The sequence below is a fragment of the Oryctolagus cuniculus genome, chromosome 15 (genome assembly GCF_964237555.1).
Source record: "Oryctolagus cuniculus chromosome 15, mOryCun1.1, whole genome shotgun sequence".
Taxonomy (NCBI): domain Eukaryota; kingdom Metazoa; phylum Chordata; class Mammalia; order Lagomorpha; family Leporidae; genus Oryctolagus; species Oryctolagus cuniculus.
In genome coordinates this window covers 8,173,846-8,311,203 of record NC_091446.1, presented here as the reverse complement: position 1 = coordinate 8,311,203, position 137,358 = coordinate 8,173,846, and the positions used below count along the sequence as shown (strand labels likewise).

At 53.3% G+C, this 137,358-nt stretch overlaps 6 protein-coding genes and 2 long non-coding RNA genes across 10 annotated transcripts in view; 4 read left to right on the top strand and 4 right to left on the bottom strand.

The window, feature by feature from the left end:
* The window catches only part of LOC100352879 (scavenger receptor cysteine-rich domain-containing protein DMBT1), a 65,103-nt gene extending 14,400 nt beyond the window's left edge, over positions 1–50,703 (top strand). The window contains exons 12-35 of the mRNA XM_070058320.1: positions 49–81; positions 1,340–1,372; positions 3,124–3,277; positions 5,597–5,814; positions 7,408–7,725; positions 8,184–8,225; positions 11,451–11,604; positions 16,643–16,860; positions 17,467–17,778; positions 18,431–18,463; positions 19,706–19,859; positions 20,854–21,071; positions 21,583–21,894; positions 23,087–23,137; positions 23,755–24,018; positions 24,789–25,100; positions 25,589–25,612; positions 26,275–26,319; positions 26,937–27,887; positions 41,670–42,071; positions 43,825–43,860; positions 44,266–44,441; positions 46,081–46,463; positions 50,254–50,703. Coding sequence (XP_069914421.1) covers positions 49–81; positions 1,340–1,372; positions 3,124–3,277; positions 5,597–5,814; positions 7,408–7,725; positions 8,184–8,225; positions 11,451–11,604; positions 16,643–16,860; positions 17,467–17,778; positions 18,431–18,463; positions 19,706–19,859; positions 20,854–21,071; positions 21,583–21,894; positions 23,087–23,137; positions 23,755–24,018; positions 24,789–25,100; positions 25,589–25,612; positions 26,275–26,319; positions 26,937–27,887; positions 41,670–42,071; positions 43,825–43,860; positions 44,266–44,441; positions 46,081–46,463; positions 50,254–50,545 — 5,135 coding nt within the window. The 3' untranslated portion in view covers positions 50,546–50,703. The remainder of the gene's footprint in view (positions 1–48; positions 82–1,339; positions 1,373–3,123; positions 3,278–5,596; positions 5,815–7,407; positions 7,726–8,183; positions 8,226–11,450; positions 11,605–16,642; positions 16,861–17,466; positions 17,779–18,430; positions 18,464–19,705; positions 19,860–20,853; positions 21,072–21,582; positions 21,895–23,086; positions 23,138–23,754; positions 24,019–24,788; positions 25,101–25,588; positions 25,613–26,274; positions 26,320–26,936; positions 27,888–41,669; positions 42,072–43,824; positions 43,861–44,265; positions 44,442–46,080; positions 46,464–50,253) is intronic.
* On the top strand, positions 36,984–39,888 carry LOC138843216 (uncharacterized). The gene is made up of 3 exons (XR_011382751.1): positions 36,984–37,472; positions 38,556–38,594; positions 39,879–39,888. It is a non-coding gene; the product is annotated as an uncharacterized lncRNA (long non-coding RNA).
* A 4,883-nt stretch (positions 50,704–55,586) lies between the features above and the next one.
* On the bottom strand, positions 55,587–70,967 carry CUZD1 (CUB and zona pellucida like domains 1). The gene is made up of 9 exons (XM_017338544.3): positions 70,717–70,967; positions 68,200–68,350; positions 65,250–65,464; positions 63,743–63,893; positions 63,037–63,254; positions 62,010–62,182; positions 60,616–61,007; positions 58,355–58,623; positions 55,587–56,114 (listed from the first exon to the last, which is right to left on the bottom strand). The coding sequence occupies exons 1-9, from the start codon at positions 70,796–70,798 to the stop codon at positions 55,939–55,941; spliced, it is 1,827 nt and encodes a 608-aa protein (XP_017194033.2). The 5' UTR covers positions 70,799–70,967; the 3' UTR covers positions 55,587–55,938.
* An 896-nt stretch (positions 70,968–71,863) lies between these two features.
* Positions 71,864–75,090, bottom strand: LOC103345568 (protein FAM24A). Its single transcript, XM_008250245.4, has 3 exons — positions 74,864–75,090; positions 73,417–73,543; positions 71,864–72,202 (listed from the first exon to the last, which is right to left on the bottom strand). The coding sequence occupies exons 1-3, from the start codon at positions 74,940–74,942 to the stop codon at positions 72,019–72,021; spliced, it is 390 nt and encodes a 129-aa protein (XP_008248467.2). The 5' UTR covers positions 74,943–75,090; the 3' UTR covers positions 71,864–72,018.
* Positions 75,091–89,101: 14,011 nt separating this feature from the next.
* Positions 89,102–89,938, bottom strand: LOC138845467 (uncharacterized). The gene is made up of 2 exons (XR_011382750.1): positions 89,812–89,938; positions 89,102–89,330 (listed from the first exon to the last, which is right to left on the bottom strand). It is a non-coding gene; the product is annotated as an uncharacterized lncRNA (long non-coding RNA).
* A 430-nt stretch (positions 89,939–90,368) lies between these two features.
* Positions 90,369–106,674, top strand: LOC100353634 (ATPase PAAT). The gene is made up of 6 exons (XM_051837329.2): positions 90,369–90,812; positions 91,858–92,061; positions 93,194–93,263; positions 94,374–94,580; positions 98,203–98,585; positions 105,600–106,674. Exons 1-6 carry the CDS (start codon positions 90,649–90,651, stop codon positions 105,832–105,834), a joined length of 1,263 nt encoding a protein of 420 aa, XP_051693289.2. The 5' UTR covers positions 90,369–90,648; the 3' UTR covers positions 105,835–106,674.
* Positions 106,675–107,045: 371 nt separating this feature from the next.
* LOC100353880 (protein FAM24A) lies at positions 107,046–111,141 on the top strand. 2 transcript variants are annotated; one of them, XM_008250246.4, is made up of 3 exons: positions 107,046–108,073; positions 109,781–109,907; positions 110,815–111,141. In XM_008250246.4, exons 2-3 carry the CDS (start codon positions 109,792–109,794, stop codon positions 110,984–110,986), a joined length of 288 nt encoding a protein of 95 aa, XP_008248468.2. In that variant the 5' UTR covers positions 107,046–108,073; positions 109,781–109,791; the 3' UTR covers positions 110,987–111,141. The 2 variants fall into 2 exon arrangements, with proteins under 2 accessions (XP_008248468.2, XP_069914403.1); XM_070058302.1 differs by lacking the exon at positions 107,046–108,073 and adding an exon at positions 108,269–108,283.
* Positions 111,142–119,029: 7,888 nt separating this feature from the next.
* On the bottom strand, positions 119,030–132,166 carry LOC138845466 (ATPase PAAT-like). Of its 2 annotated transcripts, none has more exons than XM_070058301.1 (4): positions 131,838–132,166; positions 130,572–130,775; positions 127,542–127,748; positions 119,030–119,549 (listed from the first exon to the last, which is right to left on the bottom strand). In XM_070058301.1, the coding sequence occupies exons 1-3, from the start codon at positions 131,999–132,001 to the stop codon at positions 127,691–127,693; spliced, it is 426 nt and encodes a 141-aa protein (XP_069914402.1). In that variant the 5' UTR covers positions 132,002–132,166; the 3' UTR covers positions 119,030–119,549; positions 127,542–127,690. The 2 variants fall into 2 exon arrangements, with proteins under 2 accessions (XP_069914402.1, XP_069914401.1); XM_070058300.1 differs by lacking the exon at positions 119,030–119,549 and adding an exon at positions 124,871–125,412.
* Positions 132,167–137,358: the final 5,192 nt, after the last annotated feature.

Below are 137,358 nucleotides of genomic sequence, written 5' to 3'. Positions count from 1 at the left end.
CTCCAGACCCACTGAAGAATGATCTGTTGCCTTTGTTTATGCATCCAGATGCAGAAGCCCTACCGCCGACCACAGCTCCAGGTATGTCCATGTGTTTTTCTAGCCCAGGCAACTTTCCTATACTACTAGTAATACCAGCAGCAAATGCTTACAAACGCTAAGATCCAGGCACTGTTCTGAGCCCCTTCACATATAAACAGATGTTCCTCAACTTATGACAGAGTTACAGCCTGATGAACCCATTGTCAGTTGAAAATATTCTAAGTTGAAACTGCATGGAGTACGCCTAAGCTATTGAGCACCATGGCTTTGCCCAGCCTACCTTAAACATGCTCAGAACTTTTGCATGATTCTACAGTTGGGCAAAAGCATCTAACACAAACCCTGTTTTATTCAAACTTATTGACTTCTCATGTAGTTGACTATTTGTATCTAAAAAACACTGGCATAGTGGATCTTCTTTGGTTGCTTGTCTTGAGACGACCTTGATGTATTCTGAGTGTTCCTGGGGGAAGACAAACTTTCTGTGTTGGTCATGAGTGAGACAGGAGGGGTTGTCTAAAGTTGGAAGGCCATGCTTAGGATTAAGAGTCATGGATATTCAAATGAAAGTCTATCCATGGTTTTCTCATTTTCATAAATTACATGGGTGACAGAGAAACGAGGAAAGCAATATTGAGTGAAGGCAGCCATTGTGGTTATCTGTTGCCATCCAAATGCTAGTGTTTTAAAGCAACCATTTAAATATGTCATGGCTTTAGGAACTGAGCCAGGGATCAGCTGGGCGATTCTTCTGTTCCATAAAGCATTGAGCAGGGCCACTCAACCGTGTTCATCTGGAAGGTGGAGAAGAGTTCATGACAGCTTCCTTCGTGTACTTGGTGCCTTGGTGGGGACAGCTGAAAGGGCGGGCTCAGCCAAGGCCCTTTTCCTTGTAGGTGGTCTCAGGGCCTCTTCCCATGGTCTCTCCTGCAAGATTGTCACAGGTGGCTTAGGGTTGCATGAACAAATCAGTGTTCCCAAGATAGGAAGTGAAGACACCAATCCCTAAGGCAGGTGCCACTTCTACCATGTTCTGTTGGCCAAAGCAGTCACAGAGCCCACCCAGGTGCAAAGGAGGAAACCTAGATCGCACCTCGTGACAGGAGGCATGTCTGAGAATGCACAGCCTTCTTTGATCTTCAAGGGACCCCAGAGAATGACTCAGCACCGGCAGCCTCGTCCCACTGCAGTGTTAGCACTGATGTTTCTGAAAAGCCCTTCACACTTCAGTAACGTGTAGAGAGACTGAACATTTCCCTCCTGAATGTTACCATCGCCTCCCTGTCTCCCCCTACAGGTCCTTCCGTAGCCTCCCAGGATCCTGTTACAGGTAGCCATTCGTTCTTTATTTTTAACTAATATCCAAAAAGTGTACATGTGTGATGGATATTGTGTGATGTTTCAATGCATGCATGCGCTGTGTGGTGTTCAGATCTAATCACTTGTTTCACACGAACCCCCTTGCCAAGAAAGCCATTACTGTAGACTCTGGGCAGTGTGTCCAGGAAGCACAGTGTGGGTGAGAGATCTGCCTCCGTGCTATAGATAATGAAGTTTTTTAAAAAATATTTTATTTATTTGAGAGGCAGAGTTACAGATAGAGAGAGGGAGAGACAGACAGAGAGAGGTCTTCCATCCACTGGTTCACTCCCCAAATGGCCACAATGGCTGGAGCTGAGCCAACCTGAAGCCAGGAGCCAGGAGCTTCATCCAGGTCTTGCATGTGGATGCAGGGGCCCAAGCACTTGGGCCATCTTCTACCACTTTCCCAGGCCATAGCGGAGAGCTGAATCGGAAGAGGAGCAGCTAGGACATGACCCGGTGCCCATATGGGATGCTGGCACTACAGGCAGAAGCTTAGCCAACTATGCCACAGTGCCGGCCCTGATAACGAGTTTTTAAGAAGGAGAAGCAGGCTGGGAAGCAGAGGTGTGATGGGAAATTTGAAGGGAATGTGGCTTCATTCATGAGCTTGGAGCCTTGGCGGGGCAGCTGGCCCACGCTCAGCCTGCTTTCTTTGGGTACAGTGCTGCAGTAGGCACCCAGCCCAGGCAGCAGCCCACCACCCCCTACCACATGTAGCATTCATAGGACGTCCAACTCCTAGGGGTGCCAGGGTCAGTCTGACCTGGCCGTGCTATTGTAACCTACACGTTGGATCAATGATACAACTGTAGGACCACCTGGGAGCATCAGCTCTTCCCACCATCCATCTCAGGAAAAAACAGAAATCTGGGGGCTTGGGGAGGGTTACAAGTTGGTCATAGGGGTACAGAAAAAAGAAAAATTAAGCAGTTTAATAATTCAGGGATGAGGTCAACAAAGCATACTATGTTTTCAAATTTCTTCTAAAATAACTTGATTCTTATTGTTTAGCTCCTGCATGTGTCGTGTTGCATTGCATGTGTGTGTATATATATATATATATATATATATCTGTCTGTCTAGACTAACATGACAACTAGCTTGGCAGAATTAAATTTCACTGCTGTCTCATTTAACCCTCACAAATCCCAACTCTGCAAGTTCCAGTCTCAGAGTAATTACTGAGTTCAAGGAAACACAATCTACCCAGCAAAAGAGATGATAAAGCATTTAAAGGTGGTCCCAGTTATAAGCTTCCCAAACAGCCCACAACATCCCCTCACCCTTCGTCTTTGATTCATCAGACCCTAAAATTGTACTAGAAGGTCTTGTTCCCCAGACCTCACCAAGCTCTCACCATATACAGAACCATACAGCTCTCAGTCTCTCATTCTGTGGATTACTCCATCTCTCCCAGAATCAAGAGTTTCTTCTACTGCAGGGAGAGTTAGTAGAGAGCACAGGTGTAACACTTTCTTGATCAGGTGTTGGGGCTAGAGGGACGGGCAGGGAACGCTCACCCATCAGTGCTTTCCAGCCCATCATAACTGCTCGAGTGTACTTCCCTTCCCAAGACACACTGAAGCGAAAGATCTACACACATGGCTGTGTGTGCCCAGCCAGGCTGCTGGCTGGCAGACGCCGTCTGACCCTGTACCTGAGCTGGCCATCACCCCACGTGGACAGACCCTGACTTCCGCTTCCCTGCTGTTTCAGGAGGAAGCGGCTCCTGTGGAGGGCTCATTTCCAGTCTCTCCGGCTCGTTTTCCAGCCCACACTACCCAGAAAGCTATCCGACAGACATCCAGTGCGTTTGGGAAATCCACGTGGAGAGAAAGTTCCGCATACAACTCATGATTCCGAACTTGAAGTAAGAAAAATTTTAAAGAGAAAGTTTTGTCTAAATAAGAACATCAGTTGGAGGAATCAGGATAAATGTATTTATTTCAATGGGAAAAGCGTGTGTGAAACCAAAAGAACACAGAAGTCTAAGTGCCGTCCTCCCTAAATCACCGTTTGCGTTAGTTTGCTGGTGCTGGCCAACGAATAACTTCCGGTCTACAGAGTGTCATTTACTGACATATTTGACTTGATTTTGATAGTTTTTCTCTTTTTTTTCCCTAAAAATACCAACCAGCTTGTCCTTGTCCTTGTTTGACACTAGGTACCAATATTTGTCCTCTCTTTTGTTTTATCTAAATTTTAAACAGATTTTCTGTACACACTCGTTAGCCAAATACTCCAGCCTTGGGCGGCACATTGTCTAAATGTTCCACACAAGGGGAGAAAATACTTGAGTCATTACCTCATCTCTTTTTATTATTATTATTTTTAAGAAAAATTTTATTTAATAAATATAAATTTTGAAAGTGCAACTTTTAGATTATAGCAGTTTTTCCCCCATAAGCTCCCTCCCACCCACAAACCATCCCATATCCTACTCTCTCTCCCATCCCATTCATTAAGATTCATTTTCAATTACCTTTATATACAGAAGATCAACTTAGTATATACTAAGTAAAGATTTCAACAGTTCGCACCCACACAGACACACGAAGTATAAAGTACTGTTTGAGTACTAGTTTTACCATTAATTCTCATAGTACAACACTTTAAGGACAGAGGTCCTACATGGGGAGTAAGTGCACAGTAACTCCTGTTGTTGATTTAACAATTGACACTCTTATTTATGACGTCAGTAATCACTCAAGGCTCTTGTCACGAGCTGCCAAGGCTATGGAAGCCTCTTAAGTTCACCAACTCCAATATATTTAAACATGGCCATAATCAAAGTGGGAGTTCTCTCCTCCCTTCAGAGAAAGGAACCTCCTTCTTTGATGGCCCGTTCTTTCCACTGGGATCTCACTCACAGAGATCTTTCACTTAGGTCATATTTTGCCACAGTGCCTTGGCTTTCCATGCCTGAGAAACTCTCGTGGGCTCTTCAGCCCGATCCGAATGCCTTGAGGGCTGATTCTGAATTGCCTCGTCTCTAATAGGAGGAGAATAAATATTCCAGAGTCACTGCCGGTTTTTAATCTCTATGACAGAAAATAACTATCCATTTTGGACTCAAATTCTGTACTTTGCTCTTCTTTTTCTTAAGAGTTATTTATTTATTTGAAAGTCAGAGTTACAGAGAGAGAGGGAGAGAGGGACCTTCTATCACTGGTTCATTCCCCAGATGGCCGCAATGGCCAGGGCTGGGCCAGGCTGAAGCCAGGAGCCAGGAGCTTCATTAGGGTTTCCCATGTGAGTATAGAGTCCCAGCTACTTGAGCTATCTTTCACTGCTTTCCCCGTGCAGGGAGCTGGATTGGAAGTAAAGTAGCCAGATGGGAAGTGGAGCAGCCAGGACTTGAACTGGTATATATATGGCATGCCACATCACAGGTGGCAACTTAACCCACTGCACCACAATACCAGCCCAATACTTTTATTTTAAGATCAGGTTTTCCCTCAGAAATTTGACTATGGAAAATGCTGTAAAATATAGAGGTAGGTGGCCGGTGCTATGGAATATTGGGTAAAGCCGCCGCCTGCAGTGCTGGAATCCCATATGGGCACCAGTTCCAGTCCCAGCTGCTCCACTTCCCATCCAGCTCTCTGATATGGCCTGGGAAAGCAGTAGAAGATGGCCCAAGTCCTTGGGCCCCTACACCTGCATGGGAGACCCAGAAGAAGCTCCTGGCTCCTGGCTTTGGAATGGCCCAGCTCTGGCCATTGCAGCCATTTGGGGAGTGAACCAGCAGATGGAAGACCTCTCTCTCTCTCTCTCTCTCTCTCTCTCTCTCTGCTTCTGCCTCTCTGTAATTCTGCTTTCAAATAAATAAATAAAATAAATCTTTTTTAAAAAATATAGATATGGGGGAATCCAGCTGTGATTTCTGTTGTATGCTAGTTGTTGGGGTGATCTGTCTGCTAAGAATTTATTTATAGTGCAAATTAGTATTTCCTAATGTCTCATGAAGGATGTAGTTGGCCAAAACCATTATGCTTTCTAACTCTTGTAACCATAGCTTCCCTCAGGCAACAAAAACAGAGTTTTGAGAGAGTTGACTGGTATTTTATAAAATAGCGTGTAATTTAAAATATAATCTGGGTATTCAGTCTCTATGGTTGTTGCATGTTTTTAGAATTAATATATAGGAATTTCTAATGTCAGTAACCCTCCATTTCTATGCCCCCAGACTGGAAGACATCCTGGGGTGCCCCTACGACTCCGTTGAAATCTTTGATGGCCCCAGGATAGCCTCACTGTCCATGGGGAAGTTCTGTGCCTCTGTGGCTGTGCTGTTTTTCTCCTCTTCAGACATCATGACCGTGGTTTTCCGCAGCGATTCTATGATAACCAACGTTGGCTTCTATGCTCTGTTTAATGCTATTCCACAGGACGAAAGAGAGTCAGGTAGGAAACTTCAAGTGGTTTTTGGTGTTTAAAGACAACCCTACTAGAGAAGAGGCTGGGACTGTTGGTGTTTAAGACTTCCCATGGGCTGCAGTGGCCTTGCTCCATAGCGGCTAGGTTTTCTCACCATGAGGCCCACAGGGGAAGCCACAATAAGGCAGTGATGAGAATTCCTGTGTGTCAATGGCGAGGCTGCTACTGCCTGGAGGGAAAGCTGTGGCTCTGAGGGGTCCTAAGGCTGCCTCTGCTCCCATCAGCCTACTGAGAGCTGTCCAGAGTGCTGAAGTGCACCCACTGGTTGTTTCAGACCTGGCATCCATCGGACTGAGAGACTTGGGGACTCTTATCATGAACCTATAGCAGTCATTCCACAGCTAAGCCTAATTTTCCCCCTTGAGGACACTGCCTGCCAATGGTGGGACTTGTCATGTTCATGGGCCCCTGTGAGAGACCGAGTAACACTTCCAAGTCCACAAGTAAGTCCCTGGCCGAAATTTACAGATTGATTATTTCCAAATAAGAAAGTTCTTTGTATATTTGCTCCTCCAATGTATGTTGGAGACCTTGCCTGGGAAAGCTAAGTAAACACTATTGCTTGACATCCAGACCTCTCATTGTCTCGTGATCACACTTCACTCTTCCAAAAATATGCAGAGGCTCCTCCTGCATTCCAGGTCCACTTAGAAGTTGGGGCACAACACAGCCACCTGTCCTCTTGGGGTTTATATTCTAGTGTGAGAATGGGTGCATAAGGAAGAATCAAGACCCCAGAAACAAGTAAATCACAAGCCAGTTCTGGAGTAAGGATTGGAAGGGGAAAGACAAAAGCTGGGAATAAAAAGCCAGGTGGGAGAATAGAGAGTGATGGGTGGAGCACCGTGGGTTGGATGGAAGTGAACGGCTTCCCTGAGGAGTGACGTGATGAGTGACAACGGAGGGGATTCCGGGCAGAGAGAACAGCAAGTGCAAGGGGAGCAACATGTAGAACGTGTAGAAGCAACAGAAAGAAGGCCAGCATGGTAGAGGTTGTCTGCAGGAGAGAGCAGATGATTCCAACTGACCCCAGCCCTTAAGCCCAGAAATGGCTGTTGCCCTAGGCTCTATGTCACTCCTGTGGTCCAGGGAATTAATCTCCACTTGTCCAAAATACATCCAACGAGCAGCTGGCACCCTACTTCCCCAGTGACCCAGCACTGGGACCCAGAAAAGTACATGGCAAGATCTGCAGGAACCACAGCACACTGGGTGCTGGGTGCTTTGTGTGCATGGTTCTGTGGACTCATCCCCACATCTCTGTCTCATCTCATGTCTCCTGTCTCATCTCTGTGAGACATGCTGCTAGGCTTCTCATTTTACAGAGGGGGACACTGAGCCCAGGGAGACAAAGTGTTTGCCAAGGGCTCCAGAACTAGGGAGCAGTAGAACTGGGTTCAAATCCACCTCTGTCTCATTCAGTAGCCTGTAAGCCTATTGTGGAATCAAGACAATCTTAGGATTTGGCTCATGTATTTTTCCTGGCAACAAACACAGGAACTATAAATAATCCCTACTTAAAACTTCTGAAACTCAAAAATAAAATCTTGCTTTGTTTAGAAGATGGACCAGTGCTGCAACTCGTGGGCGGCTCCGGCCGGTGCTTGGGACGTGTGGAGGTCTTCCACCAGGGGGCCTGGGGCACCGTGTGTGATGACCTGTGGGACCTGAATGAAGCTGAGGTCGTGTGCAGACAGCTGGGCTGTGGACGGGCCATCGCTGCTCCTGGAAAAGCCTACTTTGGTCCAGGGTCTGGGTACATCCTTCTGGACAACATTCAGTGTTCAGGAAGTGAGAGCCACCTTGGCCAGTGCCCCAGCTCCAGCTGGTCAGACCACAACTGCGGCCACCATGAGGATGCTGGTGTCATCTGCTCAGGTAGCCTCTCCTGCTGGATTGGAAGTAGAGCAGCGGGCACTTGAACAGGTGCTCTGATATGGGATGCTGGCATTGCGGGCAGTGGCTTCACCCCTGCACCATAACATCAGCCCCAGGCAGAAGCATCTTAGTGGTGGGTGGAGGTCATGCATGGAGCAGGGCCAGGGAATCTAGGGACAGAGAGCTGACAGGTGATTGTCCCTTCGGCCAGGCAGACAGAATACTGAGAACCTGGCTCTGTTTCTGAGGGCCACACAGCTGGCTACCCCTGCCCTCTGCCTCTCACCTCAGCCAGGTGCAGAGCTGCCTCTCTGGAGTCTACCCAGGCCTCCATGCTTGCTCACGCAACACAAAGCCCAGCCTACTTCCTGTCCTGCCCAAACAAGAAAGCCACCACCTCTTCATCTCCTTAGAATTTTATTTCAATTCCCTAAATCTACTTTTCTTTCATGGTACAGATGCTGGGACCTGGGCCCCAGAGGTGACCCCTGCACCCCCAGGTAGGTCCAGGACAAGGACTGCACCCTCTGTCCTGGCCTAGATGCTGGTGGGCCAGGCCAGGTCAGTCTGGCTACACCCCAGGCCAGCCACTTTAGGGTCTCTGGGGTCACTCCTGGTCATCAGTAATATTTAAAATTCCCCATGAGAGTCTCATGTGTAGTCAAAGGTGAGGCGCAGTAGCTTGGGGATTGAAGAGCCACATATCCCAATGGGAACAGCATCCAAGACTCTCTTGTCTAGCGGCAGAGTGAAGAGGGGTGGGATGGGAGAGACCAGAAAGGTTTGTTCACTGCTGAGAAGATGGTGGCTGTGCAGGTATAGAGAGGGTGGAAAGGTCACCTCTCAGGGCCGTGGGACAGAACATGAAACCGGTCAAGAGAAAAGGATGCATTAAGGATCAAACTGTTTCCCAGTGGATCAAGAGCAGACTGCTGGCGAGCACTGACCATGCGGGGCTCTTCTGTGGCTCCTGGCTTAGCCAGCACAGCAGAGTAGGCCTTTTTGTAACCTATGCACAGTCAGTTGTGGCAATGACCTCCTCCCACACCAGGATTCCAACTAGATCCAGCGCACATGGTCCTGCCTCTTGTTGGTCCTGCCTCTTGGAGATGGGCTCTCAGCTGTATTCCCCTACTTTCATCTAATGCATCCTGGCCCTGCCCGGTGACTGCTTCACCCTCTGCTCCAGGGGGGCCTGGGCCCCAGGAAGGTGTCAGGCTCAGATATACCCTGCAGTATCTCAGAGCCCAGCATGCTGGTTGGCAGGGAACTCGGTGGAGGTCTCTCGCCCACTGAGGTCAAGGTCCTAGGTGCATCCCAGGGATTTCCCACCCGCTGTGGGGTGGGACAGCAGCACTGTGGGGAGTGGAGAGTGATTTTTCTACTCTTGGACAATGCCCAACCTTTGCACTGTGCACGGGGACTCACAAGTTATGGAGCAGCCCTGCAGGGCAGACAGGGCACCCAGAGCCCTTTCTCAGGACCCAACAGACAGTTAAGTGTTCCAAGTTCCTCTGGGTTTCCTCTGCTTCTGCAGTGAGACAACTGTTCTCTTCTGGGGCCAGAGAGGAGGAGGGTGGCAGAGAGGGGAGGACACAGCTTGTGGTCATCAGATGCTCTCTGTCCATGTCTTCTTGGAGCTGAGAAGGTCTTGTCTTCTCCGTGCCATGTCTGTCTCCAGAGGCAGAGGTGCACAGCTGGCCAGAGCAAATGAGTCGTGGGATAAAGCAACTATGGAGGGAATGCAGTCACTTATGTCTGAATAACAGTCCTGAAAGTGTTAGCCCTGAAAGCTCTTTCCTGAGCCAGCAACATCTACCTACTTAGGCACAAGCAATAAAGACAAAGCTTTTGTCATTTCATCCTCGGAGGGAAATACTGCTTATCAAGCATTTTAGCAAAAGAAAAGTCGCTTCTGCCATACTTTGGGTTAGAGAATATGCATTGTGTGATATCCAACACTCTTCCTGGCAGGGGAGTAGGAAGGAGAGACACGTGGATAGTATCCGTTGCCTTCATGACTCTGTGTCTTTGGCAAAGCGGGCCGAGGTGCACACCAGTGGGGAGCCAGGACTCTCCACGCATCAGACCCATTTGCATCCACTTCCTGCCCCTGGAAGCCCTTAGTGGAAAACTCAAGAAACTCCCAGCAACCCAACGGCCAGGCTTTCACAGCTGCCCTGCTCTCAGCTGCCAGGCAGTGGGGACTGAAAGCACACAGAGAACATCAACATTTGTGCAGCACAGAATTCAAAGTCAACAGGACCTATGAAAGGAGGGAGAAGAGACCTCGCACAGCAGTGCTGCTCCCCACGGAGGCCCAAATTCCTTGCGCAGAATGCTTGTCCTGCCCGCCTCTCCTCCCCTTCACCCTCGCTCTCAGCTCCCTGCTTCTAGTCCCTATGGATCTGGGGACTTGATGAACTTCTGCAGGCACAGTGGGATGGTCATAAGCCAGTGATGTCACGGTGGAGACCCCCGGGAGCTGGTCCATCTCAGGACAGCCCTGGCACATAAGAGGAAAGAAGCTCCGTGACTTCCTGGTGAATCGGCTGAAAGAGGGGGAAAGAGCAGTGGTGTGTCTACACCCTGTGTGAGCACTGTAGCGTAGCAGTGCGTTCACTCCTCTGACTCGCATGATTGATGGTCTGATGAGCTAGGTCCTCTGCTGATGGTCTTTGGTTTTGATTTTTGCAGTAGCCAGTACTCAAGCGCCCGTGCCACGAGGTGAGTCTTAATTGAAAGTATAAGCTGGGAAGTACCTGTGGGTGGGGTCAGTTTGATCCCGCTGCCTTAAGGGAAGCAATGCCTGGGATGGACCCTTCCAAATGGGTGTCTACAAAGAGCAGTTACATGGCAGGAGGGTCCCACAGCAGCGTACCTGGGTTCAGTTCCCCGCTTGGGCTCCTGACGGTAGCTTCCGGCTAATGCAGACCCTGGGAGGAGGCAGCAATGGCTCAAGCGAATGGCTTCATGCCACCCACGTAGGAGACCTGGATGAGGTCCCAGCTCCTGGCTTGGCCTGACACAGGCATTTGGGGAGTGAACTGGAAGATACAAGTGCTCTCCCTCCAGCCCCCTGTCTGCCTCTGAAAAAAGTAAAAAAATAAAATCAATAAGTACATCCGAGACACTCCACATGTGCTCCATACGTCCATCTAACTCCATCACCAGCCTACCAGCCTGGAAGGTCCTCATTGCCACCGTGTGCCTTTCCCCCTCCCTGCCGGAGGCGGAGTCACTCAACGCAGCCACAGCGCCGTCTCCTCCACAACGTCTTTGCGTTTTGTGATTCAGCTGCCAAATGTGATGGGATCTGGGTCCTGCACCTGTGAAACTACAGGCGCTTTCAGTCTCTCAAATGCTCTCTTTTTTAAAGATTTATTTATTTGAAAGGCATTGTTACAGAGAAAGAGAGAGAGAGGGAGAGAGAGAGACAGCAATCTTCCATCTATTGATTCATTCCCCAAATGACTACAACAGCCAGGACTGGACCAGGCTGAAGCCAGGAGCCAGGAGCTTCCTCCACGTTGCCCACGTGGGTGGCAGGGGCCCAAGCACTGGGCCATCGTCCACTGCCTTCCTGGGTACATTAGCAAGGCACTGGATTCGAGGTGGAGCAGCTGGGACACGGGGACAGGAACCATACCCATGTGGTATGTTGGCGTCACAGGTGGCAGCTTAACCCGCCACGTCACAACGCCGGCCCCACTCCTCTCTTGCAGAAGGGAGTAACTCTTGCGGCGGAATGCTTTCCAGTCTCTCTGGCGCCTTCTCCAGTCCTTGGTATCCTGCAAACTACCCCACCAACGTGGAGTGCGTCTGGGTGCTACACGTGGCTGAGAAGTTCCACATAGAGCTGAGGATCCCGAGCCTGGAGTAAGCGGCTTTGCCTCTCTCTGCCGTGGAGGCCGGAGTTGGCCGGGCTCCATGCGTTCCCCAGAGAGGCCGCCTTCCCGTGGCGCACATCCTTGCACCTGCTGGTTGGGAACGGTCTGGTCTTCTGAGCTGTGGAGGGCCTTTGAGTCACTTAGCTCATCTTCCCACACAAAAAGCGGACTTCACCTGGGCATCCTGACCCCTGGCGTGGAGTCCCCGGGGCCTGGTGGCCCCGTGAAGACCTCACCCCTCATTCGCATCCAGTGCCTCCCCTGCTGCCCATGCCCTGTGTGGTCTTCACTCTTCCCTTCAGTGCACACAAAGCCAGTCTGCTTCCTCTTCCCGCCAAGAATTTCGATCTCGTCCCTACCTAGGTTTTTCTTCTGCAAAGCAAACAGTTGATTCTTTCTTCCCAGCACGCACCTTCTACTTCCTGCCACTGCCTCCATCACCCGTTTTTAAGGGACTTTATCCCATTTTAATGTATTTTTTATATGCAGGTATACGTAATGTTTATGCTTGCATGTATATAAAGATACTTTTAAGAGTTCATGGGGTTAAGAAGAGTTTATTTTGAAATTCTTGCATAACTTTTTGATAATATACATTTTTCATGAACTCTTTGAAGACTTCTTATATGTACAAATGCATGAGTAACTTACTGAATTTCCTATTAATACTTACCCTGGTTTTGTCTTTCTGGGTTGCATCTGGGTCATTTTCGCTTCCTGATATTTTCCCTTAGTCTGCCCCTGCCCTGTGTCAGTTCTTTCTATCTGAGTCTGTTGGCTACATCACTCACGAGTATGAGTGGATAAATGCTGCCTTCAAAGATGCAAAGCAAGTAGGTGGTGGAGTAAAGGGTGGGTGTGACGGGTAAATTCCTTTTGGATACAGACTGAACTAATGTCAGAGGGAATAGCATACTATGAGCAAGGGATATTTATCATTCATTCCTTCGACACATTTCTGTGTTGAAAGCAACGTGTGAAGAAACCCTATGAATTCCCAGGTCAGGGTTCCGGGGCACAGGCTATCTCGTCATCACTCCTGGAAAACAGTTACTGCACACAGCAGTCACAGCCGGTGCCCTGTCTCACAGGGTGTTTTCCAACACAAGTTTCCTACTGGAATTTCTAGAGCACACAGTTAAGGACTTGTCTGTTGTGTTGCCTAGAACCAGAGCACAGTTTTGGGGGAAACTTGATGTTTCTAAGTCTATGTTTGTTATTACTTACATTTTGTTAAATAAATTAGATTTATTTATCCCAGGGGTTCTCAACTGGGAGTGAGTGTCTTCCTACAGGTGGCAGCACTGAGGACGTTGATGCTCATGATTGATGGGCAGCACTGCCATCTAGTGGACGGAGGCCGGGGATGCTGCTAAGAGGCCTGCAGTGCACAAGAGGGCCCTCCCTAACCCTACACCAGGAACAATTGCCCAGCACCAAAGGTCCACGGTGTGGAGATGAGAGTCCCTGACTTACACAGCATGCAGCATGCTGCTTTATGTTTTTTCTACTTCAGTCTCTACAGGACGTTGCTTCATTATGGTTTGGGGGAATTATAGCCAAAATCATCTGTAGGTTCGGGCCGATGCTGTGGTGCAGTAGGCTGAGCCTCCGCCTGCAGTGCTGGCATCCTTATGGGCACCAGTTCGTGTCCCGGCTGCTCCTCTTCCGATCCAGCTCTCTGCTATGGCCTGGGAAAGCAACAGAAGATGGTCCAAGTGCTTGGGGCCCTGCACCCACGTGGGAGACCCAGAAGAAGCTCCTGGCTCCTGGCTTCAGAACAGCCCAGCTCCAGCCATTGAGGCCATTCGGGGAGTGAACCAGATGATGGAAGACCTTTCTCTCTGTCTCTTCCTCTGTATTTATAACTCTGCCACTCAAATTTAAAAATTTTTTTTAAATTATTTGTAAGGAATTTTATCAATTTATATAAACTAAATTATGCCATTTTATTCTTGCTAGGGATGTACATTTTTAAAAAGATTTATTTATTTGAAAGAGTTACCAAGAGAGGGGGAGACAGTGAGAAAGAGATCTTCCATCCACCGGTTCTCTCTCCATATGGCCGCAATCGCCTGTGCTGAGCCAGGCCAAAGCTGGGAACAAGGAGCTTCATCCAGGTCTCCCATATGTGTGGAGGGCCTAAATGCTTGGACCATCTACGGCTGCTTTTCCCAGGGCATTAGCATGGAGATGGATCAGAAGCAGAGCAGCCAGAATGCAAACTGGCGCTCATATGGGCTGCCGGCATTGCAGATGGTGGCTTTACCTGCTGTGGTACAAACAAACCCCTAGCATGCCCTGTTACCTGATGCAGCGATATCCCAGATTGCAGTGTCACCTACATCAGAAAGGTAAACTGAGGCACATAATGTTCAAAGAGCTTATCTGAACAGCGTATCAGGCAGCTCCGACCCTCTGGGGGACTGCGCGGGAGGCATCACAGAACCAGAGCAGAAGTAAAGCAAAGAGCACTGTGCCTGGTTACGGTTACACAGTCGCCTGGGTCGAGCCTCGCCGGTAAGGCCTGTTTCTTGGCTGCTTCTGATTGAGCTTAAGTTCTGCTGGTTTTTTTTTTTTTTTTTAAAGATTTATTTATTTATTTGAAAGGCAGAGTTGCAGAGAGACAGAGGCAGAGAGTAAGAGACAGAGAGATCAGCTGGTTCAATCCTCAAATGGCCGCAAGAGCTGGAGCTAGAAGCCAGGAGCCTGGAGCTTCCTCCAAGTCTCCCACGTGGGTGCAGGGGCCCACGGACTTAGGCCATCTTCCACTGTTTTCCCAGGCCGTGGAAGAGAGCTGGAGTGGAAGTGGAGCAGGTGGGACTGGCGCCGCCACTGCGGGTGGTGGCTTTACTTGCTAAGCCACAGCACTGGCCCCTGCTGTTTCTTTAGCGTCAGCATTTACATAAAACAGCTCAGTTTTCCTTGTGTTGCACACATCAAGCAAGGTGGAGATCACGCCTGAGCCCTGGCTGGCCTTGTCTGCTCAGGGATTCTTCAGGCCTGGTCTCCACGTGACGCCAGCCCTGCGGCTGCCACACTGTTACCTTACACAAATGTTATTTACATTTTCTTAAGCACATAAAAATGGCTTATTTGAAGGTACTTGGCTTTTGCTGCACTGGAACAGATGTGACCAGCAATTGCAGGGTTTCAAATGTGGTATTTAGTTTGTACGCAAATACATCTGTGTCCATTGTGTATTAATTTATACAATGAACAGAATGAAACTTATAACCTAGGTCTCAAAGGCTACTTTCTGTTATTTAAACATGAATGTGGGCCGGCGCCGCGGCTCACTAGGCTAATCCTCCGCCTAGCGGCGCCGGCACACCAGGTTCTAGTCCCGGTCGGGCGCCGGATTCTGTCCCGGTTGCCCCTCTTCCAGGCCAGCTCTCTGCTGTGGCCAGGGAGTGCAGTGGAGGATGGCCCAGGTGCTTGGGCCCTGCACCCCATGGGAGACCAGGAAAAGCACCTGGCTCCTGGCTCCTGCCATTGGATCAGCGCGGTGCACCGGCCGCAGCACGCCGGCCGCGGCAGCCATTGGAGGGTGAACCAACGGTAAAGGAAGACCTTTCTCTCTGTCTCTCTCTCTCACTGTCCACTCTGCCTGTCAAAAAATTAAAAAAATTAAAAAAATTAAAAAAATAAACATGAATGTGCATATCTTGGCATTTTTCCCTTGTAAAACAAATTTAATTTGGTGAAATCAATGATTTTAAACTTTCACAAATATATGTACACACACACACACACTTCTCACACATTAAGGCACTACTACGATTTATGAGATCAAATACTTTCTATTTACAAATCATACCTATCCTTTTTTCTTTCTCTAAACGCAGTGAACTCTCCCATAACACAAAATAACCAGAATTCTGGGGGTGGGGTGGGGGGTTGTGTTGTAAAGTTATATTGCATTTAACTTTTTTCAAGTCAATAGTGTCAAGTTACATTTTCAACTGGGAGAAAGTTAAGAATGGGAAGCCTGATGAGTAAACTCGAAACCGGCAAAAATAGAGGAGACAATGAGGGCGGTTAGGAGTTTAACCCTGAAGCTGTCCAGACGTGACAGTGGCGGAGCGGCTCCTGGGTGTCCGCACTTGAACCTGGCACTGGAACGCTTGACAGCTCTAGCCTATCAACCAGGCAATCCATCAGCAGAAGGCGGCTCTCAGGAGCTGGCTCAGTGACTTTGTTCAGTTTTGAGATGCGTGTGCCGTGTTAGATCAATGTGGGTGCACGGTCACCATACATTCACGCAGCTCCTGCTGTCGCAGGGCCTGGCCTAGGAATGAGCTCAGAGAGCCAAACCACACTGACAAGCGCTCCACCCTCACGGCGCCTACGGTCTAGAGGGGCAGCCAGATAGAACTCAGAATAAACAGAGACCCACGGGCAATGCCTGCTGGTGGCAAGTTGATCCGTGCTGGACGGAAAACACACTGCATGTGTGGTTAGAGTGAGAGGGGAGGAGACAGCCCGAGGCAGGATGCTCGGGAGAGCTCTGATCACGCAGGCTGCTGAATGGCGTGCAAACACTTGTGCAGGGCCAGATTATTTGCAGCACTGATGGGAAGAGGCCTAGCCCACAGGCCTCCAAGCTTTCACAGCTATGGTTATTTCTCCGCCTCCGGGTCTGCTTGAGAATTTCACTCAGTGAGGCCAGGTGGGGTGCAGGGACTTTGAGAGCGGAGGATGTGATGGAGCCACTCGAGGTAGAGAGGAGACTGGCAGGAGAGAGGGAAAGCCAAGCCCTCCGGGAGGGGGAGGCGGCTGAAATAGACCAGGTGAGAGAGGGGAGAGTCTGACAGCCCTGGGGCGCCCTGTGGGGAGGGACAGGAGGGAGACTCAGGCGACATGCAGGAGGTCTAGGGCGGAGGGAGGGCTGGGGGCGGAGACTGTGTTGGGAGGAGGTGGCAGCGCTGGCTGCAGTTTCTGTCTGGATGCTGTGCAGCCGGGGGTTCCACTGAGAACCTGGTGCAGGCTTCCTCGGGGAGATGAACGCTGCGTCCCCTCCGCAGGTTAGAGGACATCTACGGGTGCCCGTACGACTTCCTGGAAGTCTTCGACGGCCGGCAAGCCGCCTCGCGCTCCATGGGCAGGTTCTGTGCCGGAGCGGAGCTCACCTTCCTCTCCTCTTCGAACATCATGACCGTAGTGTTCAGAAGCGACTCCGTGGTCACCAGCACCGGCTTCCGTGCTCTGTACAGCGCCGTCGAGCAAGACGCACAGCCGAGCGGTGGGTATCCCAGCTGTCGTTGGAGGGAAATGGGGCTGGTTTGTACTTGTTCCCTGTAAGAAAGGAGACGCTTTCCAGAACTGACCTGCTGAGCGCGCCTTCACTAACGATGTTCCGGGGACATGCACGCTGGCGCTAACAGCCCCCAGCCCCACCTCTCACCCCGGCTGTGCACCCACCGTCACCGTCCTCCACCAAAGCACCAGGCTGAAGAAACAAGAGGCCGAAGGCTCGCGTCCTTGGCTGTGTGTGTGCCAGTCAAGCACTCAGACGAGAGCTCCTTCCTCCGCAAAAGCAGGGAAAATGCAGTGGGGGCATCCCTTCTGGGACAGAATTGTCTAAAACTGCAGCTCAGATAATTCAACAGGAAAGCCAGCGAGAACCTCCCAGGCTCTGCAGCAGGATGTGAGGGGCACCCCGAGGTCTCAGGGGCGCCTGCTCAGGGTTGACCGTGTAACTTGTCCTCCCAATTGGGTCCCAAGGCCACCCTACTGAGAGTCCAGCACCCTAACGCAGGAGCATGTGCCCCGGGGCTGGAGAACGCTGTCTGCCCTGGCGTCTGGGGGCAGCTCCCCCGCTCAGAAGCCCCCTGTCACTGTCCCCCAGACATGTCCCTCCGTCTGGTGAATGGCAGCCACAGGTGTGAAGGCCGGGTGGAAGTCTCCTACAACGGCACCTGGGGCACGGTGTGCGACGACGGCTGGGACCTGTCGGACGCCAGGGTGGTGTGCCAGCAGCTCGGCTGCGGGGACGCTCTGTCGGCCCCCCCGCAGAGCTACTTCGACGGAGGCACCGGCCACATCCTGCTGGATGACATGCAGTGCACAGGGGCCGAGGCCAAGGTGTGGCAATGCAGGCACAGCGGATGGTTCTCCCACAACTGCGGGCACCACCAGGACGCCAGCGCCATCTGCTCAGGTGAGCGAGCCCCGAAGGGGGCTGTCCAAGCCAGCAGGCGGTGACTGGGAATGAGCCCTGGGCGTCAGGCCAGAGTTGGAAGTCAATTTGCTTAAGAGTCGATTTCCTTCCTTTAAGTTGGTGCACCTGTAAAATGTCCCGGGTCCCTCCTGAAGAGCTGTGATTAGACAGAGGGTCTGTGTTGTCCGATGCCCTGTCCGTGGAACGGCACGGTCTACTCACCCTGAGTATAAACAGGAGCTGGTGGCCGGGGGCGGTTGACACGAGGCCCTGCTCCAAAGCGGTGTCTGCACGCGCCCGTCACAGCCTCTGAGGAAGCAGGCGCTGTTGGCACCACCTTTCCGTTGCAGCAATGGTGTATCCGAGGTCACAGGCAGCCCCAGCGTCTGAGTGCTGCCCTCCCGAGGGACCGGGTGAAAGACACAGCTCAACTCTATCACTAAAGCTCATCCAGCCCAGTACCCGACCCCAAACCTACAGACACGGTGTGTCTGAGCCCTCGGGAAAGCACAGCGCCCCGCACTCGGGCGGCTCATCTTGGGACCCGGCTCTCCAGAGCAGAGTAGGAGCTTTCACCCTGGGAAAAGCCCCTGGGAATCACGGACCGCCTTACTCAAGCCGTCTCTCATCCTCTCCCCCGTCTTTGTATCAGGGATCGATGGCAGTCCGGATGCAGCACCAGCAGGTATTGCTCTTCCCTACCGTCCAGCTGGTGGCCGGGCCCCTGACGTACGCAAATCCCCGCTGCTGTCCAGTTCTGAAGTTGGGGCACTCTGTAGCTCACTAGAAGAGCGAGGCAGCCCACTGGGGCTGGTAACGTGGTGGGGCTGAGGGGCCATAGAGCGTGCAGAGAGACGTGGGAGGGAGGAGAGTTCAGGTGCACCAGAAGTGCTCTCCCAGCCAGCGGGGTGCCTGAGCCCGTCCGCTGAGCAGGGAGGGCCAGCGGCAGTGGTGGCCGTGCTCGGAGGGAGCAGGAACCCCAGGCTCGGCCCTCCGTGGGGCAGATGGAGCAACCCCGTCCAAGCACTCGGCATGCAAATGTCCAAACTTGTGACTTTTCCTGTGCGTTTCCACGGACCTCACTAGTGGCAATGCCTTTACAAGTTGTGTAAGCTCTTCCTGGGCGGTTGTATTTGCTTCGTTTTCAATTTGAGCTCTTCCAGGACCAGGACAAATGCTTTCTCCCTTTGTCACGTGACAAGCTGTGGCACAGACAAGGCCTTTCACCAACTCCACTTTAACCAAATCCAATATTCCAGCTATCAATAGGATGTGCTCCATGATTGGTAAACGGTGAATTCTGGCCCTTGAAAAGTTCGAAGATTTACCTGACCAGGGAGCAGTTTATGCAGGGGGCAGCTCCAAACTGGCCCGGCCTGATATTCCACCAGGGCAGCCTCAGGGGAAGGCACAGAGGGAACCTGAAGCCAGGCAGAGACAGCATTTGACTGGTTCAAGTTCAGGATCAGCTTTATTTGGATCATTTCTACCAGGAGGTCCCAGCTGGAGGCTGGTTGGTGGTGTCTGGCTGTTAGGACCATTGACTGGGCTGGGTCTCGGTGTGGGTGCTGCACCAGGCTAGTGGCCTCCCTCCCTGCTTTAGCAAACAACCAGGGGCCCCCCACGGCCAGCTGCTTAGCAGAGCCCTGCGCTGGGAAAGGGTGCTTTGGTTTGCCTTGTCTTTGCACCCTTACCATGCAAGCGCACACTTTACCAGTCCATCGCACTGCCCCTTGCTCCTGGCGGAGGGACCGGTAATGACCTTCGTCTGCTGAAGGTCGGTGTGAGGGGCTCCGTGTCTCCCACGCTGACAGTTTCAGATCAGGTTCCTCTTCCTTCTGTCCCCACTCTCCCCTCTCGGCCCCACTGAAAGGAAACAGTTGCAGCGGCCCGTGCCCCTTCTGACGAGATTCTCTGTGTCTCACAGACGACGCCTTGCAGTGTGGCGGCTTGCTCACAAATAGCTCAGGCTCCCTCTCCAGTCCTTGGTACCCTCGGAAGTACCCCACAAACGTGGTGTGTGCCTGGGACATACAGGTGGATAGCAGGGCCCACGTCAAGCTTACCTTTCAAGTGGTAAAGTGAGTAAACATTTGCTACCTTCACCATCATCTTCACCCAGTTACGCAGCCCTGCTTCCCTGCCCGCCTCCTCCCCTGCTCTCGGAAAGTCCCCATAACTAATTTTTAAAAGTGAGTTGGGGGGGAGTGGCTCTTGGCCTAGCAGTTCCGAGGTCAGTTCAAGGGCCTGCATCCCACGTTGCAAGGCCTGGGCTCCACAGCTGACTCCCGCTTCCTGCTAACGTGGACCCTGGATAGCTGGCGTGATTGGGTTCCTGCCACGCCCACGGGAGACCTGAATTGACTTCTGTGCTTCAGCCTGGTCCAGCCCCAGCTTTGTTGCAGGCCTTTGGAGAGGAAACCTCCCTCTCAAATAAATAAATTTTTAACTAAAGGTTAAGATGGTTTAAAAATATGTGAGCTAGGCTTTGGGGGCTCATTGTATCATACGTCAAAATTTAAACACACAGACCTCTTAACCCAGCAGCCCCGGTTCCAGGAGTTTGCTGTGCAGGCGAGAATAACTAGGGAAGCACAGCAGGAGCAGGCGGAATCCAGCTGCTTGTCCATCAGTAGGGCACCAGTGCGTCCACACGTCGCGGTCACCACGTGGTGTGCTCGCTGTGGAACAAGCAGGAGAAACGTGGACGCGGTGCAGGCTGCCGCCACTTGTTTGTGGACTGGCTGGAAGGAGGTCAAAAGAAACCCTGCGCTGAAGCCGCTTCGTGGAAGGAGAGGGGAGGGAGAGGGGGCTGAGTCAGGGGAGGGGCACAAGTGTGTCCATCAGTGCTGCTTACACCCTGTTCCACGTGCTTGCAGTACAGTAGAAAGCCGCACTGAGTTATGGGATTAGACCTCTGACCATTAAACCTCCCGTGTCTGTAGGGCCAGGGCTTCCTCCAGCCCCTGCATGAGATGTAGATTTCAGGTAGCTTTCCCGGAGCCTGCCCAAGCCCATCTGGCTGGGAAGAGAGCCCCAGCGGACTGGGTCTGAAGAAGCCATCTTGCTTCACAGGCTGGAAAATTTCTACGGCTGCCCATACGACTTCATCGAAATCTTCGATGGTCCGCAGAGCGAGCCGTTCTCGCTGGGGAAGTTCTGTTCCGGGGCCGCCCGGGTATTCACCTCCTCTGCAAACCACCTGACCGTGGTGTTCCACAGCGACGCCATCATCACCAACAGCGGCTTCCACGCCTCCTACGAGTCTCTGGTGCCGGATGAGAATGACGCTGGTAGGTCCCTGGCTGTCTCAGCCCCTGGCCCAAGGGAGAGTGCTGGATGGCCAGCTCAGGCGAGTGGGCCCTGGGGACCTGAAAGGGGGCTCCCTGTGCTGCTTGGGAGTCACGTGACTTGGAGACCCGGACCAAACACTTGGCACTGCCCTGGAAGAATGCACCTGCTCATATCTTCTGACGGTCAAGGCCAGCCCGCGGTGCTGAGGAAGGTCCTCCACTTGCCCTTGTTTCATTCCAAACCGTGTGTGGTTTCTTCTCACCTGGCTTGAAGAGAGCTACTCCACGCCGAGGCAGCAACCGAGCTGGTGGTGTTGACCAAGGCTGAGGGTCCTCCTTCACCTCCATCAAGGAGAGAGTTAACCCAGTCTGGAGAAAAGCCTTGACACCCCCTCCCCCAGTCTTCAAAGCCAAAGTGCCCCTAGGGCCGGCTCGGCCCCCGAGGGTGGGAGGGCCCCCGGCAGCGATGCCCGTGGGCCCAGAGCGCTGACTCGTGCGCCTCCTCTCCCAGGGGTGGCCATCAGGCTGATGGACGGCAGCCACCGGTGTGAAGGCCGCGTGGAGCTGTACTACAACGGCACCTGGGGCACGGTGTGTGACGACAGCTGGGACCTGCGCGACGCCCAGGTGGTGTGCGGGCAGCTGGGCTGCGGCGGGGCTGTGGCAGCCCCGGGACAGGCGCATTTCAAGCGCGGCGAGGGTCCCGTCGCTCTAGATGATGTGGAGTGCGTGGGGACGGAAGCCAAGCTGTGGTGGTGCCTGCACAATGGCTGGTTTGCCCACAACTGTGGCCACCATGAGGACGCCAGCGCCGTCTGCTCAGGTGGGCCCTGACCCGGAGCTGGGGGCAACTGGGAGGCTCCCGCTTGGCTGCTTAAGGCTATAGGAAGTCCCCAGAGCCCCGGCCTACTGTTCCCCAAAGGTTGGCCCCTCTGGCCCCCTGCATGATCCCTGCCACCCACTCTGCAATTTTCTTAATACTTCCCTTAAGTTGACCTCTTTTTTTTTTAACCTATATGGACCTATTTTGCAAGACGACTTTATAGCACCATGATAAAAGGAAAGTCAGGACCACTTACCACCAATGATCCCTAAAATCACAGTGGCAAAAAACCAATGTTTATAAACAACGAATTTTCTAATCTAATCCCTTCACACCCATGCATCTCTGAAAATATCCTTAATCAGAATGGAACAGATATAATTTTTTAATTTTAGGATGATAAATACACGACACTTAAGGTAGAAGAGGCGCCTCTCAGATTATCCCTCAGCCCAGCAGGGGTGGGTCGTCCCTTTGCTCAATCCCCAGTTCTACAGAGAACACGGGACTCTCCTAACAGCTGGGAGCCAGCCCAGGGCTCGCAGGCCTCAGGCTTGCACCAGCTGAGCCTCTGCAAACAACTTCAGAAGTCCCCACCTGCATCCCTCTGGGTTAGGCTGGGAAGAGCCAAACTTGCTTATCAGCTAGACGACCTGAGAGAGGGGAGGGCGTAGGAGGGGGAGGGGCCATGGAAGGTTCAGAGAGGAGAGAAGCTGGGGGTCGGGGTCAGTGCCCCAGGGGTCAGCACTATGGCACTGGGAGTTAAGCCAACGCTTGCAACCCTGGCAACTCGTGTCAGAGCTCGAAGTCCGGCTGCTCCGCTTCCAATCCAGCCCCCTGCTAATGCACCTGGGAAAGCAGCAGAAGATGGCCCAAGTGCTTGGGTCCCTGCCACCCAGGTGGGAAGCCTGGATGGGGTCCTGGGCTCCTGGCTTCCACCTGGCCCAGTCCCAGTCATTGTGGCCTTTTGGGTTGTAAACCAGCACCTAGAAGACCTCTCTCTCTCTCTCTCTCTCTCTCTCTCTCTCTCTCTCTCTCTCAGATAAATACATCTTTAGAAAAACTAAGAAGCTCAGATAAGGGCAGTCTCTCCCCAGACAAGACATTGTGTATTTCTGATGCAAGCAAGCAGGTCACCCCCTTGGGTTTAAGAGCAAAGAAGGGGGATGACCTCCCACTCTCTCTTTCACAGCCTCTCCTCCTCACTCGACACCATCAGCTGCCGAGAGTTCCACCGTGTCAGGTACCTTCCCGCATTCTTCACGGATCAGCCGTAGCTGACCTGGGCAGAGTGACCGGCAGAGGGGCGGTGGTTCAGGAGCCGGCGTCCTGCTTCACCGTGTACCGGCCTGCCTCTGGCAGACCTCTGAGCTGCTTCTCGCCGCAGGTTCCTCCTGGCACGGGGCTGCGGAGGGCTGGGGCATTTGCCTCCCTGGGTGTGTTGGGATTCAGGGCTCTGTCTGCAGAGTAGCTGTGGCAGGGCGTGCCATTGGGGTGTCCGTCTCAGTCTCCCGACCCCACCTTGCCCGAGGCCAGAGCACTACCGGGGTTACCTCTGTGTGCTGCTCTCTGCTTGACACACTGTCGAGAATGAAGACGCTGAAAGCGACATCGCTTTTCTGTTTGCTCCTGACTCTGTGATCGGCCCAGCAGGTGTTACACGTCACATCCGGTCAGCTGCTCGTCCAGGTCTTTAAGAGTAAAGTGCAGTATGTAAGGAAGGGTTAGGAAAGTGAGAAACGCGCCCGCCCTCCGAGGAAGGGCCAGGTAGGGCTTCCTGGAGAGCAGATCCGTTCTTGACTTTAAACTACGTCTGTGTTTCAAATCAGCCGCCAAGCACCACGCTTGGGTGTCCTTGAGCTTGTGGGAGCATCAGCTGCCTTGTACTCCCTGCACACACCAGCTGGGTGATGGAAGGAGGACCCCCCACCGAAGGGGCACCGGAAGGGACCCAGTCTAGAATCAGAAACTGTCTGTGGTTCATGCACAGGGCGGAGAGCCCTCTGACAGCCGACCCGGAGCTGAATATGTCTGACCTTAACCTAAAAGCTGTGTCATTTTCTTTTGTTTTCTGTCTGTCCTTAGCATCCTTCCCAAAGTCAACAGCGATGCCCACCTCAGCAGGTAATCCTTTCCTCTCCTTTCCACTGCCTTCCCTTTGTAGAGTTTTAGCTCAGAAACCCTCATATTACAGTGGAAGGAAGTGTTCCTGCCATTTCTACCTTCCTCTAGTGCCCCTCCCCCAATGCCCCTCCCCCAAGACCCCTCCCCAGAGCATCCCCTCCCCCCAGTGTCCCCTCTCCCAGTGCCCCCTCCCCAGAGCATCCCCTCCCCCAGTGCCCCCTTCCACCAGTGCCCCCTCCCCCAAGACCCCTCCCGAGAGCATCCCCTCCCCCAGTGCCCCCTGTCCCAGTGCCCCATTTCCGAGTGCCTCCTTCCCCCAGTGCCCCCTCCCCCCAAGACCCCTCCCCATTGCCCCCTCCCCCAGTGTCCTCTCCCCCAGTGCCCCCTTTCCAAGTGCCTCCTTCCCCCAGTGCCCCCTCCCCCCAAGACTCCTCCCCAGAGCATCCCCTCCCCCCAGTGCCCCCTCCCCCAGTGTCCCCTCCCCCAGTGCCCCCTCCCCCAGTGCTCCCTTCCCCCAGTGCTCCCTTCCCCCAGTGGAAAGTTATGCAGCCCGCCAGTTGCTTGTCTACCTCGCCCAGGAACAACTGTTTCTTAGTAATTGTAACCTCAGAAGAAACCACTGAGCGGTCCCCAGGACCACCAGGGTGAAATGAAGGGGGGGGCACTGTGCTCTGCGGCTGTCAGCGCACGTTTCCCAGGACGCAGCTGGCTCTTCCGGCAGCCTCCTGGGGAAGCCTTCACGGAAGCCGTTCTTTGGAATTCCCGCCAAGGTCTGCGCCTGCGGCTGGTGAACGGGTCGAGCCGGTGTGAGGGCCGAGTCGAGGTCTACCACACCGACACGTGGGGCACCGTGTGTGACGACAGCTGGTCCGTGGAGAATGCGCACGTGGTCTGCAGGCAGCTGGGCTGCGGTCTGGCTGTGTCCGCCCTCTCGGGGGACAGCTTCAGCCCCGGCTCGGGCCACATCCTCCTGGATGACGTCAGGTGCACCGGAAGGGAGTCCTCCCTGGAAGAGTGTGCTCACCGAGGCTGGTTCAGCCACGACTGTGGCCACCACGAGGATGCCGGTGTCATCTGCTCAGGTGAGCGCAGGGCCTCCTGACCAGTGGTGGGGCTGCCCGTGCCAGGCCTGGAATTCCCAGAGAGAGCTGGAAAAGGCCCAGCCTTGGGCCTTCCCCCATGACCATGAGAGTTTCCGCTCCAACTCGGAACGGTTTGCCAGCTGCTTAGTGCAGGGGAGGGCCCCATTCGACCTGAGTGAGCAGAGCAGGTTGTGACATGGAGAAAATTAGGGCTCCAGTCTCGGAGGGCGACTCTCGGACAATCCACACGGAACGTTTGGCCAACTGGCTGACCGCCGTCATTGGTGTTTAGCTAAGACAACATCTGTGAACCCTGGCCTCACTTTCCAGCCAGCTGAGATCATGCATTGCTGGCTGTGGCCCGCAGGGGGCAGTGTGGGTGCTTCGCAGCGAGTGCTCTTGGGTTTAAACTGGGGCGGTGTTCTCAAAAGCAAGCCGCCTCTGGTTTCTAACATTAAATAGCCGGTGTGCTTCTCTCACCTCCACAGGGGCGACAGCTGCTGGACAGCCAGGTATCTCTGAGTTTCCGTCCGGTGTATCTACTGACAGGTGACTGCGGGGTCTGCCTTCTGAGCTTTGACTTTCCTGACGTTGCCCCCAAGGTCAAGGCTTTTCCACCCTCCCCCCAAAAACTGAGGATCCAGGGCTGTGTCTCATTCCTTGGGGTCCTGCTGTGTGCACCCAGGGGTAAGGCTGCTCTGGGTGTTAGAGGTTAAAGTATCATTCCTTCCATGTCTAAGACTCCAGCTCTTGACCCAAATTGGTAATTCATACCAACCTTGGCAAGCCCAACAGGGCAGGAGGGCCTGGGGGTAGGGGGGCCTGGGGGCCAGGAGGGCCTAGGGCCTGAGGGCAGGAGGGGCTGGGGCCGGGAGCTGCTCCTCCCCCTGCAGCCCTACCTGGGACCCCACATGCACTCACTGAAATGTGTCCTGCCTGCAGGGACCGTATCTCAGTCCCCGTAGGAATTTGCTTTCTTTTGTGCTGTTCATCAGAACGGTGTGCACACACCCGAGAGCCGCCATCACACTGTAAGCAGTGACTGACTAGAGACTGCATGGGGTTGGTCGTGCCAGCCCGTTTACGCGCTCCACGCGGTGTCTGCAAGATGCCGTCGCGCTGTGTTTGTCTGGAATGTTCTCAGGGTGACTGGCTTCCTTCTTCGCTTGTGCAGTGTCTTCGACTCCCGGGGCGCACCGGCACGTTTTCCATCCAATAGGTACTCTTCCCATTCCTACGTGGTGTAGCTTGTCGGAGGCTGGGGTCCCGCCGGCGGCGGCCAACAGGAAAGCAGCAGCTGTTTCCAGGGCAACAGGCAGAACAGAGTGAAAGCTGTGCTGGCTCCGTCTCCTAGGCCAGGGGTCCCGACACGGAGCCCTCACCTCGCAGCACCAGAGCGGGCGCCTGGGCCCCCGGGCACTCTTACTGGCCCCTCTTGCAGGGACCCCCTGACCCAGCCCCATCTCTGGGGGCTCAAACCCTGAGAGTCAACTCTGGGTGCCGAGGAACCCGCCCGTGGCCAACCCCTCATTTCCTGCAGCAGAGGGGCTGCGTCTTCCTCTGCTCGATCGTCCGACCCCCAAGCCCCCCTGTCGTCTCCCGGCAGGGTTTTCCAGATTCAAGGAAAAGAAAACTCCTTTTGTCCTGAGAATCTCATGACGTTCTCTGGGAGACCTGAGCTGGCAAAGTCTGAACTGCAGACACTCAGGCTGCCTGGGTCTGAAATTTTAGAGAAACCACGTGGGAGATGACAGCAACTGGGCGTGGACGTAGGATGCTGTTTGCGAGGGCCCGGTGACAGCTGCTGGTGAGGACAGGCAGCGTGGAGTCTGTGCTGAATTGCACACGCAGAAAGCAGCCGTGCCTCTTGCTCTGCATGTGCAATGCCCCCGTGGGCGTCCCCACCCCAACAGCAGACAGTAGAGGGGCTCAGGTTCCTAACTGGAAGCACCACCCCGTGGGAGAATGGAAGGGCCCTTCTCAGGCCGCCATGGTTCTTGGCTCCTGCAGATCTGCCGGTGCTGAGACCGGCCGATGGGAGGAGCAGGTGCCAGGGCCGCGTGGAGATCCGCCACAGTGGCACCTGGGGGTCTGTGTGCGACGACCTCTGGCAGCTACCTGCCGCCCAGGCGGTGTGCCGGCAGCTGGGCTGCGGGCTCGCCCTGGAGGCCCCCGGGGGGAGTCTGTTTGGCGATGGCTCCAGCCCCATCTTTCTAGACGATGTGAGGTGCACAGGCACCGAGAGCAGCCTGGGGCGGTGCCACCACCTTGGCCTGTCCGTCCATAACTGCGGCCACCGTGAGGACGCCGGGGCCATCTGCTCGGGTACTTGCCCCCTGCAAAGCCAGGTTCCCCATCCAGCCTCCCACAGCACCCACCTCTCAAGCCAACCCTGGCCGACCTGCGGGCCCAGGTCGGGTGAACCAGTTCTCCTGGTTTGCCCGGAAGGGCCCTGGTTTCAGCACTGGGCATCCCACGTCTTGGGAACCCTCCTTGGACTCAGACAACCCAGGACGCTGGTCGCCCGGTGTCAGGAGAGGAAGGTGCCCTGCCCGACGTCACAGCCCATTCCCCTGGGCCTGGGAGAGATCATGACCAAGCAGCGCCCTCAGCCAGGAGGTTCTGCCTGGGCCCTGGGCGCCTCCCCGCTCCCAGGAGTGGTTGCCTACGTGCGCCAAGTTCATGCATTTCTCCGAAGCTCCTTCCCAGAAAGAGCCACCTGCTCTGCTCGTTACCTGGACGGGGACTTCCTCGCACAGGGACAGCTTCGTGCAGCCACCCTAAACAGTTGAATGAGAATGCTGAATGCCCGATTTGATGCCTTTTTTTTTTTTTTACTAAATAATTGTGTGAAAAACACACCTGTGACCCCCAGCCCCGACAGCGGCCTCCACGAACCCCAGAGCCACCGCCGCTCCCCGAGGGCCCGGATGAGACAGGATGTTTCCGGAAGTTGACAGCTTCCCGTAGAGTTCAGGGAGAGGCTTCCAGAACGATGGGTCGGGGTCTCACCCAGCAAGGGAGAGGCATCTGGAGCCCCCGCAGCGTGGGTGCTGCCTTTTCCAGAATGTTCTGAACCGCCACACAGGCACAGGCGGCAACTCACGTGCCCCCTCAGCTTCGTCAGCACTCACCTCCGCTCACTCAGACGCCTCGGGTGTTCTCTCCCAGGTGCCGAGCTAGCGCCAGCATCCGCAGCATCGGCTCCCACGGTCGGTGAGGACCCTCTCGCTGTGTGTCCCAGGGCTTCCTGGTCACTCGGTCCTTCTGGGGCCTCCCTGCGGTTACAGCAGCTCTGCTGGTGCCAACTTACATTCATGCCTCCCCAGGACGGAGGAAATTCAGAGTCAAAATGGAGGGCGAGGCGGGCTGGCGCCATGGCGTGCTAGGCTAATCGTCCGCCTGTGGCGCCGGAATCCCATATGGGTGCCGGGTTCTAGTCCCAGTTGCTCCTCTTCCAGTCCAGCTCTCTGCTGTGGTCTGGGAAGGCAGTGGAGGATGGCCCAAGTGCTTGGGCGCCTGCACCTGCAGAGGAGACCAGGAGGAAGCACCTGGCTCCTGGCTTCGGATCGGCGCAGCACGGGCTGTAGCAGCCATTTGGGGAGTGAACCAATGGAAGGAAGACCTTTCTCTGTCTCTTTCTCTCTCTCACTGTCTATAACTCTATCTGTAAAAAACAAACAAACAAACAAACAAACAAACATAAAACAAAAAAAAAAAACACAGAGGCACAGAGGGCGAGGTGATGAGCAGAGCTGGCTGCTGCTCCCCTCTGGTTCATGAAAAACATATTTAGACTTTGAACTTGGGCCAGTGGGGGCGAGTTTGGCCCAGAGGAAAGCGTGAAAAGTTGAACGCAACATAACCCAATGTTACTGCCTATCAATTTCATGGCTTGACTCCCAAATAAGTATTCATCCTTACTCTTATATCTACCGTATTTCCAATTCAAAGATGGGAAGGAGGGAACAAAACCCTGGGAACCAGAAATGGGCTGGAACAGCCGGGCAGTGCGTTTATCAGCTCCAACTGGGCTCCGTTCCTTGTGACCAAGAACAAGAGTTTCTGGGTCTCTAGAGTGTGGGTATATCAGTATACAAACTGAAGCAAAGTCCCGTCAGAAATCGCCTGCCCGGGTCCAGCAGCGGCCTGTGGGTCTTCCCCAGGCCTGCCCACCATCAGGTTGGTTGATGGGCACCTTGAACCCAGCACAGAGGCACGTGGGGCACCGTGTGTGCAGGCAGCTGGGGGGCGGGGCTTCAGGGCCCTGGGGTGTGGACATGCAGGGAGGGTTGGGGAGCAGTGTGAGGGCCACCAGGCCTTGCTCGGCCTGTGCTACCATCGGGGCCTGTCCGTCCACAGCTGTGGCCACCTCAAGGATGTGGGGTCATCCACTCAGGTACTCACTCCCGGCTTTCTCCTATGGCTGCCAGATCCATGACTCTTGGTGGGGACCTGGGAATTAACATGGGGACTTTTGGGTCCCACTGAGGTCCCCTAAACACGTGCCCAGGGACAGTGCAGTGTCCACGTGCTGAGGCTCACGGGATCAGCAGGTACAGCACAAGCCAGCGCCAACCCAGAGTCCCTCCACCTGTGTGCTACCCTGACCTTGGATCTGGGAGGCTGCCCTGGCATGCTCCCTCCCCTCGTTTGCTGTCTGCCCAGGGTTTGATCCAACACCAGGGATGCCTCCGAGGGCCCGCGGGCTCTGCAGTCCCCAGAAGTTGCCACTGTAGGCACAGCGGTCCTTCCTTGCTTCGTCCCAGCACGGTCTGTGTTGAGCTCTAGTGCTGACTTGGTTGCGCTGGTCTGGGGAGCTACATGAACAAATCCTGGTTCCTCTCGCCCTCAGTGCTATTTCCTTTTTGGCCTTTCTGGTTTGAGATCACTTCTGTCTTCTTGGAAAGTCAGCCCAGTTTGTGCATTATCTCTTTTCTTTCTCTTGCCAAAAAAGTAGAATATGAAAAAAAAAGTCATATGCTGCCGGTGTTGTGGCACAGCAGGTTAACTGCCACCTGCAATGCTGGCATCCACAGGGGTGACGGTTGGAATCCAGGATGCTCCACTTCTGAGCCAGCTCCCCATTAGTGCACCTGGGGAAGCAGTGGAGGATGGCCCAAGCCCCTGGGCCCCTGCCACCCACGTGGGAGACCCAGATGGAGTTCCAGGTTCCTGGCTTCAGCCTGGCCCAGCTCTGACCGTTGCAGCCATTTGGGTAGTGAACCAGTGGATAGAAGATATCTCTCTCTCTCTCTCTCTCTCTCTCTCTCTCTTTGCCTTTCAAATAAATCAAACAAATCTTTTGAAAAGAAAAAAAAAGAGTAAATGAAATATCTACTACTCAGCTTATCTTAATTTTATAGGACAAAGTCTAAAATAATAGAATATAATGCATTTAATTTAATTCATTCATCCACTTATTTAGCAGATGTCTCTGGAGCACTTCATACGTGCCTGGCACTGAGGTGCACCCGGGTACTGAGGGTGTCCAGGTGAACTCAGCAGACAGCAATCCTCCCGCCGTGGGGCTCGCCTCCCAGTGAACAGCCCACTGAGCTGTGCACTTCCACTGCAGTAGATCGTCAGCAGAAGGAGATGGGGGCGGGCATGGTGGTTGAGACACCCCTTGGCATGCCCGCATCCCATATCAGTGTGCCTGGCTTTGAGTCCCAGCTCGGTTTTCTGCTAATGTGCGTACTGGGAGCAGCAGGTGACGGTACAGGTAGTTGGGTGCCTGCCACCCATGTGGGAGGCCTGGACTGAGTGCCTGGTTCCCAGCTTCAGCCTGGACCAGCCCAGCCATTGCAGGTATGTGGGGGTGGGAGGTGGAAAAGGCAGCAGGTGGAACATAATCCTGGGTCCCCTCCTACCTCCCATCTTTCTGCCTAGCAAACAAAGGTTTAAAATAAAATAAAATTATTTTTATTTTTTAAAGATTCATTTTATTTATTCGAAAGAGTTACAGAGAGAGAGAGAAAGAGAGAGAGAGAGAGAGATCTTCTATCTACTGCTTCACTCCCCAAATGGCTGCAATGGCTAGAGCTGGGCTGATCCAAAGCCAGGAGCTTCTTCCAGGTCTCCCATGTGGGTGCAGGGGCCCAAGGATTTGGGCCATCTGCCACTGCTTTCCCAGGCCATAGCAGTGAGCTGGATAGGAAGAGGAGCAGCTGGTACTAGAACCGGCGCCCATATGGGATACCTGCACTTCAGGCTAGGGCTTTAACCTGCTGCACCACAGCGCTGGCCCCTAAAATAAATTTTTTAAAAAGCAAATGAATGCTGAATCAGGGGTCCCAACAGGCTTTATGATGTTAAGGGGCCACTTTTCTATAGTGTTCAGATAACTTGGTTTTGTTATAAAACTGCTTTGGTGAAAATGAGGAATCAACGTTAGAAACCTGAGGTCAGAGTCGGGAAGGGGCCGCTGTCCGGGCGCAGTGAGCGGCCGCTCCTTCCTCTCCCTGGGCTGTGAATGTTGCTCCTCCCCGTGCATCCCTGTGTCCATTTCAGTCTCAACTACGAGAGCTTCTCATTTTTAGCTTCACATTCCAGAAGTTGTCTGTGTTGATTTTAATGCATCTAAGGTATACATTTTGAAGTAAAGAAAAATGTGTCTTCTAAATTCCTATTTATTCTACAATTTCAGCATCAGCCACAGAAATGACCACGACACCTGGTAATTTTATTTTCATTCTTGCTTTCTATGAATCCGATGCGTGGCTATCACCTTGCATGTGGTTAGGGTTGGAGTTTATATCTCTTATGAAACTAAATGTCAAGCTCATCTCAACTCATGTAAGGTGTTTACGCACTCATGGACTGGGGCGGGAAATTGAAAAGATCGGTGAGATGCAGTCTTTGTCGTCTGTTCCTTCCCCTGGTGTCACGGCTGCTCTGGGATCGCATTTAGTGGCCCGGCTTCACGCACGTGCTCCCCAGCACCCACACATGGGACTCTTCAGTAAGCCTGGCTTTTTCCAAACCATCACAGGACTTCACACACCTCTCCCAAAACTCCTCCTTAAATCTGCATTTTCAGAAAATAGTAGGGTACCTCATCTCCCACGTGTGTTTCACGGTACCAGAGACTGAGCCAGGGACATGCAACTTTTGGTAAAGGATTTTTGTTTAAACCAATGTTTCTCCGACCTCTTTGGTCACTGAAACCTTTTAAGAAGTAATGCAGCATCGCGGACTTGGATGTTACGTTGTGGCTGCAGCCTTAACCAGCCGGGTGACGTGGGCAAGCCCCCTGCTCTCAGGGCCTTGGTCTCTTCGTCTGTAGAGCAGGACGAGAATGGACACCTTGCCTTGGGGACTGGGTGTCCACACCTGTACAGTAAGCAGTGCTGGACACGCAGGAGTCACTCTCCCCAGGAATGTGTCAGCTGCCACCTGCCCAGACCTGGCTTGGCTTTCCAGTGTCAACAACCCTGTGTCCTCTTGCAAACTTCCTGCCTCCGCGCACCCTGAAGATCATCCCAGAGCTTGGGGTGAACACTGTGTGGTTTAAAAGTTGGAGGAGAAGTCTCAGCTCACCTCAAGTCACCCCAACTCCCAGTTTCCTCTAAACTATCCCAGGCGTGGCAGACACTAACCTCTAAGGAAAACGGGGCAATGCCGTGTACGTCTCTTCTCATGGTTGCCTCTGAAAGGACAAGTTAGAAACGGCAGCAGCACAGTGTAGCCCTTCTCCAAGAATTGGAAGAAACCTTAGAGACTGCTCAGATCTGAAGTCACAAAGGGGGCGGCCCCTGGGCCAGCTCTGTCTCACCCATGAGTGTGGTTTCAGACAACCCAGTTTTTCCTACACTGTCCACATGATTTTTAATCCCAAATTTTAAAAATAGGAGATTTCACACAGCATATAGATGTCCAGCTTCGATTAAAACATCTGAGAATGGTTAATGGTAGCCTGAGTTGCTACGAGCAGGGCACCGATTGCCGGGACTAAGAAGGAAGAAGCTGCCCGCCTGACACGGGCACAAGCTCTCCTGTTTGCTCCTGACCTGCGCCATGCATGTCCAGGCCCGCAGGTAGCTCCATTTGCATGCTTGGTGCTCCTCAGAGGTTAATGCCCACGCAACGTGCCTGGAGATCTTGTTAAACGGCGGGTTCCGGGCAGTGCCTCCTGAGTCTGTCTTTCTGCCAAGGTGCTGCATGTGCTACCAGGCTGTGGGGCAGCCGCCCTCAGACACAGCAGCTAAAGCCCAGAGACACATGGAGACTTGTCTACGGCCACTGCTCTGTTACACAAACAGCAGGGACAGAACCCAGACCTGCTGGGCCCCAGCCCATGCACCGCCTTCCTAAACATTTATTTCCCTTGGCTCAATGACACAGAGAATAGAAACATCAAATAGGGACAGAGCATAATCAAATATGAACACAGTCGTGGGGGTAATGTGTAAATTATTTTTGAAAAGTCTGTGCTGATGAACTTGGGGATAGTGTTTAATCACAGTATTTCCTTACCTTTGCTTGTTTCACAGGCTCTGCCTCAATTGCAGACACCGACTTGGCTCTTACAGCTGGTAACAAGCTCCCAGTGATTTGTTCCTTGCACTAAGAGTACTGCTCTGCTCAAATTCTGACCAGATAAGCAGTGATGCCCCCAACTGGTCTAGGAGTCATCGCGCTAAGTCAATCCCTTGGAAAGTAGACGAGGACCCAGAAACAGACAGCAAGGGCCTCTGTAGCCGGATGAAGACCCCACCATTCCAGCTCGGGAGAAGTGTGGAGCACCCGGAGTCTGGTGCTCAGGGCCTGCTGTTCTGAGCTTCTACACACACCTAACAGTTGGCTGTCTGGGCTTCCCACTGACCGTGTACTAGGAGAGAGAGAGATGAAGACCCACCCGGGGCTCCCACATAGGTGCCAGGGGCCCAGGCAGGGCCTTCCCAAGTGCATTAACAGGGAGCTAGACTGGAAACGGAGCCGCTGGGACTCTAACCGGCACCCATATGGGATGCCAGCATCACAGAGCAGCCTACCCTGGTGGACCATGCAGGCTCCCGGACGTTCTAAATGTAGCAACGCGAGGCCAAAGCACCCACTCACCCCCGCATCCTTCGAGACCCTTTATATGACATCTCTGAACAATGACGAGATTCTTCCTAACGAGTCTGAATCGTACAGATGAAAACCTGATCAATATCTGGGCGGGCGTTGTGGCCACCACCTGCAACACCAGCATCCCAGTGTGAGCTCCGGTTTGAGTCCCGGCTGCCCCACTTCCAATCCAGTTCCCTGCCAATGCCCCTGGGAGGGCCGTGGGGGAGGGCCCAAGTACTTCGGCACCTGCACCCATGTGGGAGACAGGGGTGGAATTCCAGGCTCCTGGCTCTGGCCTAGCCCAGCCCTGGTCCTCTGTTCCTGTCTCCCTCTGCCTCTGTAACTGTGCCTTTCAAATAAGTATTTTTTTAAAAAAAAATCTGATCAATATCCTCTGTTTAAAAGGACAGCGAAGTATATTTCATTTCTGGAATGATTCCATTTATAGTATGACAGCGCATATGCTTTTAATTTCAATTTCATTACTTAAACTTTAAATCTGGAGGACGGGAAACAAATAGCCTCATCACTAGCATTTTTCCAACAACAAAGCCTGGTAAAGGCAGAGTTGTAAGAAATCAGAAAACGCATCCAGCGTCCTGACCAGGACCAGGACGTGTTCCACGTGCAGGCACGCCTTCCACCGTGGAAAAAGTGACTCCTCCACCAGGTGATGCCCTCTGTGCCTAGTGCGCAGGTGTAGAAGTGCCTCTGTCCCACCCCCGGGCCGAGACCGGGACCAGCCTAGGGCAGTGTGGTGTCAGCTCATCACCGTCTTTGTCCAAGCCAGACGCTGGACCAGGCACAGGTGGCGGCGGGACAGAGGGGACACCTCCCGCTGGGCTCTCACACCATCCTGCGGGCTCCTCCATAGCACCGGCCACCACAGCAGTTTTGCATTGAAGCCTCTGTCTTTCGCCTGTCGCTGACGGCAGGAAGAATATGTAACTGTGTTGACAGCTTCACTCAGAGGCCAGCCCAGAGCCTGGCACAGGGGGTCAGGCAATCGCGGTTTTGTTAGTGAAAGAAATGAAGGCCATACTTTGTACGCTTCAAGGGCCAAGAGAAGAAGACAAGTTAACTGTGCAGCAAGGTTCACTTTCCCTTTGCTGAGTTTTTTTTTTTTTTTTTTTTTTTTTTTTTTTTTTTTTTGACAGGCAGAGTGGACAGTGAGAGAGAGAGACAGAGAGAAAGGTCTTCCTTTGCCGTTGGTTCACCCTCCAATGGCCGCCGCTGCCAGCGCGCTGCGGCCGGCGCACCGCGCTGATCCGATGGCAGGAGCCAGGAGCCAGGTGCTTTTCCTGGTCTCCCATGGGGTGCAGGGCCCAAGCACCTGGGCCATCCTCCACTGCACTCCCTGGCCACAGCAGAGGGCTGGCCTGGAAGAGGGGCAACCGGGACAGAATCCGGTGCCCCAACCGGGACTAGAACCCGGTGTGCCGGCGCCGCTAGGTGGAGGATTAGCCTAGTGAGCCGCGGCGCCGGCCCTTTGCTGGGTTTTGATCAAGTCCTTCTCCTTATTTCCAGGACCTCTGAATATCGCTGCAACTACTCCAGCAGGTAATTTAGCTGTCCTGCTCGCTATAAAAACTTCTATTTGGTTTTCTGGTGAATTCCTTAACCAACTGTCATGTGCTGGTGACATTCTTGATTTTTTAGTAAATTCTTGGGTTTTTAAAATATGTCTATGTTGACCTCAGTCATGAGGGCGATCTCTGGATGCCCTGATAGTGAGTGAATTCTGGGGAGCCCAGTTAAATGCCTGAGCCAAGGGGAATTCATTGAGCTAGTTAAATTACCTACTGGACTGGTGGAGGGTCTGGGGTAATCTCCTATTGGAGTCTATAGCTGGAGTCTCTCCTGGTGACCAACGACTCAGTGGTGTTGCCAGAACAGGGAGCCATCAGACTATGGCTCTGCCACATACCCAGAACACTCAGCTGGCATTCAGTAAGGGTGGCCACAGGTCAGCTCTGTGCCAAGGAGCGAGGACCCAGCTGGCCAGGATGGCTAGTAGCTCACTCTCAGGCTGCTGGTCGGAATTGTCCAAGGAGTGCCTGGTGGGACTCCAGGTTCAATGATGTTACAAACAGAATGTGGAGGGAAGCAAATGAAATACAAAACAGCAGAGTCGGCACCGGACAGCAGGTCCTTACTGCTGAGAAAGGTGGCATGGAGGGCAACGCTTAGTGCCACAAACAGGCCTGCCACCCTCGCCACCCTCAGCCCACCTAGGGGGAGTCCCCGCCTGCAGAGCTGACCCTCTGCTGGGCCCCTGCCTCCCACCTGCTACGCAGGAGGAGGAAGGCCAGGAAAGCAAGGCCCCATTCAGGGACTGTGAGATCAGCTCCACCCCAATGACAGATGTGGCCCATGGCTGTGGCCTCCACACAGTGATCTCTGTGAGAAGAGTGGGGGTGGCTGGGAGGCAGGGGAGGGTCTGGCGGGGTCCTGCCGCAGCCTGTGTCTGGAGAGCAGGGACAAGCCCAGCCCGGCACACAGATCTGTGCCACCACGAGGGGGTCTGACGGGACTGTCTCACTCTGCCCTGCCGGGTCTGCCTGCAGCTTCAGTAACCAGTGCAACCAGTGCAGCCAGTGCAGCCGCCACACCAGGGTCCCACTAAGTGCCTCTTCTTCATCCATTTATCCGATGAGGCCGTTTCTTGAAAGCTCTGTCTCCAATGTAGCTGCAGTAAAAATGTAAACCTGTGGGTTGCCTCTGCTGTATTTAAGTCTCTCTCTCTCTCCCCCCACCCTTTTCCTCCCCCCTTATCTATAGACATCTTGTCAACCTCAGCAGAAGTGACCTCTCCATCCGGTAAAGTCTTACTCCTGCTTTTTGTTTAGTTTTTATTTATTTGTTTGCCTATTTGAAAGGCGGCGAGAGGGGGACACAGAAAGAGACATAGGTCTGCCACATACTGGTTCACTCCTCAAATGCCCACAGAAGCCAGGAGGACCAGGCCAGGCCGAAGCTGGAAAACCAGGCACTCCCTTTGGGTGCCCCACGGGGCTGGCAGGGACCCAAGGGCTTCACCTGCCGCTTCCCAGGGTGCCCATCAGAGGAAGCGAGAACTGGAAGTACGGACAAGGGCTCGAACCCAGTGACCCAGATGCGGATGCAGGTGTCCACTGCACAGAATGGCCGTCTCTCACGCTGCTTCCGTTAACGAGACGATTGCTCCTCCACTGTGTTCTGCTCGGGAGATGCTGTCCGAGCCGCACTGCGCAGCCTTCCTCCCACGTCTGAGTCCTTTTCTCTTTGTTTATGCAGAGGTACCTTCAACCCCGGCAGAAGTGCACCTGTCCTCCGGTAACGTTTTCTGCCCGTCACATTCTTAATTAAACATGATCAACTTTTCTTCCTCCTGTTTGGCAAATGAACACATATACTGAATATTTTGTCTGTGGCATAAGTCTCAGTATGGCTTGGGGGGAGCCAGTGCTGTGGCATAGTGGGTAAAGCTGCTGCCTGCAGTGCCGGCATCCCATATGGGCACCAGTTCTAGTCCCAGCTGCTCCACTTCCGATCCAGCTCTCTGCTATGGCCTGGGAAAGCAGAAGATGGCCCAAGTCCTTGGGTGCCTGCACCCATGTGGGAAACTTGGAAGAAGCTCCTGGCTCCTGGCTTCGGATTGGTGCAGTTCTAGCCATTGCGGTCATTTGGGAAATGAAGCAGCAGATGGAAGACTTCTCTCACTCTCTCTGCCTCTGCCTCTCTGTAGCTCTCTGCCTTTCAAATAAATGAATAAATCTTTATATATACATAAATGAATAAATCTTTCAATCTAGTTTAAATATATATATATATATTAACTAGGTTGCTTTTTACACAAATTGGGAGGCACTCACATTTTACTTCCTTTATGGACAGCCAAAGCCACTTCCTGTTTCTGCTGCAGTGGCTCTCGGGGTGTGAGGACAGGTGTGGTGGCCTGGTGGCCGGTGCCTTCCCCTGCCTCCCTACTCCGCGCATTGAGCCCACCTGTATATATATAGCTGGAACTGGACCAGGCCAGAGAGCCAGGAGCTCAGAACTTCGTGCTGGTCTCCCACGTAGGAGGCAGGAGCCCAAGTACCTGGGCATCTTCTGCTTTCCCAGGCACCTTAGCAGGGCACTGGATGGAAGGCAGAGCAGCAGGCCTCAAGCCCGCACTCTGCGGTGGGATGCCAGCATCGCAAGTGGCACGATGCCTGCCCAATGTGCTGGTCCTGATCGGATGTGCCCCGGAGAGGCTGGGCTGGGCATCCGCACCTCGGCTGACTCTGGTGTTCCGGGTGACACTAACGCCCAGCCAGCCCAGCCCGACTCGCACGCGAGAACCAGGTTGTTAGTCCTGCCAGTTCTCTTGTTTTCCACCACCCTGTCAGTCAAACTGAACATTCTCCCTTGCAGGGGCAGCTCTCTCGGCAGACGGGACACCTTCGTCTCCAGGTAGGCTGTCTGCTCCCTGCAGAGCCCGGTGGGAGGCTGAGAACCCCCCCGCCCAGCGAGACTTTGCACACCTGGGCGGGCGAAACCCTCACTGTTCCTGCAGGTGAGGTCGGGGGAAAGAAAGGAGAGGTCAGGAGGCAGGCAGCTCCCCGGAGGACCCCGGTTACGCACTGAGCTCAGCGGAGGCAGGTGCTGGGCCAGGCTGAGCAGGACAAAGCAGCCGTCCGCGTGAGCCCCGGGGGACTTAGGGAAGCTGAAACCACACTGCTCGATGCTAACGTGCGTGCGCAGCTCCCGCGGACCAGGGAGGCCTGCACAGCAGAGGCTCCCATTAAAACGCAGGCTCAGCGGCTCCAGCTGGAGCGAACCCGGCATCACCGGCAGCTGCTGGGTGATGCCGACGCCGCCCGCCGTAGGGGAGGACGGAGGTGCTGAGCCTCCCCCCAGAACAGATAGACCTGAGGAAAGCCGGAGACCGGAGTGAGGCGGCGCCAGGCCTCCCGGGATCCATCCGAGGTCCTTTCTGCTCCCAGGCCTTGCTGAGACCCCGCCACGACCCCAGGTCCCTGCACCGTCGACATCCTGAGTCACAGAGCTCTGGCTGCGTCACAGACGCGCCGGGGTGGAACTCAGTGCAGCCAGCGTTCAGTGCTTTCTTGTCCTTCCTGTCTCAGGATGGCTCTCCTTCCTCCCCGCGCTCTCCCGCCTCGTTTTCCTTCCTTCCCTGCCTGCACTGTGGCTTCTCTGTTGTCAGTAGTTCCTGCTCCAGCTCTCACTGGCTCCAGCCTTTCTTGTACACTTGACTGATGGCAACTAGTTTGCTTTTTACACAAATTGGGAGGCACTCATATTTTACTTCCTTTATGGACAGCCAGAGCCACTTCCTGTTTCTGCCGAGGTGGCCCTCGGAGTGTGAGGACAGGTGTGGTGGCCGGTACCTTCCCCTGTCTCCCTACTCAGCGCATTGAGCCCAGCAAATGCAGCTCCCATACCACATGCCCCTCAAGGGTTGGGACTGTGGGTGACCTGGCCCGTTGTCCACCTCTCTGCTCCTCGTCGCCAGAGCAGTGAGAGCACTTAGCTGGCCCAGCTGTCCTGGGGATTAGAGATGCCAGCTTCTCATGGACCATTGCACGACTGAGTGTGTGCAGCCACAAGACAAATGAGCAGGTTGGATTTCCACTGCGTGCCACTCATGAAGCAGGCTTGTTGTCATAAACTTCTCAATGAAGCCAAATTCTAAGGCTTTCTTTTCACTAGACTTTTTTTTTTTTTTTTTGGCAGTCACAGATCCAATGTCAACCAAAGTGATACCGTTACCTGGTAAGGTTCATACACCTTTTGCTAGAGTTCCAAAATTTACATTACCATATTCTATTATAAAGTCCACTGTTAATTTTCCTACATGGTTTCCCTCTGTATATTTTAATATGAAATTATGACTCTCATACATGATCTTCTCTTACATAAAATGTTTCTGAGGAATCTGACTTGATTTTCTTTGCGTCATTTTCAGTCCCTGTAAGAATGGTCTTCCTTTCAAAAACATACATTTTTTAGGATTTTATGTATTTATTTGAGAGGTAGAGTTACAGACAATGAGAGAGAGAGAGAGAGAGACAGAGAGAAAGGTCTTCCTTCTGTTGGCTCACTCCCCAAATGGCTGTAACAGCCAGAGCTGCACCGATCCGAAGCCAGGAGCCAGGTGCTTCTTCCTGGTCTCCCATGCAGGTGCAGGGGCCCAAGGACTTGGGCCATCTTCCACTGCTTCCCCGGGCCACAGCAGAGAGCTGGACTGGAAGTGGAGCAGCCGGGACTAGAACCGGCGCTTATATGGGATGCCGGCACCGCAGGTGGAGGTTTAACCTAGGGTGCCATGGCACCGGCCCCTCAAAAACATATTTATAAAGCTTCCTTTCTGACCACTTGGAGAATATGTAGGATATAACATGACTTGTTACATTTTCATGCCAAGTAAATCAAACTCAATGGACAGTGTTTATACCCCCAAACCAAAGTTGAAAATTAAAGTAATGGTGTCTGAAAGCAGAGAAATTCTTCGTCTTTGAATACAAACGTGTGGCTTGGATGGTTCGAGTTTTTAAAGCTTCTGTTTTCTTATTCACAGTTACAATTTCAGTGGATGAAGAAATGATCCCTCTACTTGGTAACTTCTTCTTGTTTCTAACCACCGAAATGATGATGACTTTACAATGATGCTGTTAGAATCCTTTCTGTCTCATTTCCCTTTCCCACTCCTTACAGAAAAATGCTGTGCCCTTGTAGGCGTGTACGTGCAGACACACAGTTTGTAGGTCCAAATCCCCAAATCCGCCTCACTCAGCAGGAATCCGGCGCTCACACCAGCATGGCTGCCTTGCCCCCGGCATCAGAGGACAGCGCCGGCAGCGCGGCTGCTGCCAGCCGGGGCCACTGCGCTCACCAAGCCTCCTCCGTGAGCCCAGCAGAGCAGAGGACCGGGAGACGCAGCCACTGCAGCCCCCTGACTGCAGAAAAACCGTCTGCTGGTTTTTCACTTTTTAGATAACCTTCTTTGGAGTCTAATTTGCATACATTAAATGCTCACACCTTCGAGTTTTCCGTAGCGTGCGGCTGTGTTGGCACCACTGTCAGGATAGGCACGTCTGATCTGTCTCCCTAACCCACAAAGGCCCCTGGGGTTTCTCCCGCCTCCCCACACCAACCCCGCTGTTCTCCGTCTCTGTGGATCACACAAAACCGCACAGAAACGGAACCAGGGTGTGCTCATCTGCTGCAAACCGCCTTGGCGGCTGAGCTGGGCTTTCTCCTGCGGGGAGCGCGTTGCACGGATCGCTCCGTGATAGCCTCACGGCGTGCACTTCCCACAAGTTTCTGTATGTCTGATTTTTGCCTATTTCTTGGTTTCTCTCGGGCTGTATATTTGTGTTTAAAAATTAATTCCTTGGGTATTTTTGGAAAATTAGGAGCGGCTTCGAATGGCCGTTCCTTGAGGGCCGTGGGTCATTTGGGCTTTCCTTTGCGTGCCAGAGGCTTAGGGCACGACAGCGCCAGAATCGGGCCCTCGCCGCGTAGTTCTCCACTGCAATGGCAGGTGGCCCCCGTGCAAGTCCGACGGCCGCGTCCAAGCCCCCTCCCCGCTGACTGCGCCTCTCGCCCCCGCAGACCCAGCCCTGCGCCTGGCGGGCGGGCGCAGCCGCTGCGAGGGCCGGCTGGAGGTGCAGCACCAGGGCGCCTGGGGCACGGTGTGCGACGACCACTGGAGCATCAGGGACGCGCGCGTCGTGTGCCGCCTGCTGCGCTGCGGCCGCGCGCTGGCCGCCCCGGGCCGCGCCCGCTTCGGCCCGGGCACTGGGCCCATTCTGCTGGACGACGTGCGCTGCGCGGGCACCGAGGACGCGCTGGGGCGCTGCGCACACGCCGGCTGGGCGAGGCACAACTGCCGGCACGACGAGGACGCGGGCGTGGTGTGCGCAGGTACCCGGCTCCCCGCGCTGTCCTCACGCGCGCTGGGGGGTGGGGGGTCTCCCCGCCCAGCAAACGTTGACCACCCTGAGGACTGGCAGGGGTGGCCAAGGCTCCAGATCCTGGAATAACGAAGCCCTGCTGGTTCCGGAAGCCTGCTAACGGTATTCATGACCCAGGCTTGGGAGTTTATTAGTTTTGTCCAATTCCAGTTTACGCAGCGTTTGTGCTGGACTCTGGCTAAAAGATTATGAGGGCAAGGGAAGGCCTGAGAACCCAATGAAATGACGAAGGACGTAGAACTCTGGTCAGCCAGACCACGTTTGTGCAGTCCCCGTGGAGGGCTGCGGCAGAGAGACGTGCTGCCAACACCGGCAAAAGTCAGAGAGCGTGCCTCTCGCCCCGCCCCCGAAGTCCCAGGTTCCCCTGTCTATCATCCAAGACTTGGCCTACACCTTGCCTCGAGTGTGTTTTAGTATCACCTGACACGTGTCTTGGCATTCTGACCTCCATAGGCAGTTGAGTGCCTTCCATATGGGGTGATACTGTCTTGTATTTGTCCTAAATGTACCCTAAAGTGACCCACGTGGATCTCAAGGAGTTGTGAAATTCCAAGAGTCGGTGAGCCAATCTGGCCTCACCTTGTCTGTTCTGTTCTGTGCCTCTTGCAGGTCCGTCCCAGCCTGGTTGCCAGTGATTTTTCCTTTATCTTGGTGTTGCCTTGCTTTGCAAAGACATGGGGCCCAGCTAGCAAGGCTGTCGGGGTCCCGTGACCCCCAACCCAGAGTCAAGGAGCAGGGGTCCGCTCTGGGGCATGGGCTCCGTGCCTTCCTGTCACTCATTTTTGTTGTGTCTGCAGTGCCAGCCATTCCCGGTGTTGCTGGGGCACTCCATCTGAATGACAGTCCACTGTCCACTCTTGATTGACACACCGGGAGGGTTCCCATCCAACCGGAAGTGGTTGGGGCCCAGGGTGTCTGAAGGACTGAGTGAATCAGGCTGGTCATGTGTCCCAGAGTGGGCCTTGGTCCTGGGTGCACCTGGCCTTGCTTCTTTTTTTTTTTTTTTAATATTTATTTATTTATTTGAGAGGCAGCATTACAGACAGAGAGAGGGAAAGACAGAGGGACGTCTCCCATCCGCTGATTCACTCCCCAAGTGGCTGCAAGGGCCAGAGCTGAGCCCAGCTGAAGCCAGGAGCCAGGAGTGTCTTGGGCCATCTTCTGCTGCTTTTCCAGGTCATAGCAGAGAGCTGTATGGAAAGCGAAGTAGCCGGGACACAGACCAGTGCCCATATTTGATGCCGGTGCCACAGGCAAAGGCTTAGGCTACTCTGCCGCAGCACCGGCCCCCGGCCCCCGGCCTTGCTTCTGAGCTGGAGCATTCTCGGGTAGCTGCAAGCCGCACCTGTCCCTGTGAGCTCCCCCGTGCCACGAGCATGGACAGGCGCACTGGCCAGCCAGAACTCACACTTGTGGTGGTGTGGACGGCCTCCAAAGCCATGTGTTTGCTCTTCTCTTGCACCCACGAATCTTGATGTGCGTGATTTCTGTATTCACAATATTGTTGCGCGTGTGCCGGAATCCAATGAGAGGAGGCCCTGGGCCCGTGTTTCTTTGCATGCCCTGGAATATCCCGGTGCCTGTGAACCCCAGCTTCATCAGCTCAGTTGCGGGAGCCCAGTTACCTGCACTGCAGCCCGCACGGCTCATCACTGTCTCCCATGACGCAACACAATTGACATCTGGCTGTCGTCTTCTCTCAGCAGGTGTGGCTGACTCTGTCGTGCCCGAGGACAATGGTAACGTCTCCCCCCCCCCCCCAGCAGGGTCTGAGGCTCCTGGGAGGGAAAGCTCAGGGAGCAGCCAAGTGGGGAGGCTTTGAGGGCACCGGCCTGTTTCCACAGAGCTCTCTCTGCTCCTGTGGCTGGGCGGGCTTTAGGAGGGTGAAGAGGAAGCCCCTTTGTGCCCAGGCTCCCCCCCCCCTTTCCACTTTCTCTATGTGAGCAAAGGCTCATGTGTTCTCAATGTGGGAAACGAGCCGTCCTTGAAGCCCTTGGACGAGGCTCTGAACTCTGTGCCGTGCGTAGGGTCCCCAAGGGTATCATGTGACCTCAAAGCCTTTTACTAAACGGGGGAGGAGGGCGTAAGTCTGACCTCCAGAGCTCACATCCTGTGCACGGATTCCCCATCTTCCCCTCCTGCAGCTCGGCTCTCCTGCTTCCCTCACCTCTTCCAAGCTGTCATTGACCGAGGCTACCTCCGGAGGCTGGGCTACTCCTCCTGGGACATGCGCGTGAATGATGAGCTGTGCCGCCCCCGAGTCACCGGGCACTACCTCATCTTCAGCATTCCCTATGGCCGCTGTGGCACCGTCCGCCAGGTACAAAGCTGGCGGGGTGGTGTGGTCCCTTTCTGTCGGCGGAGGACAAGGAGAGAGTCCTGGAAAATTCAACCACCCCTTAAAAACCTGTGCAGGGAGAGAGCAAAGGTACCAGCCATGACTCCCTGAGTTTGGTGATACCTAGAGCAGCTCACTGATTGGTCTGAAACGTTCTTTGCTTTGGGGAGTTTAGGGTACACCTTGAACTTGACTGCTAGTGTGTGATGGATACACAGGGGTCTCAAGGGGTTGCTAATGCTCTCTGACCTCCCAAGCAAAAGCAGTTTTCAGAACATACCTCTCTGTTGCATAATGGCACACCTGCTACGTGCGAACCACAATGCTGGATCTTAGGGAAGACAGACAGAACTTCTGACCTGGCTACTGGTTTCTAGCCAGGCAGCCGGCTACAGTCCACAGCCTAAAAAGCAGATCTCTAGGACATTTATGAGCAATGAAATACATGTCTCCACTTAATTTTCTTTAACCACTTGTTATTTCATGAAATAATGGCATTGAAATTAGGGAAGCAAGTATACCAAATTGTAGGAAGAGTATATAGCGGTGAAATCTTTTTTCTCAGTATGTTTAACAATGCAACATGTTCCGAAGCAAGACGTCATGCTCACTTATCAAGAGAGACAGGCACCGAACACATACGTGGATGGGAGTCCTTTCTACATGGACAGGGTTAAGCACACAAGATAGGGGAGGGGTGGGTGACTTGGGGTGGGCGGCTACAGAGCCAGGGCTGGATGTGGAGCTGGAGCAGCCCGGGAGGAGGGCTGGAGGGATGCCCTTTGCTCAGGGGGTCTTGAGAATGGAGGCCTCGAGGGGGCAGCAGGCCTGGGGGCAGAGGCCCAAGGAGGAGACTCAAGGCCCAGGCTGGGGAGGCCAAGGTCGGATTAGAGGAGGCTGGGACCAGCATCGAGGAGTTCGGCTTTCATTCTAGGCTGTGTGTTCTCAGGGAGCAAGGGAGAGGGGAGCTGGCTATTGGTTCTTAGAGGCAAAAGTAAGTAAACTCTTTATGGCAGAAGCGCAAGTATAGACAGTGTTACAGTTCCCCAGCGGGGCCAGAGAGAGGGCAGAACGAGGAGGACCCACATGGAGACAGAATCAGAGCCCCTGGGGCAGTCAGTCCTTGGAGGGTTCAGAGGTCAGAATCTTCCGGAATCTGAGCCTCGCACACTGAGGCTTCCTTCAGGAAGTACCCAGGGCAAGCTGAGCCTCTGGGCACCCATATGGGTATGAGACAAGGAGGTGAGGAGCCGAGGCCCCACCCCGACGCCCACAGCACCCAGAGCCCCTGCAGGTCCTGCTGGGTTTGAAGGAGCCAGAAGTGGCCTGGGACCGGGGCAGGGAGGAGATGAGATAGTTGGGTGGGGGGAGGAACGTGTGTGCCTGAAGGAAGGGGCTCTGAGGAGGAGCAGAGAGGGAGCTCCAAGCTGCCCCAGCTCAGCACGGCACAGCTGAGCCCTCCCGGCAGGAGGGGGGGCACGGGCTGTCCTGCATGCACCCCCAGTGCTACGTACCACAGAGGACCGACCAGGGCTCCCGCCCTCTAGCGGGCGGGCAAGGTGGCACCAGGCTGCATGGGGAAAGCCAGGGCCGGTCACCAGCTCTCCTCCCATCCTCACAGGAACACCGCGGCTCCCTCAGCTACTCCAACTCCATCAGGGGCCGGAAACATGGCCACCCTGGCCGAGTCATCGTGCGGCACAAGGTCCCCCAGCTGAAGTTCACCTGCAGGGTGGACATTTCGTCTGCAGATGGAATCACTCACGGGGCAGACACCCCCCTGGGCAGTGCCCACTACGATGTGTCCATATCCTTCCTCCAGTCACCGGCATCCCAGCCTGGGCGGGGCTTGGCACCGCACTACGCCAGCCAGAGGGAGGAGGTCTTCCTGCAGGCCACCCTCCACAGCCAGGACCCCAGCCTGAGACTCTTCGTGGATACCTGTGTGGCTTCTCCTGATCCCCATGATTTTGAAACCGTCAAGTACGATTTGATCCGACAGGGGTAAGGAAAATGGAAGGCCCCCTGGGGCTGTCATATTCACGTGCCATTCCCTTAGGGCACCTGCGGCTTCTTGCTGGGCGGTCCTGAATCAAAACGTTGTGCACTGGGGTCCTTGTCATGCCCCAGGAGCAGAGTCGGGGCCCTTACCCTCCCTCTGGTGCCTGTTGGAGACAAATAATTGTAGCCTGGGCAACCTCCCTTGATCCCAGGAGTCCTGGGCAGGGCCTGGCTGCCCTGGACTCTGCTCTCCCACCCAGCCTTTCATGTCCACACCTCCTCCCTTCCCTTCTAGTGCGTCCAACTGCTGACTCCCGGCACACGCTCTCCAGGCCTGCCCTCATGGGCTATGGGCTGTCCCAAGTGAAGCTCTTGGCGATACTTGCACTTCTAAGATTTACGTTGATTGCATTCAGTGGTGAGCACAGGCACCCTCTAGACTTAGTCTGGGTTCTTGTCTGCCTGCGGGGAGGATACAACCAGGAAACAGAGAGAGAGGGGAGCAGAGAAGCAGGAGTCGTGGAAAGGCAGAGGGAGAGTCCACACTCAGAGAGGAGAGCGGGCGACCTTAAGAGAGAGAATTGCCCCACCCAGACTGGGAGGGTTGGTTTTATAGGATAAGGGGCAGGGCCTGATTGCAGACTCCAAGGAGGTCGGGTTTGGGGCTGGGGCCACCAGTGTGGTCTCCAGGAAGAAGTCGGCCTCTGGTGCCGTGTGGAAAGCGAGACTTTGCTGTGTGAAGGGAGGGGTGTTCTGCCTCCAGTCGTGTTGAATCAGCACAGAGTTGAGACTTGGGCAGTCCACGCAGCTCGGGTGTTGGCAAGTCCTTAGCTCCTTGCAGCTCCCTAGCTACCCACCCACCTGAGTCACTTTGGTTAACCAAACGTTTTGCCAGGTTAGAACTTTAGCAAGTTGCTTGCCTTTACGGCTCCCTTGTCCCTTAACAGTGGCAAAACACTTAACGGATGAGCGATTGCCACAAATTCCAACACAGCAAAACCCCCACGTTACTCAGTGGCAGCTGTAGAGCTGTGAGAGCCACGTGGTCTAAAGCTCGTGAGAGGCACGTGGTCGCCACTTCCCAAGGCTGGGGCAGGGCAGGACACAGCGCCCTGCGCAGTGAGCCCCGGCCTGAGAGGTGCAGGTGCACAGAGTGGCTGCAAACCAGCTCTCTCCTCTCAGATACACCAAAGCAGGAAACTCTGGTGCCAGAAGTTAATTACCAATGCTTCTTGCTTTGGGTTTAACTTACTCTTCTTTCTTGAAGCTGATATCATTTATTTTAGGTTCTTCTTCTTTTCTAATACATGCATTTAATGCTAGAAATTTCCCTGTAGGCACAGCTTTAGCTGCATCTCACAAGCATTTTTTTTTTTTTTTTGACAGGCAGAGTGGACAGTGAGAGAGAGAAACAGAGAGAAAGGTCTTCCTTTGCCGTTGGTTCACCCTCCAATGGCCGCCGCGGCTGGTGCGCTGCGGCCGGCGCACCGCACTGATCCGATGGCAGGAGCCAGGTGCTTCTCCTGGTCTCCCATGGGGTGCAGGGCCCAAGCACTTGGGCCATCCTCCACTGCACTCCCTGGCCACAGCAGAGAGCTGGCCTGGAAGAGGGGCAACCAGGACAGAATCCGGCGCCGCTAGGTGGAGGATTAGCCTAGTGAGCCGCAGCGCCGGCCTTACAAGCTTTCTTAATCGGTGTATTTGTTTTCACTTACTTCAAAACATTTTCAAATTTCTCTTGGGACTTCCTCCTTGACCCACAGGCTGTTTTTTTTTTTTTTCTTTTTTCTTTTTTTGAAAGTCTGCTGCTTAGTGTCCAAGTCTGGGCATTTTACAGCCATCTTTATGCCGTTGCTTTCTCGTGTGATTCCACTGGGATCTGAGAGCGTGCTGAGTGTGACCTCTACTCTTTCTCCTGTGTTGAGTTCACACTGTGGCCCCCCCTGCGATCTGTCGTTGTGAGTGCTCCGTGGGGACTTGGAAGAATGTGCACTCTGCCGTCGGTAGGTAGTGTTGTGTAAGCGTCAGCTGGGATGACTGGACTCATGCTAAGCTTTAGGACTTCCGTATCCTTGCTGATTGTCTTCCTGCTGGTTCTGTCAGTTATTAATACAGAGATATTAAAGTGTAACATTGAACTTTCTGATTTCCATTGCAGTTCTCCCAGTTTTGGCTCGTGTATTTTGAGGCTCTCTTGTTCGGTGCACATGGGTTAAGGATTGCTGTGGCTTCTTGGAGGATTGGCTGCTTCCTAGTTGTCTGATGTCCTGCTTTACTCCTGATGATGATGGCAGTGAACTTTATCTTAGGTTAATACAGGACTCTCAGTTTCTTTTAATTAGTATTAGCACAGTGTGTCTTTTTCTACCCCTTTACTTTTTAAAAAAAAATTATTTATTTTTTAATTCCACAGTTACTATCATTTTTCAAGGGTTTATTTTATTTATTTGAAAGACAGAGTTACAGAGAGAGGTAGAGCCAGAGAGAGAGAAAGGTCTTCCATTCCACTGGTTCACTCCCCAAAATACCACAATGACCAGAGCTGAGCTGATCCGAAGCCAGGAGCCAGGTGCTTCTTCCAGGTCTCCCATGAGGGTGCAGGGGCCCAAGGACTTGAGCCATCTTCTACTGCTTTTCAGGCCACAGCAGAGAGCTGGATCGGAAGAGGAGCAGCTGGAACTCAAACCAGTGCCCATATGGGATGTCAGTGCCACAGGCTGGGACTTTAACCTCCTGTGCCACAGCACTGGCCCCTCTACCCCTTTACTTTTAATTTAGGTGTCTTTAAAAAAATTTTTGTAGACAATATATAGTTGGATGTTACAGTTTTTTAGTCTAATCTGTCTTTAAATGGTTACATTCGACCATTCACATTTAAGCAATCACTGCCATAGTTGGTTTGGGCTCTACCACTTGGTAACTCCTCTCTGTTTGTTTTGTTTATTCTTCTCCCCGCCCCACCCCATCCCACCTTTGGTTGCCTTCTCTGGTTTTAATTGAGCCTTTTATATGATGCTGTGTCATCTCTCCGTGCATAGTTTATGTTTCTTTCCTTAACTTTGTTGGTGGTTGTCCAGGGTTTACAATATACAGTTTTAAATCATCTGAGTTCACTTAAAAATAGTACAGTCGCCACTTTTAACATCTCCTTTTGAGAAAATAGATTAGGTCTTCTGAGAGCAAGGGTTCTAGCTAGAATTTAACTGCGTGTGTGTGGGGGGTGGTGTTTGTCATGTAACTTCCTACTGTTTCTGGCCAAGACTAGTGATTTTCTCATAGTAGTGTTACAAACATTCTTTAAAAGAAAGGGGGCAGGGAGCACATTGTAGTGCGGTGGTTTGGCCATCACCTGTGACGCCGGCATCCCATATGGGCCCTGGTTCAAATCCTGGCTGTTCCACTTCCTGTGCAGCTCCCTGTTAATGCACCTTGGAGGGTGATGGAGGGGACGGCCCAGGTCCTTGGGCCCCTACACCCATATGGGAGACCCGGATGGAGTTCTGGGCTACCTGGACCCAGCCAGTGGGGCATCTGGGGAGTAAGCCAGCAGATAGAAAATCCCTCTCTCCCTCTCTCTTTCTCTGTCTCTGTGTGTGTGTGTGTCTGTCTGTCTGTCTCTCTCTCTCTCTCTGTAACTCTGCCTTGCAAATAAAAAAATAAATCTTTTAAACACACAAAAAGAAAAGGTGGGTTGTGGGAAGAACTCCATTTGGAATTCGAAGGACTGGGTCGGAGTGTGTTCCCATCATGCTTTCCATTAATGGTTTTGGCCTTGGATTTTTCTTCCCATCAGGTGCGTCAGAGACAATACCTACAGCAGCCTTCCCTCCCGCCAGAAGAACGTGGCCCAGTTCAAGTTCAATGCCTTCAGTTTTCTCGACAGCTATGATGTGGTCTATCTACAGTGTAAGGTTGCCGTGTGTCGAGTGGGGGACCCCGCCTCTCGTTGCTCCCGGGGCTGTGTGGGGCGGAGCAGGAGAGAAGCTGGCTCCGCGGGGCTCAAGGAAGCACAGACTGAGCGGTTCCAGCAGGTGGGGCCGCTGGAGATCCCCAAAGCAGCTGGTCCGAGGAAGCCCCGTGTTTGAATTCTCCAGTTTTCCCAAGAATCTCTTAGAAATTAAGAAGCAAAGTCTATTTCCCTACCTACTGTAATGTCACATTTCATGAAGCAGAAGCTACCCGTGTGGAGACCGGTGCGAGAACCGCTGGCGAGGATTGCTTGTCTGACTTTTACTAAATAAAGCTTCCCTGATTGCTAAACTTCTAAGGCAGTTTCTTTTTTTTTTTTTTATTTTTTTTTTATTTTTTTTTTATTTTTATTTTTTTTATTTTTTTGACAGGCAGAGTGGACGGTGAGAGAGAGAGACAGAGAGAAAGGTCTTCCTTTGCCGTTGGTTCACCCTCCAATGGCCGCCGCGGCCGGCGCGCTGCGGCCGGCGCACCGCGCTGATCCGATGGCAGGAGCCAGGAGCCAGGTGCTTTTCCTGGTCTCCCATGGGGTGCAGGGCCCAAGCACCTGGGCCATCCTCCACTGCACTCCCGGGCCACAGCAGAGGGCTGGCCTGGAAGAGGGGCAACCGGGACAGAATCCGGCGCCCCGACCGGGACTAGAACCCGGTGTGCCGGCGCCGCAAGGCGGAGGATTAGCCTAGTGAGCCGCGGCGCCGGCCTAAGGCAGTTTCTTTATAGGCTAAAAATGTTGATTTTTCTAATTCTTCACTGTCCAGAACATCATAAAAGTCTTAAAGTGTACAAAATGTCGTGAAAGCGGGGCTATCGCTCTGTACCGCACTGCCAGTGCAGAGGTTGTTTGTAAAATTTGACTCAGTGTTCAGCCGCTGGTGAGCAGATCTGTTTCTCTCCCCTTGATGGAAGGTGCAAATTTACTTTCAGATCGTGTCAAGGGTCTTGCAAAAGCGATAAGCTGAGCATCTGTCAGGAACACATTACATTTTTTTACCTCTACAATGGGTCATTTGAATTAAATTGTCGTTTTTTATCAAAACAACCTTTGACTGCTTCGTTTCCCAGGGAATGAATGGGATCCCGGCTTTGCTGAGTTTGGGCTACAGCGCGCAGGTGCGCGAGGTGGAAACACTCACTAGACCCAGGTGTATCTGCTCTCTGGGCTGCCACGGTTCATGTGGCCGCAAGAGACCTGCGCTAGGCTGGCCACCCTCCAAGCTGTCTGTGAAGAGAGACTTGAGTGGGGTCAGGTGTGTGGTTTCGCTTTTGCCAGAACAGAAGGACCCAGAAGCACTGAGTTCCCACCTCTAGGGCCTTGTTCCCATCCTTGGGAAAGGGCATGGACATGTGCAATGGCAGGATTGGCCAGTGCCGCGGGGAGAAGGCAGCGTGGGGCTGGGAGTTGACCCTGAGCGATGAAAATCTGACGGACGGCCCTGGGAGAGGCGTGGCCTCTCGGCTTTATATGAACACGCCCGTCATCAGCAGCTGCCTCGGCACAACACGGTGCAGGTTCCCTACTCCTCGTAGGAACCCACACAATGCGACTGCTGGGCAAGTAGATGAAATGGGTTCCTTAATCAAAGTGAGTTGTTTGTCCCCAACAGCTTCGTCTCCGGTCACATGAAACGGGGATTTTACCATCAGGCGTCTGTCACATGCAAATGCTTCGGATTTGTAATAGAGCTTTTCCAAGTAGTTGTCGTGGGCGGCTGGAGTCCACTCTCAAAATCCTGCTGATGAGCTGTAGCTATGCAGCTGCATTGAGGAAGTGGCGGCTGACCCCTTGCAGAGTCCAGCATTTTACTGCCTTTAATAAGTTCCGCGTGTGAATGGACGGACACTGTAATAAAGAAGAGTCCACACGCGCTTCCAGATCACTTCCCCTGGAGGGGTTCGAGGAGCGGGGGCGGGAAGTGGCCCTCTCCTGGGGCCGTCTGGAGGGGTCTCAGGGACACTGGCACAGGGGCCACAGCCATGTCCTGTGCTTCAAAAGGCACTGACCAAGGACAAGCCTGACATTGGAAAACACTGTTGGGGACCAGACGCAGCCTGAATTCAGTTAAAGGCCTAGATTTCGGGGACCACCGCACGGCCCGAACTCTGCCGAAGGCCTGCTTGGCCAGATTGCAAAGGTAGTCGGTCGAGTCATGTCAGTGGCCAAGGTCATTTGAGACGATGCTGTAGCAGCTAGGGAGATGCCGTGGGCTCCGGGAAACAGCAAGCACCCTCCCCCAGTTCATGATTCGTCCTCCGGAGGACCCCTCCCTGTTGGGATTGTTCTCTTAATCCCAGCTTCCAAGCAAACAAGTCCTTCCTGTAAACACAAAACTCCCCATTGTTCCCTGATTCACTGTTTAAACGAAATCCTGTTTTTGCAAAACCGATCACATCAGCATTGATAATAAATACCTCGACAGTGGACTGAGTGTCCCTGGCCTCCCCACATTAAACTCTTTAATCTGAGTCTTCCTTAATCTATGTGCCATCGGCCCTCTTTTGGCTTAACCTGACACCCTGCCGTGCTGGGCACAGCAAAACACCAAGGGTGTACCCGAAAAGAACCCAGGAGAAGCCCTCTCTCTCTAGCCACGGACAAACAAGACCAAAAACGTCTGGGCAGAACTCTCCTGCCTCAGTCAAACATCTCAGGAAACAGCCTGGCCCTGCCTCCGCCCAGCCAGGAAAGGCTGAGCGAGGCACCAAGACCTCCACCCTCTCCCAGCACCCCTTCCTACTCCCTGCGCCTCACTAGGGTGGTGACAGAGGGCCAGGGTGGGCACGGGGATGCTTGTCACCCCCCAGCAGGAGTGAGACTGCTGCCAGAACCCCCATGTCAGGTGCAGGCCGGGTGCGGAGCCTGGACTTCCGCTTGCAGCCCCTCGTGGCAGGGACAAAAATCCACTTTCAGGCTGTACTGGTGAGGGAGGCCCAGGGTGGTCCCACTCCCCTGGAGGTCACGTCCACGGGCCAAATTCCACCTGTCTGGCCATCTGGTGTTGCACAAAACCAGCGTCCCATTGCCCATTTCTTTGCTTTTTGCTTTTCTGAGACGCTTTGTTCCTTGAACCCAGCACAGGGTTGGACTTGGCCTTGTGATCGGTACTGAAAACCCTGCTCTCTGGGAGGTGTGCGTGCAGTGGCTGCGCCAGGGTGACGCCCAGACGCCTCCCGGTTCGCGGTCATTCTCCTGCTGCCGGGACTGTTGCTCCTGGTGGCTCTCAACACCATCGCTCTCCAGAAATCTCTCTCGGCCCGACACCTGTCTCGCCCACACTCACAGCCCCTGCCTGAACACCCCTCATCCAACAACTGGGAAATACAGACGCACGGAGGCCTGAGCACCCCGCCTCCATGGGACATCTCTGAAGGACCAGCCCAGCCCCGGGAGGCCCCAGGAGGCCCCGGGGCAACTGGCTGAGCCCCTTTTACTGCGGCCGCGTCACAGCTCAGAGCTCATGGCCTGCCCCTTACCAGGGGCTTATCCTGAACACACTCCCCACGGGACCCTGTCACAAGCCTCTGGGTTGGGGTCAGTTTCCCGGGACCCCCACCTATAACAGTCAGTGCCAGCTGTGGCTCAAGACAGCAGATTCCAAGATGGAGCTCTGGAGTGAGCAATGAGGGCCCGGCCCTGGTGACGCGTGGAACATGAATGGCGGTTGGCTGTGTTGCGTTCTCTTTAATCCCCTGACCTTCCCATGGCCGTGGCAGCTGTCTCCAGTCCCTACTTTACATTTGGGTCCAAGGCTGAAGGTGTGACCCGGCCGCTGAGTGGAAGGAGGTGGAGCCAGGCCACAGCTTCCTGGCTCCACTGTGGCTCTTCCTAAAGGAGGGGCCTTCGGGGGCGGCGTGGGCACTGGGAGTGTTTGGCGTGGCTCATAGCACTGCTGCAGAGGGAGGTCTGACTCAGTGACAAGTTTTTACTCCAGTGCATCACGGTGTTCGGAAATTCCCTAGTTGTGACACGCCCGTGCCTGAATGCCTTGCTGGCCGGCCGACAAGGTTTGGTCGGTTCCTGATGGGGAGAGGAGAGACGGGCAGCGCCCCGCCCAGACAGCTGTACCGTGTTCAAGTATTTATTGTGATGTGGCCATTCTGATGAAATGTCTAGGTTTAAAAAGAACTTTGCGATAGTCAACTTTGGTTACATGGTGAACATCAAGGAGGCTCATGACGTGACTTCTGTGGAAGTATCTAGAAGATCTACATGGGGACATTGAAAAGAAAATGAGGGGCCAGCTTTGTGGCTCAGTGGATTAAGCTGCCACCTGTGACACAGGCATCCCCTGCGAGCCTCCATCCCACATGAGTGCCAGTTCGAGTCCCAGCTGCCCCACTTCCGATCCAGCTCTCTGTATGGCCTGGGAAAGCAGTAGGAGATGGCCCAAGTGCTTGGGCCCCTGCACCCACTCCTGGTTTCGGATCAGCCCGGCTCAGGCCATTGCAGCCATCTGGGAGTGAACCAGCGGATGGAAGATTTCTCTCTGCCTCTACCTCTGCCTCTCTGTGACTCTAACTCTGCTTTTCAAGTAAATAAATAAATCATTTTTAGAAAAAGTTCATGGGAATCATGGGAAGTGACCATAATGAAAAAATTATGTATAGATTTTGAAAATTTTTGTACCAAAATAAACTTGCCTTTTAATTCCATTTTCCTATAAGCATTTTGCCATCATTTAATATATGCATTCCATGTTTATAGAAGAACAGAGAATGCTTTGGGCATGCAGGAATGTGTCACCCGCTTGGATGCACAGCAGACCCTGAACCCATGTGGGTTGTGAAGTGCCCAGAAAGAGCTGTATTGTTATCTGAGACGAGAAGATTCCATGTTTGGCCTGTGTCAGGTCAGCTCACACTGGGGGTTGCTCACGGCTCGGTCATAGCAGGCAAGAAATTGCAACTCAGAACTGGCTACTCCTGCTTGGGCCGGTTAACCTTTAGCCTTGGTGTTGGATGGTAAACGGGAAAAGAAAATGTTGTTTTAATCTCATTAACCCAGAACCTGTACAAAGTGTCTCTCTCTCAGTCCTTCTTCCCAAAGCCCTGTTCTGAGACGTGCGGGTAAGACGTGCAATATAACGTACATAAAGCAGCGGAGCGAGGTTCTCTCACACCTTAGTTTCAGAAATGATGGCTTTGGGGTTTCAGAGGTGTTGTTTATTTGTGTTTCATGCTCACATTTTTAAAATAAAAGCATCTAACTGAAGATTGCTTTTCTTAAATAGAAATAATCTTTCTTTTCACCTACAATTTGGTTAAAATATTTTATGCTAATGACCAGAGATGTTTCCAAGCCATGTAATATTTTGGTGCCTTTAGTACTAAAAGCAGAGTGCTGACATCATGCATATTTATTCCAATCCTCCTGCAATGAAACACACCAGCACAGTGACACCAAGCCCCGGGGCCACATTCGCAGGCCTTGGTTGTTCACGACGTGTGTAGCCACGAGACTCCGTTTGCTTTGGCAACCAGGATAAACGTGTCTCACACGGAGCCGAGCCCACTAGTTAGAGCCTGGCAGCTTGTGGTATTTGTAGTCCGCCCGCTGATTTAGAAAATGCCTCACCACGACTGCGGCTACAACCACCACATTCAAGGCAAGGACCGTGAATGAAACCAGGTGCAGGCTATCAAAAGGCTGGTTCCGCGTTTCTTCTGCCTGTGGTTGGTGTGGACGGCCTGTTAATTGGAAAGAAGTGAAAATCATTTTCTAAAATCGTATTTGAGAGGCAGAGAGAAAGATATCGATTATATAGATGATAGATATAGATAAGTGATAGAGATAGATAGATAGATAGATAGATAGATAATAGATAGGAGTTGCCATCTGCTAGTTCACTCCTTAAATGCTTACAACAGCCAGGGCTGGGCCAACACCAAACCTGGGAGCAGGGAATTCCATTCAGGGCTCCCGTATGGGTGGCTCAACTTCTGAGCTATCATCATTGCCTGTAGAGTTTGCATTTGCAGGAAGCTGCAGTCAGAAACAACCCTGGGTATCAAACCCAGGCACTCTGACATGGGACATGGCCACCTGACCTAGCATCTTAACTGCGAGGCTAAATGCCCACCTCAGAAATAATTTCTTCTAAAGAATTAGCATTGCAAAACGTTGGTTGCATTTATAATACCACTACCTACCCTATAAATCTGTTCTATGAATTACTGCAGAATATGAAATTCTAAAACAACATAGAGGAGCCGCTGTTAAATATTTTAATTAGCTAATGGTTACATTTACTTGGTTCAAAAGGTTTAAGTAATTTGGTTCCTTGATGTCACATGAAAAACGTGTGAAATTCAAGCACAAAAGTCAAATGGAACGCAGGTTCACCTGTCAGCAGCCTCAGAACTGGCTTTTTGACACCCACAGTTGTCAGAATGCACGTGGCCAGCATAAAAGGTTTGCTTATTCCCTCGAAACAGGAAAAGGATACTTTCCTAATACATATATTTCTCTAATGGCTTTCATACCAGATTTTAACTGATTTCAAATCAATATCTAGAGATACACCATGCAAGCCTTTTACTGAGTGTGTTGAGACTACTACTGTATTTCATTTTCATTTGGATTCTTTTGTTTTTGCCATAGAAATATTTCACTGCAGACCAGAATCATATAGCTTTATGGTCCATGCCAATACATAGAGATAGAGGCCAGGGATTTTTTAATGCCACCTGCACCTTGGATCAATTCTAAGAGTTTGTATTTCATAGCGGCTCATCTTAAGCCATTCAAATTTGTGCTGTCAGTGGGTATTTGCCATCACCTCTCTCCCATGCAACCTGGCGGATCTCAATATCAACCCTCTCAAAAGAAGCAGGACAGAACTATAACAGTTTCTGCTTTCAAAACGTAACTTTTTTTTTTTTTTTCAAATAGGCGCTCTGTGGATGCTGGCTATTGTTGTGTGTTGTTTTGCTTCTTACTCATTTGGGAGTTAAAATGCATTGCTTCTTATTCAGTTATCTGCTCTAGCATCCATAGTAAGGATTCAGGAAGCTAAAGAGAGTTGCTTTTAGAAATGAGGGCACTGGGGGCCGGCGCCGCGGCTCACTAGGCTAATTCTCCACCTTGCAGCGCTGGCACAGCAGGTTCTAGTCCCAGTCGGGGCGCCGGATTCTGTCCCGGTTGCCCCTCTTCCAGGCCAGCTCTCTGCTGTGGCCCGGGAGTGCAGTGGAGGATAGCCCAAGTGCTTGGGCCCTGCACCCCATGGGAGACCAGGAGAAGCACCTGGCTCCTGCTTTCGGATCAGCGCCGTGCACTGGCCACAGCGCGCCAGCCGTGGCGACCATTGGAGGGTGAACCAACGGCAAAAGGAAGACCTTTCTCTCTGTCTCTCTCTCTCACTATCCACTCTGCCTGTCAGGAAAAAAAAAAGAAAAAAAAAGAAAGAAAAAAATAAATGAGGGCACTGGGGCCGTCACTGTGGCCTAGTAGGCTAAGCTTCCACATGCGGCCCTGGCATCCCGAATGGGAGCAGGTTCAAGTCCCAGCCGCTCCTCTTCCAGTCCAGCTCTCTGCTATGACCTGGGAAAGCAGTGGAAGATGGCCCGCGTGTTTGGGCCTCTGTACCCTTGTGGGAGACCTGGAAGAAGCCTCTGGCTTTGGATTGGCCCGGCTCCGGCTACTGCAGCCATTTGGGAGACCTCTCCCTCTCTCTCTCTCTGTAACTCGGCCTCTCAAATAAATAAATAAATCTTAAAAAACAAATGAGGGAATATGCTCACACTCAAAGGTGAATTCCTAGTGTGTTACCAGCAGATGGAAATCCATGTTAATCTGGGTGCCTAAAACACATAGCTCAGGTGCTAGAGCCTCCGGGATGGGTGTCCCGGGGGTGCCCAGGAGCAGCTGGAGCCGAGCAGCATCTCAGGGGTTGAGGTGTTCTTGGAGCACGAGACGGCCTTCTCCGTACCTGAGTCTCCCCCCGCACTCCGATCCCTTTTCAGACGAATGGGGCCTATGACAGAGTCGGCCTTCCACGTGTAGGAAGAGACTTCGCGCTTCCTCCTGCCGGCACAGCCTTGATGGCAGCGAGACTGCTCGTCGCCGCTGTCGCAGATCAGAACCTTACACTGCAGGTACACGGAGTTCAGACTCCTCAAGAACTTAAAGGCGCGAAACTGGAACCTCCCGTGGTGTCTGGACAAAGGATACAGCTCACAGGTGTCATCTCGACTACACCTGGAACACGGTTTAGGACATGTTTAGACTCTGCACAGGAATTCAGTCCTTTTTTTTTTTTTTTAACAAAATTTGTTTATTTGAAAGAAAGAACGACAGAAGGGGAGAAACAGTGATGGAGAAAGAGATCTTGCCTAAACTGGTTCACTCCCCAAAAATGGCCACAACAGCCAGGGTGGGGCCAAGCCAAATCTAGAAGCCAGGAACGCCATCTGGCTCCCCTGCATGGGCGGCAGGTGCCCAAGTCCTGGAGCCATCATCTGCTGCCTTCCCAGGTGCGTTAACAAGAGGCGGGTCAGGAGCAGAGCAGCCAGGACTCAATCCGGAGCCCGGATACGGGCCGGCTTAATCTGCACCACGATGTGCCGCTCAGTTCAGTCTTCTCAATACCAAAAGGTATCTCTCTAGAAAGACAAAGTTTTTAATTCAGACTACAGCTAGCCAAGGCTGCAGCTCTGATTCCTGGGTAAGAGAGCAAGGTTCCTTCTGGCTCTTTGGTGCCCGTGCACTAGAGCTAAAGAGCTTTCTTTCCATGCTTGTTATAAATGGAACCGTCTCACTGCTTTAGTTATAATCCATCAGCTTTGGGGGGGGTGATTTTTTCTCTTTTATTTTAAAGATTATTTATTTGAAAGGTAGAGTTTCAGAGAGAGGAGGAGAGACAGACAGAGAGAATGTCTTCCATCTGCTGGCTCACCCCCCTGATGGCTGAAAGCTGGCGCTGGGCTAGGCCACAGCCAGGAGCATCTTTCAGGTCTCCCGTGTGGGTGGCAGGGCCATTGGCAGAGAGCTGGACAGGATGGAGAGCAGCTGGGACAGGAACCGGTGTCTATGTCGGATGTCAGCACTGCAGGCACTCACTTTACCTGCTACACTGCAGCATCAGCCCAGAATTTTTTCTCTTAAAAAAGAATCTCTGGCGCAGCAGGTTAGGCCGCCGTCTGCAGCACCAGCAGCCCATGTGGGCACCAATGCGTGTCCCAGCTGCTCCACTTCCGATACAGCTCTCTGTTAATGCCGCTGGGAAAGCAGTAGAAGATGGCCAGAGTGCTTGGACCCTGCACCCAGGTGAGACCTGGATGAAGCTCCTGGCTCCTGGCTTGGTTCTGGCTCAGCCCCGGCCATCTGGGGAGTGAACCAGCAGATGGAAGACCTCTCTCTCTCTCTCTCACACTCACTCTTGCCTCTACCTCTCTGTAACTCTGCCTTTCAAATAAATAAATTTAAAAAAAGAATTTCATACTTTTTAAGAAGGTCATGTGAACACTATCAACAACAATATGTTCTTCAGTTAGCACACAAAAAATAACCTTCTGAGTTTTTGTTGGAAATAACCATAATGTAAAAAAAAAAAACACACAAATAGAGCATTCTTGACAAAAAATACATTTTCTCCCACTCGTAAATATTCTGTAAAAACACTCAAAACTCTAGAGGGTGTAGCTGAATGTTTTAGCCTATTTGTGATCAGTACAGAGTAATTGTACTTTATAAAATGATTAAGATTAATAAAAGTCTACGGTAGTAGCACTAGACCAAATGTATACATACATGCAGAGTGTATCATATACACACATGCACAAAGCATCACTGTATTAAAACCACTGTTACTCGGCCGGCGCTGCGGCTCACTAGGCTAATCCTCCACCTAGCGGTGCCGGCACACCGGGTTCTAGTCCCGGTCGAGGTGCCGGATTCTGTCCGGGTTGCCCCTTCCAGGCCAGCTCTCTGCTGTGGCCAGGGAGTGCAGTGGAGGATGGCCCAAGTGCTTGGGCCCTGCACCCCATGGGAGACCAGGAGAAGCACCTGGCTCCTGCCTTCGGATCAGCGCAGTGCGCCGGCCATGGCGGCCATTGGAGGGTGAACCAACAGCAAAGGAAGACCTTTCTCTCTGTCTCTCTCTCTCGCTGTCCACTCTGCCTGTCAAAAAAAAAAAAAAAAACCCACTGTTACTCACAGAGGAACATCGGCATCGGGCGCATCGATACCTACCCGCTCTTGATTAAGTCATAGGTTGGAGAGCCAAAGTCAGACGTGGAAGAGGCTCTGCACGTATCAAGAAACACCACCAGATTTGGGTCTGGGGCGTGCAGACTGACTTGAACATAAAGAGTCTGATTCAAATCCACATAATACGGTGACTCGAGTACAGGCCTTTCGAAGGAACTGGATTCAAAAAGAGCCATGCTTGTGTTGTATTTGCCCAGTGTGACCTGACTTTGTATGACGTCGTCCTCCGTTATGTACATGATCTCCACGGTGGAATTGTTTTCCATTTCGCACTTCACGATGATCTGGAGGTGCTTCTGGCGGGTGATGATTTCAGAAGTCGGGGACACGGTGAAGCTGATGACGTTGGTGTAGGTGATTGAGTGGTCTTCCACCTGCAGAAGAAGATGGGGTACAAGTTTCATATGTTCCCAGTAATATGTTAGACCACGGAAGTGAGTAACAGTTGCGGGTGGAGATTTCGGTTTTGTAGATCATGAGATAACAGCTTCTGTGTCAGGAAACTGCACCTTCAGTGGGTTTTCTGGAGGAAACGTTCTGGGGAAGGAAGGAAGTGGGAGATAAGAGAGGCAGCTTCCGTGGGAAAGACTTGCAGGTAGAATTGGTTTCAGTGACGCTAAGATCAGCTTGAATGCCAATCTCCAGCCCCATGAGGACTCGGTAGTCCTACACTGTTGGTAGTCCTACTCTAAGGCGCAGTTAGCGGGCATCTCCCAAGGTGTTTGGAGACAAAGAGCCTGCAACAGGTGCGGCCGGGTCACGTTCCCTAAAGGCTCACAGTGTCACAAAGCTTGCGTGTTCATTTTTGACAAAAAAAAAAAAAAAAAAAAAAAAAAAAAAAAAGATTCATCTCTGTCCTATCAAGTCCTCCAGAATAACCTCCATTCTCTTCGATTGGGTGCTGTTTAACCTCCTGGGCGGAAGTCCGTGGTGTGTATCCTAACAGGATCCACGGGCTGGGAACGTGTGAGGTCTGCCACTCAGATACCACCCTGCAGCCCTCCACGCGGAAGGCAAGCAGCGTGGTCCACCTTCTTTCTTTACAAAGGCAGAGGAGAAACACCCGGCCAGATGTCTAGCAAGCGTGACAAGCAGACACTTCCTGCACAAATGCTGCGGTAGACTAGGAAACCCTCAACATCTGGACGTCCAAACTTTCCCAGAGAGTCTTCCAATAAAGATATCCGCCCGCCAGTCACCCTGAACACGAAAGCAGGGGTCTGGGGCTTGTGTGTGAGTGAACGTGTACATCTACATGCTTGCCTGTGCCTGTCACGTGTGCAGTTTGTTAAATCGTCCGGCAAGCCCCACCCAGACTGCATCACCCAGCACACATTTGCCACCGGGAGAAGGCAGCGACCAGCCTTTCACTTCACCTGTTTGATCGTGCCACATCCATCCAGAGGGCTCGAAAATTCCACAACATTGGATACCCTCGGTCTACAGGTTGGGTCATTTAGTTGTAAGTTATTCTCATTATAGTTAAATGATGCCAGGTATGATTTGTTTATGATGACTCTCATCTTGTCAGAAGAGCAAGTTAAAGATGCTGTCAGAAAAAAAAAAGTGGGAGAGAATAAAAAAACAAAAAGAAAGATAATTACATTTCTGCCACATAGGAAGTTTGGATCATGGAGAGCTATGTGTGCAAGTGAACAGACAAGTGTAAAATGTCAAAACTCATTTTTCCCTAGACAATAATCAGAAGCCTGAGGGAGCCAACAAACTGATTCACCTTTGACAATGTTCATTGTCACCTTGTTTGGTGCTACAGTCTTCAAACCTAATATTTTTAATTGTGTCTCTGTAGAAGGCACTAAACAGTCCATATTTTCTGAAGAAATCTCTTTCAATTGACCAAAGCCATTCATCTACTCCTGTGTTGAACAGCCACAAAAATGAATCTCAGGCTGGTGCCATGGCTCACTTGGCTAATCTTCTGCCTGCGGCGCTGGCACCCTGGGTTCTAGTCCCGGTTGGGGCACTGGGTACTAGTCCCGGTTGCTCCTCTTCCAGTCCAGCTCTCTGCTGTGGCCTGGGAGGGCAGTGGCAGATGGCCCAAGTGCTTGGGTCCCTGCACCCACATGGGAGACTGGGAGGAAGCACCTGGCTCCTGGCTTTGGATTGGTGCAGCGCCGGCTGTAGCAGCCATTAGGAAGGTGAACCAATGGAAGAAAGACCTTTCTCTCTGTCTCTCTCTCTCTCACACTGTCTAACTCTGCCTGTCCGGGGTGGGGGTGGGGGGGACAACCTGAGTCTCAGGCTGCAGACTGAATTTGTTGGCGTGTGTGACAGCTGCATGCAGAGCGGCAGCCACAGGTAGGCTAAAAACTAAGCAGCAGTTTCTACATGTGGGATCTTCAGCGACCTCCAAACAGCCAAGGAACATCAACTATGACTTACTGGTGTTGACGTTTTCGGTATAAATTGAAGTGTAGGAAGCAGAAAAGCCCCAGTAGGAGTTGGCATAATCGGTAGATAACACAACAGTCAAGGAGTCTGAAGAAGATTCGAAGGTGGGCTTCCTGCGGCCACAGACTTGTTCGATCAGGCCAGAGCTGGTGGAGGAGCCGTCATAGATGGCGACGAAATCAAACCTGCAGTCATCGTCTACTTCCAGGCTGAGAAGGAGGGAGCTGGGTGAGCACGCTCTTCACACCGATCCAGGGCTTTCCACCATCACCCCATCTGTCATCCCACAACCCCACTCAAGCATGCGTGGATTGGTCCTTCAGTGGCACAAAGGTACTTCAAAAAGTTGGTGGAAAATGGAATTAAAATGTTGGGTGTCTGTCTTAATGCAAAAACAATGTTGAAATCTGTGCCTAGTTTTTTCTTAATACACATTTTCTGTGAACTTTTAGATGACCCCTGCATCGCAGGTTTTTGGTGATCAACCTGAGGCTTTGTCAGTCCCCAACAGAACCTTGGAATCTTCCGAAAAAGTCAAGTTCAGTGCCATAGTACCACTGTTTCCCTTTCTACATAATTATTTGGGAAGTGCCTACTGATGCTGGATTCCACGTTGTAACTTCTTCCCCAGGTACCCCAAGTGCCAGGTGGGCTCACAGATGCCGTTACTCCCACAGCAGCCGACAGCAGTACTTACAAAATATCTTTGAAGGTCAGTTTGATCTTGTAACCTTTCTCCACTTGTATGTGCCACACACAGTAAGCCAGCTCAGGATGCGGCTTTGGGTAATTGGGGCTGGTGAAGGAACCTTCCAACGCATCCAGGTACCCGCCACAGTCCGGAATAGCTGGAGGGAATGAGAAGATGGCCAAGAGTGTGCATCAGATTGGAGACTTGGTTGAGTTCCTGAGTTGTGCCTGGAGCCCGAAGTCCCCCGTGCACATCATTCTGCCTCTCTCTTCCCCTTTCATCCTCTTTTAGACTGGGCTTTCTGCCTGTTGGAGCAGGACAGAGAGTGAATCGTTTTGCTGCTCAATGAGCCATACTAAAGTGGCAGCCTAAGAGCTGTCCTGGCTGTGGGGAGCCTGTTACCTGGACTGGGCTCCGGAGAGTGATGTCCACTCCCAGGACCAGCGCTGCAGGCTCCTCCTCACTCAGCTCCCGCCAAGCTTCCCAGTCTCCTGGGCCACTACCCAGGACCTGCGGCTCCAGCCGCCTTTCTTTTCCTCAGGCTGTTGGCCCTGCAGAAATGGGTCTGCCTCCCCTGACACCCCCTCTGCCTGCCTTCCTCCTGCTACCACTCAAAGCGCAAGGCAGGTGAGTGAAGCTTCAAGAATCTTCATGGTCTCTCCCGTCCCCCAGTAAGTACACAAACCAGCAGAGGGGAAACGGAATGTGGAGAGCAACACTGAAGTCTCTTTCTCGGAACTGTGGAATGGTTTGGACAGGCTGGGGCACAGGATGGGTGCTGGGCAGTGGCTAGAGATCAAGTTTGAACAGGTGGCCTGTTCAGGGGCTGGTGTGGGAAAACCTTGACCGCTCTAGTCTGTCGATTTGTTGGCACCAAGAAATCAGGGCTTCAAGCAAGAGCAACATGTTCGGCTCTTGACCTTGGAAGGCAAACCGGGCTGGAGCTTTCCCAGAAGTCCTTGACATCCTGCTTAGGTCACAAGGGGCTGCAGGTGCTGTGAGTGCAGACCGTGTCACATCTGACAAATCAGGTCAACATTTCTCATCGTGTGCTCCCAGTGCCTGCCAGCGTCACCCAGGGACTTGTTAAACATGAAGGTTAAACACCGCAGCCCCATCCCAGCTCTGTGAGCCAGAGGTTTGTGCAGAAGATCTCAGGCTTACAAAGAAGCAGCCTTTAATGAGGAGGTTCTGCTCTGGGCGCTAACACAGTGGCCCTCACCTGTGGCCATCTGACCAGCCCCATCCCTCTCTCTCTCGCCTGGGAGCTGGTCAGAAGAGCACATTCATGGGCCTCTCCCAGGACTCCCAGTGGACTGGAGTCTCTGGGGGAGCAGGTCAGGTCTGTGATGTAATGAGCTCTCCCATGACTCAGCACACTCCAGTTAGAGAGGAGGAACCCCCGAGGGAGCAGAGGCAGCCTTGGGATCACGACCTCCCCCACCACCCCAGGGGTGCGAGCCACCTGTGCTTGCAGGAGGTCAGGGCCAAGGGTGTGTAAAGAAGGACTTACAGGTGTCAGGAGAGAAGAAGTAGTAGGAGACAAAGACAGTTCTTGGAAGTGTTGTGGAGTCGGTGACTATCTGAAACGTCAGTGTATCGGCTGACGATTCAAATACAGGCACGTAGTCGTGTTTACTGCAGACGGTCCCCAGCAGGTACCCATTTGCAGGAAGTCCATCAAAAACTTTAATGTTTTCATTTTCACAGCTTCCATCTGGATCCAGCCTGTGGACAGACACAGCTGTGGCTGGGACAAGCCGCGAAGCAAGGCAGGGTTAACAGGCTTCTGCTCACAGTGGCACTGCGTTCACGGAGCAGCTGCACAGCTGCTGGCGCTGGGACCCCGCCACTCTCCCGCCTGCCACACCACCTCCCACCAGCAGCCCCCCCACTCTCCCACCTGCCACACCACCTCCCACCAGCAGCCCCCCACTCTCCCACCTGCCACACCACCTCCCACCAGCAATCCCCCCCACTCTCCCACCTGTCACACCACCTCCCACCAGCAGCCCCCCCACTCTCCCACCTGCCACACCACCTCCCACCAGCAGCCCCCCACTCTCCCACCTGCCACACCACCTCCCACCAGCAATCCCCCCCACTCTCCCACCTGTCACACCACCTCCCACCAGCAGCCCCCCCACTCTCCCACCTGCCACACCACCTCCCACCAGCAGCCCCCCACTCTCCCACCTGCCACACCACCTCCCACCAGCAGCCTCGGAGGCTCAGGGAGGTGCACCGCTTTGCAGTAAACTGTGTCCCTAGAACAGCCCCACAGGTGCCGTCTGAGGATGGCCCGGGTCCAGGGCTTTTTCCTTGCACCACTTTCCCCCTCTCCCGCTCCCGTGGTGCAGAGCCTTCTGAGCCTTCCGCAGTCGCACCTGAGATCCAAGGCTGTGCAGAGGGAAGCGATCTTCTCCCACAGCCACTTTCTTAAGACCAAGCAAACCTTAGCACCACCTGGATGCCCCTTCCCTCCGCTCGCCGCGCCCTCATTCTGAGCAGCCCTCTGTGCCTTGCTCATTTTCAGTCTCTCCAAATGCCCACAGAGGATATGTGCTCCAGGTAACTTGGGAGAAACGGGAGGGACATTCAAAAAGTCCATGGAAAATGTGCACATGGCCTTCTGATTCCATCTTTCCACAGACTTTTTGAAGCCCCCTGTTTCCTTAGAAGTACTCAGGAATGCTTGCTCGTTTCAAAATAAAAAATGTTAGCTGAGAATCAAGACCGCCGTCTCCACAAGGGCAGAGAAACCTGAGTTCTCCGTCCACCTTAGTCACTCACCTGTTGTATGACTTTGGAAAAAATTGGTCTTTCTTGACCTCAGTTTGCTTTCCTGTAAAATGGCGATATCACAATCTACATCCATACCGCAGGCATGGCCACAGGAAGTGTCCAGTAAAAGTTAAGTGTTGATTCCCTCTACCCCTGTCCTTCCCACACTGCCTTCTCTTCCTCTCCCTTCTTAGCACGGTGAGTGTGTGTGCTTCCTAACGGCTCTGTCATCCCAGGAAACTTGCGCGCCCTGCTCTTTTGTTCCGCTGAGGAATAACGGGAAGGCGGTCTAACTTCAGCAGAACAGGGCCACGGGCTCCGAGCGTGGTTCCTGGGCCGGGAGCCTCAGCATCGCCTGGGAGTCCGTTTCCCAGGCTCCATCCACGCCATCGGGGTGTGACCCTGGAGACTGGGGCACGCAGTCGCGCCTTACCAAGCCCTCTGCGCGCTCCTGGTGGCGGCTGTGTGGGACCCCTGCACAGGGTGAGGGGAGGGACTCTGGAGCCAGCTTGCTTGGTTCAGTTCCTCTCCTGCTCTTATTATTCTGCAGCCTTGGGTCCCTTATTGACTTCCTCGAACTTCCTTGTCTACTGAATGGAGATTAAGATTTTTTAAAAAAATGTATTTGAAATGCAGAGTTACAGAGAGAGGTAGAGACAGAAGGATGGAGGAAGAGAGAGAGAGAGAGAGAGAGAGGTCTTCCATCTGCAGGTTCACTCCCCAAATGGCTGCAATGGCCGGAGCTGAGTTGATCTGAAGTCAGGAGCCAGGAGCTTCTTCCAGGTCTCCCCTATGGGTGCAGGGGCCCAAGCACTTGGGTCATCCTCCACTGTTTTCCCAGGCGCAGGGAGCTGGATCAGAAGTAGAGCAGCCAGGACTTTAACTGCACTTATGTGGGATTCCGGAGCTGTAGACTGGGGCTTTAACCTGCTGTTCCACGGCGCCGGCCCCTTAATGAGAATTAAATTGCACCTGCCCCAGAGGGCTGTTGGAAGGGTTGACTGGGGCAGGTCTCGAGGAGCCCTGAGGGTCTGCAATGCAGTGTCTTGTTCTCAGTGTGGCCTCACACGGGGGTTGCCTGAGAACTTATCAAAAAACACTTAAGAATGTATGGTCATTTCAAAATAAAAAGTATAAAATAAAAATATGTCAATACCCAAGTTGTACCCTCAGAGACTGTGGATCTGTCTACAGGGGTGCAGCCTAGGCCTCGGGGCTTTGGGAAGCTCCTCTGTTGACTTTAATGCACAGCAAAGTTTGGGATCATGAAGTAGTGTTTTAAGAACTAGGAAACGGAACAGGACTAGCCACATACTATCCTGGTCATTCCATTCACTCCTTGATGACGTCAGCATGTTCTCAGCCTCCCTTGTCTATGACGCTAATACTGACCCCACAGAACCTCTGAGGTAGGGCTGAGCACAAAGTCATCAGTGCCTAGCAGCAACCAGCAGTCAATCAACAATCAGCAGTCAATCAACAATCAGAAGTCAATCAGCAGCAGCAGCAATGGTCAAGGAAGACACAACCACTCGTCCAAAGTCCATCCTCATGGTCATGGGCATTGCTGCACCTGGGCAGCAGCTGGATCCTTCCCACAGAGCCCTCCACCCCCAAAACCAACACCAATGTGGTCAGAGTCCAGCCAGCACTTCCAGGAAACCGAAGCGTCTACTCACTGGACGTGGGAAAAGACGAGTCTGATGCTTTTGTTCTCTGGTTTGTCTATGGTCCAAATGCAGTTCTCGTCGGAATTCAGGTTCACGATGAAGGTCTTGTGTGTCTCTCCTGCGTTGCTCCCTCCCAGGCTGGCCCTGCAGCTTGATCTGCCTGGTAGAGACCACAGTTCGCACTGAGGGAAGTGGGCAACCCCTGCCCTTCCCCCGGGATGGGAATCCACCTCCCACGCGGAACAGCCACACAGCTGCAGGCGCTGATCGTGAAGGACACATGGCTCACTTCAAAATAAGCCACGACCGTTCACGTCCGCTTCTTGGGGCCTTTGAGAAGAAGCATACATATGGCCCATGAAAGATAAGAGAATGTATTTAGGCCTTAAGAAAGATGGTTTTTGGCCGGCGCTGCGGCTCACTAGGCTAATCCTCCGCCTAGCGGCACCGGCACACCGGGTTCTAGTCCCGGTCGGGGTGCCGGATTCTGTCCCGGTTGCCCCTCTTCCAGGCCAGCTCTCTGCTGTGGCCAGGGAGTGCAGTGGAGGATGGCCCAGGTGCTTGGGCCCTGCACCCCATGGGAGACCAGGAAAAGCACCTGGCTCCTGGCTCCTGCCATCGGATCAGCGCGGTGCGCCGGCCGCAGTGCACCGGCCGCGGTGGCCATTGGAGGGTGAACCAACAGCAAAGGAAGACCTTTCTCTCTGTCTCTCTCTCTCACTGTCCACTCTGCCTGTCAAAAAAATAAATAAATAAATAAAATAAATTAAAAAAATAAAATAAAATAAAGAAAGATGATTTTAAAAGGAACCTTCACATCTATAATATATAAAAAGTTCTTATAATTCAGTAACTAAAAAAAAAAAAAGAACCCAATTAAAAATGGAACCAGAATACACATTTTGCCAAAAAGATGTAATGGTCAAAAACTTAACTTCCTTAGTAACAAAGCTTTTCACTTTCTTTCTTATCTGTGATGGATGAGTGACAATGTCCTTATAAAAAACAGTCTTTTATTTTTACCCAAAAATAGCTACCAATACTATATTAGTAAAATATCAGAAATAAAAGACAATCAAAGAAAAGAAGTAGCTGATTACCTCGTCCACCCAGAGCCAGTGCTCGTGGAAAACTTGCTGTAAACACCCCACGTTCCTTCCTTTTCCCTTCTCTTTTACTTCAAAATTTCCTAAATGCACCACAGTGTATATTTTAAATATAAACACTATCATGTGGTACAAAATTTAGACAGTGCTTTCTTTTTTTTAAGAATATTTTAGGGGCTGGCGCTCTGGTGCAGCGGATAAAGCCGCCACCCACAGTGCCAGCATCCCATATGGGCGCCAGTTCAAGTCCCAGCTGCTCCATTTCTGATCCAGCTCTTTGCTATGGCCTGGAAAAGCAGTAGAGGATGGCCCAAATCCTTGGACCGCTGCACATGTGTGGGAGACCCAGAAAAAGCTCCTGGCTCCTGGCTTCAGATCAGCACAGCTCCAGCCATTGCAGCCATCTGGGGAGTGAACCAGTGGATGGAAGACTTCTCTGCCTCTGTAACTCTGCCTTTCAAATAAATAAATAATAATATATCTTTTTTAAAATATTTTTTTGAAAGTCTGAGTTACAGAGAGAGGGAGAGAAGCAGAGTGAATCTCCCATCTGTTGGTTCACGCCCCCAGATGGCCACAATGGCCAGGGCTGAGCCAGACAAGGCCAGGAGCTTCATCCTGCTCTCCCACATGAGCTGCGGGGCCCAGACACTTGGGCCATCATCCATTACTATTCCCAGGCCATTAGCACGGGAGCTGGATCAGAAGTGGAGCAGCCAGGTCTAGAACTGGTGCCCATATGGGATGCGGGCATTGTGGGTGGTGGCTTTACCCACTACGCCATAGTGCCGCCCTCTAGGTAGTGGCTTCATGTAGATCTTGGACATGGGTTTTATAGATCAACGTCACTTTTTGAGTTGCCAAAGAATATTTCTTAGTATAGGTTAACTATGTTGGGATATGTGATGGAAATTTCTGAGCTTTTTTTACGATTATGTAATGTGCATACTTTTGTACAGACAGATATAGATAGATAATTCCCTAAAAATAAACTCTTAGTTGTGCAATTACCCAGTAAAATTCAATATGCTTCTTATATTTTTATGTACAAGAGTATTTCAAAAAGTTTGTAAAAAATGGAAAAGATAGTTTATTTTGGTGCAAAAAATGAAATATATGCATTTTTGTACTACACATTTTCCATGAACAAACTTAAAACCCCTGTCTAAGTGTATTTCAAAGTTTTTGCCCTGAAATAAACACTTTTTAATTCCATTCCCATGAACTTATTGAAAGACTCTCGTACAATGTCACAGGGGCCTGAATAAAATTAGTATTAATTCTAAATACCATAAAGAGTATTAGAATAAACTTTTCTTTGTATTGGCATCATCAGCAGATACAAAAGCTTGCAAAATTCCTGGAAGAGGCCTCTCGAATGGGGCCCCCTGCTCTGCTGAGAAATCTGCCACGTTCTTACCTTCAGCCTCAGTGGAATTCCACTCCGCCAAACACGGGGCCATCAGAAGGGCCAGAGAGAGCAGCCTTCTCGCCACCTCCATCGCTGTCGGGGTTAGGAAGCCCAAGGGCTGCAGCCTTTTATACTTCTCTCTGTTTCCTGGCTATCTGGGCAGATAAGATCCTGGCCATGTGCAGGGAGACGTGTCTGCTCCAGCCACCCAGGCGCGAACTTCCATGAGAACTTAGCAGCTGGGAGACTGGACTGTGACCAACAATCCCCAACAGCCGGTCTGAGTCCCTGACCCCGTCCAGGAGGGTCTGCAGCCGGGCCCAGCTAAAGCTCGGCACGGGGACCCCCAGCAGCTGGCCCACGCAGGCCCTGGGAAATTGCTCGCGGGACTGAGCCTTTGCCTGGACAGTGACGACGCTGACTCCTTAAGCCTCCACAGTCCTCCAAGAATGGAAGCCATTCGAGTCCCCAGGACTGCAGGGCGGGGGAGGCAGGGGTGGCACGGGCACTCTGGGTCCGGCCGGTCACTCAGGCATCCCGCCAGGTGCTCACCTGAGCGGGAGGGGGAGGAGGAGTCCACTGTCCCTGCTGACCAGTGTGTGCTCCGGGAGGCTCCGCGGAAGGAGCCAGGACACAGGGGGCTGCAGAGCAGAAGCACTGCCCCCGCTGTGGTCAAGGGAGCCTGGGCTTTGGCCTTGGGCTGGAGGTCCCCGGGACACTGCAGACACGGGTGGCCAGGTCAGCACAGACCCACGTCAGGGCGAAGGCAGGCGTGAGCAGGAGGGATCGCAGGTCTTCTGAGTTCTCTTGAGGATGCTGAGCTCAGCCCCATCAGGACCAGGGCAGACCATTTTCACCAGAGATGTCCTGCCTGCCTGACCTCCATCTCGCCCAACCCATGGCGCCCCCTTCAGGACAACGCAGCACAATCTGCAGGGAGGAGCTGGGTGGGGGGCAGGAGCCTGGCGCTCCACCCCAGCCTGGCACAGTTGGCCAGGGCTCAGACTGCAAACGCCCCAAGACCAACAGGGACTGTCCTCGCGGGCTCTCCTTCTTCCTGGCAGCGTAACAGCCCCAACACCTTGCTCCAGGTCCTCGTGGGTAACGCGTACTCTTGAACAGGGATGTTGACAGCGAATGCGACACTAGACACAGGTTCTCTTTAATACCATACATTTACTCAAAAGCACATAAAATAACATTGTACAGAAATCGTGTAATGTAAATACTACAGAACCTGATTGGATAGTAGGACATTCTAATAAGAGGGAAATACTGCTCATGAAGATTTTAGTGCCCACATTTCCCGAGTCAGAGTCCCTCGTTGGTTGCACAGGAGCAAGGTGGCAGGGGGTCGAAATTCGCATACACGTTACAGTCATCACAGCATGGGAGCGCACGACAGGAATCCGTGGTGAAAGCTTTCACAGGAATGATGTGGTCCTGCGTGTCCTTGGCTAAATGACTGTTTACACACAAAAGTTCCTTTGCAGCTCTTAGGAAACGACAAACACAAAGCCGGGGTCAGAATTTTTCTTTCCTCCCTGTCTGTGACAATTCTCAGGGTGGCAGGGAATTCAGGGCTTCAGCCCGCCAAGCAGGCGCCACCAGCCCTAGGTTAAAGCTCTCTGCCACTGTGCCAAGTTCCCTCGGTCCCCTCCCCTCCTACGATGCTGTGCAGGTAAACTCAGGTTCCGAAAGCAAGGGAGAGCGGGTTGCCAGCCAGGGGCAGCCCGCTGTGCGAGCAGGGATGAGGGGAAGGTGCTGCAGACGGCTCTGCCCGGGCTCCGGGGTTCACCACCTGGCTCCCTGCAGCGGGACACGGCTGCTCCGACAACCAACGTCGCCCATGCCTGCAAGCTCCTCTCCCCTAATGCTGGACATCTCTCAGCTGACCTACCGCCTCTCCGGCTGTCCTCTATAGGATGTCTGTCCTTACGGGCCCACCTCACCGTCCCCTGGACCGCTGGCCGTGAGCAAGGAACGCCCTGGGAGCTCCCAGCTGGGGCGAGAGGTCAGTTCGCCCACCCCCTGCGTGAACAGGCAGCAGAGGCTCACGCCCACAGCATCCCCCAGGGAGGGTTCAGGCTCCAGCGCCCAGGACGGGGGAGGCTCGGCCACGGCCCGAGTTCATCACCTGACAGAGACCCAGTGAGGTCCGGTGACAGCAAAGCAGCGCTGACGCAGGGCCCCCGGCGGGGGACACTCTATGGTCGAGCTCAGGAGCCCAAGTCAGGGGGGAGGCAGCCCGAGACCCCACCCGCCCTGCGTTGGCCTCTCCCGACTGCTCTTGGTGAGCTCAGCCAGGGGGAGGTCACAGCTGCAAGCAGCGACCCTGGCCAAGCAGCGAGTCGGGGCCGGCACTGTGGCACAGCAGGTAAAGCCGCTACCGGCAGTGCTGGAATCACTTATGGATGCCGGTTCAAGCCCCGGCAGTTCCACTTCCCATCCAGCTCTCTGCTGTGGCCTAGGAAAGCAGTAGAAGATGGCCCAAAACTTTGAGCTCCTGGCTCCTGGCTTCGGATTGGCACAGCTCCGGCCATTGCGGTCAATTGGGAGTGAACCAGCGGATGGAAGACCCGCCTCCCCCCACCTCACCTTCTCGCTGTGTAACTCTGCCCTTCAAATAAATAAATAAATATTAAAAAAAAGCAGCGAGCCCAGGGCCCCACGCAGGGGGCGCTGTCCACTCCCACGCACATGACTCACGTCAGCACTTTGGACACTTTGACGTACAGGCCGATGACAATGCCGGTCAGTATGATTATGGCTATCAGGATGCTGCCACCGATGATGAGCAGGATCACTGTCCAGAGGTCGAAGTTCTTCGATCCACCTAGGCCAAGAGGCGCACGTCGACCAGAGGCACGGCCTCCTAGACCCCAGCCACAGAGCAGCTCAGCCCACTCCCCTCAGCGGAGACGGAGTGGACCCCAAACCACAGATCCTCTTCCAAGGAGGCCAAGGGGCCCACCCCAGCCCAGGGGTAGATAGGCTATTTATTTGTTGATGGAAAGGGACTAAAAGGCAAAATACAGAGAGGAGGAAACCAGGAGAGAGATCAGGAAGAATCTTTTTCTTTTTTTAAAGTTTTTTATAGATTTATTTATTTGAAAGTCAGAGTTACACAGAGAAAGGAGAGGCAGAGAGAGAAAAAGAGAGAGAGAGGTCTTCCGTCTCCTGGTTCACTCCCCTGGATGACCAAAATGGCTGGAGCTGAGCAAATCTGAAGCCAGGAGCCTCCTCCAAGTCTCCCACATGGGTACAGGGGCATAAGGACCTGGGCCATCCTCCACTGCCTTCTCAGACCACAGCAGAGAGCTGGATCGGAAGTGGAGCAGCCAGGACTCGAACCAGTGCCCATATGGAATGCCAGCACAGCAGGCAGCGGTCTTACCCGCTACACCACAGTGTAGGAAGAATTTTTTCTTTCATAGCCGGTAACATGCACTGTGAATAACCAACAGGGGGACTGGCGGTGTGGCTGGTAAAGCCACCACCTTTGACGCCGGCATCCCACCCGGGCCCTGGTTCGTGTCCTGGCTGCTCTACTTTCAATGCTGCTGATGGCGTGTAACAAGCAGCGGAAGATGGCCCAAGTATCTGGGCCCCTGCCACTCACGTGCGAGACCCAGATGAAGCTTCTGGCTCCTGGCTCTGGCCTGACCCAGCGCTGGCTGTTGGGGCCATCTGGGGAGTGAACCAGCAGATGGAAGATCTCTCTGTGTGTCTCTCCCTCTCTGTAACTCTGACTTTCAAAATAAATAATCTAAAAAAAAAAAAAAAAAAAAAAAAAAAAAAAAAAACTAACAAACAGGCCTGCCCTGGTCCCAGTGGGTTTACACTCACACACTTGGGCCTCCTGAACTGTGTCCAGTGTTGGAGTCTGGACATCAGACTCAGAGACCTATGGGAAAAATGCTGCCAAGTGTTATTGTCTCAACACTGAGAATTTGTAAATTCATTTTGTAAATAATGTGTACTTGAGGGGAAAAAAGTATTCAGTTATCACTGACAAGTACCATTATTCCCCCGAAATCCTAACTCGTAAGTCTTACTCAAGCCAATCCCGAATCATCAGCGGGTTTACTCTCTGAGGCTGGACACAGGTGAGCCAGTGGAGGAGAGAAACAGGGGACAGCCAGAGCGTACTCACTGCGTGCAAAGTCATAGCTGGACGAGAGCCGACAGAGAACAACAAGCACAAATGACACAAACTCCAGGAAACAGGGCATCTTCTCGGGAATCTAAATAAAATTCTAGCAACTAAGATTCAGGGTTGATGAGCTCGCTGTTAGAAGTGGAGTCTTCTACCCAAGCTTGGGGAATGGCAGCCAGGACCTAGCCTCAACTGCTATGCCAGTAGGGACACAGGCTGTGTGACATCAGCCCTCTGGACACCAGCTCTGTCACAGAGTTCTGAATTCCACCCCATGCCCAGATAGAGCTTAGCACCAATGGACACAGGAAGGCCCCAATACTCTCTATTTTAAAAGGCTTATTCTTCTATTTGAAAGTTAGCATCAGACAGAGAGAGACAGAGAGAGCGAGCTTCCTTCTGCTATTTCACTCCCCCAGAGGGCAGCTATGGCTAGAACTGAGCCAGGCCAAAGCCAGGGGCCAGGAGCTTCATCCGGGGCTCCCACCTTGGGGCAGTGGCCCAAACACTTGGGCCATCTTCCACTGTTTTTCCCAGGCCATTAGCAGGGAGCTGGATCAGAAGTGGAGCAGCCAAGACACAAACCAGCGCCCATTTGGGATGCTGGCCGTCGCGGGCAGTGGCTTAACCTGCCACACCGTGATGCCATCTCACCCCCCAATATCATTTTATTCCTTTTTTTTTTTTTTTTTTTTTTGACAGGCAGAGGTAGACAGTGAGAGAGAGAGAGACAGAGAGAAAGGTCTTCCTTTTTCCGTTGGTTCACCCCCCAAGTGGCCACTACGGCCGGCGCTGCGCTGATCCGAAGCTTCCTTCTGGTCTCCCATGCGGGTGCAGGGCCCAAGGACCTGGGCCATCCTCCACTGCCTTCCCTGGCCACAGCAGAGAGCTGGGCTGGAAGAGGAGCAACCATGACAGAATCCGGCACCCCAACCGGGACTAGAGCCCCGTGTGCCGGCACCGCAGGCGGAGGATTAGCCTAGTGAGCCGCGGCGCCGGCCCCCAATATCATTTTAAATCATGTAATCTTGGTTTCTCCTTTTCAGATTTTGTTTCCCTCAAACAAACTCAAAATCCACTAATCCAAAGAAAATTGGGGATTTCAATAAAATGAAAGGAAAGTACTATGGGGGAGGGTACCATTTAAAAACACACATTTCTAAAACTTTTACTACAGAAACCAGGTTAGCTTTTATGTTTCAGTCACAAGGAAGCAGTATGTGGCCATTTAAGAGGACTCAGAGGTTCATCAGCATGATATCATGCTCTATGGTTAAGATGAAAAATTTTAAAAAGTAAGCTGAATAGGATAACTGCTTTTGTCAGCTTTCTATGACTTCAAGATACTTCTTTAGGCTGGCGCTGTGGCACAGCAGGTTAAACCCCTGGACTGACGAGCCGACTTCCCATATGGGCGCCGGGTTCTAGTCCTGGCTGCTCCTCTTCCAGTCCAGCTCTCTGCTAAGGCCTGGGAAAGCAGTGGAAGATGGCCCAAGTGCTTGGCCCCTGCACCTGCGTGGGAGACCCAGAGGAGGCTCCTGGCTTCGGATCAGCGCAGCTCCAGCTATGGCGGCCATCTGGGGAGTGAACCAGCAGATGGAAGACCTCTCTCTCTGTCTCTACCTCTCCCTGTAACTCTGTCTTTTAATAACAAAATAAATCTTAAAAAAAAAAATACTTCTTTCTGGGAAAGTCAGCGCACCTAACTGCGGGAGCTATGTTAACTACGATAGGTCATTCCTTGCCGCTCCAGCTAAAACCTGGGTGAACTCAAGAACCGCAGGAGAGATGATGCCAACGAAAACTGCGGCGCAAGAACTCCCAGAAACTCGCTCCTCCGGAAAAGCATGGAAACTGGACAGAAAATGTCCAGAGTCTCTCTTCCAGGACACTGGGAATAGCTACAGGCTTACAGTAGCCCAGACAACAATCGTTCTGAGACGCGAATGAACCTCAGTGTGGTCAGAAAGCGTGGTGTCCCCGTCCCCTCGCTCACTGGCTCCGCAGCAGCCGTGAACGTGACAGCCCGCGTTGCCGTGCAGCCTCCAGAGGAGCAGACGGAGGAGGAGCTCTTGCAAGCCTCCCATCCGGACAAGGTCAGTATTTCACTGCCTGCTGGCGGCCTGGAAGTCCGCGACTGCAGGGCTTGGAGCTGAGGCAGAGTAGTTAAGCCTCTGCCTGCAGCACCGGCTTCCCATGTGGGAGCCAGTTCATGTCCTGGCTGCTCCTCTTCCAGGCCAGCTCTCTGCTGTAGCCTGGGAAAGCAGTGCAGGATGGCCCAAGTCCTTGGGCCCCTGAACCCGCGTGGCAGACCTGGAAGAAGCTCCTGGCTCCTGGCTTTGGATGGGCCCAGCTCTGGCCGTTGTAGCCATTTGGGGAGTGAACCAGGGGATGAAAGACCTCTCTCTCTCCCTCTCTGCCTGTGTAACTCTGCCTTTCAAGTAAATAAATAAATATTACAAAAAAAAAAAAAAAAAAAAAAGGCCGCAGTAGCAAAGCTGTGTTTGACACAGCATGGAGACAACTCAGGGCAGTAACCCTTCTCCCCAAGGAGCTTTGGCCAAAACCATTGCAGGCAATTATTTCATTTATTTGTTTGTTGTTTAAATAGTTCTAGTTTTATATGAGGCTGTAGTAGTTATCCAACAATCGTGCCAATATTCACAGAACTTCTAGAGTTAAGAATCAGTTTTACAAGCCGGCGCCACGGCTCACTAGGCTAATCCTCCGCCTAGCGGCACCGGCACACCAGGTTCTAGTCCCGGTTGGGGCACCGGATTCTGTCCTGGTTGCCCCTCTTCCAGGCCAGCTCTCTGCTGTGGCCAGGGAGTGCAGTGGAGGATGGCCCAGGTGCTTGGGCCCTGCACCCCATGGGAGATCAGGAAAAGCACCTGGCTCCTGGCTCCTGCCATCGGATCAGCGCGGTGCGCCGGCCGCAGCGCGCCGGCCGCGGCGGCCATTGGAGGGTGAACCAATGGCAAAAGGAAGACCTTTCTCTCTGTCTCTCTCTCTCACTGTCCACTCTGCCTGTCAAAAAATAAAAAAAAAAAAAAGAATCAGTTTTACAGAAAGCAAAGATGATTATTTTGTTAGGAAAAAAGGGCCATATTTTCATACAAAATAACTATATATGAATATACATAAAAAAAACTATAATGATCTTAAAAACAGAACACAATGGCAGAAAACATGATGTGCTATACTGTCGCTCCCCCTTTTTGTGGAGGAACGACACTAGACCCTGCGCTGTTCTTTTGTCTGCTCGGCCCTTCCCGGGTTTGCTGCTGGTTCTTCCCGGGTTGGCTGCCGTCCCTCCCGGGTTGGCTACCGTCCCTTCCACCTCCGTGGAAGGGTGGTTCCCCCTGCCACTTTCCCCACTTCTGCGGGGGAGCGGCACACCGCCGGCCGGCTCTCTCGGGGGCTGCACAGGTGTTCCTTCAGATAGATGTTCCCCTTAGATGTTCCTGGTGCATGTTGTCTCTCTCCTCCTTTATAGTCCTTCCACCAATCCCAACTCTGCTACCCACACGCCGAGTACGCTGCTCTCCTCCAATCAGGAGCAGGATCAGCTCCTGCAGGTCATCACTCAAGTTGGCGAAAGGCAGCTGTGTAAAAGTTGTTTACTCCTCTCCCAGCGCCATATTGTGGGAGAGCAGATGCATAGAATAAGTCTTAATTCCAGTAACTTAGTCTAGTCCGAGTTGCTCCCCACACTATACCTCTAATGAAACCTCAGCCAGACGGCTCGGAAATAAACACACACCTCCCCACCAGCGACACACTCATGTGTAACAGGCCACGTAAGCGAAGCCATCAGACTCATGGGGAGGGAGGGATGAACTCCCTCACATGTGGATTACGGGTACGTGTTTTCCTTAAAAACATGTAAAGGGTTTTCCCTCACTGGACTCAGTTCCAAGACATTCTCAAGCTTTTCATGCCTTCCTCAATGCGTAGGAAAACATCAAACAGGAAAAGGTGACATTTTCTTGTGAGCTGTCAGTTGGCAGTCCTGGGCTGGGGGTGAGCTGGCCTCACTGGGCCCTGGGTCCTCTCTGGGGCTTCCTGGTGAGCTCCTCTTGGGAAGATTGTTGACAGACAGAGTTCAAGGTGGGTTCTCGGAAGGCAGGGCCTGAACCTGCGGGGCTGGGCTGAGCAGCCGTGACCTCTGTGATCTGCTCGGCAAGACCTCCTTTGCCGTGACTCACGGGGGCTGGAACTGACTTCTGGGCAGCGAGGCAGGGGCTGGTCCTCACTGCCAGGGTTGCTCCCTGCAGGACATGGGGCTGGTCTTCCCTGCTGGGATGTCTGCAAACTCTGACAACTTCTGGAAGCCCTTCAAGCTCACAGCCGGTAGGCTGTGTCCTCGGCCAGGTGAACACTTCTGCCCACTGTCCTACTTCTCTTAGGAAATGTCTCCAGGGTACAAGCTATTGATCCTTCCCATTCTCCCAATCCCACTGGACCTTGCAGGCAATTGTGTTACATTCTTGGCTGTCTGAGTTGGTAGGTAACTTCTGGGTTGAACGACAGCCTAGCCATAACAGTGAAAGGAAACTTTGGGGAATGAGATGTCCCCGTGGGTTTTGAAAATCTCTGGCACATTTTCTGGGAGTCTGGAAGACCATGCAAGTGTGCAAGACTGTGCGGAAGCTTAGGGCTGTGAGCAGGGCCCCAGGTTTCCACCTCTGGCTGACTTCGAGGCTCTTCCCAGCAGGAAGTGAAGGCTAAGGCTGAGTGTTGAAGGCTGCATCAGTAAGCTTCGCTTGTTGCTTAGAATGCTAGATTCCCAACTAACCTTTCAGATTTTTGCCTTTATTGTGCCATCCAAGCTATCCATCACAGTGATAGTTCTTTTTCCTAGGATGTTTTCAAACCTTTTTCTTTTCTTTCCCCAACTGTCATTTCATTGCAAAATAATACTGCAATCTCACAGTCTCATTTCTTTCTTTTTAAAGATTTATTTATTTACTTGAAAGTCATTTACACACAGAGAGAAGGAGAGATAGAGAGAGAGAAAGAGACAGGTCTTCCACCCACTGGTTCACTCCCCAATTGGCCACGATGGCTGGAGCTGTGCTGATCCGAAGCCAGGAACCAGGAGATTCCTCGGGGTCTCCCACGAGGGTGCAGGGACCCAAGAACTTGGGCCATCTTCTACTGCATTCCCAGGCCATAGCAGAGAGCTGGATCGGAAGTGGAGCAGCTGGGAGTTGAACTGGCGCCCATATGGGATGCCGGCACTGAAGGTGGCGGCTTTACCCACTGTGCCACAGTGCCAGCCCCTCACAGTCTCATTTCAAAATGGTTAACAGATAAGTAAAAAATATTGGCCACTAAGTAAAAAATACTAGAGGCATCGAAAACTTTTCCGGTATTGCACATGTATTGAAAATTATGCAAACATGAATTTACAAAATACTTGAACAGGGATGGGTGTTTGGCCTGGATTTGAGATGGCTGTGTCCCCCATTGGAGGTGAATACCCAGCTATAGCTTCTGACTCCGGCTCCCTGCTAATGCCGACTTGGTGACAAAGACTCATTCAGCTGCACTCCTGCCACCCATGCGAGAGACCTGTCTAGAGTTCTTGGCTCCTTGCTTCAGCCCTGGCCATCAGGCCTTGTAGGCATTTGGGAAGTGAACCAGCAGATAGGTTCTGTGTCCCTCTGTCTCTAAATAAATAAATAAATATGTAAAACTGCTTAAACGGACATACATATAGAACTTAGCTAGAACACCAAGCAATTTTATGAAAAAACAGGCACCGCTTTCCAAGACATCTGTGCCCAGCATTCTCAACTCAAAGGTCTCTGCCTTTGCCACGTGGTCAAAGGAAATCAAGGCCCTCGCTGACTCTGCACACGCCACACCCCAGGGTTATGCCAGTAGACTCGGCAGCGGCTGCACCTGCACAGCTACTGTGGCAACATCACTCTCTGAGGGCCAGCGTGCACGCCGCAGACAGAGCCAAATCACCAAGGATCATTTTCTCCTAAGTTAGCTTGCCTGATTTTATCACTGATACGGTTACCCATCTCTCTTTTTTAAAAGGATTTATTTATTTCTTTGAAAGTCAGAGCTACACAGAGAGAGAAGGAGAGGCAGAGAGAGAGAGAGGTCTTCCATCTCCTGGTTCAGTCCCTAAATGGCAGAAATGGCAGGAGCTGCGTTGATCCAAAGCCAGGAGCTTCCTCCAGGTCTACCATGCGGGTGCAGGGGCCCACACACTTGGGCCATACTCCACTGCTCTCCCAGGCCATAGCAGAGTGCTGGATCGGAAGTGGAGAATCCGGGACATTAACAGGCACCCATATGGGACGCTGGCACTGCAGGCAGAGGCTTTATCTGCTACGCCACAGCGCCGGCCCCTGGAATTTACATTCTACTAAATGGAGAATTCAGTCCCTTGTGGCTGCAGGACTAGGGTTCGGTTTCCTGCTGGCTTTTGCCCAGAGGCCACTGAGCACCTGTAGACCTGTGTCTCACTGGCCGCTCACCACAAGGCAGCTCACTTCTCCTTCCGGGCCGGCAGGAAAGCACCTCTTGGATGCTTTGCCTTCTTTTTTTTTTTTGACAGGCAGAGTGAACAGTGAGAGAGAGACAGAGAGAAAGGTCTTCCTTTGCCGTTGGTTCACCCTCCAATGGCCGCCGCGGCCGGCGTGCTGCGACCGGCGCACCGCGCTGATCCGAAGGCAGGAGCCAGGTACTTCTCCTGGTCTCCTGTGGGGTGCAGGGCCCAAGCACTTGGGCCATCCTCCACTGCACTCCCGGGCCACAGTAGAGAGCTGGCCTGGAAGAGGGGCAACCGGGACAGAATCCGGCGCCCCGACCGGGACTAGAACCTGGTGTGCCGGCGCCGCAAGGCGGAGGATTAGCCTAGTGAGCCGCGGTGCTGGCCTTTGCCTTCTTTTAAAGTCTCACTTGATCTCTTGTGATTTACTCAAAGTCGACTGATCCTGCGTGACGTCCCAGCACCCTCTCTGGTCCAGCCCACCCTCCCAGGAAGGGGGTTACACAGGACTGCACCAGTGGGCTGAAACCTCGGGGGCGACCTGAGCACTCTGCCTGCCACAGGGCATTAATACGCTGCCACTTATAAAAGGAGCCCTTTTTGGTCTGAAACATGAAATTAACAGGCTTTGCTGCAATTGAATTTTCACTCGTCCTTGCTGCAAGTCAGTCTCAAATGCAATAGGTGCTGAAAGACCATCTAATACAACCGCACCCCACCACCTGTCATTTCTCTCCATGATACTGAAGTGAAGTTTATAAGCCTAGAATTTCAGTACATCCCAGGGAGTCTTCACCTCAGCTGCAGTCAGCTTTCTGCACTCGTGTACTGGTGTACTGGTATTTCTGTTGTTTTGTCTGTTTCTCCAGACCCCACATCACTCAGACCTGCCTCCACTTCTTTTTTTTTTTCTTTAAGATTTATTTAGTCATTTGAATTTCACAGTTACAGAGACAGAGAGAGATATCTTCCATTTGCTGGTTCACTCCCCAGATGGCCACAGTGGCTGGGATTGGGCCAGGCGGAAGCCAGGAGCAAGGAACTCTATCTGGTCTCCCATGTAGATGTAGGGCCCCAAGCACTTGGGCCATCCTCTGCTGCTTTCCCAGGGGCACTAGCAGGGAGCTGGATCAGAAGTGGAGCAGCCGGGATATGAACTGGCGCCCAGATGGGATGCTAGCACTGAGGAGGATGGCTTTACTGGCTATGCCACAACACACACACGCGCACGCACACACACACACACACACACACTTTTTTCACTTAAGACACTTCTGAGACCTTCATGACAAGAAAGATGTTCCAAACCCTCAGGGGACTAAAGATCCTTCCAACGAACTCACGGTCTCAGCCTGAAACTGTCAAATCAAATCTTGAAAAAAGAAACTGAAACTTGATCATTATCCAGAACTGCTCCGGAGGTGTGGACGCAAGCTCCGAACATTCAAGATGAGGCACGTGTTCACTGGCTCCCAAGGGGGTGACATCCACAGGACCCTCAAGGCCCCTGTCCACACTGGAGAAGTCAGGGATGAGAGAAGGCACAGTTGCCAAGCCTCACTCCACCCTCACCCCAGCAATGCCTGTCGAATTGACAGCACAATGTGTTTGACAGTGTATGTTTGCAGACACACTTCAACTCCTAGCTCTCTATAGCTCTCCATGCACCCCGGCCCCTTCTGGAACCACAAAGAAGAAATGTGGTGTCTGGATCACCCCCCCTCCCTTCCCCTTGTGAGCTATTTGAGGTCAACACACCCAGTTACAAAACTGAAGACCAGGCCAGCGCCGCGGCTCACTAGGCTAATCCTTTGCCTGAGGCGTGGACACACCGGGTTCTAGTCCCGGTCGGGGCACCGGATTCTGTCCCGGTTGCCCCTCTTCCAGGCCAGCTCTCTGCTATGGCCTGGGAGTGCAGTGGAGGATGGCCCTTGGGCCCTGCACCCGCATGGGAGACCAGGAGAAGTACCTGGCACCTGCCTTCGGATCAGCGCGGTGCGCCGGCCGCGGCGGCCATTGGAGGGTGAACCAACGGCAAAAAGAAGACCTTTCTCTCTGTCTCTCTCTCTCTCACTATCCACTCTGTAAAAAAAAAAAAAAAAAAACAAAAAAAAAAACAAAAAACAAAAAACAAAAAAAAAAACTGAAGACCAGAGAATCAAGCAGAAACTCCACTCCCCCTCTGCATCTTGGCTTCCCTCGCTCCACCTCTACCCCGAGGATAAATCTTGGAAGTGCAAAGCAATGAACGTGCCTCAGAAGCACATCCACGGGTCTCAGTCATCCCCACCTTCCTGGCTCAGGCCAAGGTGGCTGCCTCTGTCTAGGGCAGGGGTGGACAGGGCCCGGAGCACCGTGCACACCACTCAGTGGCTGTTCTGGCCACTGGTGGCTGCCATGGGCTCCTTAACTCCAGGAGGTGAGCCAGAGCAGCTGAGAGAAGCAGTCCCCATGCCACAGCCCCTTCCTGCCCCCCACCCAGCGCCTCCCCCTCCCACCACGCCTTGAATGTGTGTCTCGGGGTAGGCAGCAAGAGCACAGGAGACCCGCACTGCTCAGGTGCCAGGGCCGCCTCCAGGGAGCTTCCCCCCCCCCGCCCCGCCCGGCAGCAATAAGCAGGCAGGGGGGCAGCACCACCCGCCCCGGTGCACAGAGGAACTGACAATGCGCCATGGGGTCTCTGTGGCCTGGGCTGCCTCCAGGCCATTTCCTGCTGGACCGATTGCACTTGGAGGCACGCATCCCCGTGTGTGGAGGACGCCACACCTCCCTGTCTGAGCGGAGGGACCTAGATCCTGTGGGGAAGGGTCCCCAGGCCGCGCTCAGGTGGGAGCATCCTCACCTCCCGGCCTCCAAAGCAACACGATTTTCTGGAGCTCCCGAGGCAGCCAAGGAAGCCACAGGAGTTTTCTGTTCGTTTCATTTCTGTAACAGACCTCCCTCCCCAGCCCACATCAGCACGGACACCTCCGAGGAGAGGAGGGAAGACATCGCCTCCCCTGGGCAGTGCCAGTGCTGTCCCCTGTGAGCTCCTGTGCGGCCCTGCAGCTGTGGACTGCTGCTCCTCCTGCCCCTCTCGCTCTAGCCCGCAAAGAGGCCAGGACCTGGGCCGAGCCGCACAGCAGGGGCATGGGGCACCTGCCAGAGAGACCCTGCGGCAGGGGCTGTGCACAGACAGAGGAAGAGGCTGGCTGGGGCTCCAGGCCGCCCCGCACTCCCCCACCCCCATACCCCCAGCGAGAAAGGACAGAACTTTACAGTGGAATTCTGAATCTAAGTCTCTCTAAATTTCCTTAGGGGAGCCGCGTTCTCCCAGAGCTGGCGCTTCCACGGAGGCCCTGTGGCAGGACTCAGGGGCTCCCCGCACCTCGCCATCCTGCAGGCCTCTCTGCGGCCCACACACAGCCAGGGCGGCCAGCGAGGTCAGGGGAAGTAGGGCAAAGCCACCTGCTTCTCAGAGCCGTCACTCGCCCCGCACGCCGCCGCCTCGCAGTCCCCGGCTCTGCGCCCCGCACGCCGCCTCCGCACGCGCGACCTCGGCTCACAGATTGTCCCGGAGACGCTCCGCGACGCGTGGCTGTGATGCCGGGAGACAGAGAACGCTCCCGTTTACTTCACGGTGCGGGATGCGCTCGGCTCCTCCTGGGGAACCCGCGGCACAGCCCTGGACTGTGCAGGGCCGGCAGAGCCCGGCGACTCTACCCGGCGCGGCAGCGGGAGCGGTCAGCATGCTAACTGTACATAATCAAGAGCATAACAAGGATTTTAAACTCAAGTTTAGGGAAAAAATAAAAAACAGAGATTCTATGAAAGAAAGATTGGTAACATTTTCCATTGAAGAAAGAATTCAGGCAAAACCAAATGGCACCACAATGAACTGCAGTAAGGTGCTAACAGAGGTACCTTATTCCTTGCAGAGGGACTGCTCCTTCTGAACCGTATTGCAACTTACAGATGCAATAGTTTCATGGTTACCATTTCCTTCCACTACAGAAAATTGCGCTTCTTCTAGTTCATTGTATTGAACAAACATTCAACTTACTTAGCTGTACATAATGTTACTTAGTCTACATTTTATGAATATTTATAAATGTCACCTCGACTATAAGATGACAGGTTTAAAAGGGCTTCATATCTCTTAAGACATTTGGTTTATGTTAATGGTCCAGGAGTGTTTTAGATATAGAGGATATGGATACATGCATATATAATTCAACAAGCAAGAAGTGTAAAAGATGTTCAAAGAGAAATCACAGCACACATAGCTGCTTTATATATGAAGTTCTTAGGATCATTTAGGCATCCAACCGTTACACTTAGATTTTTAAAAAGTGACAATGGCACACCAGAAACCTTGCTGAGAATTTTTCATTTCAAATGTGTTTGGACATCTTTATTGAAGAGATGATTTGTTTAGAAATCCAAAACATCAACCATAAAAAATTTATAATAAATATCTTGAAATCTGGGGAAAAACAGGACGAGGATGATGTGGCCCGCACCACTTGCCTGTGGTTGACACCCAGCTTCAGCTCCTGATCCAGCTGCCAGTGCACACCTGAAGGCAGCAGTGACAGATGGTCCCTGCCGCCTACACGGGAGACCTGCAGCTTCCTGGCCCCCAGCTTGGACGCAGCCCGGTGCTGGCCACTGGGCGAGCTGGAGGGTGTGAACCAGTGGAGGAGAATCTTCCCATATCTTTCTCTCTCCACCTCAAAAATAAAGTTTTTTTAAACATTATTTTCAGGGTGAGTGTTGTGGAACAGCAGGTGACGCCACTGCGTAGGACACCCCCATTCCATACTGGAGCTCCTGGGATCTAGTCCACGTCTACTTCCAATCCAACTCCCTGCTAAGGCACCTGGCAGGCAGCAGGCTATGGATCAACTACTTGGGTTCCTGACACCCACCTGGGAAATCCAGAAGGAGCTTCTGGCTCCTGGCTTTAGCCCTGCCCAGCCAAGGCTGTTGCTGGCATTTGGGGAGTGAACCAGCAGACAGAAAATCTCTTTCTCTCCCTCTGTCATGCTTTCAAACAAATAAATAAAACTTAAATGTCTTTTACCATAAAAGCAACAAAGAATATCTATAATCATATTGCTGTAAAGAAATGGGGTGCTCATAACATTTTCCTCTAACAGCAAATATTTCTCCATGTTGCGTCCAGTGGTAGATATTTTAATATTAGAAATCTCTGCAGCCAGCGCCGCGGCTCACTAGGCTAATCCTCCGCCTAGCGGCACCGGCACACCAGGTTCTAGTCCCAGTCGGGGCGCCGGATTCTGTCCCGGTTGCCCCTCTTCCAGGCCAGCTCTCTGCTGTGGCCAGGGAGTATAGTGGAGGATGGCCCAAGTGCTTGGGCCCTGCACCCCATGGGAGACCAGGAGAAGCACCTGGCTCCTGCCATTGGATCAGCGCGGTGCGCCAGCCGCAGCGCGATGGCCGCGGCGGCCATTGGAGGGTGAACCAACGGCAAAGGAAGACCTTTCTCTCTGTCTCTCTCTCTCACTGTCCACTGTGCCTGTCAAAAAAAAAAAAAGAAAGAAAGAAAGAAAGAAAGAAACCTCTGGCAGGGGCTGGCAATGTGGCACAGCAGGTTAAGCTGCCATCTGTAATGCTGGCATCCCATGTGGGTGCCAGTTCAGTCCCAGCTGCTCTACTTCTGATCCAGCTCCCCACTAATGCGCCTGGGGAAGCAGTGGAGGACGGCCCAAGTGCTTCAGCCCCTGCACCTGCATGGGAGACCCAGATGAAGCTCCTGGCTCCTGGCTTCGGCCTGGACCAGCCCCAGTTGTTGTGCCCACCTGATAAATGAACCGTGGATGGAAGATCTCTCTCCTTTTTCTCTCTGTCTCTCCCTCTCTCTCTGTAACTCTATCAAATCAATCAATCAATCTTTAAAGAATTGAAAAAAATGACTTCGGGCCTTTTGGAAGCAGGACTTAACTGACTCCACTGGAGAGCCTGGTTCAACTGTTTTCAGGTTTACACACCCCAGATGATGAAATTCAGAGGCAGAGGAGCACGGCTCCGTTCTGCCTCTCTTGGCACCTGGCCAGGTGGCTCTGGAGGCTGCAGCCTTTTCTAACGCTGGTCTTGCATAATCGTGTGGTTGCAGGCTTCCTGGAAAACACATCAGCTGCACTCACACGCAGACCCAGGTGAGAACACAGCAGCTGTGTGAGCGGCTCGCTATCAGCACCGCAGAAGAGGGAGTGCTCCCTTCGCCCCAGTCACTCTCGGGTTCACAGCCAGCGCCACACATGAAGCTCGTCGCCAGGACATCGTTAACACCAGCATAGCAGGCACATATGGGCACGCCACGGTTACTTGTGGAAGTGAACAGGCTTTTCCCTGCTGTTCGTCCGCATCACAAACGAGGCGTCATCATCGGCTTTGAAACTGTTTTTCTGAAGAACGCACGTGCAAGAAGAAATACGCATGTGCCATCTTGTGCGTCACAAAACTGACTGGAAGGACGGCAGCCAACGTGGCGCTGCCAAACACTCACGAAGACGAGATAAATCCTGACGGATTCCACCGGCAGAGACTAAACAATCCACTTCTGGATAGACGGCCGTGACTTACAGACGGTGGAAGGCAGGGGAGCCGCAGGTGCCAACATCCTTGTTGTGAACGCCAAGGATGGCACCAGGACACAGTGGCTGGATGTGCCGGCGAGCTGTGCCGTAGCAACCACTTACAGGACGCTACGGGGCTCACTGCCCTGGTCTTGTTCTGCAGGGCAGGCAGGAAGCCTCAGGTCTCTCTCAGGGTGGGAGGCGAAGTCCCGGTTTATGGCAGAGAAGTCGGGAGAGCGGCCGTGGCGGATCCTGCAGCCCCTCACCCACAGCGCGCCCTCGCCTCACGCGGCAGGGATTCAGGCCCTGGCTGCGTGGCCTGCGTGGGAAGTGCGAGGTTTCTGCGCCACGGCAGACCCACGCGCCTCGCTGTCTCCCTTCCTGTCAGCTCTGCTTGCTTTCCACACGGGGCGCTGCCTGTCTCTGCTGCAGCAGACGTGGAGAGCTGGTTCTAGATCGTTCCTCCTCTGCGCTTGCTCAGTGAGATTCCACGGTAAGCACCGCTCCCGCCGGGCCCCACATTTTATAGCTCGTATTTTCACTTAAGTCAAAATATTGTTGAATTTCTCTTGAACTTCTTTTAACCGTGTGCTTTAGAGGTGGGTAGTTTAACTTCCAAATATTCAGGATTATCCAGCTTTCCATTACTAATTTCCAATTTCTTGCCATTGTTGTCTGAGAACATTGTGTAATTAGGAGGGTACTTCAAAAAGCTCATGAGACAAAAAAAAAAAAAAAAAAAAAAAAGCAGAAAGAGGAGTTCCGGAGTTCAATTTTTTTTTCACCAAAATAAACTTTTAATTGCTTTTTCTTGTCTCATGAGCTTTTTGAAGTGCCCTGCTAATTACACAATGTACGTTCTCAGACAACAATGGCATTAAATTGGAAATCAATGCTGGAAAGCTGGAAAATTCTAAATATCTGGAAGATCCGGAAGAAGCTCCTGGCTCCTGGTGGTGGCCATCTGGGACGTGAACCAGCTTGCTCGCTTGCTCTCTCCCTCTCCGTAGCTCATTCAAATAATCTTTGTAAAAATCACACATGGGGAGTGTTGGCGGTCGCGGAGGGGAGGGCGGTGGCCGGAGCGAGTCTCCTGGGTTCTTTTCCTAAACTAGTAGAGAATAAAGAGCCGGGAAACAGTTTGCAAAGAGGCAGAAATCTTTATTAGAAAAGAAACTTTTATTCGATTGGCAGCAGCGGAGGAAGCTTGAACCGAGAGGAGCTCAGGCGGGGCGCCCGCAGGGTCGCCGGCTTCCACCAGTGCGCGGGTTCCAAGGCGGGGTGTCTGTTCACTGGGCCATCCTACCGGGGCGCCCGTGGACGGGGCTCCCGTGTGTGCTGATGGCTTGGGGCTCTGGAGGTGGGGGTCCTAGAGATGGGAGGGCGCACAGAGATGGGGGTCTCCTGGAGATGGGGGTCTCATGGAGATGGGGGTCTCACGGAGGTGGTGGGGTCTCCTCAGATGGGGGACATTGAGATGGGGTGTCTCCTGCGGATGGGGGGGTCTCCTCAGATGGGGAGTCATTGAGATGGGGGTCTCCTGGGGAAGGGGGTCTCACGGAGGTAGGGGGGGTCTCCTGATATGGGGGTCATTGAGATGGGGGTCTCCTAGAATTGGGGGTCCTGAATTGGGCGTCTCCTGGAGATGGGGGTCCTGAATTGGGGGTCTCCTGGGGATGGGGGTCTCCTGGAGACGGCCGGCCCCCTCTCCCGCTCCGGTCCTAAGACTGCACCCACCCTGAGCTGCGATTTAAAGCCGCCAGGTCACACGAGGTGGCCTGGACCCCGGACCTCCGGCCTCCCCAGGGCCCAGCCCCTTCCCTGCCGGCTGAGTGGACGCTTGCCCCCACCTGAGGGGATGCAAAGCCGCTGGTCACACCCGCAGCACCCTGAGCTGGGAGTGCGGGAGACGCCCGCCGGCTGGAGACCGGCTCCGGCCCCGTGACAGTGGCTCGTGACGGACATTCTCCGTGTCCGAGGGCCGCAGCCCCGCGCCCACTGGCCGCCGAGGCAGCCACGACCACCTCCGCCCAGAGGAGGACCGGGGGAGCCCGAGCCCAGGTTTCTCCGCCCGCACCACCGCGTCTCTAACCCGCGCTCCCCGGGGCCAGGCCTGCGACAGTGGAGACCCGGCTGCAGAGGCCGGCACGCCCAAGCCCACCCTGCCCGTGCACCTCATCGCCCCGCGCGGGCAGAACGCGAGTGGGGAAGAGAGAGGGCGGCACCTGCGAGGACGCCCCGATCCCGCCCCACCGCGGGCTGAAGGAGACCCTCATCCCCCGGAGAACCCTGACGTCACGGTGGTCTCGCTGCGCTCGCGGACCGACGAGGCGACACTCTCCTCCGCAACCCTCACCCCCGCTGTCTCCACTCCCCCACGCCAAACCGTTTCCGCGCTCAGCGCACCGCGCCTGCGCACCGGCTGCTCGGGCGACCGGGCGCTGCCATTGCGCATGCCCGTGCCCTGATCTCGCGCCCTGTCGTTGGAGGCCGTTCCTGAGCACCGCGGGATTGCGCATGCGCGTCTGTGGGGCCTGCAGGACTCCCCCAGGGGCGACCAGTGGCGGATTTCGGGCGTGCAGCCGGACAAGCCGGAAGTCGCACCGTCTCCTCGCTCCTCGCTGCACGGGCGGAAACTCAGCCCTGGCAGAGAGGTTCCGGTGTTAGTCTGGTCCAGCGGCGGCAGAATGGACGCCGGCAGCGAGGCCGGGGAGCCGGGCCGCCGCCCGACGCTGGCCGCCTCCTGGGATGCCGCCGGCGGAGTCCTGACCCAGAGCCTCGTCCTCCTGCGGGCTGGCGTGGACGCCCGGGACCCGGACTGGGAGGAGCTGCTGGCGCCGCCGGCTCCGGGGTGCGCTGCGGCGGTGGGGCCGGGGCTCCGCGCTGCTGCGGGAGGCGTGCGGGGAGCCGGCGGCCGCGAGGGCAGAGGGTGCGGGCCCGGGGCGTGCGGGCGGGCGTGGGCGACGCCGGGGCCTCCCCCGGTCCTGGTCGCCGCGCACCGCGTTCCCGCGGGGCTCGACCCACCCGTCCAGCCCGAGGCCAGCGAACGAGCCCCCGCGCGACCGCGGTGCGTCCCGGAGGCCCGGCGTGGGCGCCGCTGCCCTGCGTGGCGGAGAGACGCGTGTTCGTCCCGGGCCGCGTCCTCCGCCGGCCTCCGTGCGCGCTGCGGGCGCCCCGGAAACTGACGGAGTTAGCAGAGGGTCAGGTGCGGAGGCCGGGGACGGCCGGGGAGGACCGGGAACCCGGCGTCTGCGGCCTCCGTGTCCCGTGGGTGCGGCCGCAGCCCGCGGCGGCCCGGGCCGGGCAGTGCGGGGGCAGGAACGCCGGCCCAGGGGGCGCGGACGCCACTGGGAGCCGGGGCCGCGTCCCCGCCGGCTGCCCGGGCAGCTTCCTGCGCATGCGCGCCCCGGGCCGCAGGTGCGGGCTCAGGGCTGGGGGCTCAGGTGCTGGGCTCCCCGCCTCCTACCTGGGAGACCAGAAGGAGCTCCAGGCTCTGGCTGCAGCCTGGCGCAGCGTTTGGGGAGGGAACCAGGCGTGAGATTATAGCGGCGTATCATCCTTCTATCTGTCTATCATCCATCTATCATCCCTATCAATCATCTCTATCTTCTATCTATCCATCTATCATCATCTATTACGTATCCATCATCTGTCATCTCTATCGTCTATCTGTATCATCTATTATCTATCCATCATCTGTCTATGTCATCTCCATCATCCTATCTATATCATCTATCATCTGTCATCCATCTATCTGTCTACCTGTCTACCTGTCTACCTCTATCCACCCACCTCTCAGATAAAATGCAGTTCCCTGAGAGATGCCCGCGGCCTGTGGGCGGTGGGAGCAGTGCCCCGAGCCCGCGCTGAGCAGGGCTTCCCGACTTTGTCCTCAGCCAGGGTCTGGTGCGTTTGGAGAGGAGCCAGTGCAGCCAGGACGAGGCCCCCTGCTTCCTGTACCTGCTGTGTGACCCTGAGGGAGGGGACGCCGTGGCAGCCGTCGGCGTCGTGAGCTCAGCGAGAAACATGGAGGTGTACCTGGGCCAGGAGTACTGTGGAACCAGCAGGGGCGAGAGCGTCGGTTCCGTCCCGAGGGGCAGGTTTGTGCCCGTGCTTCTGGAATATTCTGAGCGAGTGGTGTAGTTTCCTCGACCTTTGTGGAATGTGTAGATCCTCCTGCCGCTGGTGCTGGCCCGTGGTGGGGGGAGGGGAAGCTGCCGCTGTGCACACAGCCGTGTAGACCCTGTGCACACAGAAGTGTAGACCCTGGCATCTGGAGGGCAGTCGAGATGGGCTTAGTCAGCTTTCAGGGCTGTGGACATTTGGAGCTACAGAGGAGGTGATTTGAGGCCGACACGGGCGTCCTTGGGATGCTGCCGGCTGACCCGCTTCAATCAGGACTTGCCCAGGGGACAGTACAAGAGGCAGTAGGAAGACGGTGCCCTCGGGAGTCGGCCTCCTTGAGGACGCAGTTTGCTGTGGTTTTAGAGCGAGAGTGGGAGCAGCCAAGACAGCGGGAGAGGAAGAGGAAGGCTCAGGTGTGTTCCGAAAAGGGTGGGGAAGTGAGTCTCAGCGAGGAGCGCTCGGCGTGGTGGGGACGGTGCGCAGGGGGTTCCTTGCGCTTGTCTGGTGCTCTGACTTCTGTGAGCCCAGCGTCCCTGAAACACGAGTCCTGCAGAGGTGAGAGTCTGCCCGAGTCCCTGCTGCAGTGCCCTGGCCGGTCCCTGGTGCGCTGCCCGCTCGGTCAGCTCGCCCTGCTTTGCTTTCCAGGAGTGAGTTTGGCGATTAGTCTGGATCTCTGAACACATTTGTTTGGAAGGAAAACCATTACAAGTGGTGCCCACGCCCGTGTGCAGCAGCCTGCTTCATCCACAGTTTGATATTCTCTCTGCTCCCTGAAGGAGAATTCTGTAATGATCTCTCCTGAATATCACGCGAAATGTGAGCCGTCCCGTGTTTCCCGGGAGAAGTAGTGGCCACTCACGGAGCTTTGCTGTATGCTGCATGCTGCGTGGTCTTATATGGATTCTTTCATTCTCTCACAGAGTGCTAATTGGCAGATCCAATGTCAGTATCCAGTCACTAGCGTGGGGCCTGCCCTTTGTCCCCTCCCAGGCACAGTGAATCTCAGGATTTAAGTAATGGCCTGGAGACTGTTGATTTTTAAATGTAAGTGCCCACAAATGGTAACCTATGAATGTGAAAACAACTTTAATTCTATTTTGTTTTTAGCGAACAAGAAATTGTTTTCTACAAAAAATATTTAAAATTGGAATCATCAGCTCGTGCTTGTAAAATAAAGGTAACTCCACACATATTTTAACTAATTTGACTCCCAGTGTTTTTGGATAAGAAGTACTTATTTACTGTTACTTTCTTAAACCGTTTAGTCCAACTCTGTCCTTTATCTCTGTGTGTAAGACTGTGATGACAAAACCAGATTTTGGGTTTAGCTACCTCATATCAAGAAAAATAAGCCAGAATTTCAGAGATTACAGTGTCTACACCGCAGACGTTGAAGGGACATGGATTGGAATCTTGACTATAAAAAATGACACTGAAATGAACTTTAGTGCGTGTAGACAGAGTACTGTGCCTGAAATCAGACCAGGTATGGACTCCACCCTGCTGCTGCCGAGCCGGCAACCTTGGGCAAACCTCTTCATCTCGGCGGTGAACGAGGGGCTGAAGAAAATCACTGCTTCGTTTTCCTCCACATTGCCTCCTGCAGGGTTAATCACTTACGGCTCATTCGTACGGAAGGCAAGCAGCAGACTCGGAGAATGAGTCGTCCTGAGACACTGTCTTAGGAAGCCTCCCAGGCTGCTTAGTGAACGTGGTGTCTGCAGCAAGCGCTGGCGCACCGTGACGCCAGGTCCTGTACTGGCTGTCGGGAATCAGCAGGATGAAGGGGCTTCAAAAGATGATGGGGACGTTGAATAAACAGATGGTTTCCCATAAACCCTGAAGTCCCACATGATCAGTAAGAATTGATCATGTTGCTTGTGGTGCAGTGGAGCAAGACAGAAAATACGCCGACTCAGCGAATAGAATTGTTCATTTGCTGGTGAGAAGGGCTGTGAGCTTAGAAAGCAGAATATTGTAGCACGCTGCAGTGTGCTAACGTCTCTCCTTGGCCTTAGTTTGTTTCAGTTCCGTGAGCAGACGAACTTTACACTCTTTGTACATTTAATGCGTTGTTTTTAGCTTGAAAATGATAGTTATATATAAATTACTCTTCTGAACCACATAATAAATGGGGAGTTCTGACTTATTTTAGAGAAAACGTAAAATGAAAATATATTTCAAGCTTGTAGTTGTTTTCCTGAGTTTGATATTTAATACACAGAAATGACCTTGAATGGACATTGTTTAATAGAATTGATGTCCCTGAACTTCTGTTTTGTGACAGTTGCTGTCGTTGGGTGAGAAGCAGTGTGTGTTCCTCAGTAGAGTTGTGGTGCACGTGAGGTCGGTTCCGGCAAATTCCTCCACACGCTCTCCTGCTCTGGGGTCCAGGATAGACCTGGACAAGGTCCAAACCATGATGCGGTCCATGGGCTCCAAGTTATCGCCGGGTGCCCAGCAGCTGATGGATATGGTTCGGTTTCAGCAGCAGGTGAGTACAGGTGGATTTCTGTCCGCACCTGTTAAAAATTCCCAAGCCGGGCCTTTAACAAGGCAGCGCGTGACGTCACCTTAAGTCTTGACTCTGATGAAAGAGCTTCCCTCGTTTGCTCGCATAAATCCACATCTGGGGACTCGCCCTCCTGCCCCACGTGCGGGCTGCAGTCCTCGCAGTCTGGGCTCCTGTGGCTGGCCTCAGCTGTGCTCCGTAGGCAGCCTCTCGTGGAGCAGGGCCTCGGAGGGGGCCAGAGTGACCAGTCAGTCTCCTGGTGGAAGGCTTTTCCAGTCCAGAGCTTGTGCGTGGGGAAGGAGGAGGACGACTTGGGAAGACTACTAAGGAGACGGAATTAGAGGAGTGGGATTAGGCAGGGAGGGGCCAGGAGGCGGAGCAGACACTGCAGATGGGGCTCGAGCCTCCCGTGCGGGAGGAAGGGGGTGTGACGAGGACGTGGGTACAAGGTCATTTCTGAGTGAAGAAGTGGCGGGGAGGCAGAAAGGATGGAGCGAGGTGGTGAGAGCTTGAGTGCTGTCTGGTGTGTGCAGGTCTCCCTGTGGTTGGAGATCGGCTCCGCGGAACGTGTCCGTGGAATCAGAAGACAGTGGGACTGCGAGAAGGGCACCCCCACGGGCCCTCCTCCAGACGAGAGTCAGGGACTGACCTGGGCTGTGCGAGGCTCAGACAGCACAGCCACTGGGCCTGGACCGCTAAGGACCGTCCCGTGCGGGGAGGTTTGCAGGACGGCCACGCCACTGATTTCTGGAGGGAGGGGCGCCTGGAGAGAGGAGCTTCGTTGTGGGTCGTTGACTTTCAGGAGTGATGAGACGGCATTGCAAGGGTTCTCAGGCATCTGGAAACACGGGGTGGGGTGGGAGTGAGCCCTGCTGGCCGGAAGGGAGGTTTGAGGGGCGTGGCCGCAGGGACTGGGAGGGGGGGAGACTGACGGGGTGGGAGGCCCCGTGGAGAACACTGCCTTCCTCCAGGGGAAGAAAAGGGACCAGGGGAAGGGAGCACGAGGGGAGGGTTCCTGACCACACGGGGGCTGCAGCTGCTGCTGGCACGCACTGGTCTGCATCCTGGGGCGGGTGATGCTCCTTTTTGTTTTTGTTTTGTTTAAGATTTAATTATTTGAGAGGCAGAGCTACAGAGAGAGAGAGAGATTTTCCATCTGCTGGTTCATTCCCCAAATGGCTGCAGTCTTGGAGCTGGGCCGCTCGGAAGCCAGGGGCTTCTTCCAGGTCTCCCACGAGGGTGCGAGGCTCAAGCGCTGGGCCGTCTTCCACTGCTTTTCCAGGTGCATTGGCCGGGAGCTGGATCAGAGCGGAGCAGCCGGGACTCGAACCTGTGCCCATATGGGATTTTGGCTCTGCAGGAGGTGGTTTTACCTACGGTGCCATGGCGCCGGCCACTGATTCTTACTTTTAAAAGGATGAATTCCCATCTACAAAACCTAAATAGTACTATAAAAATCACAGGGTTATGTGAAAATTTAAACAATGAGCGTAAATATTGAGAGGTTTATAAGTACTTCCTTGTTGATGCACTGGAGTGTGGGCGGGGTTGGAACCCCAGGAACCACAGGAGGGAGGGTCTCAGCCGGGGTGGGGTCTGTGCCTCCCTCCTGGTCCACCTTCGTCTCTGCTCAGCACCACAGGGAGTCCTCACTGGGCCTCTGCCCCACCACGCTTCCTCTGCATGGCAGCCAGAAAGACCCCACAGGGCCCAGGCCTTCGTCCTTGTGCTGGGTGAAGCCCCCGGCCACTTCCTCTCACTGAAAACCAACCTGGGCTCCTTACTTTGACCTCCGGGACCTGGGCCACCTCAGCTCTGCCGCATTTCCGTGGCCCCAGGATCCCACTGTGTCTGGGTTCCTTATTATCAGATCTCCTCTGGACAGTTTCCTGCTCAGTGAGGACGTGAGCCCCGTTCAGTGGCTGTGCCCACGTGTGTCCAGCTGGCCGCGGAGCTGGTGTTGGGCGTGTGTTTGTTGCTGTGTGCGCTTCCTGGCAGTGAGGCTGGGCACGGCTGGGCGCCGACCTGCGCTCAGGGCGCTGGTTTGCAGTCTGTGTCTCTGTCGAGCCTCTGGTTTCACCCTGGTCTCTGGCTGCTGCGTCCGTCTTCCCGGTAATGCAGACCCTGGGAGGCAGAGGCCACCCGGGTCGCTGAGTGTGCCGCCCTCGTGGGAGGCCTGGATTGAGTTCCTGGCTCCCGACTTTGACCCCCCCCTCCATCATTCCCGGTATGTGGGGAGTGAACAAGGGAGGGTTTCCCCATCCTTTCCCTGTTATATCCATTTGTCAGTTTTCTACCATACTTTTTTTTTTTTTTTTTTTTTTTTTTTTTGGACAGGCAGAGTGGATAGTGAGAGAGAGACTATCTCACCCTCCAGTGGCCGCCACGGCTGGCGCGCTGCAGCCGGCGCACCGCACTGATCCCGATGGCAGAAGCCAGGTGCTTCTCCTGGTCTCCCATGGGGTGCAGGGCCCAAGCACTTGGGCCATCCTCCACTGCACTCCCGGGACACAGCAGAGAGCTGGCCTGGAAGAGGGGCAACCGGGACAGAATCCGGCTCCCCAACTGGGACTAGAACCCGGTGTGCCGGCGCCACTAGGTGGAGGATTAGCCTATTGAGCCGCGGCGCCGGCCATACCATACATTTTTTGTTGTTGTTTGAGGTATCAGAGAGAAATAAATGAGTCTTTCCATTATGACTGAATAAAGCCCCTAGAGGAAAAAGAAAGTTGTCTGATGTTCAAATATTGTTAAGTTTAACAATAAATAATCTGTCTTACCCAGGGGCATTTTAAAATTTATTCAAAACTTGGATTCAGTAGAACAAGTTAAATTGACAGCAGGTTAACATTTCTCAGGTGTCCAGCGTGTGGGGCAGTGAACGGAGCTGGAGGATTCTTGACATTAGGGTCTCCCCAGCCCCCACTTCCTTGGCCCTCATTACTCCCTTTCCGTCCTTGTCTGTCCCTAATGCATTTCTCACCATCTACATCCCCGTATTATATTTGTTTTTAAGATTTATTTTTTATTTAAAAGACAGAATGACACAGAGGGAGGGAGGGAGAGAGAGAAAGAGAGAGAAAGGATCTTCCATCTGCTGGTTCACTCCCCAAATGGCCACACTGGCCAGGCTGAAGCCAGGAGCCAAGAGCTTCTTCCAGATCTCCCATGTGGGTGCAGGGCCTCAAGGACTTGAGCCATCTTCTACTGCTTTCCCAGGCCATAGCAGAGAGCTGGTTTGGAATTGGAGCAGCTGGGACTAGAACCGGCGCCCATATGGGATACTGGCGTTGCAGGCAGCAGCTTTACCCACTGTGCCACAGCACTGGCCCCAGGGATATATTTTTAGAAGACACTGCAGTGAAGGGATTAAAGAGCCCTGACCGTGGGGGTGGGTGGCCTGAGGGCCGGTCCCCGCCCTGTCCCTTAGAAGCCGATTGCCGTGGCCGGGTCCCTTTGGCCTTGGCCTCCCCCACTGAGTGCTGGATTACTGTTGCTGTGTGCCTGGCTTCCTGAGCCAGTCAAGCGGGCAGTGCCTCCCCGGGGAGTCGCCCAGAGCAGCCGCACAAGTCTCACTGCTCGCCTTTCCTCCTTGCCTTGTCAGAACCGGATTCCCGTCGGGGAGCAGCTGCAGGCGGTCCTGGGGAGCCCTGGGTACCAGCATCTGGGCGCGCTGCAGTCCCCAGCGGCTGCGGGAGCCCCCGCCAAGTCAGCATGCACACCTGTGCCTGTCGGGACTGTGCTGGCACCCGGTGACACCACGGGAAGCGCACAGGTGCACGGTGGAGAAAACGCGGCAGCCCTGGACGGGTGCAGAACGGAGCCCCAGACCTGCTCCGCCCTCGCAAGTGAGCTGAGAACTGCGGTGTCAGAGAAGGCAGGCGACGAGCCCGGCGTGCTGCCCTTCCTGCAGACCCTGTGTGGCCAGCTCAGCCGTGTCCGCGTGGCCGGAGCCGCCGAGCGCCGGGAGGGCCGAGCGCCACTCGCGTAAGTCCTTTCTTAGGTGTGGAGGTGGAGCCTCCAAGGACGCGAACGCTGGTGTCTAAGCACCGCTCCAGAATCGCGGCGTGTGTGTTCCGTCACCTCACAGCAGAGGGGCCTCAGAGCGGCAGGTGCTGTCCGAGCTCAGGGAGCGGGACCAGGGGACTGTCCACGCTCCTGATTTGACCTCCCTGCCATTCTACCGGATTTCCGTGTAAATCTTGTCTGGCCTGGACTGATGTTGCAGTCATCAAAAACCTCCATTCATAACTATTTACAGGGGGGATGGGGATCCGCAGCCCACGGCCGTGTACAGCCGTGAAATCACTTGGCCTGGCCCTGCCAAGGCAGCCCTGGGCAGTATCTGAAATTCAGTACATCTGCAGTCAGCTAATTTTTAAGTTGATAATTTTGTATGACCCGCAGGTGATGTTATAAATACCCAAATGGCCCTCTGCAGAGAAAGGTTCCCTACCCCTTAATTACAGTTTATAGGCCCTTATACTGTGGTCTGATAGTTTAGTTTTTGGCTGTCTTGGCTTGATTGCAAAATAGCTAAGTATTTTGGTTTTTCCCCATACTTTCCATTGATGTAACGTGTTAAAACGTTGCCCTGTACTAGAATTCAGGACTCCAGTCACACTCCTGGCTTGTGTATTTTGCCTTATTGTATACATCTTTTAGCTTAGTTTTTTTATGTGTAAAGTGAGGTACTTATATTTGTTGGGATTTTTAAGTCTTCCATAGTGTTAAAATTTTATAAATTTAGTTATCTGTTGAAAACAGGTCGTTCCTTCTCGCCACAGACGTGGGAAGACAGCAGTAACTCTCGGTGGTGGGTGGGCAGCAGTGATGTGGTTGTCACACAGGATGGCAACAAAGAAGGAGAAAAGGAAAGCTTAACTGGGTTTTAAAAACCGCTGAAGACTCCTCTGGGTGCAGCCAACATGGCATATCCCGTTCCTCGCGGTCTTCCTTATGTGGTAAAAATCCCTAAACACAGCAAACCTGCAAATACTCTGAAAGGGGGAATGAAGAATCAGACAGCTTACAGATCATGGGATTTGAGGCACAACAGAGTGGTGTTTGGCCTTCCGTGTACAGTAGGAGTTGACGCTGCAACCTGGGACAAGCAGTGGGCACAGAATGTGAGCGGCTGAACAAGTCCCGTTCCTTCTAGCACGAGATGCAGTAAAGGGAGTCCTGAGGAAGCAAGTCTTTCAACAGCTCCTGCTCAGTGGCACAGGCCTGCGAGCCCGCCCTCCCTGCTGGGTGGGAAAAGGCGGTGGTGCCCTGGTCAGTACGCTGGATGGGGAGGTGCTATTCCACCAACTCGGAGCACGGCAGCCGCACTCTGGTTCCGCTGTGGGAGTGGTGTGGACAGAGCCGGGAAGCTGACCGTCCACTTGCCTGAATCACGTGGAAGTGGTGTGGACAGAGCCGGGAAGCTGACCGTCCACTTGCCTGAATCACGTGGAAGTGGTGTGGACAGAGCCGGGAAGCTGACCGTCCACTTGCCTGACGCACGTGGGAGTGGTGTGGACAGAGCCGGGAAGCTGACCGTCCACCCCTGCTCGCCTGACGCACGTGGGAGTGGTGTGGACAGAGCCGGGACGCTGACCGTCCACCCCTGCTCTCCTGCACGTGGTGCTTTGGTTCTGAGTGGCAGATGTCACCCTCTGCAGGGGAGGACAGCAGGCCTTTAATTCTGGGGCAATATCGGAGGGGGAGGAGGCGGCGTGTGGGGCTGCAAACCTACTCAAAGCAGCAAAACGGTTGGCGTTTTCCCAAAACTGACGAAGGGTTCCCGAAGCGGAATGAACTCTACTCAGGGTGGATCCAGAGAAATCTGTGCAGAACACGTGATAGTCTGCTGAGCCCTGAAGACTAAGCAGGCCTCCCAGAAAGACGGGACGCTTAAAGCTGGCTTCATCTCAAGTGGAGCCCAGGAAGAAGGGACAGCTTTTCTAAGTCCTGAAAGAAAAACTGTCAGTCACAGATTCTGTACCAGCAAAGATATACTTTTGGAATGAAACAGGCATCCTGGCATGAATGAAAACTAAGATTATGATTATTTACCGCTGAGGGATGGAGCCACAGCCCGAGATCCGCATCGCTAGGACGTTGTGGCGCTGTGTGAGCACCTCCGAACACACCTGCACGGTGCTGTTGACACCCTGAACACAGCTGCACAGCCTGGTGGTAGAGGTCAGTCACACAACCTGGCCTCTTGGTGCACCAAGAGATGCAGTAAACACAGGATATTTGAGGCCGATGCAGTGTAATGCGGCATACTGTTCTACAATAAAAAAATTTTAATGAGTAAAATGAATACACAGAAATAACAAAATACAGTGCATAGCTACTTATTATCAAGTGTTCAGATACTTGACGCAGTTGCACGGCTGTACTTTCACACGGTTGACAGCAAAGATTGATCTCACCAGCATCACCGTGAACACAAGAGTGACGCATCACACCGCAGTGTATGGTGACACAAAACAACAGACTTTCAAAATACATAAAGCAAACCCTGATAGACCGAATAGGAGTAGATATTTCCACAGTTGGAGTTCAGCAGCCTACTCAGAACTGAACAGTGCCGTCAGCCGTCAGTGTCTGGGTGAAATTCACAGGACACGCAGCAACAGCAGAATGTGCCTCCTTCTCCAGTGCCCGCTGGTGTGGGCCACACCCTCGCTTATAAACCAAATCCCCACAAATGAAAAAGAATTTAAATCCAAACTCCTGCAATTAAAAACAATCAAAATAGAATATCCTCTGACCATAAAATCAAATTAGAAGTCAATTACCAAAAGACCAAAAGAAAATTTCCAAACCCTTATAAATTAAACAGCATATTCAAAGAGGAGGTCTCAAAGGCAATGCAAATACGTAGAACTGAATGAAAATAAAATTACAGCACATGCAAGTTTGTGCGATGGACCTGAATCGGTGCAGAGCGGGGTGGTGAAGGAAGACCCCAGGAAGAGACCAGCAAGGTCGCCAGCTAAACCTGCTCCTCCACAAGTGGGAACAAAGCCACAGAAGACAGGAGAGGGTAAGCCCTCAGACGCAGTAGTAGAGGCTAAGAGAGCAGAGGAAAGAGCAGGTGCAAGTGGCTGACTCAGGACTGACCTGCAAGAAACAGAAGCAGAGAGAAACAAGCCAAGTCTGTTACTCCTATAATGTCTTGTCAGTAGTCCCACATCTCTTGCGTAATCCAGAACAGTTAATAAATATTTATTTGAAAGGCAGAATGAGAGAGGAAGAGACGTAGAGCTTCCGTCCACTGGTTCACTCCCCAAACGGCTGCCGCAGTCAAGGCTGGGCCAGGCTGAAGCCAGGATCCATCCAGGTCTCCCACATAGCTAGCAGAGACCCAAGTACTGGGCCAGGCGCTGTGGCAGCTCTCTGCTCTGGCCTGGGAAAGCAGCAGCAGATGACCCACGTCCTTGGGCCCCTGCACCCGTGTGGGCAACCTGGAAGAAGCTCCTGGCTCCTGGCTTCGGATCAGCACAGCTCCAACCATTGTAACCATTGCAGGAGTAAACCAACAGATGGAAGACCTTTCTTTCTCTCTCTCTCCCTCCCTCCTCTCTGCCTCTGCCTCTCTGTAACTCTGCCTTTCAAATAAATAAATAGATCTTAAAAGAAAAAACACCCGGGCCATCTTGCATTGCTTTCCCAGGAGCGTTATCAGGAAGTGAATCAGAAGCAGACCGGCTGGAACTGGAATCAGCCTCTGATGAGGAATGCAAGGATCTCAAGCAGTGGCTTTATCCATTGACTCGCAACACCATTCCCTAAAGAATAGTTTTATCAACTGTTTCATCCAGTGTTTCAAGTTTACAAATGGAGAGGGAGAGAGAGAGGTGAATTCATTAGCTGGCTGTGTATTTCATGGGAGCCCTTGACTGTGTTGGGTGTCAGCTCAAGATTCCGTAGGTGGGTGGGAGGTGGTTCTATATCCTGTAGTTCAGGGCGTATTCAATGGCCGTGTGGATTATAGCCATGCGTTTAATCTGTTTTGAACACGTGAGATTCCTTCTATTCCCATGTTGTTTTAGTAGAATCGTTTCCTAAAGAAAACCACTCTTTTTTTTTTTCTTTTTATTTGAGAGGTAGAGTTATAAACAATGAGAGAGACAGAGAAAGGTCTTCCTTCCATTGGTTCATGCCCCAAATGGCCGCTATCGCCGGCGCTGCGCTGATCCGAAGCAAGGAGCCAGGTGCTTCTCCTGGTCTCCCATGGGGTGCAGGGCCCAAGCACTTGGGCCATCCTCCACTGCACTCCCTGGCCACAGCAGAGAGCTGGCCTGCAAGAGGAGCAACCGGGACTAGAACTGGTACCTATATGGGATGGTGGCACCACAGGCAGAGGATTAACCAAGTTAGCCACAGCACTGGCCCCAGAAAACCACTTTTGATCTTGCTCATTTCCCCATCAGAATTGTGTGTACTTTTCTAATAATTTTGTCAGTATGAAAGATTTAAAACTTGACTGTGAAGTATATATAATATTGTGAGTTTTTAGGACTTCTGATGTAATAGCCTACACTTGAAAATATTAGGAATTGATATTCTCTTAAGGAGAATTTGCCTGCAAATTTTGAGCTAGAAAGTCACTGGAATAACGTGAGAAAACAATTCCAGTACGTGACTGCAGACTTGTGGTACAGACATTCAGAAAAACAGACAGATGGAAACAGCTGCGTCCTCGTCACCCGCCACAGCCTCGGGGTGGAAGAATGACGAGAGCACTGGCCGCTGCGAAGGTGCGGGGAGGCTGGACCTCTCGGACGTTGCTGGCGAGGCTGTTAAACGCACAGCAGTTTCGGAAAACAGCTTGTCAGGTTTCTTAAAAAACTAAACAGACTGGGCCGGCGCCGTGGCTCAATAGGCTAATCCTCTGCCTTGCGGCGCCGGCACCCCAGGTTCTAGTCCCAGTTGGGGCACCGGATTCTGTCCCGGTTGCCCCTCTTCCAGGCCAGCTCTCTGCTGTGGCCCGGGAGTGCAGTGGAGGATGGCGCAAGTGCTTGGGCCCTGCACCCCATGGGAGACCAGGAGAGGGACCTGGCTCCTGCCTTCGGATCAGTATGATGCGCTGGTCACAGCGCGCCGGCCTCAGCGGGCATTGGGGGGTGAACCAACGGAAAAAGGAAGACCTTTCTCTCTGTCTCTCTCACTGTCCACTCTGCCTGTCAAAAAAAAAAATAACAGCAAAAAACTAAGCAGACTTAGCACGTACGGCAGAAGTCGCACTGCCCTGCTGGACGCTCACGACGTGAGACTGTCCACACAGAAGGCTGTGCCTGGTGGTTCATAGCAGCGTTACCTGGAATAGCCAGCAAGTGGGAAAAAAACAACGCATCCCGTATTTGTCCAGCGGTGAAACAAGCAGAGCACACACCAAGGAGTCCTCGCCCAGAAAACAGTGAGCTGATGCCCGCAGCAGCTCAGGGGACTACGCCAAGTGAAGAAGCTCGCAGAAGACGGCATGCGCATGACTGCACTTACGCAGCGTCCCCAGCTGGGGAAGAAGCCAGTGCTGCCAGGGTTGCGGAGGGCCGGGTGGGGGGTGCCTGTAAGGCCGGAGCACAGGCAGAGCTTGTGGTGCAGGAGAGTTCTGTAGCTTGATGCTGACGGAGGCTGCCTGAACCTGCACGGCAACATCTGGCTTAGAACCACAGTAGCCTCTCCCTCCTCCCTGGCTTCACTTCAGTTCCCCACAGTCAGCCATGGGCTGAGAATGCAGCCGGGAACGTTCCAGAAATAAACAGTTCACAAGTGTTCTGTTGCACGCCATTCTGAGTAGTGTGATGGGGTCTCTGGTCATCCCCCTCTGTCCTGCCTGGAATATGAACCTGTTGTCTGGCGTCTCTGAGTGCACACGTCACCTACCCACTCTCCCTCGGTAACCGTGTTAGTCACCAGGCCAGCCCTGGCTTGTGTGGCAGTTCAGTCTGTTTTACTTAATAATGACCCCAGAGCCCAAGAATGGTGCTGCTGGCAGTGTGGATGTCCCAGGGGAGCTGGGCAGTGCAGAGGTCAAAGCTCTTGACTTAAGAAGGAATTCTTGGCCGGTGCCGTGGCTCACTAGGCTAATCCTCCGCCTGCAGCGCCAGCACCCCAGGTTCTAGTCCCGGTTGCTACTCTTCCAGGCCAGCTCTCTGCTGTGGCCCGGGAGGGCAGTGGAGGATGGCCCGAGTGCTTGGGCCCTGCACCCGCATGGGAGACCGGGAGGAAGCACCTGGATCCTGGCTTGGGATCGACACAGCGCTGGCCGTGGTGGCCATTTGGGGAGTGAACCAACGGAAGGAAGACCTTTCTCTCTGTCTCTCTCTCACTGTCTACAACTCTCTCTCTCTCTCTCTGTCTCTGTCTCTCTCACTGTCTTAACTCTGCCTGCCCCCCCCCCAAAAAAAGGAATTCTTAAAAAGCGGTATGCTGAGGTTGCTTTTTCTTTTCTTTGAAAGGTAGAATTGGAGAGAAAGAGCGAGATCCTGCATCTGCTGGTTCACTCCCCAAGTGGCCACAACAGCCAGGGCTGGTCCAGGCCCAGGGAGGATCCAGGAGCTTCTTCTGAATCTCCCACCTGAGGGGTAGGGCCCAAGCGTGTGGGCCATCTTCCACTGCTTTCCCAGGGTGCATTATCAGGGAGTTGGCTCAGAAATGGAGCAGCCGGGACAGGAACCAGGGCCCGTATGGGATGCCCACTTGGCAGGCAGTGGCTTACCCACTGTGCCACAACCCTGACCCGCCTGCAAGCATTTTAAGGGTTCATCTTCGGTTTTGTACTTCGTAACTATTTAAAGAATTAAACAAATCAGAATGTGTTGGGCATTCAAGACTATGATTACATATTGTGCGTGCATCATGGAACCTGGACAGGTGTCACACGGAGACAGAACAGTTGTGCAGGCACATCTCAGCCGTGTGTGTTGACTGCTTGTCCATATGGCCTCGGGTTTTTCACACACTTTTAGGGAAAATTGATTTTTTTCATTTTATTTTTAGAATGGAAACACAGCCTGTTTGCTCCTACTTGGAGAAGATTCTTTCCAAAAACATGGAGCTGATGGAAAAGAAACTCATGGACTACATTGATGAGCGGGTGCGCAGACTGCAGGAGCACGTGGACCGCCAGCTGGCCGTGGTGGTGGACCTGCTGCAGAACCCCAGCGCCCCGCCCGCGGGGCTGCCTCTGCCGCGCTGCGACTCTGGGGAGAGACTTTCCAATGGAGAGCGATGAGCGCTGTCCTACACGCCGTGTCCCGGGGGTATTTATTGCGTATTTATTGCAAAGCCAGACCCAGCGCCCTGAGAAGCAGGTGTTCAGAGTCCTCTGAAGGATCGCCGTCTTGCCTAACGTGACCTCAGTGTCCATCTGCGCCGCGCCCGTCACTGCAAATCCAGTTGTGTACACTAGGAGTTCACACGATGCGGTCATGAAGGAGGTTTGTGTGCGGTATTTCTCACTCTTACAGAAATTTATACATGCCTCTGATGTTTAAGTGTTCAAAGTGTCTACAAGACTGCCGATGCAAAACTTTAGTTTGTATTGTATGTTTGATTGAAGTACTATTTTAATTTATACGAAGACTTTATTTTAGATTTTGAGAGTATGAAAAGAATACTTAAGAGTGGCTGTCAGTATTTTTTTTCCCATTTGATTGTTCTTGGAAAATTGAGTACCTGGACCTGGAACCCTTCATTTCAGACATTAACTTCTTATATTGCTCTTTGCATTTAAAAAATGAGATGTTTTGCTTGTGTGAAATTAGTGTCTATGGAGGCCCTCATGTGACATTGGAGTAGCAGGAAAGTGAAAGTCGCACTGGCCTGTTCCTTGTTAGGATTGTAGCTTTGGACGTGTGTTTACTAAATACCCCTTTCTGAGCCGGCGGGTTCCCCTGTCCCTTTCTGGGCTGGTTCAGCGCCTGGCAGGCTGGAGCCCTCCGCTGAGGGACAGAGGCTGTGAGTCGGGAGATCAGGGTTCCCTGTCAGGGTTCACGTGCAGAGCTTACAGCTGCCGTGTGTGTCGAAGGGTCATGTATTTTGCATCTATAAATAAAAACATGTACTCTGGAAACTACTTGTCTGAAGTAGGTATTTTTTCTTTTTTTAAGTTTTTATTTTTTATTTATTTGAAAGGCATAGAGACACACAGAGATAGAGAGAGGGGGGTCTCCCTTTTTGCTGATTCACTCCCCAAATGCCCACAATAGCTAGAGCTGGGCCAGGCTAAAGCCAAGGGTCCACAGCTCAGTGTGGGTCACCCCGTGCGTGGCAAGATCCAGGGTCCACAGCTCAGTGCGGGTCACCCCGTGCGTGGCAGGATCCAGGGTCCACAGCTCAGTGCGGTCACCCCGTGCGTGGCAGGATCCAGGGTCCACAGCTCAGTGTGGTCACCCGTGCATGGCAGGATCCAGGGTCCACAGCTCAGTGCGGGTCACCCCGTGCGTGGCAGGATCCAGGTGCTTGAGCCATTAGCTGCTGCCTTGCAGGTGGGCACTCGAGGCTGGAGTCAGAGTGGAGCCAGAGCTCCAGCCCAGGCACTCCGGTGGGGGCAGGCTTCCCAGGCAGCGTCTTAACCGTTCCCAGAAACACCTGTCTCTCATCTAACTTAAGATGTTCATTTTTATGAAAAAGGACACTTTGTATTCTTGATATTTTGGTGAATCTAGTTCTTTAACAGGAGAACTAGCCTGTAGAGTTCATTTGTGAACAGAGCTCTCCTTAGACTTCTGGGTTATTTCTGGGGATTATATTTACACTCAGCAGCGGGGAGCAGACGAAAGGCGTCTACACCACCTTCTCTGCACCTGGAGTCTCCTGTTTTAACTTCACTGTAAATACCAGCTGGGACGTACTCCATTCATTGGCTGGATTTTAAGTCCCGTAAAATCATACAGACCTAAGTAGAACAGGTATCCTAGTCGCCTTTTGTTTTTGTAACCCTTTTAACTGTAAAGTATGAACATCTTCCGTGGTCACTGAGTGTGTGCTTGGATCCTAATTAATGGCTCCATGTTCATTGTGTAACTAACATAAAAAGCTACCCCACCTTCTATAATATTTAACTTTTAATTTGTAGCATCCCCACATTTCTGTGTCTTTTAAATTGAACTCTTACACCAGTTTTGGATTAGCAGTCAGACCCCGAAAATTACTGGAGGAAATGAGAGCCGAGAAGGCAGAGATGTAGAATTAGGCGATTGGATGCGCTGTTTCTGTTCCGTGGGAGCTAAGAGACTTGGGCACAGAGGAGAATTCAGAACTCTGTGAGGCAGGCGGCAGGAGAGCTGACGTCACACAGCCTGCAGCATGGAAGGCGAGTGAGTGCGCCCTGCGGGGGTGGCACGAGACCGCGCTCCCAGAAGCCAGCGCCTCGACTCTGGATCCCACTTCTTCCCAGCGGGACTGCTAGCGCCTCCTCTCTCAAAGTGCAGGGCTCAGAAGTTCCTGATAGAATCTCCCGTCTCCTGAAGGTGCGTCCATGGGGTGGGGGCTGGGGGAGGGGAATCTCCCGTCTCCTGAAGGTGCGTCCATGGGGTGGGGGCTCGGGGGGGGGAAATCTCCCGTCTCCTGAAGGTGCGTCCATGGGGTGGGGGCTTCGGGGGGGAGAATCTCCCGTCTCCTGAAGGTGCGTCCATGGGGTGGGGGCTTCGGGGGGGGGGAGAATCTCCCGTCTCCTGAAGGTGCGTCCATGGGGTGGGGGCTGGGGGGGGGGACTTATTCTTTCCTGATAGAATCTCCTGTCTCCTGAAGGTGCGTCCATGGGGTGGGGGCTTGGGGGGGTGGGGGGTACTTGTTCTTATTTTGTTGGGTTTTTTTTAGTGAAATGGTCTCAGTCCAGCTCTGGAGGGCTGACCTTAGTAAACATGCTTAGAGGGCGGATTGTCTGTGCTCTCCTAGCTCACTGTTCAACTAAGGAAACTGCTGATTCCACGCGATTCGGATTTCCTGGAGGATTTTGTTAGGAGGAAGCACATAGCAAGGAGACTTGTGGGCTACTAGAAAGTCGGAATGAGGGACAAGAGGCTCCTCGGGGCTGGGCTGTGGTCTGCGAAGGCCATTCCCGGCTGAGCCTGGATCAGGTGTGGCTGGACGCTGGTGGATTCTCCCTAGAGCCGGCGCTGGCAGGACCCGGCTGTCAGCGGGAGACTGATAACCTGCTTTCCCCAAACGCAAGTCAGTTAGAAAAGGTCTGCGTATTCCCAGTGTTCTTAACATTTTGGGGGAAAAAATGAAGTTCCTTAGTCTCATTTAAAAAAAAAAAACATTTGTTTATTTGAGAGGCAGATTTGGGGGTGGGGGGGCCTTCCATCCACTGGTTTACTCCGCAAATGGCCGCAGTGGCCAGAGCTGGGCTGATCAGGAGCCAGGAGCTTCTTCTGGGTCTCCCACGCGGGTGCAGGGGCCCGAGCACTTGGCCCATCTTCCACTGCTTTCCCAGGCCATTAGCAAGGAGCTGGATGGGAATTGGAGCAGCCTGGACTGGAACCGGCTCCCACATGGGTGCTGGCACTACAGACAGAGGCTTAACCTACTACACCAAGGCACCAGCCCCCATAGGCTCATTAAGTATTTTCCTTAAGATGTATTTACTTGAAAGGCAGCGTGACAGAGATCTTCCAATTTCGGCTCATTCCCCAAATGGCTGCAATGGCCAGTGCTGGGGCAGACTAAAGCCCGACCTCCATCCGGGTCTCCCACGTTACCTGTCGGGGCCCGAGCACGTGAGCCATCTTCTGCTTTCCCAGGCTCGTTAGCGGGGAGCCGGGTGGGCAGCAGAGCCGTGAACGGGCACTCAGGGTATTCTGACCTCGTGGTGCCAGCTTAGCCCACAGTGCTGCCTCCTGCCAATTCCCAATTAGGTGACGAGTGATTTCTATTCCTATCAGGAAATAAACGCAAGCCCATTTGATACTTGGGGTGCGCGCCACTGCCCCGCACGCCACTGCCCGTGGAAGGTGAAGGTTTTCCCCGTGTCTGTGCCACTGCTTCCTCCTTCCTGCACCCACATTGCCATCCCTTGTCATCCACAAATGAACCCCTTTACCCGCCCCTGGGAGGCAGAGTCACGGTCTACACAGGGAAGGAAGGCTCTGTGGGACCCTTGGGACGCACCCTGGGCTGCTTGTGGCTGCGCGACAGGGCGGCTGCGTTCACTGTTGCCTGCCTCTCTCTGCCAGGTCGGGAAAAGATGTTTGACCTCAAGACCAAGGTGATGATCGGCATTGGCAGCAGCCTGCTGCTGGCCGCCGTGGTGCTGATAGGGGTTGTCATCGGCCTTTACATCAAAGTGTCCGACGCGCTGAAGTGAGTCACATGGGTGGGAGTGGACAGCGCCCCCTCACGGGGGCCCTGGGCTCGCTGCTTGGCCAGGGTCGCTGCTTGCAGCTGTGACCTCCCCCTGGCTGAGCTCACAAGAGCAGTCGGGAGAGGCCAACGCAGGGCGGGTGGGGTCTCGGGCTGCCTCCCCCCTGACTTGGGCGCCTGAGCTCGACCACAGAGTGTCCCCCGCCGGGGGCAGTGCATCAGCGCTGCTTTGCTGTCACCGGACCTCACTGGGTCTCTGTCAGGTGATGAACTCGGGCCGTGGCCGAGCCTCCCCCGTCCTGGGCGCTGGAGCCTGAACCCTCCCTGGGGGATGCTGTGGGCGTGAGCCTCTGCTGCCTGTTCACGCAGGGGGTGGGCGAACTGACCTCTCGCCCCAGCTGGGAGCTCCCAGGGCGTTCCTTGCTCACGGCCAGCGTTCCTGGGGACGGTGAGGTGGGCCCGTAAGGACAGACGTCCTATAGAGGACAGCCGGAGAGGCGGTAGGTCAGCTGAGAGATGTCCAGCGTTAGGGGAGAGGAGCTTGCAGGCGTGGGCGACGTTGGTTGTCGGAGCAGCCGTGTCCCGCTGCAGGGAGCCGGGTGGTGAACCCCGGAGCCCGGGCAGAGCCGTCTGCAGCACCTTCCCCTCATCCCTGCTCGCACAGCGGGCTGCCCCTGGCTGGCAACCCGCTCTCCCTTGCTTTCGGAACCTGAGTTTACCTGCACAGCATCGTAGGAGGGGAGGGGACCGAGGGAACTTGGCACAGAGGCAGAGAGCTTTAACCTAGGGCTGGTGGCGCCTGCTTGGCGGGCTGAAGCCCTGAATTCCCTGCCACCCTGAGAATTGTCAGAGAGGCTGGGAGGAAAGAAAAATTCTGACCCCGACTTTGTGTTTGTCGTTTCCCTAGAGCTGCAAAGGAACCTGCTGTTTGTGGAACCAAGCATTCAACCAAGGTCTTCCCAGGAAAAACCAACCCCACGGATTCCTGTCGTGCCTTCCCATGCTGTGACAACAGTAGCATGTATACAGATTTCGATCCCCTGCCACCTTGCTCGTGTGCAACCAACGAGGGACTCTGACTCGGGAAATGTGGGCACTAAAATCTTCATGAGCAGTATTTCCCTCTTATTAGAATGTCCTACTATCCAATCAGGTTCTGTAGTATTTACATTACACGATTTCTGTACAATGTTATTTTATGTGCTTTTGAGTAAATGTATGGTATTAAAGAGAACCTGTGTCTAGTGTCGCATTCGCTGTCAACATCCCTGTTCAAGAGTACGCGTTACCCATGAGGACCTGGAGCAAGGTGTTGGGGCCATTACGCTGCCAGGAAGAAGGAGAGCCCGCGAAGACAGTCCCTGTTGGTCTTGGGGCGTTTGCAGTCTGAGCCCTGGCCAACTGTGCCAGGCTGGGGTGGAGCGCCGGGCTCCTGCGCCCCACCCAGCTCCTCCCTGCAGACAGTGCTGCGTTGTCCTGAAGGGGGCGCCATGGGTTGGGCGAGACGGAGGTCAGGCAGGCAGGACATCTCTGGTGAAAATGGTCTGCCCTGGTCCTGATGGGGCTGAGCTCAGCGTCCTCAAGAGAACTCAGAAGACCTGCGATCCCTCCTGGTCACGCCTGCCTTCGCCCTGACGTGACCTGTGCTGACCTGGCCACTCGTGTCTGCAGTGTCCCGGGGACCTCCAGCCCAAGGCGAAAGCCCAGGCTCCCTTGACCACAGCGGGGGCAGTGCTTCTGCTCTGCAGCCCCCTGTGTCCTGGCTCCTTCCGCGGAGCCTCTCGGAGCACACACTGGTCAGCAGGGACAGTGGACTCCTCCCCCTCCCGCTCAGGTGAGCACCTGGCGGGATGCCTGAGTGACCCGGCTGGACCCAGAGTGCCTGTGCCACCCCTGCCTCCCCAACCCTGCAGTCCTGGGACTCGAATGGCTTCCATTCTTGGAGGACTGTGGAGGCCTAAGGAGTCAGCGTCGTCACTGTCCAGGCAAAGGCTCAGTCCTGCGAACAATTTCCCAGGGCCTGCGTGGGCCAGCTGCTGGGGGTCCCCGTGCCAAGCTTTAGCTGGGCCCGGCTGCAGACCCTCCTGGAAGGGGTCAGGGACACAGACCGGCTGTTGGGGATTGTTGGTCACAGTCCAGTCTCCTGGCTGCTAGGTTCTCATGGAAGTTCGCGCCTGGGTGGCTGGAGCGGACACGTCTCCCTGCACATGGCCAGGATCTTATCTGCCCGGGTGGATATGAAACTTGGATCTGCATAAAAACCGGAGGTCCCCATGCCTCTCAGGAGTGGAGGCTGTGAGAAGGCTCTGGCTCTTTCCGTTTTTCCTAAAAGCAGATGGGTTTAAACTGCCCCAGTATACTCACACATCAATGATAGCAAGACCACAATGAAAGTACTGGAGTTGGTTTCCTAATTTAATGCAGGCTCAAATTCAGCTTCAGAGAAGGTTGCTGTCTTGTAAAAGAACAGATGCAAAGGCTTAGCCCATGTTAATCTTAACTGAAGACTTAGTTTCTCTAAAAAATCTTTGGGGGGCCAGCACGGTGGTGCAGTAGGTTAATCCTCTGCCTGCAGTGCCGGCATCCCATATGGGCGCTGGTTCGAATCCCACTTGCTCCTCTTCCAATCTAGCTCTCTTGTGGCCTGGGAAAGCAGTGGAAGATGGCCAAAGTCCTTGGGACCCTGGACCCGCATGGGAGACTCGGAAGAAGCTCCTTGCAGGACACTCGGCATCACCTCCTCGACATTGTTACAACTGAACCGAGAAGTTCCCTGGGCCCCCGGCCATAAGGAGGCTCCCGAAATCCCCAGGAAGGAATAAATCACTAGTGCTGGAAAAGCCCCTAAGCCGGCATCAGTGGGCCTCAGGTTTTTCTCCTCGACTGCAATCCTCAGCTAATACCTGGCCTACTCGCCACTGCTCCTCTGCAGTGAACTTTATTTTTAAAAAAGATTTATTTAGGGGTCAGTGCTGTGGCATAGCAGGTTAAGCCACGGCTGCGGCACTCGCATCCCATGTGAGCACCAGTTCGAGTCCCTGATGCCCCACTTCTGATCCAGCTCCCTGCTGATGAACCTGGGGAAATCAGCACAGGGTGGCCCCAGTGCTTGAGGCCCTGCTACCCTTGTGGGAGACCGGATGAAGCTCCTGGCTCCTGGCTTTGGCCTGGCTCAGCCCTGGCCATTGTGACCATCTGGGGTTTGAACTAGCAGATGGAAGATCTCTCTCTGTCTCTTCCTCTGTGTAACTCTGACTTCCAAATAAATAAATAAACCTTAAAATAAGCAAGATTGTCCTGTCTTAAGAAAGCTTGCATTGCTCCATTTTAGAACAAATTCTTGAGTGGGATCCTGGTTTATGTTATTACTACTTTAGGCACTAAAGTACATCACTTCTAAGTCAGTTACCTGGTAATAATTTGCCTATAATACAAGGAAATAGTTAGGTATTGGTTTCAATAATAAGAACAGTACATTCCAAACCAAAAGCCACATAGCTCATGGTAAATTATCAACGTATATTATGCTTAAAGTGTGACCTTTATCACTGACTGACGGAAATAAAATTAATCTCATGTATGTTTTGTGAAAACAAAACACTTTAAAAGTGAAATCTTATTTAGGCTGATAAAAGCTTTGTTAGAAAGCCTTAAACCTGATATTCTATCATGTGTTCTTACATCATGAAATAGCTATTTTCTACTTGAATTTCCTTTTTTTTTTTTTTTTTTTTTTGACAGAGTGGACAGTGAGAGAGAGAGACAGAGAGAAAGGTCTTCTCTTTGCCGTTGGTTCACCCTCCAATGGCCGCCACGGCCGGTGCACCGCACTGATCCGAAGGCAGGAGCCAGGTACTTATCCTGGTCTCCTATGCGGGTGCAAGGCCCAAGCACTTGGGCCATCCTCCACTGCACTACCAGGCCATAGCAGAGAGCTGGCCTGGAAGAGGGGCAACTGGGACAGAATCCGGCACCCTGACCAGGACTAGAACCCGGTGTGCCAGCGCCGCAAGGCAGAGGATTAGCCTAGTGAGCTGCAGTGCCGGCTTGAATTTCCTCTTGAACATTTTGTATGTGTGTGTTTTAAAAACACCTGTCTTATAACATTAATTTTTTTTTTTTACCTGGACTGGCGTGGTGTAGCAGGTAAAGCCGTCGCCTGTGACGCTGGCATCCCATCTGAACACCGGGTCAAGTCCCGGCTGCCCCACTTCTGATCCAGCTCCCTGCTAACGGCCTGGGAAGTGCTTGGGCCACTGCACCCACAAGGGAGACCCAGAAGAGGCTCCTGGCTCCTGGCTTTGGTCTGTCCCAGCCCTGGTTCTTGTGGCTAGCAAATAAAAGTAAATCTAAAAAACTTTTTTCAAAAACCTTTCCCAGCATATTTCTGGGTTGCAGTGCTACATTTCAATACATATATACAATTGTATATACATATATACACATATATACATATATACACATATATATACAATGTGTCCTGATCAAACCAGGGTCATCAACACCTCCCCTTCCTTGACCTTGCTTTACGACTGCAGCCTTGACACCCTTTTTTCTATCTGCTCATAAAACAGGTTATTGTGAACTACTGTCACCCCACAAAGCTGTGTAGAACTAGGACCTTACTCCTTTGATCCATTATCCAGATTCCTTCTCACCCTCCTGCCCCTCCCAGCCTCTGGTCATCACTTCGAGTACATTCACGAGACATGAAATTGTATCAGAGAGACACCTGCTCCACCATGTTTATTCCAGCACCGTTCACAACAGCCGAGATACGGAATCAATTAGATAACTGTACACAACCAGATGAATGGATAAAGGAAATGTGGTACATACACAGGGGGATATTATGCATCCATAGAAAAGAATGAAATCCTGTCACTTTCAGCAAAACAGATAGAATCGGGAGCCATCATGTTAAGTGAAATTGATGCCATTAAAATTAAGCCAGGGCTGTTCACCACTGGACAGCAGGTTCCCCAGAGGGAAGAGCGGATGCAAGGAAACAGGTGCATTTGAAAGGCCAGCAAACTTGGAGAGAAGCAGACACTTCCAGTCTCAAAAGTACTTTTCCCAATTTGCGAGCTGGCAGGAGGGTTTTTAAAAGGAGAAGAGGGGACTGGGAGAGGCTAGGGAAGATGACGGTTCAGCTGATTCGTCAAGCAGGTTCTCAGGGGTAGTGTCCGTACTCCTCTTGATGCCAACAGGTGGAGGCTCCTTTCACATAAGTCTGGCTGTTGGGCTGGCACTGGGGTACAGTGGGTTGAGCCACAACCTGAGTTGCTAGCACCTCATATCGGGGCAGTGATCTGAATTCTGATTGCTCTGCTTCCGATCCAGCTCCCTGACAACGCGCCTGGGAAAGCAGCAGCAGACGGCCAAGCGCTTGGGCCCCTGCACCCACGTGGGACACCAGGATGGGGTTGCAGGCCAAAGCCAGGAGCCAGGAGCTTCATCTGGGTCTTCCACGTGGGTGCAGGGGCCCGCAGACTTGGGCCATCTTCCACGGCCCTCCCACGCACATCGGTAGGAAGCTGTATTGGAAGTGGAGCAGCCAGGAATCGAACCGGTGCTTGCTCCCATGGGATGCTGGCGCCACAGATAGAGGTCCAGCCCCTGGAATTCTTAAGCAATCCCCATTGATCTGTTGAGCCAACCTTCTGATTAATGACAACATCAGCAGTTAGCTTTTGTTAATTAGGATGTAAAAAACTGCAGGGGTCCGGGGAGTCGAGGTTAGAACCTAAAAGGGGAAGGAGGATGTATTCATGATGGGTTCAGAATGTCCCAGACACAGACACACACTTCACGTTCCTCCTCTGGCTGCTAAACAACCTGAACGCAGCACAGCGCAGCGCAGCGGCTCCTCTTGAAGGTCAACCCGCTTCGAGATCAGTGGTTTCCAAAGACACAGCCAGCCTTACGTCTGTAGAAGAAATGCCTCATTCCTTCCAGAAGCAGACTGGGAGCTGTCAGGGAGCTGGGCCAGAAGTGGGGCAGCGAGGACAAGAGCCGGCGCCCCTACGGGCTGAGGCACTGCAGGCAGCGGCTCTACCCCACAGCACAGCCCTGATCTCGCTTCTTTTCAGAAAGTAGGGAACGTAAATTCCAGAGCGGAGGGTCAGCTTGCTCAAGGGACGACTCTACCTTGGCTCCTTTGAGTCGTTTTCTCCTCCTGATCCGAGCCTCCGGCTGGAATGCGTGGCGCTTGTTAGGTTTTTAAGGATAAGCCACAAGGAAATAAAACTCTTTACAGCAATGTATTAGGTGGAAATGATTCCGGTATAAAGAAGTTCTGTGATCCCTGACTTTATTATTTGTATGAGTAGGATTCTGGCTCGTAACACATTATTTCTATGGCAAAACCCAAACAATAATAAATGAGCCCTCAAGCCATGGAGGAAATGTAGTGCGCGCTAAGTGAGGGGAGTCAGCCTGCAAAGGGGTGTTCAGTGGGTCGGGCTGCGCAGGCGTTCGCAGTGGGTAGGGCCGTGCGCGGGTGTTTGTGGTGGGAAGGGCTGCGCGCGTGCGGGCATTCAGTAGGTCTGGCCGGGCTTCAGTGGGCTGGGCTGGGCGCCAGCGTTCAGTGGGCCGGGCTGTGCCCGGGTGGCGGCAAAGCTCATACAGGGACTCTGCACTGTTCTCTCAATTTTACTGTGAACCTAAAACTGCTCTTTCTTTAAAGAAACAAAAATGAGGGGGCGCAGCGGGTTAAGGCCCCAGCCTACTGCACTGGCATCCGATATGGACACTGGTTCGAGTCCCCACTGCTCCTCTTCCAATCCAGCACCCTGCTAATGCACCTGGGAAAGCAGCGGAAGATGGCCCAAGAGCTTGGGGCCCTGCACCTGCGTGGGAGACCTGGACAAAGCTCCTGGCTCTGGCTGTTGCAGCCATTTGGGGAGTGAACCAGCGGATGGAAGACCTCTCTCTCTGTCTCTACCTCTCTCTGTAACTCTTTCAAATAAATAAAATAAATCTTTAAAAAATAAAGAAAACAAAATTAAATTCCTATTTAATTTATATTTAATAAATTTATTATTTAATAATTATTCAATTTTATAAGCACATTCACTACAAAGGGTTATATGATGGAGTTGCAAATTTGAAAATTTGTGAGTGGATGTAATTATAGAAATTCCACAGTAGAAAACCATCTTCTTCCAACTTCAAGGAGGAAATTTTCCCAATTGACCAAACGCGTTTTACAACCATGGAAAACACTGTTAAAAATTGGGAAAAGCCTTGCTATAATACTTGAATTTCACACCTTTTCTATTTCACACCGGGGGACCAAACTAAACCGGCCATTTGAAATAGATACGCTTTTGGGGACATTTTTGTCTCTGCTTTTTAGCACAAACACTAAACTAATCAACGTTCCGTCTGGTGTGCCGGCACCGTTCTGAGTATTCAATGCACGCAGTCCTCAGAGCCCGTAGGGAAACCACAGTTAGCAAACCTCACAGTGCCAAACATTTCTTTGAGAAACGACTGTGCTTCCCCGCTGTGGCATGTAAGCATCGGGACACAGCAAAAGAACTCGGACTGGGTTGACGGTCTGCATTCATAGCCGTGCCTGTGGCTCGGGGAACAGGCCGCACCACAGAAGCTCTGGGGTCAGCTGACGGGGTGAGCCCTCAGCGAGACCGCCTGCTCCGGGACAAAGGATCGCCATACAGCTGTGTGCGTCACGACTGCCCAGGAACAGTGGCTCGTCAAGGGTGACCACAGTGGCTTCACGCCGATCACCTTTATGGGACAGAAATGAACAAGCAGTATGCAAATGAGGCCTGGTTTTGAAAACAAATTTGCCAGAAAATAATGTGTATGACATGCTTTTCTAAAAAATAAAACATTTTAAGCAAGAATTACCCTACAAGTGAGGCGTACGTGCATTTATTTTTCGACAAATATCTCACCTTCAACACACATGCAAGTCACGAGTTCTGAAAATGGAGTCTTCCAGGCAACTTCCTGGAATCCTACAGCTCCTCCCGCAGAGCCCGGCCGTCCCACTGTGAACACGGAGAGGAGTCCAACCTGCCGCCTCCGAGATACGACTGTGCCCATTCTGCATAACAACCCAAACCGCACGGAATTCCAACAAGGAGCAGTCCTAGGAGGGAGTGGATTCTGACTTTCACTTTCCTTTCCACAGCGACACTGCGAAGTAAGTATTAATGGCCCTGGCAGGAACTGAGTTTGCTTGTTAAACAAACTGCATCTTGGGGCCGGCGCTTGGCTCACTTGGTTAATCCTCCGTCTGCGGCACAGGCATCCCATATGGGCGCCGGGTTCTAGTCCTGGTTGCTCCTCTTCCAGTCCAGCTCTCTGCTGTGGCCCGAGAAGGCAGTGGAGGATGGCCCAAGTGCTTGGGCCCTGCACCTGCATGGGAGACCAGGAGGAAGCACCTGGATCCTGGCTTCGGGTCGGTGCAGCTCCGGCCGTAGCGGCCATTTTGGGGAGTGAACCAACAGAAGGAAGACCTTTCTCTCTGTCTCTCTCTCTCTCTGTCTAACTCTATCTGTCAAATAAAAAAAAAAATGCATCTTATTCATTATCTCAGATATACAATACAAATTAAAGATTCCAACTCTTACATATCCAATTTTCCAAAAAACAATAAGAAAAAAATCAAATACTTTCAAGCTCTATTTTTCAGGTGCCTAAGACTATAAAGTAAGGTCTTTATATAAATAAGAAATTCACTTTAATCAAACACATATAGCCGGCACCGCGGCTCACTAGGCTAATCCTCCGCCTTGCAGCGCCAGCACACCAGGTTCTAGTCCCGGTCGGGGCGCCGGATTCTGTCCTGGTTGCCCCTCTTCCAGGCCAGCTCTCTGCTGTGGCCAGGGAGTGCAGTGGAGGATGGCCCAAGTGCTTGGGCCCTGCACCCCATGGGAGACCAGGAGAAGCACCTGGCTCCTGCCATCGGATCAGCGCGTTGCGCTGGCCGCTGCGCACCAGCCGCGGCGGCCATTGGAGGGTGAACCAACGGCAAAAGGAAGACCTTTCTCTCTGTTTCTCTCTCTCACTGTCCACTCTGCCTGTCAAAAAAATAAAAAAAAAAAAATAAAAACACATATACAATGCAAACTAATGAATTACAGTAGAAATCCTTAAACACATTAAACACTTAAACATCAGAGGCATGTATAAATTCCTGTAAGAGTGAGAAATATCACACACAAACCTCCTTCATGACCGCATCGTGTGAACTCCTAGTGTACACAACTGGATTTGCAGTGACGGGCGCGGCGCAGATGGACACTGAGGTCACGTTAGGCAAGACGGCGATCCTTCAGAGGACTCTGAACACCTGCCTCTCAGGGCGCTGGGTCTGGCTTTGCAATAAATACGCAATAAATACCCCCGGGACACGGCGTGTAGGACAGCGCTCATCGCTCTCCATTGGAAAGTCTTTCCCCAGAGTCGCAGCGCGGCAGAGGCAGCCCGGCGGGCGGGGCGCTGGGGCTCTGCAGCAGCTCCACCACCACGGCCAGCTGGCGGTCCACGTGCTCCTGCAGTCTGCGCACCCGCTCATCAATGTAGTCCATGAGTTTCTTTTCCATCAGCTCCATGTTTTTGGAAAGAATCTTCTCCAAGTAGGAGCAAACAGGCTGTGTTTCCATTCTAAAAATAAAATAAAATGAATCAATTTTCCCTAAAAGTGTGTGAAAAACCCGAGGTCATATGGACAAGCAGTCAACACACACGGCTGAGATGTGCCTGCACAACTGTTCTGTCTCCGTGTGACACCTGTCCAGGTTCCACCATGCACACACACACAACACGTAGTCTCCAACGTATTCTGATTTCCTCAATCGTTACCTCTTAGAATATGACTGAAATGAGAATATAAAAGTGAAGGTGAACCCTTACAGAACCGTCTTTACAAAGGGTCTTCCTGATTTTGAGCTCCAAACGAAAACCGGTCTTGGGCATTTTTGAGAACTCAGCATGTGTAGTACTTCCCCCAAGGAACCGTACGATCTGAAGTTTCTCTTTTCTCATATAAACATCCTTACTAAAAGGGCAAACTGGAATGACAACCAGAGGCAGACCAGTTCCTAAGTTCACTATGAGCGCGGGAACAGTGCACCTCAGAACGTGGCTCTCAGACAGTGAAGTCTAGAGGGTTGTTATCAGGATACCATGGTGCTGCTTGACTCTTCCACACCCACTCCCATGACTGAGTGGCGTCTCCCAGGAGGCTCCGCCCTGTGCCGTGGACTGCTCTGCCCGCTGGCACAGTCTGCACTGTGTACTTTTCTCTAGGGTTTCCTAAGGTAGCAGGGTTAGTGCAGAGACATACACCTTCCGAGGGATTAACTGTTTGTTTTCAGTACCTCTGTGTTCTGTATTTCATTGCACATGTTGTAGTACAACAAGTATGTGCATCCAGCCAAAAGCTAACACGGATTTGCACAAAACAAAACCGTTCTCATTAACCTTTTTGTTAGAATATTAGGTTGTTCATAAACCATCATGTATGTTAATATGTAATGGACTGTGTTATTTTTAAACCAATATTTTTATGTTGTCTATATAAACAGAAGTGTTTGCAGTCCCCAGTTATTTTCTGTTAAATATTTCATTTATTTTAGATGTAGAGTTAGAGACAGAGAGGTCTTCCATCCGCTGGTCCACTCCCCAAATGGCCACTCAGCTGAAGCTGGACCGATTCCTGGGAGCCAGGAGGTTCTTCTAGGTCTCCCACACAGGTGCAGGGGCCCAAGGACTCGGACCATCTTCCATTGCTTTTCCAGGCCATTAGCAGGCAGCTGGATCGGAAGTGGAGCAGCCGGGACATGAACTGGAGCCTGTACGGGATGCCAGCACCGCAGGCGGAGGCTTAGCTGCCACGCTGTACCACCAGCCCCAGCCCCGTCGTTTTGAAGAATGTGAAGACTATCAAGACCAGGCCACTGAGGTTAGTGCAACATGTGTGGACAGCTCAGTGTCCACACGTATACACGGAAACACAAACACCATCACAGTTAAGTGCAAGAACTAATCCCTCGTGACAGAAATCTCCTTCCTGCTACCCCTTTATTATCACAAACAGTTCCCCAACACCCTCTGCCCCCAAAACTGGGCAGCACTAGTCTCTCCGTCTCTGCAGCTTCTGTCCTTCAGAACGTGACGTAAATGGAATCACACGGTGGGTGGCCCTGGAGGTCCTCTGCACACTGGGAGGAATTTCCTCGACAGCTGAGGCCATCCGGGGGGTGGGGGTGGGGGGCCCTCAGACAGAAGCAGCCCCCAGCTGTGGCTGGAAAGCCTGTCTCCAAAGTGGCTGGCATCTCCCCCACTTTTTGTGCTGCGTGTGTAAGTCACATTGTCGCTCCCCCTCTTCATGGAGGAACGACACTAAGCCCTGCCTAGGCTTCATATCCGAGTCACGGCACCATTATGTCGCTCCCCCTCTTCGTGGAGGAATGACACAGGACCCTGCGCTGTTCTTTTGTCTGCTCGGCCCTTCCCGGGTTGGCTACCGACCCTTCCACCTCCGTGGAAGGGCGGTTCCCCCTGCCACTTTCCCCACTTCCGCAGGGGAGCGGCACACCGCCGGCCGGCTCTCTCGGGGGCTGCACAGGTGTTCCTTCAGATAGATGTTCCTCTTAGATGTTCCTCGTGCATGTTGTCTCTCTCCTCCTTTATAGTCCTCTTCCACCAATCCCAACTCTGCTACCCACACGCCGAGTACGCTGCTCTCCTCCAATCAGGAGCAGGTCCTACAGTTTATTGGTTGAACTGGAGGCAGCTGTGTAGAAGCTGTTTCTCCCTTCTCAGCGCCATATTGTGGGAGAGCAGATGCATAGAATAAGTCTTAATTCCAGTAACTTAGTCTAGTCCGAGTTGCTCCCCACACACATCTTCAGGGTGGGGGCAATCTTTCACCCAGAGCGGTCAGAGGAGGGGCTGGCTGTCTCTAAGAGACCCCCCCCCATCTGCATGAGTCCCAAGCCAACCAGCTTACATATGTGAAACCCCCGTCCAATGGGCACCCCCAATAGGATGACCCGATGAACAGACAGTAACACCTTAAACACCCGGACCCTTCCTCGGGCACTCCACTGGTCTCCTCTCGGACCAGACACTTTTCTATCAAATAAAAGCTTCTGCCTTGGGGCCGGCACTGTGGCGTAGCAGGTAAAGCTGCCGCCTGCAGTGCCTGCATCCCATATGGGCGCCAGTTCGAGTCCTGGCTGCTCCACTTCCGATCCAGCTGTCTGCTGTGGCCTGGGAAGGCAGTAGGGGATGGCCCAAGTCCTTGGGCCCCTGCACCCACGTGGGAGACCCAGGAGAAGCTCCTGGCTTCAGATGGGTGCAGCTCCGGCCGTTGCGGCCAACTGGAGAGTGAACTAGTGGATGGAAGACCTCTCTCTCTCTCTCTCTCTCTCTGCCTCTCCTTCTCTCTTTGTATAACTCTTTCAGATAAATAAATAATTCTTTTTTTTTGACAGGCAGAGTTAAGACAGTGAGAGAGAGAGAGACAGAAAGGTCTTCCTTTTTCTGTTGGTTCACCCCCCAAGTGGCCGCTACGGCCGGCCCACTACGGACGGCACGCTGCACCGATCCGAAGCCAGGAGCCAGGAGCCAATGTGGGTGCAGGGCCCAAGCACTTGGGCCACCTTCCGCTGCCTTCCCAACATTGGCAGGAAGCTAGATCAGCAGTGGAGCAGCCGGGGCTCGAACCACTGCCCATATGGGATGACAGCGTCGCACTCAGCGGTTTCACTCGCCTTGCACAACACCAACACCAGGTTTTCCATTTTTATGGGGTCCAACATATCAATTTTTCATTGTATAGGTCGTGCTTTTGGTGTTATATCTACGAACGCTGGTCCTGGTCCTAAGTATCTAGTAAGAGTCTCTTCCATGCATTAGTAGAGAGGTTTTGCAGTCCAGTATTTACATTCTAGTCTGTAACCCATTTAGAGTTAAGGATGTGAGGTTTAGGCCTGTGGATGCCCAATTACTCTGGCATCACACGTGAAGACTCTAATCCTTCCTCATCCAATCACGTTTGTCAAAAACCAGGAGGTGTGCTTGTGCAGGGCTATTTGTGTGCCCTCTGTGCTGCTGATCTCCAAGTCTGTACCTCTGCCAGTGCCACAGCCACGAATACCATAGCTGTGTCTGAAAACCACGCAGTAGGGCTGCTGTTTGACCTGCAGGTGAAGATGCCTGCGTCCCTTTTTGGAGCACGCACCTGCTGGTTGCACTTTGCACCCAATCGCAGCCTCCTGTAGAGGTGGCAGGTAAGAGCCAAGTACTCAGTTCCCGACATCCATGTGAGGCCAGGAGTGGTTCCTGGTTCCTCGCTTCAGCTTGCCCCAGCCCTGGCTGTTGCAGGCGTTTAGGGAATGAACTAGAGGAACAGATAATCTCTCCTGCCTTTCAAATAAATGAAAAAAACCTATATACTCATATCAATGTGGGGGAATTGAAATTTCTGTTATGTTGGGTCTTTCATTTCATGAGCACAGTTTGTTTCTGCACTGTTCGAATGTCTTCTTCGATTTCATTCATCAGTGTTTTATAATTCTCAGTCCATAAATCTTGTAGTAAATTTATATACTTTAATAATTTATGCACTTCATAATTATTTCTATAGGCTTGCATATTTTACACATATTTTTATGTACTTCAGTTTCTTTAGGGTAGTCTTGTTCTGGTATCAAATACCGGCTTCATAAAGTGAGGTCGAGAGTAGAGGTTTGGCACAGTGGTGAAAAAGCCCCTTAGGATTCCTATGTTCCATACTGGAGTAGCTGGGTTGAAGGCCGGCTTCCTGCTAACGCGCACCCAGGAGGCGGGGGATGGCTATGGTAGCCGGGTCCCTGCCATCCGGGCGGGAGACCCAGATTGAGCCCCCAGCCCCTGTTGTCTGCTCCATCCTCACAGACACCTGGGGGCGCAACCAGTAGACAGCAGAGCTCTGTCTTTGCCTTTCAAGTAAAATGAATAATAATGAACAAATAAATAAAATAAAATGGGAAGTCTTCCCTCCTATATTTTGGAAGTATGGAAAACTGGCGCTTTTAAATGTTTGGTGGAATTCTCCAGTGAAGTCGTCTGGGCCTGGATATTTCTTGGTCACAAGCTTTCTAGATACAAATCGAGTGTTTTCAGTGGTTACGACTACTCCAGCACTCTTTCACGTTGGCTGTTTGATAACTGGTAATTCTCCAGAAATCAATTCATTTCCTCTAATCTGTCAAACTTACAAGCATAAAATTGCTTGGAATAACCCCTTATCTTTATTTTTTTTTAATTTACTTATTTGAAAGCAGAGAACAGACTCAGAGAGACAGCTTCCATCAGTTTCTCCCCCAAGTGCCTACAGTAGCCAGGGCTGATTCAGGGCAAACCCAGGAGCCCAGAACTCAATCCAGGTTCCCTGCGTGGCCGGCCCAGTCCCCGCCAGTCCCCCGCCGAGTCCCCGCTGCCTCCCAGGGTGCACATAAAGAGAGAGGCGGATTGGAAACGGAGCTGGACTCAAACGCCACACTGCGACATGTGCGGACATCCCAGCGGCACTCGGCCACGGTGCCTGACCCTGACCCACCCCCACTTACCAGCCTTTCGGGGGCCTCGTGCTCAGCGAGCGGGCGGGGATATCTGCGCATGCCCGATGCTGCTAATCTGCATCTCCTCTCTTCTCTTGGCAGTCTTGCTGGGAGACTACCGGTGTTTTAATTTTCACTTTCCCAGCGAGTTTTTAAGTCAAGTCAAGTCACGATTCAGGTTCCTGGGGTCCCACCTTCTACAGGCCCCTCTCAGAGGACAGAGCTGAGCCCGGGGCGGGTCCACTTCAGATCCTCGCAGGAAACGTGCCTCTGTCTCACGGTCAGCCCGGGTGCAGACCCAGGATACGTGGAGCAGGACAAACGGGCCAGGACCATGTGCACAGGGAGATCAGGGAGATGCCACGCCCTCCCCCCCGCCCCCGTCGAGGCCACGCCTCCTCGCAGCAACAGGAGTCCAGGAGTCCTGTGGGTAGTTCTTGCTCTGGTTCTGGCTGTCAAATGGGCAGCTGTGCAGTTCTCGATCTCCATCCTGTGTCTTCTGCCACGGTGCCGACGCCCAAGGTGCCCCTGAAGCACTGTGCAGCTCAGTGTGACCTCAGCAAAGACATCAGTGTGAGACACAAAAGGGCACCAGTTAGGGCCGGCGCTGTGGTGCAGTAGTAAAGCCTCCCCCTGTGGCGCCGGCATCCCATGTGGGTGCCGGTTCTAGTCCTGGCGGCTCCACTTCCCCTCTGGGGCTCTCTTCTGCACCCGTCCAGGGCTGCCGCGTTTTCTCCACCGTGCACCTGTGCGCTTCCCGCGGTGTCACCGGGCGCCAGTGCAGTCCCGACAGGCACAGGTGTGCACGCTGACTTGGCGGGGGCTCCCGCGGGCGCTGGGGACTGCAGCGCGCCCAGATGCTGGTACCCAGGGCTCCCCAGGACCGCCTGCAGCTGCTCCCCGACGGGAATCCGGTTCTGACAAGGCAAGGAGGAAAGGCGAGCAGTGAGACTTGTGCGGCTGCTCTGGGCGACTCCCCGGGGAGGCACTGCCCGCTTTACTGGCTCAGGAAGCCAGGCACACAGCAACAGTAATCCAGCACTCAGTGGGGGAGGCCAAGGCCAAAGGGACCCGGCCACGGCAATCGGCTTCTAAGGGACAGGGCGGGGACCGGACCTCAGGCCACCCACCTCCACAGTCAGGGCTCCTTAATCCCTTCACTGCAGTGTCTTCTAAAAATATATCCCTGGGGCCAGTGCTGTGGCACAGTGGGGAAAGCCGCCTTTGAGATGCCAGCACACAATATGGGTGCTGGTTTGAGACCCGGCTGTTCGACTTGCAATACACCTCCCTGCTAATGACGTGGGAGAGCAGTAGCAGATGGAGCAAGTCCTCGGGCCCCTGCACCCACGTAGGAGACCCAGAATCAAGCCCTGGCTCCTGGCTTCCCATCAGTGCAGCTTCAGCCTTGCGGCCTTTTGGGGAGTGAACCATCACATAGAAGACCTCTCTCTCTGCCTCTCATTCTCTCTCTGTGTAACTCTGCCTTTGAAATAAATAAGTAAAACTTAAAAAGATCTAATATTTATAAACCTCTCAATATTTACTTGCATGGTTTAAATTTTTACATAATCACGTGATTTTTACGGTATTATTTATATTTTGTACATGGGTATATATCCTTTTAAAAGTATGAATCTGGGGGCCAACACCGTGGCACCGTAGCCACCTCCTGCAGAGCCAAAATCCCATATGGGCACAGGTTCGAGTCCCGGCTGCTCCGCTCTGATCCAGCTCCCGGCCAATGCACCTGGAAAAGCAGTGGAAGACGGCCCAGTGCTTGAGCCTCGCACCCTCGTGGGAGACCTGGAAGAAGCCCCTGGCTTCCCATTGGCCCAGCTCCAAGACTGCAGGCATTTGGGGAATGAACCAGCAGATGGAAAATCTCTCTCTCTCTCTGTAGCTCTGCCTCTCAATTAAATCTTAAACAAAAACAAAAGGAAAAGGAGCATCACCCGCCCCAGGACGCAGGCCAGTGTGCGCCAGCAGCAGCTGCAGCCCCTGTGTGGTCAGGAACCCTCCCCTCGTGCTCCCTTCCGCCTGGTCCCTTTTCTTCCCCTGGAGGAAGGCAGTGTTCTCCACGGGGCCTCCCACCCCGCGTCAGTCCCCCCCCCTCCAGTCCCTGCGGCCACGCCTCTCAAACCTCCCTTCCGGCCAGCCAGGGCTCACTCCCACCCCACCCCGTGTTTCCAGACGCCTGAGAACCCTTGCAATGCCGCATCATCACTCTGAAAGTCAACGTCCCACAACGAAGCTCCTCTCTCCAGGCCCCCCTCCCTCCAGAAATCAGCGGCGTGGCCGTCCTGCAAACCTCCCCGCACGGGACGGTCCTTAGCGGTCCAGGCCCAGCAGCTGTGCTGTCTGAGCCTCGCACAGCCAGGTCAGTCCCTGACTCTCGTCTGGAGGAGGGCCCGTGGGGGTGCCCTTCTCGCGGTCCCACTGTCTTCTGATTCCACGGACACGTTCCGCGGAGCCGATCTCCAACCACAGGGAGACCTGCACCATGCAGACAGCACTCAAGCTCTCACCACCTCGCTCCATCCTTTCTGCCTCCCCGTCACTTCTTCACTCAGAAATGACCTTGTACCCACGTCCTGGTCACATCCCCTTCCTCCCACACGGGAGGCTCAAGCCCCGGTCCGCAGTGTCTGCTCCGCCTCCTGGCCCCTCCCTGCCTAATCCCACTCCTCTAATTCCGTCTCCTTAGTAGTCTTCCCAAGTCGTCCTCCTCCTTCCCCATGCGCAAGCTCTGGACTGGAAAAGCCTTCCATCAGGAGACTGACTGGTCACTCTGGCCCATCCGAGGCCCTGCTCCACGAGAGGCTGCCTACGGAGCACAGCGAGGCCAGCGACAGGAGCCCAGACTGCGAGGATTGCAGCCCGGATGCGGGGCAGGAGGGCGAGTCCCCAGATGTGGATTTATGCGAGCAAACGAGGGAAGCTCTTTCATCAGAGTCAAGACTTAAGGTGACGTCACGCGCTGCCTTGTTAAAGGCCCGGCTTGGGAATTTTTAACAGGTGCGGACAGAAATCCACCTGTACTCACCTGCTGCTGAAACCGAACCATATCCATCAGCTGCTGGGCACCCGGCGGTAACTTGGAGCCCATGGACCGCATCATGGTTTGGACCTTGTCCAGGTCTATCCTGGACCCCAGAGCAGGAGAGCGTGTGGAGGAATTTGCCGGAACCGACCTCACGTGCACCACAACTCTACTGAGGAACACACACTGCTTCTCACCCAACGACAGCAACTGTCACAAAACAGAAATGTTCCCCGAACAGTAAGACGTTAGAACTATCATCATTTGCAATTACTTCTCTAATTACCTTAAAAAAGTACATAAATCTAAAACTTTTAAGAATTTTAGAGGGGCTGGCGCTGTGGCATAGCAAGTAAACCTGCCGCCTGCAGTGCCGGTATCCCACATGGGTGCTGGTTCGAGTCCTGGCTGCTCCACCTCTGATCCAGCTCTCTGCTGTGGCCTGGGAAAGCAGTAGAAGATGACCCAAGTCCTTGGGCCCCTGCACCCGTGTGTGAGACCCGGAAGAAGCTAATGGCTCCTGCCTTCAGATTGGCGCAGCTCCGACCATTGCGGCCATCTGGGGAGTGAACCAGCGAGCGGATGGAAGACCTCTCTCTCTCTCTCTCTCTCTCTGCGCCTCTCCTTCTCTGTGTAACTCTGACATTCAAATAAATAAATCTTTACAAAAAAAAGTGACTATCCTCAGTAATGAAGACAACACCCCATTACATACCCTCCTCCCAACCTCCCACTGTGCCCTTCCTTTGTATTCCCCCAGTCAGCACCAACTATGGCGCACATCTGATGATAAGTCTGGCAGCATCACACTTGATCCACTAGAGAACAGCCGTGAGGGCCGACGTTTCAGCTGACTTCATCAGGGTTCATTCCTATGGGCCTAGGATGGTATTTGACCTCAATAGGCACTCAAACACTTGTTGAATGAATGGAGCGCCTTATTCAAATGGCTTTAGAAGCTATCTGCATGTGAGACTTAAAACAACATTAGATCTGTGAGACTGCTGTCTGAAATCACTTATTTTTTCTTATTCTAAAAATGTTTGATAGAGGCTGGTATTGCGGTGTAGCAGGTTAAGCTGCTGCCTATGATGCCAGCATCCCATATGGGTGCCAGCTCGAGTCCTGGCTGCTCTACTTCTGGTCCAGTTCCCTGCTACTGCACCTAACAAGGCAGAAGATGGCCCAAGTCCTTGGGTCCCTGCACCCACACAGAAAACCTGGGTGAAGCTCCTGGCTCTGGCCTGGCCCCAGACCCGGCCACTGCAGCCATTTGGGGAGTGTACCAGCAGACAGAAAATCTCACTCTCCTTCGCCTCTGTAACTCTGCCTTTTCAAATAAATAAATAAAAACATTTCATAATATTTTATAATTAATAAGCACAGAATTTTAGAGGGAAAAAGAATTCAGCAATTTATTTTCTCTAGGCCCCTAATTTTATGCATGAGGTCGGTCCACACAGGTGTAAAAACTCGCCCAAGGCTGGTGTATCAGCAACAGAGCAGAGTGACTGTTAGAGCGGAACGTGCTCCCCGAGTATCCTGCCCCTGGTTCCTGACGTCACTCATTTTCATCCGCACAATCTTTCTCAAATCCCTTTAACATTTTGGCTCCTTTGTCTTTCTCAGTAAATGGAACCAAAATTGTTGATGGTTTTTTCCTTTGGCGGGGGGGGGGGACAAAATTTTATATAAAGATTTTTGTTAAATGTTTTTAACCTCAGTTTCTAAGGCTTCAAGAATATACTACTTAAAATACATTTCCCTTAGCATCTAAAAGGAGAAATTTAAAAAGAACTCACTATTAAAAAGTGTTAATTCAGAAAAGTAATTTATTATGTTTAGATGTATTAAAATTAGGGACCATCTTGGATGACTTACAATCCAAACCAATGAAAACTATGTACATATAGTACAGAAACCAAGTTAGCTGCCAAATGACTTAAAGTTTAGCAATGACCTACCCTTATCTTACAAGCATGTGTGCATGACTCCAATTTCAGATAGTTTTTGTACAAAATAATCTTTTCATGTTCACTACAAACAAAAAGAATGAACTTTTAAAAATTTCTTACATTACCACTTTTAACAGTCACAATTTAAAAATAAATGTTCCCAGGTCAATGCTGGCTCCTGGGATCGACCCCTGCAGGCCTGCCCCTGCCCCCGCCCCCGCCCTGGCCAGCTACAGAGAATCTGACCAGATGGCGCAGGTGCACTCCCGGGACAGAGCTTAGGTTAAAGCTCCATAAACACAGCTGTCAATTCCAACAGCTCTGGGATGCCACAGAGCTCAGAGTCTGCAAAAGAGACTGATCCGAACCTACGAGATCGGAAAAAAAATCACCACCGGACAGGCGTGGCGGTCAGATTCCTACGCCATCTGTAGCTGGCTTCGTGGAAGCAAAGGTGTTCAAAGCCCCAGTACCGAGAAATCAATATCTGGGCAACAGACGCCTGTGAGTCTGAATTTCATCGCAATAAAACTGCACAGTGGCTGTGACATACTACCCTCCATTGGCTCAGCATTTCTGCATTCAGGGGCCGGTGTCGTGGTGCAGCAGGTAAAGCCACCACCGGCAGCATCCCGTGTCCCTGCTGTCCCATTCCGATCCGGCTCCCTGCTAAGGCCTGGGAAAGCAGTGGGAGATTCTCCAAACACTGCGGCCCCTGCACCCACGTGGGAGACCTGGAAAAAGCTCCTGGCTCGGGCCTGGTCCAGCCCTGGCAGTTGGGGCCACCTGGGAAATCCTCTGTCTCTGTTCCTATCTGAAACCCTTTCAGATAAAAACATGAATCTTTTTTTTAAAAAATTCCACAGTCCTGAAAGCTGACTAAGCCCATCTCGACTGCCCTCCAGATGCCAGGGTCTACACTTCTGTGTGCACAGGGTCTACACGTCTGTGTGCACAGCGGCAGCTTCCCCTCCCCCCACCACGGGCCAGCATCAGCGGCAGGAGGATCTACACATTCCACAAAGGTCGAGGAAACTACACCACTCGCTCAGAATATTCCAGAAGCACGGGCACAAACCTGCCCCTCGGGACGGAACCGACGCTCTCGCCCCTGCTGGTTCCACAGTACTCCTGGCCCAGGTACACCTCCATGTTTCTCGCTGAGCTCACGACGCCGATGGCCGCCACGGCGTCCCCTCCCTCAGGGTCACACAGCAGGTACAGGAAGCAGGGGGCCTCCTCCTGGCTGCACTGGCTCCTCTCCAAACGCACCAGACCCTGGCTGAGGACAAAGTCGGGAAGCCCTGCTCAGCGCGGGCTCGGGGCACTGCTCCCACCGCCCACAGGCCGCGGGCATCTCTCAGGGAACTGCATTTTATCTGAGAGGGGGGTGGATAGAGAGGTAGACAGGTAGACAGGTAGACAGATAGATGGATGACAGATGATAGATGATATAGATAGGATGATGGAGATGACATAGACAGATGATGGATAGATAATAGATGATATAGACAATAGAGATGACAGATGATGGATACATAGACAGATGATGATAGATGGATAGATAGTAGAGATGATTGATAGGGATGATAGATGGATGACAGATGACATAGATAGATGGATGATAGACAGACAGATGGATGATAGGTAGCTATAATCTCACGCCTGGTTCCCTCCCCAAACGCTGCGCCAGGCTGCAGCCAGAGCCTGGAGCTCCTTCTGGTCTCCCAGGTAGGAGGCGGGGAGCCCGCACCTGAGCCCCCAGCCCTGAGCCCGCACCTGCGGCCCGGGGCGCGCATGCGCAGGAAGCTGCCCGGGCAGCGGGCGGGGACGCGGCCCCGGCTCCCAGTGGCGTCCGCGCCCCCTGGGCCGGCGTTCCTGCCCCCGCATGCCCGGCCCGGGCCGCTGCGGGCTGCGGCCGCACCCACGGGACACGGAGGCCGCAGACGCCGGGTTCCCGGTCCTCCCCGGCCGTCCCCGGCCTCCGCACCTGACCCTCTGCTAACTCCGTCAGTTTCCGGGGCGCCCGCAGCGCGCACGGAGGCCGGCGGAGGACGCGGCCCGGGACGAACACGCGTCTCTCCGCCACGCAGGGCAGCGGCGCCCACGCCGGGCCTCCGGGACGCACCGCGGTCGCGCGGGGGCTCGTTCGCTGGCCTCGGGCTGGACGGGTGGGTCGAGCCCCGCGGGAACGCGGTGCGCGGGGACCAGGACCGGGGGAGGCCCCGGCGTCGCCCACTCCCGCCCCCGCGCCCCGGGCCCGCACCCTCTGCCCTCGCGGCCGCCGGCTCCCCGCACGCCTCCCGCAGCAGCGCGGAGCCCCGGCCCCACCGCCGCAGCGCACCCCGGAGCCGGCGGCGCCAGCTGCTCCTCCCAGTCCGGGTCCCGGGCGTCCACGCCAGCCCGCAGGAGGACGAGGCTCTGGGTCAGGACTCCGCCGGCGGCATCCCAGGAGGCGGCCAGCGTCGGGCGGCGGCCCGGCTCCCCGGCCTCGCTGCCGGCGTCCATTCCGGAGGTGGGCGGAGGTGGTCGTGGCTGCCTCGGGCGGCCAGTGGGCGCGGGGCTGCGGCCCTCGGACACGGAGAATGTCCGTCACGAGCCACTGTCACCGGGCCGGACCAGCTGCGGGTGTGACCAGCGGCTTTGCATCCCCTCAGGTGGGGGCAAGCGTCCACTCAGCGGGCAGGGAAGGGGCTGGGCCCTGGGGAGGCCGGGCAGACTCTGAGGTCCAGGCCACCTCGTGTGACCTGGCGGCTTTAAATCGCAGCTCAGGGTGGGTGCAGTCTTAGGATCAGAGCGGGGGAGGAGGGGGCCGGCCGTCTCCAGGAGACCTCCCCATATCTGTGAGACCCCCATCTCCAGGAGACCCCCAACTCCAGGAACTCCCATCTCCAGGAGCCCCCCATCAGGAGACTCCCATCTCCATAAGACGCCCCATCTCCAGAAGACCCCTATCAGAAGACCCCCATCTCCAGAAGACCCCCATCTCCATGACACCCCAAATCCAGATCACACATCTCCATGATCTCCCCATCTCCATGACCCCATTTTAATGACTCCCCATGTCCAGGAGACCCCCCTACCTCCGTGAGACCCCCCCATCTCAGGAGACCCCCATCTCTAGGACCCCCACCTCCAGAGCCCCCGGCCACGGGCACCCCGGTAGGATGGCCCAGTGAACACACAGCCCCGCCTTGGAACCCGCGCACTGGTGGAAGCCGGCGACCCTGCGGGCGGCCTGGGCTCCTCTCCGTTCATACTTCCTCCGCCGCTGCTAATCGAATAAAGTTTCTTTTCTTTTCTTTTTTCTTTTTTTTCTTTTTTTCTTTTTTTTTTTTTTTTTTTTTTTGACAGGCAGAGTGGACAGTTGCCGTTGGTTCACCCTCCAATGGCCGCCGGGGCCCAAGCACTGCGGTCGGCGCACCACGCTGACACAATGGCAGGAGCCAGGTGCTTCTCCTGGTCTCCCATGGGGTACAGGGCCCAAGCACTTGGGCCATCCTCCACTGCACTCCCGGGCCACAGCAGAGAGCTGGCCTGGAAGAGGGGCAACCGGGACAGAATCCGGCGCCCCGACTGGGACTAGAACCCGGTGTGCCGGCACCACAACGCGGAGGATTAGCCTAGTGAGCCACGGCGCCAGCCAAGTTTCTTTTCTAATAAAGATTTCTGCCTCTTTGCAAAATGCTTCCCAGCTTTTTATTCTCTACTAGCTTAGGAAAAGAACCCAGGAGACTCGCTCCGGCCACCGCCCTCCCCTCCGCGACCGCTAATACTCTAATACCGCTAATATGTAATTTTTAAAAAGATTATTTGAATGAGCTACGGAGAGGGAGAGAGCAAGCGAGCAAGCTGGTTCATGTCCCAGATGGCCACCACCAGGAGCCAGGAGCTTCTTCCGGATCTTCCAGATATTTAGAATTTTCCAGCTTTCCAGTATTGATTCCAATTTAATGCCATTGTTGTCTGAGAACGTACATTGTATAATTAGGAGGGCACTTCAAAAAGCTCATGAGACAAGAAAAAGCAATTAAAAGTTTATTTTGGTGAAAAAAATTGAAATTTGGATCTGCCTTTTTTTTATCTCATGAGCTTTTTGAAGTACTCTCCAAGTTTTTAAAAAGATTTATTTATTTGAAAGAGTTACACAGTAGGCTGGCACCGCGGCTCACTAGGCTAATCCTCCACTTAGCAGTGCTGGCACACCGGGTTCTAGTCCCTGTCGAGGCGCCAGGTTCTTTCCCGGTTGCCCCTCTTCCAGGCCAGCTCTCTGCTGTGGCCAGGGAGTGCAGTGGGCCCTGCACCCCATGGGAGACCAGGAGAAGCACCTGGCTCCTGCCTTCGGATCAGCGCGCTGCGCCAGCCGTGGTGGCCATTGGAGGGTGAACCAACGGCAAAAGGAAGACCTTTTTCTCTGTCTCTCTCTCTCACTATCCACTCTGCCTGTAAAAAAAAAAAAAAAAAAAAAGAAAAGAAAAAAAAGAAAGAGTTACACAGAGAGAGGAGAGGCAGAGAGATGGAATGGTCTTCCATCTGATGGTTCACTTGCCAATTGGCCTCAACGGCTGGAGCTGCGCAGATCCGAAGCCAGGAGCCATTAACTTCTTCTGGGTCTCCCACGAGGGTGCAGGGGCCCAAGGACTTGGGCCATCTTCTACTGCTTTCCCAGGCCACAGCAGAGAGCAGGATTGGAAGTGGAGCAGCTGGGTGTCAAACTCGTGCCCAAAGGCTATGTCAGTGCTTCAGACCAGGGCATTAACCCGCTGCACCACAGCGTCTGTCCCATGTGCCCTCCTAATTACACAATGTTCTCAGACAACAATGGCAAGAAATTGGAAATCAGTACCAGAAAATTGGCAAATCCTAAATTTTGGAGATTAAACTACACACCGCTAAAGAACACACGGTTAAAAGAAGTTCAAGAGAAATTTAACAATATTTTGACTTAAGTGAAAATACGAGCTATAAAATGTGGGGCCCGGCGGGAGCGGTGCTTACCGTGGAATCTCACTGAGCAAGCGCAGAGGAGGAAAGATCTAGAACCAGCTCTCCACGCGTCTGCTGCAGCGGAGACAGGCAGCGCCCCGTGTGGAAAGCAAGCAGAGCAGACAGGGAGGGAGACAGCGAATCGCGTGGGTCTGCCGTGGCGCAGAAACCCCGCACTTCCCACGCAGGCCACACAGCCAGGGCCTGAATCCCTGCCGCGTGAGGCGAGGGCGCGCCCTGTGGGTGAGGGGCTGCAGGATCCGCCACGGCCGCTCTCCCGACTTCTCTGCCATAAACCGGGACTTCGCCTCCCACCCTGAGAGAGACCTGAGGCTTCCTGCCTGCCCTGCAGAACAAGACCAGGGCAGTGAGCCCCGTAGCGTCCTGTAAGTGGTTGCTACGGCACAGCTCGCCGGCACTCATCCAGCCACTGTGTCCTGGTGCCATCCTTGGTGTTCACAACAAGGATGTTGGCACCTGCGGCTCCCCTGCCTTCCACCGCCTGTAAGTCACGGCCGTCTGATCCAGAAGTGGATTGTTTAGTCTCTGCCGGTGGAATCCGTCAGGATTTATCTCGTCTTCGTGAGTGTTTGGCAGCGCCACGTTGGCTGCCGTCCTTCCAGTCAGTTTTGTGACGCACAAGATGGCACATGCGTATTTCTTCTTGCACGTGCGTTCTTCAGAAAAACAGTTTCAAAGCCGATGATGACGCCTCGTTTGTGATGCGGACGAACAGCAGGGAAAAGCCTGTTCACTTCCACAAGTAACCGTCGCGTGCCCATATGTGCCTGCTATGCTGGTGTTACGATGTCCTGGCGACGAGCTTCATGTGTGGCGCTGGCTGTGAACCCGAGAGTGACTGGGGCGAAGGGAGCACTCCCTCTTCTGCGGTGCTGATAGCGAGCCGCTCACACAGCTGCTGTGTTCTCACCTGGGTCTGCGTGTGAGTGCAGCTGATGTGTTTTCCAGGAAGCCTGCAACCCTACGATTATGCAAGACCAGCGTTAGAAAAGGCTGCAGCCTCCAGAGCCACCTGGCCAGGTGCCAAGAGAGGCAGAACGGAGCCGTGCTCCTCGGCCTCTGAATTTCATTATCTGGGGTGTGTAAACCTGAAAACAGTTGAGCCAGGCTCTCCAGTGGAGTCAGTTAAGTCCTGCTTCCAAAAGGCCCGAAGTCATTTTTTTCAATTTTTTAAAGATTGATTGATTGATTTGAAAGAGTTACAGTGTGGGAGGGAGAGACAGAGAGAAAGAGAGGAGAGAGATCTTCCATCCACTGGTTCATTCTCCAGGTGGCCACAACCACCAGGGCTGGGCTAGGCCAAAGCCAGGAGCCAGGAGCTTCATCTGGGTCTCCCATGCAGGTGCAGGGGCTGAAGCACTTGGGCCATCCTCCACTGCTTCCCCGGGCGCATTAGTGGGGAGCTGGATCAGAAGTAGAGCAGCTGGGTCTTGAACTGGTTCCCACATGGGATGGCAGCATTGCAGATGGCAGCCTGACCTGGATTCTGAAGCCGGGTCTCAGCTGTTGCAGGCTTGGCCCCAGGAGAATGCAGGGACCGGAGTCGAATGCGCCTGGAGACGGGAAGCTGGGGGTACACAATCGCATGGGGGACGTGGCCGCGTGCGGGGCTGAGTGAGCCCAGGAGTGCAGTCCTGCATGTCTGCTGTGGATGTGAACTCAGACTTGAGGGCCTTCAAGCTTGGATGAGAAGTGGGGGTGAGCACATGGAACAGCTCCCACCCTCTAGAAAAGTGGGATGTCTTTGTTCCTCAGTTGTGTTTAAGGTGCAACAGTCTTTAGAAAATTAAAGTTTCTGCTAACCTATAATCCACGTGTCTGAAAAGGTTTATTTATTTGGAATGCAGAGAGGGAGACAAAAGGAGAGCTCCCATCCAGTAGTTCACTCCCTCAAAGACCACAACAGTCTGCTCTGAGCCGTGAGCCAGGACCCCTAGCCTGGTCTCCCACATGGCGGCAGGGGCCCAGGGACCAGGCTTACACGTGCCTTCCAGGCACACTAGCAGGAAGCTGGATCTGAAGCAGAGCAGCCATGATCCTAATAGCAGCATCGGGATGTGGGAACCAGTATGTGGGATGTGGATGTGGGATGTGGATGTGGATGTGGATGTGGATGTGGATGTGGATGTGGATGTGATGTGGATGTGGATGTGGATGTGGGATGTGGATGTGGATGTGGGATGTGGATGTGGATGTGGATGTGGATGTGGATGTGGATGTGGGATGTGGATGTGGATGTGGGATGTGGGATGTGGGATGTGGGATGTGGATGTGGATGTGGATGTGGATGTGGATGTGGGATGTGGGATGTGGATGTGGGATGTGGATGTGGATGTGGATGTGGGATGTGGGATGTGGATGTGGATGTGGATGTGGATGTGGATGTGGGATGTGGATGTGGATGTGGATGTGGGATGTGGATGTGGGATGTGGATGTGGATGTGGATGTGGATGTGGATGTGGGATGTGGATGTGGATGTGGATGTGGATGTGGGATGTGATGTGGATGTGGATGTGGATGTGGATGTGGATGTGGATGTGGATGTGGATGTGGGATGTGGGATGTGGATGTGGGATGTGGATGTGGATGTGGGATGTGGATGTGGATGTGGATGTGGATGTGGATGTGGGATGTGGATGTGGATGTGGATGTGGATGTGGATGTGGATGTGGGATGTGGATGTGGGATGTGGATGTGGGATGTGGATGTGGATGTGGGATGTGGATGTGGATGTGGGATGTGGATGTGGATGTGGATGTGGATGTGGATGTGGATGTGGGATGTGGATGTGGATGTGGATGTGGATGTGGATGTGGATGTGGATGTGGATGTGGATGTGGATGTGGAGGGATGTGGA

Excerpts from the sequence above, each read along its gene's own strand:
- CUZD1 (XM_017338544.3), bottom strand. The coding sequence starts at position 70,798 with ATGGAGGTGGCGAGAAGGCTGCTCTCTCTGGCCCTTCTGATGGCCCCG. Across the intron at positions 65,465-68,199 it reads CTCGTCTTTTCCCACGTCCA|GCTGGATCCAGATGGAAGCT; the intron begins GTGAGTAGACGC and ends GTCTGTCCACAG. Across the intron at positions 63,255-63,742 it reads CTGACCTTCAAAGATATTTT|CCTGGAAGTAGACGATGACT; the intron begins GTAAGTACTGCT and ends CCTCCTTCTCAG.
- LOC103345568 (XM_008250245.4), bottom strand. The coding sequence starts at position 74,942 with ATGCCCTGTTTCCTGGAGTTTGTGTCATTTGTGCTTGTTGTTCTCTGT. Across the intron at positions 73,544-74,863 it reads CAGCTATGACTTTGCACGCA|GTGGATCGAAGAACTTCGAC; the intron begins GTGAGTACGCTC and ends CTCTTGGCCTAG. Across the intron at positions 72,203-73,416 it reads AAAGTGTCCAAAGTGCTGAC|AGCTGCAAAGGAACTTTTGT; the intron begins GTGAGTCATGTG and ends TCGTTTCCTAAG.
- LOC100353634 (XM_051837329.2), top strand. The coding sequence starts at position 90,649 with ATGGACGCCGGCAGCGAGGCCGGGGAGCCGGGCCGCCGCCCGACGCTG. Across the intron at positions 92,062-93,193 it reads GGTTCCGTCCCGAGGGGCAG|CGAACAAGAAATTGTTTTCT; the intron begins GTTTGTGCCCGT and ends TTTTGTTTTTAG. Across the intron at positions 98,586-105,599 it reads GAGGGCCGAGCGCCACTCGC|AATGGAAACACAGCCTGTTT; the intron begins GTAAGTCCTTTC and ends TTTTATTTTTAG.
- LOC100353880 (XM_008250246.4), top strand. The coding sequence starts at position 109,792 with ATGTTTGACCTCAAGACCAAGGTGATGATCGGCATTGGCAGCAGCCTG. Across the intron at positions 109,908-110,814 it reads AAAGTGTCCGACGCGCTGAA|AGCTGCAAAGGAACCTGCTG; the intron begins GTGAGTCACATG and ends TCGTTTCCCTAG.
- LOC138845466 (XM_070058301.1), bottom strand. The coding sequence starts at position 132,001 with ATGGACGCCGGCAGCGAGGCCGGGGAGCCGGGCCGCCGCCCGACGCTG. Across the intron at positions 130,776-131,837 it reads CTGGCGCCGCCGGCTCCGGG|CCAGGGTCTGGTGCGTTTGG; the intron begins GTGCGCTGCGGC and ends CTTTGTCCTCAG. Across the intron at positions 127,749-130,571 it reads GGTTCCGTCCCGAGGGGCAG|TTGCTGTCGTTGGGTGAGAA; the intron begins GTTTGTGCCCGT and ends GTTTTGTGACAG.